Source organism: Haliotis asinina, chromosome 16, assembly GCF_037392515.1.
Source record: "Haliotis asinina isolate JCU_RB_2024 chromosome 16, JCU_Hal_asi_v2, whole genome shotgun sequence".
Classification (NCBI taxonomy): Eukaryota; Metazoa; Mollusca; class Gastropoda; order Lepetellida; family Haliotidae; genus Haliotis; species Haliotis asinina.
In genome coordinates, this window is record NC_090295.1 from 3,147,897 (window position 1) to 3,269,792 (window position 121,896).

General features: G+C 39.8%; 11 protein-coding genes across 13 annotated transcripts in view; 9 read left to right on the plus strand and 2 right to left on the minus strand.

Moving 5' to 3' along the window:
* Positions 1-17,968, minus strand: part of LOC137268416 (uncharacterized) — a 71,606-nt gene extending 53,638 nt beyond the window's left edge. Inside the window, exon 1 of the mRNA XM_067802983.1 lies at positions 17,896-17,968. The gene's annotated coding sequence lies outside the window, so the exon portion shown is untranslated. The remainder of the gene's footprint in view (positions 1-17,895) is intronic.
* Positions 17,969-29,880: 11,912 nt separating this feature from the next.
* On the minus strand, positions 29,881-55,637 carry LOC137268163 (uncharacterized). 3 transcript variants are annotated; one of them, XM_067802694.1, is made up of 15 exons: positions 55,388-55,637; positions 54,456-54,601; positions 52,782-52,884; positions 50,280-50,411; positions 49,552-49,692; positions 44,045-44,129; positions 43,487-43,587; positions 42,290-42,344; positions 41,140-41,264; positions 36,028-36,069; positions 35,674-35,733; positions 34,336-34,371; positions 32,208-32,384; positions 30,517-30,675; positions 29,881-30,065 (listed from the first exon to the last, which is right to left on the minus strand). In XM_067802694.1, exons 2-15 carry the CDS (start codon positions 54,525-54,527, stop codon positions 29,959-29,961), a joined length of 1,395 nt encoding a protein of 464 aa, XP_067658795.1. In that variant the 5' UTR covers positions 54,528-54,601; positions 55,388-55,637; the 3' UTR covers positions 29,881-29,958. The 3 variants fall into 3 exon arrangements, with proteins under 3 accessions (XP_067658795.1, XP_067658794.1, XP_067658793.1); XM_067802693.1 differs by having other exon boundaries at positions 30,517-30,678; XM_067802692.1 differs by having other exon boundaries at positions 30,517-30,678; positions 55,406-55,631.
* Positions 55,638-59,045: 3,408 nt separating this feature from the next.
* On the plus strand, positions 59,046-64,484 carry LOC137268759 (mucin-22-like). The gene is made up of 5 exons (XM_067803338.1): positions 59,046-59,100; positions 59,884-60,029; positions 61,631-62,012; positions 62,885-63,034; positions 63,288-64,484. Exons 1-5 carry the CDS (start codon positions 59,046-59,048, stop codon positions 64,400-64,402), a joined length of 1,848 nt encoding a protein of 615 aa, XP_067659439.1. The 3' UTR covers positions 64,403-64,484.
* Positions 64,485-65,959: 1,475 nt separating this feature from the next.
* On the plus strand, positions 65,960-69,964 carry LOC137268231 (ceramide-1-phosphate transfer protein-like). The gene is made up of 2 exons (XM_067802769.1): positions 65,960-66,163; positions 68,021-69,964. The coding sequence occupies exons 1-2, from the start codon at positions 66,033-66,035 to the stop codon at positions 68,532-68,534; spliced, it is 645 nt and encodes a 214-aa protein (XP_067658870.1). The 5' UTR covers positions 65,960-66,032; the 3' UTR covers positions 68,535-69,964.
* A 664-nt stretch (positions 69,965-70,628) lies between these two features.
* LOC137268304 (ceramide-1-phosphate transfer protein-like) lies at positions 70,629-74,601 on the plus strand. Its single transcript, XM_067802855.1, has 2 exons — positions 70,629-70,778; positions 72,694-74,601. Exons 1-2 carry the CDS (start codon positions 70,648-70,650, stop codon positions 73,205-73,207), a joined length of 645 nt encoding a protein of 214 aa, XP_067658956.1. The 5' UTR covers positions 70,629-70,647; the 3' UTR covers positions 73,208-74,601.
* A 6,822-nt stretch (positions 74,602-81,423) lies between these two features.
* Positions 81,424-82,382, plus strand: LOC137268817 (enhancer of split m7 protein-like). The gene is made up of 2 exons (XM_067803380.1): positions 81,424-81,570; positions 81,753-82,382. Exons 1-2 carry the CDS (start codon positions 81,424-81,426, stop codon positions 82,380-82,382), a joined length of 777 nt encoding a protein of 258 aa, XP_067659481.1.
* An 8,516-nt stretch (positions 82,383-90,898) lies between these two features.
* Positions 90,899-92,511, plus strand: LOC137268449 (enhancer of split mgamma protein-like). The gene is made up of 3 exons (XM_067803015.1): positions 90,899-90,949; positions 91,292-91,387; positions 91,818-92,511. Exons 1-3 carry the CDS (start codon positions 90,899-90,901, stop codon positions 92,430-92,432), a joined length of 762 nt encoding a protein of 253 aa, XP_067659116.1. The 3' UTR covers positions 92,433-92,511.
* A 7,119-nt stretch (positions 92,512-99,630) lies between these two features.
* Positions 99,631-100,834, plus strand: LOC137268448 (enhancer of split mbeta protein-like). The gene is made up of 3 exons (XM_067803014.1): positions 99,631-99,687; positions 99,917-100,012; positions 100,197-100,834. The coding sequence occupies exons 1-3, from the start codon at positions 99,631-99,633 to the stop codon at positions 100,824-100,826; spliced, it is 783 nt and encodes a 260-aa protein (XP_067659115.1). The 3' UTR covers positions 100,827-100,834.
* A 6,104-nt stretch (positions 100,835-106,938) lies between these two features.
* LOC137268619 (enhancer of split mgamma protein-like) lies at positions 106,939-108,258 on the plus strand. Its single transcript, XM_067803194.1, has 3 exons — positions 106,939-107,013; positions 107,246-107,341; positions 107,547-108,258. The coding sequence occupies exons 1-3, from the start codon at positions 106,957-106,959 to the stop codon at positions 108,162-108,164; spliced, it is 771 nt and encodes a 256-aa protein (XP_067659295.1). The 5' UTR covers positions 106,939-106,956; the 3' UTR covers positions 108,165-108,258.
* Positions 108,259-113,869: 5,611 nt separating this feature from the next.
* LOC137268472 (enhancer of split m7 protein-like) lies at positions 113,870-115,119 on the plus strand. The gene is made up of 3 exons (XM_067803038.1): positions 113,870-113,926; positions 114,159-114,254; positions 114,484-115,119. Exons 1-3 carry the CDS (start codon positions 113,870-113,872, stop codon positions 115,114-115,116), a joined length of 786 nt encoding a protein of 261 aa, XP_067659139.1. The 3' UTR covers positions 115,117-115,119.
* A 4,987-nt stretch (positions 115,120-120,106) lies between these two features.
* Positions 120,107-121,557, plus strand: LOC137268471 (enhancer of split m8 protein-like). Its single transcript, XM_067803037.1, has 3 exons — positions 120,107-120,203; positions 120,453-120,548; positions 120,928-121,557. The coding sequence occupies exons 1-3, from the start codon at positions 120,147-120,149 to the stop codon at positions 121,555-121,557; spliced, it is 783 nt and encodes a 260-aa protein (XP_067659138.1). The 5' UTR covers positions 120,107-120,146.
* Positions 121,558-121,896: the final 339 nt, after the last annotated feature.

The following is a 121,896-nucleotide window of genomic DNA, read 5'->3' on the forward strand; positions in this document are numbered from 1 at the left end:
TTCATCTCTGTCAGGTGAGCACAACGTACAACATTCAAGGAGGTCACCCTTCCACTATACTGAGAGCAGTGCCGGTGAAAACTGAGAAATACAACGACGGTAGAACCGAGTCGTTTTCACCACGGCAGTGTAAGAGATTAATCCAGGGCAACATACCTGAGCTGATAATATCGGTGTTAGATATAAATCATAATCCTGTAAATATACGATACCTCAGCTTAACGCTTCATGTAAAATGACCAGCGCACAAGGGCCCGGAGTGAAAAAATGCGTCAATATCGGGATCTCCGACCTCGGAGACACGCGCGGTTTCGACGCTCCCGGAGTAGATGGTAAATCGTACGCCTTTCAACTGAAAAACAACATTTACAAACGCGTTGAAGTCACCTCCGGTGGAGCCCTAAGTGATATAGTAGATACCACAAGAGCAAAAGTCAACACTAAGTACGCCCTTGTCAACACCGGTAATAACTGGATAATATACCCATCGTTCGGGGGTAAACTGTTCGACTTAGACGATGTTGAGAGCACTACCGTCGCCCGAAACAAGCCATATATGCTTGTCTTCACCGAAGATGACAAGTGGGTGTTGTTACCCGATAACGACTGGTTTCTCAATATTAGACTCGGCTCTCCCTACGTGTTCACGGATAACAAAGACAACCACCTAAACAAAGTCGTGAACAATGGAACCCTGCTCGTGGCTTACGTCCCAACTCAGAGACGTAGCGTAGTCGTCAGCCCACTCAACACTATGGCAGCCCACATGCTATCGAGTAAACCGGCCATACAAAACGTGAAATTGCAGTTGGTGTCTGAATTCGAAGGCGTGGTCACTATACTAGAGAGTCTACCGGCAAACTCAACACTGATCATCAAAGTCTACCTAGGGGAACCATCGGGGAATGATGTCGAGATCGTGAAGGGGATCAAACTCGGGTGGGTGAAACGACACCAGTATCAAGTTTGCAACGTTTACGTGCGGGTGGGTGTCGGCTCCAACACCAGTCTGCAGGGGGTCAACGTGATCGTGGAAAACAAGATATCACTAACCAATATCTTCCTGCCTGACAACATACACTTCATGGGTATGAAGTTCACCCCTGAACTATTATCAGAAAACCAGTTGGAAATTATATCGTAATAGTATAATAATGACCAGTCATCGTCCCAACACTACGCTTAACGACCTAGGAGATACGGAGGGATTCGATCAGCCTGGTGAGGAAGACGCCTTATATATCCTGCACTTCAAAGACAACGTGTACAGACGGGTGTCGTTATCAGATTTTAAAGAACCCAAATGGCTGATCAACTTAACACTCGCCTCACCTTATATCACAATAGACGCAGATACGGGGTATATCTCTAAGATTAGGAACAACGGTATCTGGGCCGGGGATTTCATTCCGGATAGTGTATTCATAGCAACTACTGATACCGAAAAAAATAGGTTTAAGACTGCAGTAAAAAATAAATTAGCATTTATCAATTATTCTTTTAACATAAGTCTTGATATATACTCCCCTTTCACACTCATCATAGAAGTCTTCTTTAGTAATTTAGGCAATGAAAACACCTCAAGAGTACACCAAATTTTACCCGGGGTGTCAATACACTGGTTTGACGAACACCAAGGCCAATATTGTCGTATTGTTATGCAACGGGATACCCACGGGGGTTCTATAAACCGCTTAATAAACCTCAGTGGGGTTTTTATTACAACAGGAAAGTCTATTAGATTATCACCTATTACCCTGAGTAGTAGTCTAGAACTTATAGACTTCAAATTAATTTATAGAATATTAACTGAAACCCAATTAAAATATCTTTCAAAATATATATTATAGGATGGGCCTGTACCCAGTCGTAGAGGAAGTAGCGAAGACGCTGGAAACCGTAGATGGGTTCCGCTTGAGGCAGTTATGTGATATGAAACGCCAACTAGAACAAGACCGTGACACGCGGAAAGCACTATGTAAAAAGTACCATAGAGCTTTCAATATCGTGGACGGGGCTGACACTACCCTTATGGCAACCAGCATGGGACTAGGGGCGGCAGGTGTTGGGTTGTTAGCTACCATCGTGGCTGCACCTATAGTGCTAGGTATTGAAATAACAGCTGGGGTGGCAGGGGTGTTAGGGTTGGCGCTTAAGTTAGTATCACGCAGACTTCATCGTAAGGTATTGAAACACGACGAGATCAGGATTCTGGCCGAAGCAAAGCTCAACACAGTAAGTGGGCGTATTTCCACGGCACTCTCTGATAGTAAGATCTCAGAAGAGGAGTTTCGTTCAATCCTCTCTGAACTCACAAAATATAATGGAATGAAACAAGATATTCGGTCCAAATCTCGTAAGTCTGCTATCAGTGAGGACGAGAAAAAAAAGTACATAGAACAGGGGATACAAAAAGCCCAACAAGCCTTTATTATGAACACCAAAGAGATCATAGGCGGTTCACGTTAAACTGTTTCATCGATATAAACGTGACATAGACACAGTAATTACCACCAACTTTTTTGTAGTAGGGGTAATAGTAGCAAGAGCTAAGGGCCCAACCAAAGCCTTATTTAGTAAATAAGGCTTTGTAGAGACTTTTTTTAAAAGTGGTCCAGAACCCCCATTCCCTATACTACTAAGGTATTATCATGATTATAGCTGTTTATTCTTCTTTTCAGAAAATTAGATTTCAGCCTAAAACAACATTCTCTCCCTGTTACAAAATTGATAAGGGGCTTCATTAGGATTACTTGCAGGTAGTCCAGACATTTGTAGGTTTGTGTATGGACCGTTCATAATTTATGGGATTGGGGGGTTGTCACCCTTTAGTTCTGGGGAGATATGGAGGACCATATAAGTTATCACATCGTGTCTAGGGAAATACAGGGTTTTTTCAGTCACGAGTAAGGTTGTATTCCCCGAGCCAGAGGGGTTGTATTCCCAGAGCCCCCTCGGACTCGGGGAATACAACCTTACGAGGGACTGATAAAACCCTGTATTTCCTGAGACACGATGTGATAACGCATTTATCTAGCTGAATGTTTTCACTAAATCAAAACAAAACAACACGCATCGAAGCGACTTGTGTTTATATACATGAGATGCCACTGTTTGACCTCAATGCACCGCACGTTACTAAAGGCTTGGTGATGCACGCTTTTCTCACTTCGCGTCGTCACTGAGGCGTAGCGGGGTAATATGACTTTCGTAGCGGGAGTATACGACATCATGATGGATGTACATGGTTTTTTATCAGTCACGTGGACCAATCAAAACTCGACATTCTTACATGAGGCTAGATAAATTTCTATATCCCCTGTAGCAGTTCATTCAAGCAGCCCAGCAGTTATGACTCACAAGTGCAGAAGCAGCAGCCGCAGTCTTTGGTCAAGTGGTCAAGTTTGTCAGTTCAGAATATGTCGCGTCATCAGTTAAGAGTGAGTGAATATTTATGTTTTTCAAATTCCACCAGTCTGGAGTAATTCTGCAGGGATGATGGATCTCGCCTTGTGATTTGGGCACCTGACAACTGACAACCAAGATCGTAATGAAACTGAGAAACAGGAAGGAGGCTGCCCTGAGCAGCGGCAGGAAGTCACTTAAATAAATAGTTCAAGAACATATCCTAACGTTGTCTATGAAAAACGTTATGACAAAGGAAATATACTGACATATGGCTACATAAATGTTGTAACAGGCAGAAATATTCGAACTTGCTGACAAATAAATAGTTATGATGTTGAGAATGTGTCATTAAATAGAAATTGACATTCATAAACCCTTGAGTCAGTAAACAGGAGATGAAAAGCAGTAACTGCTTATGTCTGAGTCAGTAAACAGATGATCTAAAATCTTAATTTCTTGACTCTGAGTCAGTAAACAGACGATCTAAAACCTTAATTTCTTGAATCTGAGCCAGTAAACAGAAGATTAAGATCAGTAAACACTTGATCACTGCTGAGTAAAAAGAAAATCGAGAAAAGTAAATACCTGAAACCCATTCAGGAAATAGAAGTTGGAAAACCATCAATACTCAAGTCAGAGTGAGATCCAAATACACTAGAGTCTTAGTGAGTAAACAGATGACGGAAATCTGTACATTCTTGAGACCCAGTTGGTTACAGAAGATCAGTACAAACATGAGTCGTCCCGTTCAGCCAACAGAAGATGGCTGAGGGCACATTTCTCTCTGCACCCTGATGTTCTTATACCACACTCAAGTAAAGTGGTGAGACACAAAATGGAACCATTTGCTATCACTAGTATCAGTTTACATCCAGGTAATCTACATCCAGGCAGTTCTACATCCAGGCAGTTCTACATCCAGACAGTTCTACATCCAGGTAGTTCTACATCCAGGCAGTTCTACATCCAGACAGTACTACATACAGACAGTTCTACATCCAGGCAGTTCTACATACAGGCAGTTCTACATCCAGGTAGTTCTACATCCAGGCAGATCTACATCCAGGTAGTTCTACATCCAGGCAGTTCTACATCCAGACAGTACTACATACAGACAGTTCTACATCCAGACAGTTCTACATCCAGACAGTTCTACATCCAGACAGTTCTACATCCAGGCAGTTCTACATCCAGGCAGTTCTACATCCAGGTAATCTACATCCAGACAGTTCTACATCCAGACAGTACTACATACAGGCAGTTCTACATCCAGACAGTTCTACATCCAGACAGTTCTACATACAGGCAGTTCTACATCCAGACAGTTCTACATCCAGGCAGTTCTACATACAGACAGTTCTACATCCAGACAGTTCTACATCCAGACAGTTCTACATCCAGGCAGTTCTACATCCAGACAGTTCTACATCCAGACAGTTCTACATCCAGGCAGTTCTACATCCAGGCAGTTCTACATCCAGGCAGTTCTACATCCAGGCAGTTCTACATCCAGACAGTACTACATCCAGACAGTTCTACATCCAGGCAGTTCTACATCCAGGCAGTTCTACATCCAGACAGTTCTACATACAGACAGTTCTACATCCAGGCAGTTCTACATCCAGGCAGTTCGACATCCAGACAGTTCTACATCCAGACAGTTCTACATCCAGACAGTTCTACATCCAGGCAGTTCTACATCCAGACAGTTCTACATCCAGGCAGTTCTACATCCAGACAGTTCTACATCCAGGTAATCTACATCCAGACAGTTCTACATCCAGGCAGTTCTACATCCAGACAGTTCTACATCCAGGTAGTTCTACATCCAGACAGTACTACATCCAGACAGTTCTACATCCAGACAGTTCTACATCCAGGCAGTTCTACATCCAGACAGTTCTACATCCAGACAGTTCTACATCCAGGCAGTTCTACATCCAGGCAGTTCTACATCCAGGCAGTTCTACATCCAGGCAGTTCTACATCCAGACAGTACTACATCCAGACAGTTCTACATCCAGACAGTTCTACATCCAGGCAGTTCTACATCCAGACAGTTCTACATACAGACAGTTCTACATCCAGACAGTTCTACATCCAGGCAGTTCTACATCCAGACAGTTCTACATCCAGACAGTTCTACATCCAGACAGTTCTACATCCAGACAGTTCTACATCCAGACAGTTCTACATACAGGCAGTTCTACATCCAGGCAGTTCTACATCCAGGCAGTTCTACATCCAGACAGTTCTACATCCAGACAGTTCTACATCCAGACAGTTCTACATACAGACAGTTCTACATCCAGGCAGTTCTACATCCAGACAGTTCTACATCCAGACAGTTCTACATCCAGACAGTTCTACATCCAGACAGTTCTACATCCAGACAGTTCTACATCCAGACAGTTCTACATCCAGACAGTTCTACATCCAGGCAGTTCTACATCCAGGCAGTTCTACATCCAGACAGTACTACATCCAGACAGTTCTACATCCAGACAGTTCTACATCCAGGCAGTTCTACATCCAGACAGTTCTACATACAGACAGTTCTACATCCAGACAGTTCTACATCCAGGCAGTTCTACATCCAGACAGTTCTACATACAGACAGTTCTACATCCAGACAGTTCTACATCCAGACAGTTCTACATCCAGACAGTTCTACATCCAGGCAGTTCTACATCCAGACAGTTCTACATCCAGACAGTTCTACATACAGACAGTTCTACATCCAGACAGTTCTACATCCAGGCAGTTCTACATCCAGACAGTACTACGTCCAGACAGTTCTACATCCAGACAGTTCTACATCCAGGCAGTTCTACATCCAGGCAGTTCTACATCCAGACAGTACTACATCCAGACAGTTCTACATCCAGACAGTTCTACATCCAGGCAGTTCTACATCCAGACAGTTCTACATACAGACAGTTCTACATCCAGACAGTTCTACATCCAGGCAGTTCTACATCCAGACAGTTCTACATCCAGGCAGTTCTACATCCAGGCAGTTCTACATCCAGGCAGTTCTACATCCAGACAGTTCTACATACAGACAGTTCTACATCCAGACAGTTCTACATCCAGGCAGTTCTACATACAGACAGTTCTACATCCAGACAGTTCTACATCCAGACAGTTCTACATACAGACAGTTCTACATCCAGACAGTTCTACATCCAGGCAGTTCTACATACAGGCAGTTCTACATCCCGGCAGTTCTACATCCAGGCAGTTCTACATCCAGGCAGTTCTACATCCAGGCAGTTCTACATCCAGACAGTTCTACATACAGACAGTTCTACATCCAGACAGTTCTACATCCAGGCAGTTCTACATCCAGACAGTTCTACATCCAGACAGTTCTACATCCAGACAGTTCTACATCCAGACAGTTCTACATCCAGGCAGTTCTACATCCAGACAGTTCTACATACAGACAGTTCTACATCCAGACAGTTCTACATCCAGGCAGTTCTACATACAGGCAGTTCTACATCCCGGCAGTTCTACATCCAGGCAGTTCTACATCCAGGCAGTTCTACATACAGGCAGTTCTACATACAGACAGTTCTACATCCAGACAGTTCTACATCCAGACAGTTCTACATACAGACAGTTCTACATCCAGACAGTTCTACATCCAGGCAGTTCTACATACAGGCAGTTCTACATCCCGGCAGTTCTACATCCAGGCAGTTCTACATCCAGGCAGTTCTACATACAGGCAGTTCTACATACAGACAGTTCTACATCCAGACAGTTCTACATCCAGACAGTTCTACATACAGACAGTTCTACATCCCGGCAGTTCTACATCCAGACAGTTCTACATCCAGGCAGTTCTACATCCAGACAGTTCTACATCCAGACAGTTCTACATCCAGGCAGTTCTACATCCAGACAGTTCTACATCCAGGCAGTTCTACATCCAGACAGTTCTACATCCAGGCAGTTCTACATCCAGGCAGTTCTACATCCAGACAGTTCTACATCCAGGCAGTTCTACATCCAGACAGTTCTACATCCAGGCAGTTCTACATCCAGGCAGTTCTACATCCAGACAGTTCTACATCCAGACAGTTCTACATCCCGGCAGTTCTACATCCAGGCAGTTCTACATCCAGGCAGTTCTACATCCAGGCAGTTCTACATACAGACAGTTCTACATCCCGGCAGTTCTACATCCAGGCAGTTCTACATCCAGGCAGTTCTACATCCAGGCAGTTCTACATACAGGCAGTTCTACATCCAGACAGTACTACATACAGGCAGTTCTACATCCAGACAGTTCTACATCCAGGCAGTTCTACATCCAGGCAGTTCTACATCCAGGCAGTTCTACATCCAGGCAGTTCTACATCCAGACAGTTCTACATCCAGGCAGTTCTACATCCAGGTAGTTCTACATCCAGGCAGTTCTACATCCAGGCAGTTCTACATCCAGGCTGTTCTACATCCAGGCTGTTCTACATCCAGGTAGTTCTACATTCAGGTAATCTACATGGGTATATTCACAATACGAAACACAGGAAGAGAATCATGGCAGTAAATATCAATGTTTTCTCACAACTAACTGTAGCAGTTATTGCCATTCAAAATGAAGGGCAGAGATGTGGGGTGTGTATGCACTGGCTGAATACAGGATTTCCCCAGTCACGTGGCCAGATGTCAGCTATATGAGCCAACCCAAGGTAGGGAATCATCAGTTGTCGGATACCTGCATTGGGTAAGTTATCTATGGCCTCGAATCTTGAACCATGACCAGCTTATAAGCTTCCACTTATTGTTTAATGTTTGGGGGATTTCTTACTGAATTAATGGCAGTTTTGGGGAGGGGGAGCAATGAGGAGGAAAAAGTAGGTTTGATCTTGTTATTACATTGTGAAATGTAATGGCTACATTATGAGCAATGATGAAATGAAATCCAAGTTTATTTGCAGTTTGAAACCATGAGTGGAAAATATCAAGTAGTCCACAGACAAGTCAGTCTATGTAAACTTATCCTCAGCACTTTTTGTTACACTCCACCACTGAGTCTAACAAAACCTTATGGGAGGTCGCGTCAGGTAATCATTGAGAGTGACCAATCAGAACACAGCTTACCAAATCGTGAAAGAGCACATTCGCACATCCCTTATGAACTTTTCAACTCGAAAAGGTTTGTACCCGAATGATTCCGAATGCTATTTAGCGTATGATCGCTTCCAGGTGATGCACACGGCGTACGTACAGCCATGACAACGGTGAGTAAACAGTCACTGAAAATAGTGTTTTTGACAATATTCAAGGATGTTATCTTGCAGTTAAATCTATTTAACCATCTCGCATTTGAGTGGACTGTCATTGGTTGCTCAAAGGTTACCTGACGTGACCTTCTACTAGGTTTTGTTAGACTCAGTGGTGGAGTGTAACGAAATTCACTGAGACGAAGTTTACTTAGACTGCAGACAAGTAAGATACAATTATTTGATTGCCCAAAATAAAAACTGACTTGTCCCAGGTGTCAGACAATGAGATTTTTGAACCCCTGTATTCATTATTAATTAGAGTACTGTTGCAAATGCCATAATCTTTCAAAGACCAACTATTTTCCTTCTGTAAAATGTATTTATTGTTAACTTGAAAACACTGGTAATGGTTAAATTTGGTAATGGATAAATGTTACAATTATTAGATTCATCATATTAAAATAGTCATACTCAGCTACAATAATTGAGTAAAGAGTTATTGTAAGAAATGTGAGTGAGTGAGTGAGAGAGTGAGTGAGTGAGTTTGGTTTTACGCCGCTTTTAGCAATATTCCAGTGATATCATGGCAGGGGACACCAGAAAATGGGCCTCACACATTGTACCCATGTGGGGAATCAAACCCAGGTCTTCGGCGTGACGAGCCAACGCTACAACCACTAGGCTACCCCACCGCCCCTGTAAGAAATGTTCTTAATGTTGTGTTGTTTACTAACTGTTACCCTAATGAACTGACTGTCTCTATTTGACATATTTTGTTCTTCTTCTATAGCTATTAACTGAACATTTTTCCAGCGAATTCTTCACAGATTGAAGAACAGATCACTGTATGTACGGACATACAATATACACTTGATAATTTCCATCCCCTCTTTGCAAGACACACTGTGATTGGTGGATTCCTTTAAACTGGTTACAGGCTCTTGTACTGCCAGAGCACTAGCGTTACAGTAGGTGTCATCCGGACCTCTTAAGGTTTATTTAAGGCATAATCTTCCCTTTATTTTCCCACAAGTTATGAATTGCTGTCACTGATAGTTGTTAGCGGAATGCTCATATTGTGCTAATGTTCTGTTAGAATAGTTTGCAAAATCAGTTCCATGAATACCAAGTTAACTTACCTTCAATATTTATTAGTTTTTTTCAATATTCTCGTTCTGTATGTATTGGGTATAGCAATGATAAACGGGTTAGAAGGACATGTCCATTCACTCAGTCTACAAAGGCCTGCTACCGTTAATTTATGGCATCGTTACTTTTATTTTCTTAAGCGCATAATGATCACAATCATTCTTGACAATGATTGTTTGTTGCGTTACTAAAATGACATAAATATATCTACTCTTGTGTTGTGTTTCCTTTACGTGTGCTGTGTGTTACTTCAAAAATTTGAATAATTTATTTTTATATGAATCAGTTTACAGTAAACCAATATAAATTATTGATGAATAGAGAATCTCAGCCAAGGGTCTACTGATACCAACTATATTGTAATGGAACAGCCAAGGACTAGTCAAAATACTAGTAGACAAACTACACAAATATAATGGATGCTGCCACCCGGCACAAAATGTGACAAAATAAATACCAGAGTTCGGAGACGAAGTTCAGTGAAAATATATCACAAGGACCTAACATACAAAGAATGAAGAAACTGGCGATATGCAGAAGATCACACAACAAGTAGATAAAGTTCCAATAACGATTTTATTTAATGAGCACTAAACTGAAAATACACGATCTCGAAACTGTCACCTGGACTGTCATCAGGACTGGATATCTTGCTTGTCAACCCATGTCTTCGTGGTTATAGAAGTCTTGCCTTGCTGTATGGCAGTCTTGACTGAGACTCCTGGCTGTTAAATGAATTAAACTGTATAATAAACTTTGAAACTGGAAAGTGAATGAACTTGCAACAACCAGAACTGGATCCAGATAATGTAAACAACGTATTCCGGAAATCACGTGATCCGGAATGAATAACAAGGAGGCCACACCTCCAACAGCTGTCAAAATGTGATACGAGTATGAATAAGGCTAAATCCCACTTATAACTTGCATTGAAAAAAACGTATGTCTCGGCTGTAGACGATTCCAACAATTCCCCTGTGTAAGAAACCCTCAGCAGAGACTGTAACTTGATAAGGTCAACACAGCATGTCGGAATGACCTTGGACCCCCCGCATCGTGAAGACAATCAACGACTGTCAAACATTAAACTAAACTGTAATGTTTCCTACAGGCAATAAACCATGCTTGACTTGCAATAGACAACTGTGACTGTGAGTCTATCTGTATCTGTAATCTGTACACTTGATTCCCATAAACCAAGGATAATCCGTCGGAATGAATCCGTCGGAATGGACCTGCCGGAATGAATCCGGATCTCAACAAGGTTGAAAATAAAACCACAATAATCACCTAACCACAATCAGACACTTAGAGAGCAGACCAAGTGTTAACAATATCCTTGTTAATTAAAAGTTATACAATAAAGATGTCCCATAATGCGAAAATGAGAATTAAGCTGTGACGTAACCCTGGAACCCTACTATGCTTGAGAAGTCAAATTTGCCGCCCCGACTTTAACCTTGACAGCTCCATTTATAGGTGACATAAGGTCACATGACACGCAAACGTGACGTCAGGGAATTCAAGATGGCAACTGTAAACATGACTGACGTTACTTGTGCCGTAATTTTCTGTTATACCTGATACTGTAGCTTCGAAGCTGACTGCACAAAAGGTAGGTCATCTTAATTAGGTACAGCATAAGGCTGATATCTTGGCTGGAATCACTGTGATGGCTGAGAAATTGATTATCTCGGTACCTGAAGCCAAGAATAGACATGAATTTTTGTTACAATATCAACACGAGTTGATAAAGTTACAAATATCTGATTCTCTTGAAGGGGATATTTTTACTTTTATCAACGAGTGTTGATAAAACAGATATCACTAGACACGAGGGTGAGATTCGATTTATCATGAAAAATAATTCTTCATTATTTCTCAATGAAAAATGTTCGTCTCTCAACACTGAACTACCATTAGACTTGCAGTGCAGCGATATTGTAGAAATGTCATGAATTTGATGACGTCATATCAATGTCCGGGCATTGTACAAAATCTACTCGCAAAACGATGTCTCATAGGAGATGTCGTTTGATCTCACACAAGATATCTCTTCTGGAACACAGTTTTTGATGATATAGAGGATATTATATATTCGTGCCCATGTAATACTATGTTTACAACATGAGTTTACGATATTTCCCGAGCGAGAACGAGGGATATACCGACATTTTGGTAGGAGTGCCGTAAACATGGTATGTCATGGGCACGAATATAATATTCTGTTTATTGCCGAAGTCGTTCAATTGAGGAAAATAAAACCAAAGCTACTTTCAAACACGGGTTGGCTACCCGCCGTCGTAGCACGTACAACGTCACAGAGGAACCGTGACGTCATGGCATTGTTCATTACATCACGTTACCATGACAAAGTGATATTTTGCCTTAAGGCATCGTATGAAAAAAATGAACCCCGATATGTTTGCCGTCGAAAGTAATAAAAAAATATATTTTGTAACAGTATTACCGACAGATTGACAGTACCTTGACACAACCTATTCTGGGCGTTTCTCTAGCAATGAATGTTTTTTCTTAAAATTCTGGGATATTATTTACACCATTATTAAATAGATGAATAACAGTAACAGAAAAATTGGTACAAAGATTCACTATTAAAGAAAACCATCTTCATATTCGACAATGTGTTACACTCTAATAAGCGAATAATGTGTTTCCAAGTATATGTACGGTAAAACTCCAAGGGACCACGGGTATTGACATTGTACCTCTCGCACATCCCCTATCATCAGGACCGAAGTACGGGGGTATACCATAGTTCGGGTAAGGACATGCCATCCCAGGTGAGGGATCTTGACAGGTAAACGTCATCTAACTGGCAGTTAACTGCGTTGATACCATACCTTGGAGATATGTGGGCAGTGATGTAGCCTTGTGGTTAAAGCGTTCGCTCGTCACATTGAAGACCTGGGTTCGATTCCACACTGGGGTACAATGTCTGAAGCCCATTTGTGGTGTCCCTTGCCATGGTATCCCAAGGATGATTTCCCGAAAAAAAGTGGTGTAAGGCCCTGCTTACTCAGTCAGTCAGTCAGTCAGTCAGTCAGTCAGTCACTCACTCACTCACTCACTCCGAGTATGTGTATACAAGATTTGAAACAAAAGAAACATTTACATGTACCTTTTTGCTGAATTCAACTTGCTGGTCCACAAATACCTCTCGAACCTGTCACCTTACCTTGTGCATTTTTATTTTCTTAAAGAAGATATTTGCAAATATATTTGGACATATCCAAATCTTTAGTCTTTAGTCTTCTAATTTTCCTTGTTTCTAACAAACATATGCTGATGCCAATGTACATTACAAATTAATATAGTGAGTGAGTGAGTTCAGTTTTATGCCACTTTTAGCATTATTCCAGCAATATCATGGTGGGGAACACCAGAAAATGGGCTTCACACATTGTACCCAAGTGAGGAATCAAACCCGGGCCTTTGACATGACAAGCGAAAGCTTCAACCACTTGGCCACCTAATTAATATATATATTTATGTAGCACAATATATATGCCACTGAATTAAACATGTTTTACAGTATGAGATTATCTGCTGCAGTGGGGAGCTGGAACAGTGCAAGGCATTCAGCATGTACTTAATATTTATACTATAAGGGTATCCCCTGCAGTAGATTTGAGTGAGTGAGTGAGTGAGTTTGGTTTTACGCCACTTTTAGCAATATTCCAGCTATATCACGGTGGGGGACACCAGAAAATGGGCCTTACACATTGTACCCATGTGGGGAATCGAACCTGGGTCTTCGGCGTGACAAGCGAACGCTTTAACCACTAGGCTACCCCACCGCCCCTGCAGTAGATTTGAAATACTGAGTGAGTGGGTTTAGTTATACTCTGCTCTCAGCAATATTCAAGCTATATGGCGGCTGTCTGCAAAGACATTGTCTAGACAAGACAGTCAAATGATCAACATCATGAACGCTAATCCATGCAATTGGGATACGATGACACGAGTCAACCAAGTCAGCAAATCGGACCATCTGATCCCGTTTGTCGATCGCCTCTTACGACAAGCATGGGCTACTGAAAATCAGTTCAGGTATCTAGTACAGTATATGTGTGTTCACTAATGTATGAATGTATCCAAAACGACAGTTTTCTGATACGGTACAATCCCTATTATAGTATCATCTACAGTGCAAAACTGTTACAGTACAATGCTAACCGCTACAGACGGAATCTGTTACTACACAAAACAAGAACAAGGGCATCCATTACAGTTGACATCTGGTACAGTATATGACATCCAACGGAGTAGATATCCATTACAGTATAAGGTTATTCACTACAATTTACTAGGTTTACATTACAGTGCCATGGTATATGGTATCATACCTTATACTGTACCGGATAGATGTTATTCGCTGCAGTATAAAGATATCTACTAAAGTAGATTTCTGGTACAATATAAGGGTGTCTACTCCAGTATGTATATGATACAACATAAGGGTATCTAACACAATGCAAGGGTTCTCTCTTTGAAAGGTATCCGGTACAGTACAAAGGTACGCTTAGGTACAATAACAATGTATGCCATGCAGAGGCATTTTGTACAGTACCAGGATGTCAACTATAGTAAACAACTGGCACTGAAACGATGTCCACTATATGTTGTGTATAGGTATTAAGGGTATCCACCATAGCATTGGGTCTCCATGGCATAATTAGAAATCAGGGCGTCTTGTAAAGTGTATGGTTACTATTGGTTTCATTTCATCCTGAATTTAGCACCGAATGACTATGTAACCAAAACATATTACTGATATTGATATTTAATGTACTTAATGTACTGTATCTCTGTTGATGCCATAAGCATGTCACCTGTAGGATATTCCATGTGTATGAGAGTCATTTCACCTGGATGACATTCCACCCGTATGAGCGTGATTGCACCTGTATCAATGTTGTCACACCTGTATGAGTGTCATTCTGCCTGTATGAGTGTCATTCCACCTGTATATGTGTTGTCCCACCTGTATGACCTGTCATTCCACCTGTATAGGATAGATAATCTTTATTTCCTCCAGTTGGATGAAGATTACAATGTGCAGTTATGATAAATTGTACGTTAAATGATTATGATGAATGGGTGTTTCAGTCAGGATTGTTCATATACATACAAGTGTTTTAACAAGTGTCGCCATTTCCTTATAAACGGCTTACAATAATTATTACATTTGCCCACACATCCCTCTCTAGTTCCATAATACATTCTATTGGGCATCCACCGAGTAGAAATGCAAGAATAACATCATCATCTTGATCCCAGATCTTAACAAAAGTATCTACATCCAAAATATCACATATAGAGTTAAAGAGTTCATTTCTGTCATTCATATTAATTGTACATGACATAAAAACGTGCTTTACAATATCATTGGCGACAGTTACAATAACATTCTCTTGAAACTATTTCAGCTGCTCCATAGAATACAAGTCTTGCAATGTCAGTGAACTGGTCATTCTTCTCTGTGGCTAGCATCCAGAGATAATGTTCCTTACTGGATCTTATATCAACATATCTTGACAGACTTAGTCTGGAGTTAAGATGTTGTCATACCTGAATGACTTGTCATTCCACCAGCATGAGTATCTTTCCACCTGTATGAGTGTCATTTCACCTGTATATGTGTTGTCCCACCCGTATGACTTGTCATTCCACCTGTTTGGGTGTTGTCACACCTGCACTTCATTAGTGTATTCTATTAAATTAGAATTATGTGATATTGCATCAGTGTATTGTGTAGCATATGAAGCCTTATTTGGAATAAACTATTTCAGATTGTTGTCATTCAATGTTGTAATCACTTCATTCAAATTCTTTTCAGGGTTGATTAGAATATTCATAAGCCGAATTATGCAATTCCACCTTATGTGAGTGTCAATGCATTTCGAGACACTATGATGTGAATAAAAAATAACAACAAGGCACCGTTTATAATGAAATATCTTTGTACTTCGGCATTTGCTGTCATTCACCTTTCATTTAAAGATCAACTATATGACGTACCGAGCAGTATAATTGTAACTCCTACCAGGGATAATCTACAACAATCTGTATATAGTGTCCCTGCTCCTACACACATGTACCCGCTGCGTTGAAGAATTTATATCTGTTAATACTAACAGAGGTACCCGTTGCACTGAAGAGCTTCTCCCTGAATACATGTGGCAGTGACAGATTTTGTATATTTTAACATGTTGTATATTGATTAGAATTCATGTAAATAAATTCTTCAAAATTCATTACATAGTTTTAGTTATATTATTTATCCTGTTACTCAGCCTGCCTTAACTATCGCTCACAGCCAGTTCACTGAGCATGCTTACCACATGTTAACCACACAACACAATAACAAAAGCCCTTTCCCACCTAGGTCCTTTGTCTTGTCTTCATAGCCAGCTTGGGCAATCAGCTAAGCTTCACACCTTTTACACATTACAAGGTTTGTGGTCACTCCACATTCAACCGTCAGTTGTTGATATGACATGTTGATTTGACAGGACATACATTTGGACAGTCTTTGGATCGCATTCTGAGGTAATTTGGCTATTTTATTTACTTATTGTTCATGCGATATCATATTTGGACATATCTAGTAGTTGTATAAGTGTTTGCTATTCTCAAACACATAGTACTGTGTATTTGATGTTCTTATTGGTGTAAATGGCCCAATAAATACTCAGAATCCATTATAATGTAATATTAATAACATGATTGATATAAGGCAAGGTGTGTTATAAACAGATGAACACAAGTATAGCTTTGTAACCATGAATGAATGAATGAATGAATGAATGAATGAATGAATGAATGAGATCTTATTCTTGTATTGTTTTATATCTTGCTCAGCTACAGCCAAATTTGTATGTTTGAATACTGTATCATTGCTGAGTATTCTTTGTATATATTAGCATGTCTGTACATATTAGTATTATTATTTCCTCTACAGACAATCGTTTGATAGAGACAACAGCGTCCCCAGGTGTGAAATAAACCTAGGCCCACACACCTGGTAGGTTCATGCATTGTTTATATACCAGTATGATATAACTCAAATGGAAGACATTTTGTACAAAGTAATTGGTTACTGAAGCAACTATTTTATAACGTTACAGCATATACATGAATAATATGAGTATATCTGTCTAAATAGCAAGTGCATATTGCTGCATCTATTTTATTGTACACCTGATTGTTTCAGGGTTATTGTTTTCACCTGTACTCATCACAAATAAACCGTTGGCCATTGAGGAACAACAAAAAGCAGTTTCTGTTGTCTGTGCGTGACTGATGCAGCCCTGCTACATACACACATAGGCACCCACTGTTTTGTACAGTTTATCTCCTAATACACTCACAGGTACCCACTGCCTTGTAGAGCTTTAACGCCTGATACATATGGAGGTATCCACTGCTTAGCGCAGTTTTATCTCCTAACACACGCATTTATCCAGTGTTTGGTAGAGTTTTATTATCTCCAAACACATAAAAAGGAAACTGCTGTCCTGTAGAATTCTAACACAGATAGGTGCCCGTTACCTCTTCAGAGTTATGTCTCCTAACGTGACCTGTTCCCTCGTATTATGTATAAATTGTAACGACTGCATTAGAAAGAAAATATATTACAAATATATCTACAAATAACATTTGAAGCATAACTTCATTTGTTAAAGATTCAAACTTTGAATCCACACTGGGTGTTGCGCAAAAAAAGTTCTCTAATGTAAATTAATATGTCATTATGGAATTATTTTACCAGCTATAATATCTCACGAATACATCTTAAGGTTAACATAAACTTAGTTTTCGTGTGAATGACAGCATTATATAAACGATAAAAGGACCGTCGTGCATACAACACACTTTTATACACGACATTGTATTGTCGTGTATATAAGAGCATTATATGCACGACTCGTGTATTTAGCTACGGCCGCAACTGTCTCGATTGTTATAATATAGATCTTTTGTAAGGCGGTGTGACACTGATCACAGAAAATAACGGCGCTCGACTGTGACATAATTGGAAGTATGACATTGTAGAGACATGCATCCTTACCCGCTGTCATTTGAGACATCGTTGGAGAAAGACGGAAGACGGAAGACGGAAAGACGGAAACAGCTACAGCGCTCGGCTCATGGTAGACTGGTACTCTGCCTATGCTACGCTCAGCAAGCTGGCTACGGAATAGGGCAGGGGAACCAGTCTAGGCTCAGGGCTGCCTCGGCTGGTTTTCGACCGGCATGACCGGGCCTGGCCGACCATATATATTATTGGCTAATAAATCCATTATTGAACATCATGACATTGTATACAATTAATACAACATACACTCGCGATAATAAAGATCAACTAGAAGCCACAAACGTGTACCATGATAACCTTAACACGAGTAAATCGCTAACATCTCTGAAAGACGAGCGCCGTGTGAGCTGAAATAAGGAATCGTTAAACGAAACGGGGCTTAAAACATAAATGCTTCAGTCAAAATTCAGAAGCTTCATGGATAACATCGTCTTTCTTACGAGTGTGCGACATTTCGATGCAGATTCATGTACCGTTGTGGTTCTTGTACCATGAAGTATGTCAATTTTGTCACTTCCCGGCTTCTAAAGTGCCACTCAAAGACGTTACCTCAGTCAATCCTGAAACACATTACTCCCGACTCGAAAAGCTTCTTACATCTACATGTATATCAAATCGAATTCGTACCGCATCAGAAGTTACTGCTCGTCGTATTTAAACCATGCCCACCTGCAAATGATACACAACACACTTTACGGGCATGTTTTCCAATATACTTTGGCCCTTTTGGCTTCCCTATGGTCCTTTTGACTTTTCTTTGGCCCTCTAGATTATTTTCAATGTTGGCCACTTTGTCCTTTGGTCCTTTTGACCTTTCCATCAGCATAAACATTTCTTTACAGTTCCAAGTACAATGTGCTGATTATCGGCGAAGGGGTCGTTGTGGACCCCAGAAAAGAAACTTACCCCAGCCAGGGATAATCTACAACAGGGATAGGTCACTCGCTTGTTGTGTGTCTCATCACGCTCCAACTCGCACAGTGACTTGGCTCGTTCCCAGCGCAACTTCAGCTGTGTTTAATAGAACTTCAGCCAGTGTATTGTATCTGTTGGAATTTTACAATAAATGAATGAATTATAGTAAGAAATAAGAGCAAGAATTATATGTGAATGAATGAAAGAAAAAAGATTAAAAGAAGGAAGTACATATATAAATGAATGAAAGAATTAATGATACACCGCGGTTTTCCCTCCCAAAACATGTTAAAGAATGCAGAAATATCGCGAGAACGCGTGCTGACATCAGCTGTCCTTTTAAGAAAATCTACTTTGAGACCTTTTCATTTACATTAATAATTAATTCAAATATCTTATTGCATGTGTTGAATGGCATGCGCGTTAACAAAATGTTAACTTACACTGTCACACATCCCTTAAAACAGAAAGTCACAAACTATGTTATGTAACAAACAGAAACTGTCACAAAGCTTTGTAAACACCTTTCCAGTTTTGTCAAATAATAAGATCAAGAAGAAAGAAAGAAGTTATGGAACTATAACCTTCAAGCATCAATGGCGGATCAGATCAGATCGGCGATATGTCGTATTCTTCACACACATCACATACACCCTAATATTTTATTTTAGCTTATGAAACTATCACTATCACTTGCAGACACATTTCATCTGATAGTATATTCCCCTCTTAAGAATTAAAGGTGTATGTGAAAGACGTTTTTGAAGTAATAACTAGAAACACTCAAACAACGACGTGTAGTATTTCAATGGTAAATCAGAACAGATCAGCGATATGTCATATTTTTCACACCCTCAAATACACCCTAACATTCTTTTTATAAGATGATGAAACTATTACTATTACTTGCAAACACACTTCACCTGATGGTATATTCCCCTCCTAAGAATTAAAGGTGAATGAGAAAGATGTTTTTGAAGAAACAACTAGAAACACTCAAACAACGGCGTGTAGTATTTCAATGGCGGATCAGAACAGGTCGGCGATATGTTTAATTTTTCACACAACTCAAATACACCGTAACGATTCTTAAGTCATAAAACTATCGCTATTACTTGCAAATACCTTTCAACTAAAGGTATGTTTCCCTCCTAAAAATCAAACGAATGTGTGAAATAAGTTTTGATCAACTTAATTTAGTCTATCTTCGCGGTGAATCGAGAATAGAAGTCAGTGAGCTATAACATACCGACTTGAAACTTTACTACAAATCTACTGTCTCACTACTGACCCTAATACCAACAATCATTTGACTTAAACTGAATTGACAAAATATACTCTTAAAAAAAGAAAGAAAAAAGAAAGAAACTATACATGCATAAATATGGTGAAAATACAATATTAAAGTATTTCTATGGCATAGGTAACTGTCAGTTTTGAAAGTTGGCATGCTGTTTTACCACATCATCGCCCAACCACCAAATGATGCCGAAGGGTAACGTCCTCACGTCACACTTTACAATTAGCCAAAACACAGCCATAGCAAATTGCACTTGCATCATGCATCTTCATAAACAATCTTGAAGATATCCCTGCCAATAAGGTTTAAAAGGGCAGAACAACGACAGCTGTCACACACTTCAGAAATCCACACTGCAACCATCAACATGCCACGTCTAACAGAACAACAACGGAACAACGCCATTGGACGTCTACAAGCAGACCATACTCAGTAGCAAGTGGCAAGGGTTATGAGTGTGACAAAGTTAACCATCACTAACCTGTGGAGACGGTACAACAACACCGGTAATGTCCGTGACAGACCCAGGTCAGGACGACCTAGAGTAACGACACCTGCTCAGGATCGGTACATCCGGGTACGACACCTACGGATCGCTTCACTACAGCAACGTCAACAGCCTCACAGATTCCGGGTATTAGAATCTCTGGTCAGACTGTCCGCAATCACCTGCGGGCAGCCGGTATTTTCTCCAGGAGGCCTGTTTGACGTAACGCCCTTACGCCACGTCACATCCAGCAACGTCTTCAGTGGTGTCGTCAAAGAGTCAAGTGGCCTCTGGCAAGATGGGGACGTGTCTTATTAACCGTCGAGTCGAGGTTCCTGCTGAGTCAAGCTAATCGACGTGCCCGAGTGTATCGATTTCGGAACGAACGTTACGTCAGAAACTGTATTCAACATGTTGATCCTTTCGGTGAAGTAAGTGTCATGGTGTGGGGGGCATTCAACATGGTGGTAGGACAGCACTCGTTCGCTTGGCAGGAACTTTGACTGGCGTACGTTACTGGGACGAGATCTTGCAGCCACATGTCGGACCCTCATTGCACCTATGGGCAGGCGATGTCATGCTGTCATCACCACTCATGGTGGTCATACCTGCTATTGACTTTTCACTGACCCCAGGCATCAATGTGACTGCGTAACGTGTGTTTCTTTGACGTTAACGTTGGTTTTGTTTGCTGTGTCTTATGCTGACATGACCTTGCTGTCATATTTTCTTCATTTTGTTGACCTTACATTTGCTCACTTTCATTAAATCCATCTGAACTTCCAATGAATAGTTTCTTTTTTTTGAAGAGTATAGCTAACTTATCTTCTGCGTATAGGTTTTCAGTTATCACGAGACTCATCGAATTTAATCAGCTGTTGAAAATAAACCAGGCTCAATCTTAAATACTAAGCTGCCGCCACATTGAATACACTGGTTACATAACGACGTCCCGTGGCATACTTTCAGGGGCTTTTCCTGGAGTTTCTTCTCCCTCTCTATATAGTCTCCAAAATTATGAAGCGAAACACTGCATGGGTCCCAGTCAAAATGACCACAGGTCAAAATGGTCACAAGCCCCTAGTCAAAATGGCCATACCATAAAGTCAGCATGGCCACACATTATCAAAAACATTGTTTTTTAGATATTTTGTTTTCGGTAATTACATAATAAATCAATTACAGACTGGTGAATTCGGTCAATACCTGATTTTATGGACCCGTGAAAAGTAATTAATACTGACCGACGACGAGGATATTGCAATGTACCCCGCTGCCAGAGTCAACTCATTCGGTGGTAGTATTTCTTTATCTCGAATAACACTGAATCACACATGATGTACGGAAATTACCTCTGTTGTGCGAATGCAAACAGATGGAACTCTAAATATGTTTTTCTTGCTTCGTCTGCAAAACCTTGTGATGGCTAGCATTCCAATAAATACACTTTGACAAAACGTTCCAATGTGCATATTAAGAAGGGGAATTACTCCGCAGCGATTTTACTAAGACAATACTTGCGGGAAAAACACCAAGATGCAAAATTCGAATCGTTTGATTCACACAGGTTGGCTGAAATGCCCGTTACACATGCTTGAAACAGTTCAAAATTAATATTGTTCCGTAAGGTAATACCTTCTTCACTGGTCCGTCGGGGCCCATGGGTTGATGTACGCTCGATGGGTCACGGAACGTAAACAAACATCGAGGGTACAGCAATCAATGTCCCCCTCGGGACTAGTGAACGACGTATAGTATTTTTCAACGATGCCCAGTGGCAAAATACCACTTTGTCATAGTTGTGTGACTAAATGAACAATGCTATGACGTCACGTTTCTTCTGCTACGTTGGGTACAGAAGGTAGCTGGGTGCAAAGTTTTAGATTTCGCTGTCAAATATTTCTGCACTGTACATTTTCAACTGGCAATCAACACCGGCTTGCCCATCGACTATATGGACAAACCTCTCGTTTTGAGATAGCGTAACTACAACTTGTTTCCCACTGAGTTTAGCAGGATAAAACTTGTATATGTAATAATGTGATGTGTTAGGGGTCAGTGACTTGTAATTAGTGATGCATTGTAAATGATGATCTATGTGGTCACCATTCGTTGGTTTCACATTAATTTCAGACTCGCTGTGCGCATGCGCAGAGCGTGTAAAAAAAAAAAATTAGTGGCTAATTTCCGCTTTGGTCGTACGTTTACCGATAGTGTAAACACAGTCAGTCTAAGTAAACTTATCCCCAGTACTGAGTCTCAGTGGTGGAGTGTAACGAAATACACTGAGACGGTTTATTTTTAAAAAAGCGCGCACGGGAAAGTGCACTACTCCCAATTGTTACATTTTGAGTGCACTTACACTATCGGTAAACGTACGACCAAAGCGTAAATTAGCTAGTAGATATTTTTACACGCTCTGCGCATGCGCACAGCGAGTCTGAAATTAATGTGAAACCAACGAATGGATTGTGAGTAAGAGAGTGAGTGAATCACCTTTCAGCAATACTCCAGCAAATATCACAGCCGGGAACAATAGACCTTTCACCCACGTGGGGCTTTAACCACTAGGCTACCCCCTGTAAAAACTTCATGAAAATAACAAGGAAAATGGATTCTGGTTAAATTTTATATAAACAAACTTTCTTTTAATACAAACAAATGACATCACCAACAAGATGACTATAATAAAACGCAAAATGATACCCATTATTTTATCAAATATTATTACATTTTATTACCCACCCTGGAAGATACTGCACTGTAATGCCGCTAGACGCATGACGTCATAACGCTTCACAGTTACGACGTCAGAATGGTAATGACGCTGTCGCAATGGTACTAGACACGCAAAAGCTGGGAATATTCACCCTATACGCTATTTCGCCGCAGTTTCTATCAATTCATGTAATAATACTAAACACGTTTCTGTGAAATATAGAGGCAGCTAAACGACCTTCCGTATAATACCATTTCTATGAAACGAGTAAATGATTTGGCATCTAACGAGTAAAAGCGAGTTTGATACTAAATCTCTCACGAGTTTAATGAAAATTTTATTTCAAGGAAGCGAGTTAAGTATTCTTGTTTATTACTTCCAACACAAATTGATATAAACTGCGACTACAGTGTGAGGACTTTCAGTATTCCTTGAGTCAAACAAGGTCCAAAACCACAGCGACAGCAGCATTGGCATTGTGACGTCACAACTCTGAACCCTTATGACGTCATACATGTAGCGGTATTACACTTTTCGCTCGATACCAAATCATTAACAGATTAAATAAAATGGTATTGCACCGAAGGTTGTTTAGTATTCCCTATATAAGCTACTATTATTTATCAACAGGGATCAGTTTTGCAAATAACTATTATTATAGAATTATTTCTTTTTTATGAAACCTTATCTTGCAAATAAAATTCAAGAGATTATTTCTAAATCTCGCCTAAAACACACATCTTCCCTATGGTCAGCAGAAGTGTCCATGACCTTGAACTGTGACCTGATGGATCTCCTTGTCAACTTGTTGCTGTGCACAAGCTGTAGATGAACCCCCAGGATAATCTAAATTGAATGAGTAAGGTTTAGGTGAAGAAATAGGCCTATATATTCTAGGGCTCAGGCTTTGTGGGGTCTACCCTGCTTGAAGACTGCAAGGGCCGATGATGCTACACAGGGTTTGAACAGAATCACATTTAAGGCCTTTTAAGGACCTTCTCAGGGACAAATCTGCAATCATAAGGCCCCAAGTAAAATCATGTAAACATAAGTAACTGATAAACACCAGGCTTTCTGAATGTAGGACCAATCATCTGTTATCAACTCTTATCTACATCACTGTACAGGGAAGCATTTTGTTTTGAGATTAATAAGCACACACTTACACTGCACAGTAAAATCATAACTTGTTAACAATGTGTTTAAAATTTAAGGGCTTTTCAAGGCAAACAAGAGTCATCAGAAGATGACATATGCCCCCAGCCCTCACATGTTTGAAAGGACAAATCATCTGACAGTTACTCATTGGTTTCTTAGACTAAGTTTGAATTGTTTCCATGGAATTCATGGAAATTATAAATGGCATATATCTGTAATCAGCAAAGTCACAATTACAAGATCTGTCTCATATATCTGCCAAGATCTGTTGAAAGATATGAAATGGTTTTCGCGTTGTGCTCTGGTAACGAAGCCCATCCCTCCATTTTGAGACTAAGTCCGAAATGTTTCCATGGAAACCAAGAAAATAATACATCACAAAAGCCTTTAAAAACCAAAAGGCACCACTTTGGGGTCTGCCACACATATCTACCAAGTTTTACTGACAAATGTTAAATTTTTGAGTTCTGCTCTGGAAACGAAACACACCTCTCACTTTTGAGAGTAAGTCCAAAACGTTTCCATGGAAACTGAGCAAATAATAAATCACTAAAATCTACAAATAGCAAAAGGCACCACTATAGGTTCTGATTGGTATATCCACCAAGTTTTGCAGAAAAATATTGAATGGTTTTTGAGTTCTACTCCGTAAACGAAGCCCATCTCTCCATTTTGAGACTAAGTCCAAAACGTTTTCGTGGAAACCAAGAAAATGATAAATCACAAAAACCTGTACATAGCAAAAGGCACCACTCTGGGGTCTGCCACACATATCTACCACGTTTTACTGACAGATGTTTGGAAGTTTTAGAGTTCTGCTCCAGAAACGAAACACAAAAGTCTGTAAATACCAAAAGGCACCACTATAGGTTCAGATTGATATATCTACCAAGTATTGCAGAAAAATATTGAATGTTTTTTGAGTTGTGCTCCAGAAACGAAGCCCATCCATCCATTTTGAGACTAAGTCCGAAGTGTTTCCATGGAAACCAAGAAAATAATACATCACAAAAACCTGTAAGTAGCAAAGGCCCCCCTCCTTTTGCAACTGATATATCTACCAAGCTTTGCAGAAAAATATTGAACGATTTTTGAGTTCTGCTCCGGAAACGAAGCCCACCCTACCATTAGACTAACACCAAATTGTTCCATGGAAAAACAAAAGAAATATAAATGCCAACAATCTGTAAATAGCAAAAGGCACAACTATAGGTTGAGAAACATTTAATTTTTTGTTCAGGCAGCCTTACACACCCTGAAGATACATAGTCCCAAGGCTTACACTTAGCTTCTTCAAAAACAAGGAAATGGCAAGGCTATGGTCTCACACAGTCCCTGAATTGTAATATTTACCTTTATACCCTGCCCTTTCTGTAATGCCAACGCCCCAAAGACCCAAACGAAGCAAGTCAAGATCTCCTCAGACTGAGGAATCACCATTTCACATAAGTTCCTTTTCAAATTAAATTAGTGAGTATGGCTTTTTGCTGCTTTTACCAATATTCCAGCAATATCACAACAGGGGACACCAGAAATGGGGTTCACACAAGGTACACATGAGGAGATTCGCTTGAATTAGGTCTTCAGCACGACGAGAGAACGCTTTAACCATTAGGCTACCCCTCTGCCCCTCAAATTACATTCTTTGTTTCTATCAAGGTTACATAGGTTCAGAAACTAAACAACTGTACATCAAGAGACAAACAGCGTCTACATATCTTATACAGATAAGTCAGATCTGATGGTGTTGATAAAAGACATTAGAGAAATAGTACACAAAATGAGAAGACAAAAAACAGAGGACCATCAGTGAGGTTTTTTTATCATACAGATTAGATTAAGGACATCAAAACAGAATTATTGTACTGACTGAAAAATATTTATATGAAAATTCATCAAACTGGGATTTTGGTGTGGATTGCTTGTTATAGTTAAACGATTGATAACTTGCTGCATCAATTTTTTAATCAATGTGATGAAAATCTTTTAAAAGAACTGAACTGCAATTGATAATTCAAGAATTTTATTGCTTAATGAGGTGAGTCAATATATTTAATGTGGTGTGAATTCATACCGTGTAAAGAAATAATTTGTATTGCAATCAAAACTTGGTGAAATGAATATTGATGATATATTTAACAAACAAACATAAAATATCATGGTACAGCAAGTGTGACATGTTGGATGTGAGAGTGAAAGTGTGGATGTGTTTGTGTGAGTCAGGTCTTAGTATGTGTAACAAAGAATGTGAATCACACTTTAAAAATATTCATTTGTGTATGTGATTTATTATTTTGTCGTAAATCATCACCAAGATAAATTCACACAGAAGTTGGACAGTTCATTCACAGGTAATTGAAAATCTGTTGATGCAGAGGTTGAACATTTTTTCAAACCTTCACTGGACACAGGTTGTGTGAACTTTCAAAACTGACTAGACCAAATAATAATTCACTTGACCACAATTAACAATGTGGTTTCTTTTGCAAATAATCTTTACCAATTGGTAGCAATTGCATTCTTATTTCATCATCAAAATACATATATCAAAACATTTAAGTAGTCTGGCACGACTGTACCAGTTTAATGTTGATATATACTTGACCAACCATAGAATTCCATCTGACCCAGGCATTGGGCAATGGTATTTTTCAACCCCTGTAATGTAGGGGACTGATGATACTTCAAAACTGCAACTCCATGACTGATAATATCATATTGAAGATGATGATGATAATAATGACGATGACGGCGACCACGTCAATGATCAGGATTGCACAGTATTACAAGTATACTGCAGTACGTTATTCAAACATTACAACATTGTAACATAATTGGGTAAAACATTGTAACAGGTTTTATCATAAGCTCTATGGCAGAAGTTCAAATCTACACAGACTTCCATTACCTCTGATATCCCACTGCCAATAATCAATAAGATGCTATACTTTACGCACAATAAAGGGAAAGCATCCCTAATTGTAAACCAAAAGTTACTGTGTTGTGTAATCTGATTGGTTGAAAAACATGATTAAATGGTATTAGATCCCCGGAAACTGAAAGACTATTCACCGCGTATTGACACGTAAACAATTGTTTTGTTGTGTCATCAACAGTGGTGACGTCATTCAAATCATATTGTGACGTAAAGTTAGAATGACGTCACAAATGAGCAACTCCAGATGCTACCATGAGAACCAGCTGAAACGGCCAGCTGATGACACTTCACTGCTGTGTCCGTATTCGATGTAAATGAGTGCAGACACTAAAACCCCTTTGGTTTACTTTTGTGTTTACAATGTTGATAAACATCATGTGTTGGCCAATTTCCGGGTGTTGTTGAGTATTTGAAGCACGGGAATATTTCATTTGAAACCTCCGACTGACGCCGTCGGTTCCAAATGCATTCCCGTGCTTCAAATACTCAATAACACCCGGAAATTGGCCAACACATGATGTTTATCTCCTAACTATCACACCTATATTTTAAATGGATTTAATCAGAGCTAGTGTTGGGATTCAGAAGCGTAATCCACTATCGGTTATCGGAGGACATATGCTGAATGATTATCAACTATTATTGAAATATATACATTTTCGATGTAATCACCAATTTTAAGAGTCTTTCAAAAGTGATTTGGAATGCATTTGGAACCGACGGCGTCAGCCGGAGGTTTCAAATGAAATATTCCCGTGCTTCAAATACTCAATATCACCCGGAAATTGGCCAACACATGATGTTTATCTCCTAACTATCACACCTATATTTTATATGGATTTAATCAGAGCTAGTGTTGGGATTCAGAAGCGTAATCCACTATCGGTTATCGGAGGACATATGCTGAATGATTATCAACTATTATTGAAATATATACATTTTCGATGTAATCACCAATTTTAAGAGTTTTTCAAAAGTGATTTGTCATAAATCTTTCTCATAACTAATACTGTAATACAATGAAATGCATGCAAGAAAGACACTAATTAAACAATAAAAGTGGTTGCAATTTTATAATGCAGATAGCGTTATGTTGTTGAGCGCATGTTTGTTCATGAATATTCATCAAATTTAATGGTGAGCTTACTTCATTCAAGTGTGTTATACTAAAACAACCAAATTCTGATTAAATGAAAATATACTGGACAAAATAAGTTAGGGATATTGGTATTTTTATGATTGATATTTCATCATAGTGTCAATGAGTAAACAGATCATTATTCATAATTTCAAAATTTACATATATCCCTAACAACTTTTGTCCACGTTATGTTTTTTCACAATTGATGTTCGTTTTTTTTAATGCTCCTTTGACAGATTTTTCATCATCAAAATACAACTAATCAGAACAGAATATTTCTCTTTTGGCCTTAGTGTGCAGCAAGAGAGATCTGCATGTACTGTTACGTGAGACAGGACAGTGTTACTACTGTCAAACTCATCAGCTCCAAATCTCTGCATATAAGACATTCCAGGTATTGATTTAGTGTTTTTTACTTTCACTTGTGCAACCCAACATTGCAAAGTGCAACCTAGCTGTTAGTCTAAGTTGCACCAGGTGCAAGTAAATTTTGTGTGGGTAAACCTCTGAACAAAACATGTAAATAATTCACCACCATATTTCATTCAATGCACATTGCAATAAAAGCAGTGAAACTGGAATTAGCACCTGGTGCAAGTAGGTGAACATCTCTTAAATCAAGCCCTTCATTACCTTGCATGACAGGATCTACACCTGAATTATCATGTCTAGAGATGTTTGATTACAAGTTTACTATTTTCATTAACAAAATTAGTTTGTTCACCTCCAACATGAAGTAGTTTAGACATGTGCTTTGTGTACATGAACCACATAAGACATGTAGTCTCACCCTAGGCAAGTCAGTTTGCCTCTGTTCACCCAGCAGTGAATGGGTACCCGGAGGGATAAGTCATATCACTGTTAACATTCTAGTGCCTCACTTGGTAATAATGTGAGCATCTACAGATGCAAGGAATAATGTGCATTATAGATAGCTATTATAATTATACTTAGTCTTTATACTGTGTTATCCATAACGAGGGGGGCATCCATGAATCCCAACCCCTGCCTTATGGCAAAGGATGATTGTACATCACAATATATTTGCAATTCCAGTTCCAGTATTTCAATATATTGCAACATAATTTATTTGTCGACACACAGCCCTACAATTGCACCTATGGGTCTTCCTCATGGATGTCAGGATTGGCTTGAAGGCCTTACCCCTTTTCCTCTGCTGCAAACACTTATTCAATGTCCACAGAACTGTTTAAACAGTCTATCTCCATACTTCACCCACAGATATGAATTTAAAAAAATATGTCTAACTACCCCCGCAAAAAAAATCTAGCTGTTTGATCACAATCACATTCTGAAGATATAGTATACAGAGATGGGCTCTCTACAAAACCAATGTCTTCTTTTCTTCTTGAGTATTTCACTTTTCAAGTTCGGACTTGAAGCTGTCAGTATTCAGTGGTGGGGTTGATTCTAGACAAAGAAGATACTTTGTCTCCATGTTTTCACCCAAGGCCTCCATATTTTCTGCAAACATTAGAAAATATATTTAAGAAGTTGTGACAGTCACTTTGGGCATAATGTACATTATATTCATTATTGAACTTCGTTAACAGTAAAAATATTTCAGTGAGGTAACAAAGGCATGGTGGGGTATAAATGATTTATTCTCCCACTTTCCAGATTTACATCCACTTCAGTGGTGTATGGCCGTGCATCGGCCATATAAGGTAATTTGTTCCAAGTTCATGTGGACCAATCAGAGATGGACATTCTTACATGAGGTAGGATAATATCTGTTATGTTGAAGTTCTTTAAGCATGCCTGTGCATTGTGGAGACAGATAAGCAGCCTTATTGTTTATCAAGTGCAACAGGCTTCATAATGGCAAGTACACATTACATCCTCTACTGCATAAGAAGATTTTAGACTTAAGAATCAAAATAACAAAACGATTGAAATGATAAGATAGTTTTACCTTTATTGCTTGAAGCTTTCTGCATCTTCTTGATTGACGTGTCATCAGGATCCCTGCAAGTCACAGAGTCAATTGAGCTGGGCTGCTCGGTGGATTCAAGTGTTGGGAAAGAACCTCTCAAAGCATCGAGATACCTGTTTGACTTTCGCAAAGTCTCAGCTGCTGATAGAAGAAATGATTTGTATGTTAGACTAAGTGTTATAGCAAGTAAATCGTTTTTTTGTTTGACCCTTAAACAAATGCTAGCTAAGCAAGCCTAACAAAATACAAAACTAAAACAGTAAAGATGGCAACAAAAACCATGAAAGTGCAACATTTTTGTATCAGGAAAGTTTGACCTCTAATGCACATGTACATTACAACTCACTCTTTGTTCAAATTTCTGACCAGCTTTGAATTGCCTCACAGAGAATAAGTATTGAATGCCAAAACAAATGCAATCAATCATTTCATACTTATAAAAAGTAAACTAAACAAGTGTGCACTCAAGTATGATGATCATAAATACCAAACAACACGACAGACATGCTTTAAAAAGGCAAAGTAACTTTTGTTCAAACAGGAAAATGTCAACATGTGGTCAAGACTTCCTCTTCCATGTGCGCATGTGTAAAATCGAAGTTGCAATCTTTTCATCTTTTTTATCCAGTTTCAGCAATTTAAAGTTGCTGATTTTATTGTTCCAGATGTGCAGTAGTGCTGATTTTATTGTTCCAGATGTGCAGTAGTGCTGATTTTATTGTTCCAGATGTGCAGTAGTGCTGATTTTATTGTTCCAGATGTGCAGTAGTGCTGATTTTATTGTTCCAGATGTGCAGTAGTGCTGATTTTATTGTTCCAGATGTGCAGTAATATGTTCGTGTTGCTACTTCCACAATTACTGTGGGTTTATCTGCGTGGGGGAATTTTTTCTTGGGTAGGTGTTCTATGTTTGAAGAGAGAGTACTCTGTAGGTCAAATGAAGTAAAACAAGAAAACAAAGCCATCAATATCGTCCTGCAAAGGCAAAATACTCGCCATGAATATGTCAATTGGTTATAACAATGTCAAATGTTTTGGTGTGTATATAGCTGTGAGTGAGTCAGTTTCGTTTTATGCCACCCAGCAATACTCCAGCTTGCTGTAAACATTGAGTCTGGACCAGCTAATCCAGTGATCAACAGCATGAGTATCAATCTATGCAACTGTGATACAATGGTAAGTGTCAACCAAGTCAGTGACTACACATCTCTAGGGCATATGTTCCACTGAATCTCCACTATACCCTGGATGTATTTACAACTCAGCCCGATGATTTTATTACCTCCCTTTGCTGGCTCTGCATTCTCACAGTAGCCGATCAGCTCAGATGCATTTACAACTGAGCTTGCCAGTATCAACAAAGATAGCGATCACAGCTGCGAACCTTTCTGTTATTTGAACATTTGTACCCAACAGGGTCTTGGTTGCTTAGAGATTGATGGGATTCGAACCACAGACCTTTGGAGCTGTCAAGATACACATGAGGATATCATCTGTGGGATGACTGCATGCTCTGCTTCAATGACAAGGCAGAGGCCATACATGGTTTCTGGATAATGTAAGGATGCCATCTGTGGGATGACTCCACATCATCATGCAACTGCACACTTGAATAATGCTTGAATAACGTCTGAAAAAAAAATTAATTGAAAATGAAAGCAAAGACTCACTGTTTGGATCACACTGATCCACTGATGGTGTTTGCCCTGATTTGTAGTACTCCTTTCGGCCAGTTTCATCAGTATCCTGTTCGTGGACAATGACCTCAACCCTTTCCTGGTCAAGTGGGACTCTGTCTGCCTGGCCACCCGTGGCCTGATCTCCGAAGTCCTTTGTCCAAGGTTGTGCTGGAACAAAGATATTAAATAATTACTGAACTAACTGCAGTGAACGGATGAGAGAGAAAGCAAAGAAGAAACTGAAAAAAATTGACGTCTTTTTTGTTTAGTGATGCATCAAAAATATAAATTGTTGTGCCTCCTATTTCATATGAACTAATTTGTTCTTTTCATGCTGAAATACCTCCAAGATCACATAAGTTAATTGTAACCATGGTTACATCAGTTGAGTCGGTTACTATAGCATTAAGTTGCCAAGGGTCCTGATCCACAGAGTTTGTAACATTGTGACCTGATGTATCTTTACAGATTATCATAAGCTTTAGAATGTCATAGCGCCATGACCATTTTGTTGATCAGGGCCGAGGAATATATACGTTTCTAAGATGCTTCGGTGAAAGATCAAAGGCACCGACAATACTTTATCAGACCATAATGTGCATTTTGCATTACGTCACAATGTGTTGATGTCACTGCGCCATTCCAGTCTGTCCCCTCGTAATTGAACTTTTTTGCATTACGTCACAATGTAACTGACGTCACGATGGATGTCAGTTGTCATCGCCCGTACAGCCTCCCACAGTAAACTGCATCGCATCCCATTTCTTGGTTTGCAGTTGCATCACACAGCAAACATCACTGGTGGAAACATTACGTTTACAATACTGATCTAAAATTTTCGTTGGTAGTAGATATGAGATGGTCATATTGCCTTGTATGGTTTAAGAGAATCACAGATGTAATTAAAATGATCTAGACAAGATATTTAACCCGAACATAAACCGTCAGCAAACTGTTCATCATTTGTTTTTTTAGTAGCGTTTGTCTTAACGTAGGGGGCTTACACGTCAAACGAACAGCGCATCAGTTAGCGAGGATTCTTAATTTAGGTCACAGACATCGTCGTTTGTTTTCTGCCCTAGATTAACTGAAATTAGGCTTCGAAATTATTAAATATGGCATCTTAGAAAAGAAATACAGTTCGTTCTACCACCATGTATAGTGTAATAAAGCACACAAGGATGTTTTCGCCCTGAACTATTATAGTTAAAGCATGAGGAAGCTTGATGTCTGAGTGTTTTAACGATATGATAGTTCAGGGTGAAAGTGTGCTTCATTACACTTCACATGGCAGTAGAACAAACTGTGTTTCTTAAACCTTTAATCTGCTGGTCCTGGTGTGCAAGGTGGAGCAATTTGCTTTGCACAGTTACTTGGACAAACCAGAAACCGATGATCATGGGTTTGAATCCAGGTAATAATGATGTGATGACGTTTGTTTTAGGGTGGCACCGTCAAAGGTTTCAGTGTTGTAAATGTCTGAAACCAGCATCACTTAAGATGTATTTCATCATTTAGATGAACCACAACAATATAACTGGCCAGGTATCTCTGGGAGCTGGCACTATAAAACCAGTTTAAGTCTGGGCTAGTATAATCAGCCACATATACACATGCATGAGTACTGTCATATGAGCAAAACATTCTCAAGTACAACGTTAAACCCACTTTCACCTCACCTTACACACAATAGAACATTTAACTCAATACTTAGTCTGTTTTGGAGGCATTTTAGAAGTTGCTGAGCTGAAGGTGACGGAACAAATTTTATGGATGATCAACTTCTTTATTTTCACAATAGCGACATCAGATGGATTCAGCATGCTTGAAAATGGTATCAGAATCCATACCGAAACAAAGCTATTGTGAAAATAAAGACGTTGATCATCCATAAAATTTGTTCGGTCACCTTCAATACATAGTGTTGAAATGGAATATTGCTGAGTGCACAATCTGTTGCAAGTGAATAATTTCTTTGAGAAAGAAAATAGCATAAGAAATGATTTTACCATAGAGAGAAATTCACTTGGATAATTGGCTGCAACTTCCGTGTCAAGACACGCTATTGCCAGTTAATGTGGACACAATTCATGATATCTCGACCTGATACTCATCTTACCCATGCCCTGTATCTCCTCGTCTTCCACGTGGACCTCTGAAACAAATAAAAAACTACTGCCAAAGAAAACTTCAGCAAAGTTCATAATACAATAATCACACATCAGCTGGTGTAGACCAGCGAAACTCGGGGTCAGAACGTATCTTCATGCTTGTCGTAAGAGGCGAGTAACGGGATTGGGTGGTCAGGCTCGCTGACATTTTTGGCTGACACATCAAGATTTCCCAGTCGTGCAGACCGATGCTCATGACGGTCATCACTGGACTGTCTGGTCCAGATGTGATCATTTATAAACCCCTGCCAGCTGGAAACAGTGCTGAGTGTGGCATAAAACTAAACTCACTCACTCACTCTGGGGCATAGGCATGTCCTTCCTCTTTAGGCAAATATGCTCTCTCAGTCCATAGAAGGGTTAATCTGTTACAAGACATAACCATGATGGCAAGGTTAAATCCTCTTTCATTGGCGTATGTACAACTAAATGTTCTTTTTAAAGGCGTGAAGGAGACGTCATTCATCTACCTACTGAAACTGATCAGGTTTTCGACACTAAAGTCATGTAATGACAGCCAAGTCGTTAAATCGTTGAAATTCAGCTGCAGTCTTTTTCACCTTAAACAGACAAAGTCTGCTATCATTATCATTACCATGGTAACTGAGAACCATGGTAACCAGACTCACTTGTACTTTGCAGGCTTTGCAAAATGCAAGTGACTTTATCAGAATGCATTTAAAAAACTAGACATTAAGCACATAAAATTTATTTGATTGCCACCACAAGTACAATTCCTGTAGTGGTAAAGTTGAGCAGACATTTATACTATAAGCATATTCACGAGAGGCTGTCAGTGTATTAAGAACGGAAGAAGAGATCTAAAGGATAATGTGAATGGTTTAGGCTGAAGACGTGAACCAAAGTTTTTTTATGTCAAAATGCATGGATACACCATGTTCACAGTATTGACTGCCCTGAAACCACTAGGGGACCCTTCGTCATTTATGATGATGATTTTTATGGAGTTGCACGTACAATGCGAATGACCCCCAATAAAATTCATGTGCAAAGTAAAAAACGCCCCTGCTTCTCATGTACAAATTCAGTGAACCCCCTCCAGAATGTGTACAAAATTGTTGGTCCTCCATCTCCCCAGAACTAAAGGGTGACAAACCCCCAATCCTATAAATTATGAACGGTCCATACACAAACCTACAAATGTCTGGACTACCTGCAACTAATCCTAATGAAGCCCCTTATCAATTTTGTAACAGGGAGAGGACATTGTTTTAGGCTGAAATCTAATTTTCTGAAAAGAAGAAAAAACAGATATAATACCTTACCATCTGAAGGATATGGAGGTGGATCCTCGATCACGGGAACTCTTGCATAACCTTCAACCTCTGAAATGTACATGCTTCAAATTCTTTTATACCAGCCACAACAAGACACTAAGCACATAACAAATCAGAATATATAATATTGGAACCACACACCAGTATGAACACAAATACTACCAACGCACATTTACAATAGATCAAGAGACAAAGGTTGTATGAGCCTTATATTCTTATTCAAACTGCCCATGGAGAGACAGGCACTGATTGTGACGGACTTCTAACCCACAATCTCCATGAGTCATGATCAAGGCAAAATGGTTTAACTATGTCTGGAGTAATTGTTTTGTTAATATTTACCTTGTGGTCGCACCAGCGATTCATTGCTGTCATTTGGTTCAGCTGTATGAAAACACAAACAAGGCTCTCATCAAATGGATGAAGATATTGTCAGTTTTTGTCAGAATCTTGAAAACTGGTCTGTCAGGTTGAGTTAAGATGATCAGCTGATGTCAGAAATGGCACATGGCTTATGATATATTATTGTGCAAAGCTAAAGGCTAACACACAAAATGTATATTGTAAAAACTCTAAATATCCAAAGGCACCAGTTGACAACCAGAGACAGAAAACTTATTGCCATGGAAATGGAAAATATATTCCACAAATCTACTTGTATCAAAAGGCACTAGCTGACAGCCTGCCCAATGTGTGTTCAAAGATTTGTGCATGATTACTTATTAGTTTCAGACATACAGGGTGGACAAGGCACCATCATGAACCAAGTGAAAGTCAAACTTGTTGCCATGGAAACAGAAATATATTCCACAAATCTACTTGTATCAAAAGGCACTAGCTGACAGCCTGCCCAATGAGTGTTCAAAGATTTGTGCATGATTACTTATTAGTTTCAGACATACAGGGTGGACAAGGCACCATCATGAACCAAGTGAAAGTCAAACTTGTTGCCATGGAAACAGGAATATATTCCACAAATCTACTTGTATCAAAAGGCACCAACTGACAGCCTGCCCAATGTGTGTTCAAAGATTTGTGCATGATTACTTATTAGTTTCAGACATACAGGGTGGACAAGGCACCATCATGAACCAAGTGAAAGTCAAACTTGTTGCCATGGAAACAGGAATATATTCCACAAATCTACAAGTATCAAAAGGCACCAACTGACAGCCTGCCCAATGTGTGTTCAAAGATTTGTGCATGATTACTTATTAGTTTCAGACATACAGGGTGGACAAGGCACCATCATGAACCAAGTGAAAGTCAAACTTGTTGCCATGGAAACAGGAATATATTCCACAAATCTACTTGTATCAAAAGGCACTAGCTGACAGCCTGCCCAATGTGTGTTCAAAGATTTGTGCATGATTACTTATTAGTTTCAGACATACAGGGTGGACAAGGCACCATCATGAACCAAGTGAAAGTCAAACTTGTTGCCATGGAAACAGAAATATATTCCACAAATCTACAAGTATCAAAAGGCACTAGCTGACAGCCTGCCCAATGTGTGTTCAAAGATTTGTGCATGATTACTTATTAGTTTCAGACATACAGGGTGGACAAGGCACCATCATGAACCAAGTGAAAGTCAAACTTGTTGCCATGGAAACAGAAATATATTCCACAAATCTACTTGTATCAAAAGGCACTAGCTGACAGCCTGCCCAATGTGTGTTCAAAGATTTGTGCATGATTACTTATTAGTTTCAGACATACAGGGTGGACAAGACACCATCATGAACCAAGTGAAAGTCAAACTTGTTGCCATGGAAACAGAAATATATTCCACAAATCTACTTGTATCAAAAGGCACTAGCTGACAGCCTGCCCAATGTGTGTTCAAAGATTTGTGCATGATTACTTATTAGTTTCAGACATACAGGGTGGACAAGGCACCATCATGAACCAAGTGAAAGTCAAACTTGTTGCCATGGAAACAGAAATATATTCCACAAATCTACTTGTATCAAAAGGCACTAGCTGACAGCCTGCCCAATGTGTGTTCAAAGATTTGTGCATGATTACTTATTAGTTTCAGACATACAGGGTGGACAAGGCACCATCATGAACCAAGTGAAAGTCAAACTTGTTGCCATGGAAACAGGAAAATATTCCACAAATCTACTTGTATCAAAAGGCACTAGCTGACAGCCTGCCCAATGTGTGTTCAAAGATTTGTGCATGATTACTTATTAGTTTCAGACGTACAGGGTGGACAAGGCACCATCATGAACCAAGTGAAAGTCAAACTTGTTGCCATGGAAACAGGAAAATATTCCACAAATCTACTTGTATCAAAAGGCACTAGCTGACAGCCTGCCCAATGAGTGTTCAAAGATTTGTGCATGATTACTTATTAGTTTCAGACATACAGTGTGGACAAGGCACCATCATGAACCAAGTGAAAGTCAAACTTGTTGCCATGGAAACAGAAATATATTCCACAAATCTACAAGTATCAAAAGGCACTAGCTGACAGCCTGCCCAATGTGTGTTCAAAGATTTGTGCATGATTACTTATTAGTTTCAGACATACAGGGTGGACAAGGCACCATCATGAACCAAGTGAAAGTCAAACTTATTGCCATGGAAACAGAAATATATTCCACAAATCTACAAGTATCAAAAGGCACTAGCTGACAGCCTGCCCAATGAGTGTTCAAAGATTTGTGCATGATTACTTATTAGTTTCAGACATACAGGGTGGACAAGGCACCATCATGAACCAAGTGAAAGTCAAACTTGTTGCCATGGAAACAGAAATATATTCCACAAATCTACTTGTATCAAAAGGCACTAGCTGACAGCCTGCCCAATGAGTGTTCAAAGATTTGTGCATGATTACTTATTAGTTTCAGACATACAGGGTGGACAAGGCACCATCATGAACCAAGTGAAAGTCAAACTTGTTGCCATGGAAACAGAAATATATTCCACAAATCTACAAGTATCAAAAGGCACTAGCTGACAGCCTGCCCAATGTGTGTTCAAAGATTTGTGCATGATTACTTATTAGTTTCAGACATACAGGGTGGACAAGGCACCATCATGAACCAAGTGAAAGTCAAACTTGTTGCCATGGAAACAGAAATATATTCCACAAATCTACTTGTATCAAAAGGCACTAGCTGACAGCCTGCCCAATGTGTGTTCAAAGATTTGTGCATGATTACTTATTAGTTTCAGACATACAGGGTGGACAAGGCACCATCATGAACCAAGTGAAAGTCAAACTTGTTGCCATGGAAACAGAAATATATTCCACAAATCTACTTGTATCAAAAGGCACCAACTGACAGCCTGCCCAATGTGTGTTCAAAGATTTGTGCATGATTACTTATTAGTTTCAGACATACAGGGTGGACAAGGCACCATCATGAACCAAGTGAAAGTCAAACTTGTTGCCATGGAAACAGAAATATATTCCACAAATCTACTTGTATCAAAAGGCACTAGCTGACAGCCTGCCCAATGTGTGTTCAAAGATTTGTGCATGATTACTTATTAGTTTCAGACATACAGGGTGGACAAGGCACCATCATGAACCAAGTGAAAGTCAAACTTGTTGCCATGGAAACAGAAATATATTCCACAAATCTACTTGTATCAAAAGGCACCAACTGACAGCCTGCCCAATGTGTGTTCAAAGATTTGTGCATGATTACTTATTAGTTTCAGACATACAGGGTGGACAAGGCACCATCATGAACCAAGTGAAAGTCAAACTTGTTGCCATGGAAACAGGAAAATATTCCACAAATCTACAAGTATCAAAAAGCACCAACTGACAGCCTGCCCAATGTGTGTTCAAAGATTTGTGCATGATTACTTATTAGTTTCAGACATACAGGGTGGACAAGGCACCATCATGAACCAAGTGAAAGTCAAACTTGTTGCCATGGAAACAGAAATATATTCCACAAATCTACTTGTATCAAAAGGCACCAACTGACAGCCTGCCCAATGTGTGTTCAAAGATTTGTGCATGATTACTTATTAGTTTCAGACATACAGGGTGGACAAGGCACCATCATGAACCAAGTGAAAGTCAAACTTGTTGCCATGGAAACAGAAATATATTCCACAAATCTACTTGTATCAAAAGGCACCAACTGACAGCCTGCCCAATGTGTGTTCAAAGATTTGTGCATGATTACTTATTAGTTTCAGACATACAGGGTGGACAAGGCACCATCATGAACCAAGTGAAAGTCAAACTTGTTGCCATGGAAACAGAAATATATTCCACAAATCTACTTGTATCAAAAGGCACTAGCTGACAGCCTGCCCAATGTGTGTTCAAAGATTTGTGCATGATTACTTATTAGTTTCAGACATACAGGGTGGACAAGGCACCATCATGAACCAAGTGAAAGTCAAACTTGTTGCCATGGAAACAGGAAAATAAAAATGCTACAAATCCATAAAAATCAAAAGGCACTAAATGACAACCTTCTCAATGTGTGCACAAAATTTTGTGAATGAATACTTACCAGTTTTAGAGATATCCGAACAAAGACAGTACAATGAACAGTCAATATCAAACTTGTTACCATGGAAATGAACAAAAAGAGAAAAAAGAAATTCAAGATATCCCGAAATACTAAAAGGTGCTATTTGACAACATTTTCTCTGCAAGTGCAACGTTTCGTGAATGAATACTCATTAGTCTTAGAGATATGTTCCAGACATATGGACTGATGGGTGTATGGACAGACAAGCTGATTACTAATCCCAAATGTATTATTATACAGTGATAATATCATACAGAATAAATATTCTGACTAATGAAACATATTTTAGTCTGAAGACAACCAACCATACATAATCATCTTCAACCCTGAGAGTAACAGCTCTGTAGCTGAGTGTCAACTAGTTAACCACGTTGAAGACATGGCTGTATTTACCTCATGGGGTCATGGTGTTTCTTTGATACTGCCATGATAGCACAGTAATATTGCTAAATATGGAATAAGACCATATTCTTTCACTCGCTCATTCACTCTACTGCACAGCAATAATGGTCATTATACGGTGACTTTATTTACCCACTTGCCTACGCTCAAAGCGCTAAAACATTATAACCCTGGTTAACCAAAGCTGTCTGTGAGACACCAGGTGTAGTCATATGGCACATCCCACCGGGTACCCATTCTCTGCAGGGTGAACAGGGGCAATTTTACACAGAGACACCTGCCTAAGGAGACACCATGTGTGACATGTGCTTCACTGTGGGGCAAGACAGAAGTCCAGGGAACTCTCAGGAGTCGAGCTGCCAAACATGGTCACCCATCTAAGGACTCTCTGCATGACAATGGTTGTCTTTCTTCAACTGATTTATGACCTGGACACTATGTACAACACCACAACAAGATGGTAGCTGAAGATGATAGTGGCATTTTGAAATTATACTAAATCATGCAAGATGCGAAGGAAAAGTTTACTTACGTGAACTGTGCCTAGGAGATTTTCTTTTCCAAATCTTGTATATAATGGCAGTAGATGATCCTACAAGTAGAACTAGTGTAGCTATGGTGATAGCCAGTATAGATGTGATCTGAGTGTTTGTTGATCTGGAAAGAAAACAACAGTCTTCTCTAATTAACCTGGTATGTGATGTCAAAGTGATACTTCCCTGTCAGCAGGTATTATAAATAGAGGATACTAAACTCGCTTCTGTGTAATACCATTTTCATTAAACAACTTAATGATTTGGTATCAGACGAGTGAAAGTGAGTTTGATACTAAATCTTTAATGAGTTTAATTGAAAATGGTATTTCACAGAAGCGAGTTTAGTATTCTGTTTATTACTCGCCAGCATAAATTGGACTTTCAGCTTTCAAGTCAAGCAAGGTCTAGTTAATATTGCGACATCAACATTAGCATTGTAACATCACAACTTTGAACCATTTTGACGTCATACGTCAAGCAGTATTACACTAGTGTAATATTGAAGTGAAAATATTACACTGCAGTATCTTCAACGGGCGAGTAATAATAAATCATAATTTAAATATTGCTTATTTTGATAATATTACACAAATGGTAACATATAAGATGTATAGTCTCACCCTAGGCAAGTGAGTTTGTTCAAAATTGCCTCTCTTCACCCACCAGCAGAAAATGGGTACCAGGTGGGATAAGGCATGTAACCACTAAAGTGTGACCTCTGACCACTTTCTAGGAGGCAATGTTTATGATTCTGTATCCAAATATTGTTCTCAATTTACTGTTGAAATATTTTTGAATGTTTGTTGAAAATAACAGATAGTGTTTTGATGGAGATTGATTGAGTCTGTGGCTTAGAGGCACGTGTTAACATGAAATCAAACTTGACAAATGAAGATAGGTTTATGATCAAGCACATAGCATCTCTGGTGATATCCTTTGGCAACAATAGTTTTTGTGGTCATGGAGAATGAACTGGTTTATGCCGTTTTATCATTTTTCTCCTGAGATATCACGGCAATCAGTACATACTCACATCTGTACCAGGTATCCAATGATTGATAATATGAGCATTGATTTACGTATCACAATTACAATTTTTCGTGAGGGACAACTACATCATCTAGACATGGTAAAATGGACACCAACCTGTGGTTCGGGGGTTTCTCTTCTGCATCAATGTCATCATTAGTCATATTTTTTCCTGTAATAAAGCAGTGAAACTATAAATCCATATAGAGATTATTTAAGGAAATTCTAAACAGAAGTTCCCATGAGGTACCCATCTCACGACTGCACAGAATTAACTAATAGATAGATTAGATAGATTGGATATTTATATAGCGCACATATCCACGCACTAGTGCATGCTCAAGGCGCTGGTATTTTTCCCTCGATCACTGGATGTCAATCTCAACAGCACATCATATTTCAATCTCAACTCCCTGGGGAGTATACAACTCTTGCTGCCACTAGGCGCACCGAGTTTATTGTGGCTCTCTCATCCTAACGAGGTACCAAATTGACAGCTGGGTGGACTGGGACACATAGTCACAGCACTTTGTCCAAGTTTACTGCACGTTGCTGTACCTGAAACTAGGTGTATGCACGTGTTCATGTGGCCACCATCTGGTCTTATACCAACGGATTCGTGGGTTCTTTTAAGTGCACAGGGTTGTGTACTGTACACTAGGGGTTGTGACAACACTGAAAGAGTCTGCACACAAAGTTGACTCCAAGGTTTTTACACCCGGTCACAGGTGGGCTCGATCCCGAAACCTCAAACTCGCTGGATCACTAGCCTGGTGCCTTAGCCAGCTCGCCCACCATACCCCAATAAGATTTTGTTTTAGCAGCTGAACTCTTTGTTATTGAGGTGAAATGTCAGGCACCTGCAAAATAATCACAGACAATTCACTGTACAAATTCTAGTACTTTTTGGGGTTGAGTCCTATCCGGGATTCAAACCCGCACCCTCAGAGTCAGGCACCTAATTGCCAGCACACAAAGTTAGCTGTGCCCGCTCAGCCATGTTGCATCTGACCACTTCTAAATGGCATTGAGTAATCATAACAATTGCTGCTGATGAAGGTGTGACTACGTCAATCAGTCAGTGACTGATATATTAAGTCATATTTTTGAACAAGCAAACAGAGCTGATGTCCTATGCTAACATAGAATCACCAAAGGGAGATAAGCACAGGTAGCTTTGGACCATTTGTAACTTGTAATTACCAAAGGAAAACAAGGACAGTTTGCTGGACGCAAATTTTAGTCCAGAATCTCACACGGATTAATGATATGTTAGCTCTATAATATTCATTAGATAAATCCAAGATGGCTAACCTGTGATGTTCTGAGTGACATTCCTTTGTAAAGCTGATGTTGTGTTCGTTTCAGATGTTGACGAAGCAGGCGATACAGCTGCGGTGACCGTCCCCGACGGACTGAATGTAACAAGAAGTATCATTCACACTGAACATTCTTTTGAGTTGTAAGTGATAAGCAAAACATGAAAACAAAATCATTTACAAGTTTCAGGAACCATTACGCTATAGCTTAACAGATACAATTTACATTCCAGTTCTTTTCAAGGACTGATAATACATCTTTTGCATGTGGATGGTAAAATATTAATATGAACCACTTTTCACTAGGCAAAGTGAAATCTGAGCACCTATCGAATCAGAGTGTAATCCTCAGAGTTATTCCCTTCAAAAAACACACTGACTGATTTGTAAATACATTTGTAGTACATTTCATGGCAAAATGGTATGCGCAAAGCACTAGAAGCTTATCCCATCGGGTACTCATTCACTACTGTCTTCCCCTGTTGCTGTGGTGGACAACAATATTCAGTAAACTACATGGCACACTTCAGCAGAATTTGTAACACCATCTCACTGTGATACTGGCGATATCTTGGAAACACAGGGGCCAGTGCTGTTCTCAGGTTTGTGGGTTCCTATCGGACATGGCAAGCAGACTCCTGGGGATAAAGTGTCAAAATAATGTAGGCATGTTCAACACTTGATTCACTAAAAATTGTAATTCGGGATTAACAAGAAGAACAAGTCATCTATATTCCCGCAATGGCAAGATACTCATCATGAATATATCAAATACTTTGCTGGAAATGATCATGATCACGATCATGATCACTGAAAATTGTGAAATGAAGCCAAACATGCTTGGAAATGCAAAAGAATATTTTATTCAGAAATCAAAACCTACCAAAAGACACCAGTGTACCAACTCTGTGCCAAGTTTGGTGAAGAAATAGTGAACATATTCAAAGCTCCGTCAAAGCTAAATTTGTTGCCATGGAAACGCTAAAAATATTTTATTCAGAAATCCAAAACTACCAAAAGGCACCAGTACACAATCAACCCTATCCATGTGCAAAATTTTGTAAAGAAACATCGAACAGTTCATGAGTTCTGTTCTGGAAAAGAGCACAACCACCAATTTCAATCTTAGTCAAACTTGTTGCAATGTAAACGCCAAAAATATTTCATTCAGAAATCCAAAACAACCAAAAGACATGAGTATGCCATCAGAACTATTGTTCGGAAAGGTCTGTAAAGAATGTATGTTCTCTGACACCCTTGGTTGCATAGCAAAAATACAACCGCTTTGCATTAACTTTTCATGCTGCCCTAGATTCAGTGCGACATTTGATTTTCATTTTTGTGGTAGTGACAAGATAAATGGATAGCCCTCTCTAACTGATATGTTTTCAACTAGAATAGCATACAAATACAAAAGAAATAGAAACAGATATATTTGAGAGATTTACACATTAACATTTAACATTTGTTGAATAGACAGTGTTTTTATGTAAGTTTTAAACGCCATTGCTTACAGGTATACTTTACATTTCTCATTATATTGAAAAGGGGATTCTATGTCTAGTGGGCTAAAGGGAACTTCTAGTTTAACTTTTGCTGTGTACCATCTATCTATGTGCCAAGTATGGTAAAGAAACATTGAGCAGTTCTAGAGTTATGCTGCGGAAAAGAGCACTTCCACCAATTTTTAGTAAAAGTCAAACATGTTACCATGGAAATGTAGAGAGTATTTTCTTCAGAAATCTAAAACTACCAAAACCGCCAGTCCATCACTAGACCTATCTATGTGAAAAAATATTGTACTGTTTGAAAGTTCTATTCCAAAAATGAGCACTACCACCAATGTCAGTTGAAATCAAACTTGTTGAAATGGAGATGCAAAAAAATTTTATTTTTTAGAAATCGAAAAACCAGCAAAAGTCACCAGTTCACCACCAGCCTATGTACATGTATGTGCCAAGTTTGGTGAGGAAACATTGAACGGTATTAGAATTCTGCTCTGGAAAACATGAATGCCCATGGATGGACAGATGGAAATGTTGCGGGGGATAAACAAAATACAAATATATATACATATAGTTTTATGTTTGACTGTTTTGTTAAGGTTCAGAAAATAACCTTTTCTGTATGCTGCAGATGAGGTCATGACTGAATAGTTCAACAATCTAAGGAAATTCTTACAACATTTAGATGATTGTAGTTACTTTGACAGTTTGCTGAAGTTTAAATAGGCAGAAAGTACTTTATAGGGTAATAAGATATACTTTTTGCATTACATCACACTGTCAGAACGCCATCTTCTCGTAATCAAACATGTCTTAGTGCTTCACTATAATAGCTCAAGGCAAAACGGTACTTCATAACACTACACATTGCGGTAGAGTGAACTTATTTTGTAAATATTAGTACATTTTCCTTTTTTGTTTCTACAACAATGGTTTAACAGATACTGGCCTCAAGACATGGCACTCTGAATAATAAACTGAAATCAAGTTTGCTGTTGATGCAAAACTGAAAATTTGTAACCATGACCACTGGCATAGTGAAACCAGTTTTAAAAGTGAGAATTAGAATATCCAGGCATGACTAAGGGAGGCAACTCACTGAACATTAAAGAATGAATAAACTCAATTTCTTGGTACTCTTTTTACCACTGCATATGAAAGACTTCTGGTTAGCCATAAAGGGAACACCATTTTTTTAAAAAAAATCCTTGTGGATAATTAATACCAAGCGCTTAAAAGTTGCTAAAAAGCTGTCTGCTTCTCTCTCACCCGCAAACAAAATCACAGACAGGTTATGTAACTCTGTCGCCAGAGCCCTGCAGTGACATCATAGAAGAAACGATTTTCAGTCAGTTGTATAGACAATGTATAGGAAGCTCATCATTTTGCTGATTTCTCGACGTCACCAAAGACATGCCCAATTGTTGTGTTGCCGTCAATTGCTCCTTGGGGTCGGGTCATGGTGTCACTATGCACAGATTTCCACAGGACCCCATACAGGCCCCCCTAAGTAATTGAAGGAATTACAGCAGATTTGAAGGAATTGCATCTCAAATGTAAACAAACGCAGCCCACTTGCGAAACAATTGCAGCGATATCGGTAATTTAGCGGTAATAACAGAAATACATCGGCCCTATCGGAAGCAATGTCGGTAATACTGGAAACACGATCGGCCATCTTCGGAGATTTTTCGGTCGCGAGCGGAAACTCACGCAGCAAAACATGGCGTCGTTGGAAGAAGCACCCGTCTCGGTGAGATTTGTTTTTAGTTTCTACTATTACTTTTTTATACTTATCCATCTTTGACCACCCGTGTTGAATGCGTTTAGGTATGAGGTGTTGTCGGGGCAATAGCTTATGTTTTTAGGAAAAGATAGTCACTCTAGGAGAGCGTCACAAGTCATGCCCCTGTAGTTTGTTTACATCTGAACATCGAAGTCGTGCCGATGATTACGAACGTGCGCCAGATATAACATCATTTTTTTTGTAAAATGTGTTTAAATTTGTCAATTGCACTTCGTAGCAAGAAAAATTATGGCTCAGAAACTTCTTCATGGCGCACATTCATGATGTTTGTAATCATCGGCACGACTTCGATGTTCAGATGTAAACAAACTACAGGGGCATGACTTGTGACGCTCTCCTAGAGTGACTATCTTTTCCTAAAAACATAAGCCATTGCCCCGACAACAACACGGGTGGTCAAAGATGGATAAGTATAAAAATGTAATAGTAGAAACTAAAAACAAATCTCACCGAGACGGGTGCTTCTTCCAACGACGCCATGTTTTGCTGCGTGAGTTTCCGCTCGCGACCGAAAAATCTCCGAAGATGGCCGATCGTGTTTCCAGTATTACCGACATTGCTTCCGATAGGGCCGATGTATTTCTGTTATTACCGCTAAACTACCAATATCGCTGCAATTGTTTCGCGAGTGGGCTGCGTTTGTTTACATTTGAGATGCAATTCCTTCAAATTTGCTGTAATTCCTTCAATTACTTAGGGGGGCCTGCCATAGTTTGTGCTTAAATTGGTTGTTTGTGTCTGCGAAGCGAGCGTTGTTGAAGCCTGTGGTATATACTAAATCGGATGGTTCGCCCCTACCACGCTTCCAGGAAAGAAAATGGAGTTCAAGTTTCATCAAGTTTATAAAATGAAGACTGCTTACTACACATTGCTCACCAAAACAATTTTGCATTAATAGAATGCTTTCTTCCTCGGAAGCAAGGTAGTGGTCAAAGTGACAATATTATCATAAGTAATATTATAATATATTGACTCCCACCTCGCTTCCAAGAGTGAAATTGTTATGTTATAATCAATGCCATGTAAAATCCTAATGTCCATCAATAAAATACATATGTTACTACCAGTAGAAAGTAATTGTCCATTTGTAAGTCGGTGAAAACAACTTAAATAGCATTCATCCTCAGACAGCGCGTTGCCATTTTCAAAAATTGTGAAGTCACTGACTAAAGTCCATTTGAATTAATGAGATTATGATTTGTTTTCATCAAGTTAGAAAATCAAAACTACTTTCTACTAGTAGTTAAATATGTATTTGAATCATAACCAAAAGGAGTTTGCATGATGCAACCGGTATCATAACATAAGCGAGGTCGGGGTCGAAGTGAAAATGCTGCGTGATAAATTTCTTCACTTGCTAAATTCACTTGGTTTGTAACGTTCATTCACCAGTATGTAGACACTTGTCAATATACGTCTTTATACTTGGTCTCATAATCCTAATTACTTTCTAATCACACTTGTATGCATGTTGAAACTTAATAAAAAAAAGTGATCTGCAAATGTATAACAGGAATGTAAAATCTAGACATTTTATAGTTTGCCTATATGAATCACAATTTGCATGCATGCCCTAGTGTATGTCGTCTGCATAATTACACTTCACCATGAAAACAATGATTCTGTTGAAAGCTACGACAACTTAATAAAAACAAAATGCAAATATTAAAATTAAAGTTATAGGAGCAATGTCAGGCTATTACCTTGTTCGAGGAATGCATCCATCAATGTCTACAAAAACGAGTGATATATTCACCTGCAGATTTCCCAAGCGATGTGTCTGTTAACAGTCTAATATATGAAAAAGTGATGTATCATTTCAGGTTTTTCACATCGCTGTATAGTCTCATTGGTCACCCAAGATAGCACACCTGGTAACTAATTGCATAATGTGCGTCATTCTTTTAAAAAAAGTAATTTAGTTAGCCAATAATGAGCAATCAATCAATGTATTTGTGGTTAATCCTTTGAAAGAAATGTGTTGTTTTTACATAGCCACAGACATGACAGAGTGTATTCAGTATAGATTAGTAAATGTACATACATAAACACTACCTTTTGACAAATTACCCATTTAAATCCGAATAAAAGTAATTAATCAATCGGCGTGTTATCAGTTAATCCTTTGATCGATCCAGACACAAGAAATACCAAATGGGGACCTTTGTCGGGTAATCTAAGTGGCGTTACCACTAATTATACCTGTTACAAATTCATTAACTGAGCATCAAATGAATGATAACAAATAATGTGTAGGTTTATACCACTTAACACGGATTACACCCTAGCAGCACCAAGTAATTTTGACAGAAGCATCTATGAAAACAAGGGTTGTAACTCGGAAACTAGGCAAAGCAGGAGACAAAACTAAATGATAGTAGCTTGTGAGAACATATAGCTTTCGTTTTTCACAACAGCTGTCACAATTTCAGGTTTGTACAAACCTGTAAACGAAATAGTTTACCACCTCAAATGTAGATGAATTCTGCATAGACCCTCATATCTATACCTACTATTTTGTGACGGAGACGCGCCACTCTGATTTGTTGAAATTTTGTTGAGAATTGTGCACTGTTGTCCAAAAGGTCGATTTAAGGTAATTAAAGATCTAAATGAGCAGTTTTACTTATGGGGTTTCATTTATAATGATGTCAATGAGTAATTTATGCATTTGCACCCCCTAGTGTATATGTGATCTTTAAAGCACTGGGTCTCTCTGGTCACCTGCAGCAGCTGCAACAGACTCACCATTTTTGAGGTAGGTATTGCCTCCACACTTGACCTCGACACGCTGGCAGCTGCAGTGTTTATTCATAACCATCCTCTCACTCTTACATCTACATGGCCAGTTGCAGCCGGAAGATGGGTCCCGCTCACCACGGACAGTACCTGAAATAGATAGTGGGTGGGTGGGTGGGTGAGTGAGTGAAGGAGTGAAGGAGGATGTGAGTGAGACACTTTGATGGAGGGAGGGATTGACGGATGGAGTGACTGATATCTTATCCAGTTCTCGCAAATTTCCACCAACATCACCCCAAAGCAGCACCAGAAATGGGCTTTATACATTGCACCTAAGTGGGAGATCAAATTGTCCTAGCATGAGAAATAAAAACTTCAATCTGTTGGCTATATCACAGATGTATCAATGAGCTGAACCTTCACATGCTGAAAAGTATAATTCCTTGTGTTTACTGAATCTGGACAATTTTTTATTTTCAATTTTAAATAATACATTTCTGTTTCAGAAAGATTGGAGGGTTTTGTCACACTCGACATATTGATGATGCCCTATATTCTTCAAGGCTAAGAGGCCATTTCTGCACTTGTTTGAAACATGCCAATTAAGATCTTTTATGTATGTAACACATACTTTCATTCAGAGAATCTGAATTTGATGAAATTGTAGTTTCTTCAAAGTTGTCTCAGTGGAACAGTCCACAATAAACTTCATGTTCATAGTCCATGTCAGTTCTTACCCTCTGGGCAGGAGATGATGTAACATGGTGATGGGAAGTCGGAGTATGTTTTGTCTAACTGGTCCAGCCCATCACTGCATGGCACACACCGGTCTCTCTCACCGTCATGGAAACAGGGCTGTATCTGGTGACCTGAGTTGGTAAGGTATGGAAGATATATATATATATACCTTTCAAAAAATGTAGGGGAAACTGAACTTTCCATTTGGATAGGAAGTATAAGCGTTATCAAAGACAGACACTTTATGAACACACCACCATCTCTCTTTATCACCACTCCTGAACACAACACATGCACAATGCTGTAGCCCCATACACATGCATGGACTGTCGTTCTTGATTTTGCCGGCTTTCAAGGTCAATAAATCACTTTGGACCATATATTTTCACAATTATCTCGTATCGCATAGTTAGTTTCTAGCTGTTGTTATTGTTTGTAAATGAAAATCTTACACATGCAAATTTCACATTTACTGTATAGACAACTATGGTCATAAGTAAGTGCATGTGGTAACACACTCTCGAAACACTCATTATTATCATATCAGTATTGATTGACTGTGCTATCCCTCTCAGTTTCCGTACTCATAAAAAAAAAAAAGAACTTCCCCTATTTTCAAATGAGTGAGTGAGCAAGTTGCGTTTTAAGTCACACTCAGCAATATTCCGGCTACATGGCAGCAGTCTGTACATAAACGAGTCTGGACCAAACCACATATGCATCGATCTGCACAATTGGGAACCAATGACTTGTGTCAACCAAGTCAGCGAGCCTGACCACCCGATCCCATTAGTCGCCATAATGAAATGTGCAATAACATAAAGCAATGTCTATTTTTCAAACAGCCTAACTATTTGCACTTGAGTTTTCACTATGGGATAGGCAATTTGTACAAAAACAAAATTTGTACAAAACACTGTACAAAAGAATCTAATGATGCATTAGTCAATGAATGTTTAATGGTACGTTAATGCTTTATTAAAGTTTGATACAACAGGGTAAAGAGCATTGAAAAATTTAATTTTGAAACATATGATTCTGCCATAGTCCAGATAAATCCTTCCTCATATGTTATTAGCAGTGTTTATTGACCTGTCTACCTTCAGCCCCAATGAAACCTGGGAAAGACATGCAGTTTTTTTACGTGTGCCCTTGTGAAAAAGTGTGCCCATACCTTACGATGATCAAATTAATTAAAACTTAAAACATTACAATAATTAAGTCATTTTTTAATAAATCAGTAAACATCATGTAAACTTATAAACTTGAAAGCTCAGTGTTCGATTTAACAGATGATGACCTACTTGCACAGGGTGCAACCTATTATAAAAGCCTAGATGCACCTGTCAAATTCCAGTTGCACTCCTTTATTGGAATATGTAATGAAAGAAATATGCGATTGAATTATTATGATGCTTTATTCAGAAGTTTATTCACTCAAAAATTGACTTGCACCTGGTTCAATTTATAGTTATAATTAGGTTGCATGTTGTAGTATTGGGTTGCACTAGTGCAACTAACAAGCACTAAATGAAGCCTAGGAGCTTGATTTCTTAAACACAATCAAGACTGCAAGAATAGCTCAGCTTCACTTGTCCTGGACTCATAAACTAACCCTCATGCTATCTTATCATCCAAAACAGGATATCCTGTTGTGTGGACTGGCACTGACTATGGCCGAGTCTACTTTAAGCTGTGAGAGTACCACTGATATTTTAAAACAGTTTGGTCATACAATCAAGGCCCCTTGAAAATACTTCAACAATGCTTTTCAATTAATACCATGCCATGGCATGCAAACTGTATGCAATTTTGACCTATAAAACTATGTAAAACTTATATAAAACAAAGAGCAATCTTCATTTGACACGTAAGAACGAAACACATCACAAGTTAAGGCCATATTTTGAGCGGTACTTAAAAAATTGCATTCGATAAATTAATGAAGCACAATTAATTATAGTACTGCTGCCAATCATTTTTCTTATTTATTGTGGTGGAAAGGAATCATTACTGTATAAATAGCTGTTTTCTCATAACTAACTGTCACAGTTATCACCGTTCAGAATTTCTCATGCCATTCATGAAATAATACATCTATTTATAATACAGTCACCTCAAATAATTGATTGTGTGACTAGTTGAGTTTCTTTTACAGTAGATTGATAGGAAATGAAACAATTATGACTTGAGAACTGAACTTACTCTTATATAGATTGTGCAACATCAACCACCCCCACCCCAACCCCCAACAAAGTTAAACTATTTTAAAGCGTTCATAACGTTTCCTCAATTTTTCTCTTAGTTAACTTACAATGAAGAATTTTCTATTGATGTCCTTTAATGTTATCAAATACGGTGAGAAAAAAAAACAGAATTGCCATTGACTGGAACTGGGTATATGTGATACTTACGTATTGGCAATAACTGTTCGCTTGCCAGTAGTGTTGGAGGACACAAAGAAAATATCAGTTCCTTTGTGATTATAGAATTGTACAAACCTTCATCACAGTACTCAGGTGCTAAGATGGGTACACAATTCCGCAGAGTTCCGTTGACAAATGTGTACTTGCTCATCCCATCATGGACCTCTTGGTGTTCAATCTATATCAAGGTGAAAAAAAAGTTTACATTAAAAAAGAAAAATGATCATATGACAACATATGGCACAAGGAGATACATCTCCTGAATAGGTCCTTACTGTAACTGTCATTTAGAATTTGAAATTTACACAATTCTGATAGAATAATCAGAAATATCTCTTGTGACTGAAAGAGACATTTTACACAGAAAAAGAAATTTATAGTGTGTCATACAGATACTGAAAAAAGTACTACTGTCTAGTGTATGCGGAATTCATCTCGTAAAAGTCTAGAATCATACAGTCTATTTCTGGAGTTGGAATAACACAGAGAATGAAATATTTGTGGAGTGGGTTAGGCAGCTGATTTTGTGTGCTGGTGATAAGGTGCCTGACTGAAAAGATATGAGCTCGAATCCAAGGTAGGACTCAACCTAACAAAAGTACAAAAGTACTAAAGTACTTCATTCTGATAGTGCTGTATTCAATGTTAGAACACTGAGAGGAGCATACGCAGTCCTTGGCAACAAAGTGTCGCAATTACGTCATAAGGTATTGTGATGTTATTTGTCAAGTTTCTGGGGCTGTATTCTACAGGTAGGCCATATATTTTATGTTACCTTACCTCACACATAAATGTCACTATCTGATTGGCTGAGTGCTGTTCTGCACCGTAATACACCTCACTGTCAATAGCACCTCATTCGATATCGTGGTAGTTACATTCTTTATGTCGAATAACATTAAATGATGCATGCTGTTGTCTTGTCACATCTCGCTTCTTATGAGAGTTATCTCCCATATCCTGTCCATATGCGAGGCCCACCCAGGGTGCAGCGAGGACAAATACTAAATGCTCATTTGTTATCATACTATTAAAATATGGTATCCATTTATAATAAATGTGTTACGTTTGGCAAAAATTGTTATGCATAAACATGCATGTGCATATATTGAATTATAACTAGCCAAGACAAGGATGCCTACTGTAGATTTTACCTTGCACGACACCATTATCAGATGTACTGGCACTACTGGTAGTACAGGCAGGTAATCAGACAATGACTGACAATCATTTTGTTGCCTGACATTGTCAGAGAAGTTAGAATACCGGAAGTGACGCAATTTCAGCCAGCCAAATTCTGTGTGGAGCGATGTTCATTCAGAATACACACTGCTACCCCCATTACATAACGAATTGTTTGAAGTTGAAAAAGTACATAGTCAGAAATTGAACTTATTAAAACGCTGTCTGACAGATGAAGTGGGGAATGAAGATAAATTCATTTTTCTTGTCCGAGTTTACCCTTCACCCCTATGCATGGAAAATGCCACGCGGATTTTCAAGAAACGGCGATATTGAGTCATTGAGTCCAAGCAAAGTTAATGTCCAATGGGTTGTGATTAAAGATGTTAACGACGATTCGTGTCGTTATTTTGTAGAAACAAGTATTTCGTGAAAATGATTAAATTGTGCAACCCCCTCTCTCAAAAAGCTGTAGCCGCCCCTGCTTTTGCAAATCTAACGCAAAAGTAAACTTTGAAAAAAGGATTTTAAATGTTTGAAATTATTTCTAATGAAGCATAAACTTACTTCTGTTCCAGCTGTAACCGAGGCTGCTGTTAGTACAACGAAGAGCAGATGTGGAGTACAAACATCACTCATCTTGGTATATTCTCACAGGGCTGGAGTAATCACGTGGTAGGCTTGTGTGTAATAGTGCACCCGTTTCAGTTTATCTACAGAAAAAATAGAACACAAACAAACAAAATAAGTATTCTTTTTACACAGAAAAAAAGGAATTAGTTTCGACAGTAGATATGTGGTACCTTCGTATTCGGCAGATGCTGCTGTCTTAAAAATCTGTTATATTTACATATACTAGTTTATCCAGATCGGATCGGAACGAGGACTGATGAGTTGTAGACAACCTAAGCTGCATGATGAGTGAGTGAATGGGTTTACTTTTACGCCGCACTCAGCAATATTCCGTCTATATGGAAGCGATCTGTACATAATCGAGTCTGGACTAGACAATCTAGTGATCAACAACATGAGCATCGATCTGCGCAATTGGGAACCGATGACATGTGTAACTCAGCGAGCCTGACCACCCGATCCCGTTAGTCACCTCTTACGATAAGCATAGTCACCTTTTATGGAACCTGTATAATGATGATACGCAACTATTTACTGTGTACTTTAATGTTTGTCTGTGAATACATACTTCAAAATAAACATAGATTCAATTTACATTACATTAGATTAAGCAATTTCTTTCCTTCTTCAACGATCCGTGAAGATCCGTGTAAGGACTGATCTCTTCGGCGACCATGTTTGTGGTAAGGGGCGACAAACGGGATCGAGTAGTCAGGCTTGCTGACACATATCATATTATCCCAGCAGATCGCGCTGTTAATCACTGGATCTTCTGGTCCAGACTCGACTATTTACAGACCGCCACCATAAAGCTTGAATACTGCTGAGTGTGGCGTTAAACTAACTAACCAACCGAACAATCATACTTTGGAACAATCGAGAACCTCTACTGTCTGGATTCCGGGTGCCTTCTCTATCTTTCACACAGTTCGTTTCCACTCAGGGGTAGCCATAACTCATTCACTGAGGTGCACCTTCGTCCTTTTAATACTTCACGTTGCCTATCTAATCCAGAAAAACTTCAGTTTTTCCCCTGAAATTTCTGTGTGGTGATGAACAAAACAGCACCCGTCAAAATACAACGCAGTTTGATTTTCCCCCGATACTTATAGACCTGACGTCAGAGTAAGTCTTCGCATACACGAGACTTCAAGAAAATTAAATAATCAGTTTCACATATAATTAAAAATAACGCTATAATTTGAAAACACAAAGGTTTACGTTTGACAACAGCAATTTCAAAAACAACAACAAACCAACTTGTATCTAACAAAGACATGTGTGTAGGTATATATAGGTATTACCTGTGTCCCTTGTCAAATGGCGCTGCACACCTATGCATTTGCACAATGAAAGTGTGTCGAGTTACCTGTAAACAGATTACATTTAGATCCCCTCTGGGTCGTGGGCGTTCTCGTTATTTGTAGTAACGATTTTAAGTGGTATGTAAAATTTATCCCTCAAATAGTCATAATCCTTAAAATACTTTATTTTTAAACCTGTTTGAGGGGACTATATATGATCCAATTCATATGCTAATCTGTGGCCATGGAAGGTGACTCACAGTCAGTCACTCCTGGTATTGCTCGTTCGCTGTCAGACAGAATATCTCCTGCACAGTGTCCCTGCAAGGCTCGGTTTGATAACAATGTTGATAGTATCTGTATGACAATAATTTATCATATACCCCGCATGGGTCCTGTGCAACTGGGGTGAGTGAGTATCAGTTGGGGTGAGTGAGTGGGTGGGTCGAGGTATGAGTGGGTGACTGGGCGACGAGTGAGTGAGTGATTTGGTCGACGAGATAGTGAGTGAGTGGGTGCTTGGGTTGACGTGATATTGAGTTAGTAGGTGGGTGCTTTGGCCGACGAGACAGTGAGTGAGTGAGGGAATGGGTGATTTGACCGACGAGATAGTGAGTTAGTGATTGGGTGCTTTTGTCGACGAGATAGTGAATAAGTGAGTGAGTGGGTACTTGGGTTGACGTGATATTGAGTTAGTAGGTGGGTGCTTTGACCGACGAGACAGTGAGTGAGTGAGGGAATGGGTGATTTGACCGACGAGATAGTGAGTGAATGGGTGCATAGGTCGACGAGATGGTGAGTGAGTGGATGATTTGGCCGACAGTGCGTGAGTGAGTGGGTGGGTGGATGCTTAAGCCAACGAAATAGTGAGTGAGTGGGTGCTTGAGTCGACGAGATAGTGAGTGGGTAGTCCGGGCAGTGTTAGAAACAGACTAACGTTGTCACTAGCCAGTGCTTCTTATGACCTCCAATGATACCTGCCTTCAGGCACGTAACCGGCCCGAATAATTCATGATAATTTACAGACAATAAAACAGCGCTTATAGGAATAGTTATAGAGTGTTCATTTCCCAAATTAAATGTTTCAAACGGTATGTTCATATTAAATTATCTTAAGGACTTCAGTCATCATCACTGGAACAATTGTCTGTATCTGAGATGCTGTCATCACTACCAGTGCAGCTGTCTTGAACTGTTTGGGCCTCACTATCCTCTAAATCTGTCTACTCATCAGTCTCAGGACTTCCTGAGATTTCTGGGGTTGGAGAACGCTGCTTAAATTAGTCGCCTACGTTTTGCTCTCAACCAGTGGTGAATCACTGGACTCTTACTCTGGTGAGTGACTAAGTGAGTTTAGGTTTTCACCGTATTCAGCAATATTCTAGCTATATGGCGGCGGTCTGTAGATAATCGAGTCCGGACCAAAAACATTCCTGTGATCAACAACATGAATATCGATCATGTGAACCAATGGGAACCAATGACATGTGTCAACCAAGTCATTGAGCCTGACCACCCGATCCAGTTAGTCGCCTCTTACGACAAGCAAAGTCACCTTTTATGCCAAGCATGAAGGCCTAGCTATTCTACCTCGGATCTTCACTTGTCGTCACACTCATCAGACTTGCACAACATGCATTTAGCTTATGATCGTCTTTTTGAGGATGATGTTTCGCTAACATAAGTCAGGATTCAGGCAACATGATCACCTCCTATATTATCACTAGCCAGGCGGGCCAGCTTCAGTAACTGGGCAAAGGTCAACAAGCATTTTACTGGCGGGCATTTCGAACACTGCGGTCCGAGGTGTGAACTGGTGCTTGGGTGCTTGGGTGCTTGGGTGCTTGGGTGAGTGAGTGGGTGACTGGCCGACGACTGAGTGAGATCTTTAACTGGAAGGACACCAGATTAAACTCATGTGGGAAATCAAACCCGAGTCTTCGACAAAACGAACGTGTCAGCTTATTCGAGGAACCCCTAATGTTTGTGTTCATCCTCTAATGTTTGTGCTGACAGAGGGCAGTTGCAAATGTCACGGTGGACCCCATCCTTACTGCTGCGGCATCGCTAAATATCGTTAAAGCAAACATACCACTGCATACATCTTGTACAGGACTGATATCATGACTATCAACCTACGCAGTCGGGATGACATGACCTTATGTGAAACCGTCAGCGAGCCTGACGACCCGATCGGGGCGGTGGGGCACCCTAGTGGTTAAAGCGTTCGCTCGTCACTGTGAAGGCCCTTGTTCGATCGCCCACATGAATACATTGTGTGAAGCCCATTTTCGGGTGTACGCCGCCGTGATATTGATGGAATATTGCTAAAAGCTGCGTAAAACTAAACCCACTCACTCACCCTATCCCGTTAGTCGCCTCTTACAACTATGGTTGATTGCTGGAGATCACTGAAGCAAGTTATCACCTCTTCAGACTACGGTTGATTGCTGGAGATCACTCGATCCCGTTAGTCCCCTCTTAAGACTATCGTTGATTGCTGGAGATCACTGAAGCCCGTCCGTTGCCTCTTAAGACTATCGTTGATTGCTGGAGATCACTGAAGCCCGTTTGTTGTCCCTTAAGACTATCGTTGATTGCTGGACACCAAAGTTAACACGGCCCTTAATGGGAAAGGGGCGCTGTTAGCCCAGAAAGGGTAAGGGGCGCTGTTTGCCCTTTGAATCATAATTTTAAAAGACACATGTTTGATGTACACAATTATGTAGAGATGTATGACTTTCACTGTATTTTATAACTTGTGGATATGTGAGGCAGGAAGGAGTGTGATACATACAATGGCGACTACTTTTGTATATTCGCTTCCCCTTGACCCTGTATATACGTCGTCTTGTTAGTAAACAGGGTCTAAATAAATCTGTACATTTTTTAACAAGTATGTGGTATATACATAACGCACAGGTGGTCGTATTTGCTCGGGAAAACAACGCTGTTCCCATTGTGATCATGGAGATGTGAGTAAATCAATCTAATGTGTATATATGTACTGTGTGAATTATGACGTATGCTAAAAATTGTTCCCGATACATTGTAGTATGCCTATTAGCACGTCGAGGAGTATTGAGTATCTCACTATCACTGTTTGTTGTGTGTAATATATTTGAATGTTTACGTCGTGGAATGTGAATAGTCTGGACAATAACAACAGCCAACTGGACACAGCTCAAACAGCGACCAACGAATGTTTTAGTTTAGCGACATGAGACTGCTGACACTGTCCAGTTTGTTGGTGGTCAGCGTCCTAACGTTAGACGGTGAGTAAGTTTAAACTTGATAAACTTGGTAAGACGTTTAGGTTTTCTAAAATGAATCAATGAAATAAAATTTATCCTGGGTGTGTGTGATAAAATTAAATTTGAAACATTTCTCTATATTAAAAGTTACCTTGAATATTACCTGGATTGTGAACTCTATTAAGCGACCAGTTATCGCCGCATACAGTTATCGCCAACACATTGCTGTAGCGCTTGCGTAGACAGCTTTACTTAAACTCTCGTTGTCTGTCGCTTTTGTGGTGTGTCAGTGTGTAAAAAACTGATCATACAGAAGTACACGTAAAACTGCCCGTGCAAGCGCTACAGCCAGATGTTCGCGATACCTGGTATGCGATAACTAGTCGCTAGTCAGTACTGTTTTTGCCTGATAGGGTACGTGGACGGTATGACAGCCCTGTGGTTAAAGCGTTCACTCGTCACACCAAAGACTAGGGTTCGATTCCCCACATGGGTACAATGAGTGATGCCCAGTTCCGGTGTCCTTCGTCGTCATAATCCTGGAATATTGCTAAAAGCGATTTAACACCCAACACACTCACTCACTCAATGGGTGGGGTTTGTGTTGGGTGGATGTGTGGGGCTGTGGGAAAGAAACACGTAGACTTCATCAGGATAACTGTAATAGGAAACATCTGGCTTGTGGACAATCAACAAGTGGATCCTTGCAGCTAAAGTACGCAACTTTATACACGCACAAATTGTTTACCTCTGTGATATGGAAACATGATAAACGTAACTGAATGTTTTTATACGTTTTTCTAGGCGGTTATGTGGGGAGCTCGGGCACGCGATTTTTGTTCCCCAACATAGATGTGTTCGACGCCGCCGTGACCACAACGTTGACAGTCACTACGACATCACCAACAGTGGTCAACGTCAACATCAGCGTCTGTGGAGAAATATTCCAGGTCAGATTGTATCCTGATGCATCAGACGCCAGGCTAGTAGCCTAGTGGTTCAAGTGTTGCCGAGGATACAAGTTCAATTCTTCACGTGTTTAATCCGTGAAGCGTCGCCGTGATATTGCTAAACGTGTCATAGAACCTCATTCTCTCAAAATCACCCATCTACTCATGAACAAAGCCATCAGGACAATTACTAATTCTGATATTACGATTTAGGCTTGTTTTCAACCCTTGTAGATTAGAACTGGTCTTCAGGTAGCCGTGCTTGTAGCAAGACGCTACTAACGGGTGGTCAGACTCACTGACTTGGCTGACATGTCATCATTTCGAAATTGTGTAGATCGATGCTCATTCTGTTCATCACTGGATTGTCTGATAAAGATTCGATTATTTAATACCGCCCGTATACAGCTGGAATCGGGTTGTTTGGGGTATGCAGCTCTAAACTCCATAAATACTGGTATGAGTTCGACAGCGAACAAGTACCTTGGGGGAAAGTTGAAAAGAACGAGGGGCGTAAAACCAAACTCACTCACACACTTTAAACGTCAAGTGGAACAAAACGTGAAGCAAAATATATGTTAGGTGAGGGAGTGAGTTGAGTTTTACGCCGCACTCTGCAATACTCCAGCTATATGGCAGCGGTCTGTAAATAATCGTGTCTGGACCAGAAAGTCAAGTGATCAACAACATGAACATCGATCTGCGCAAATGGGAACCACTGACATGACAGCTTGACCACCCTATCCTGTTAGTCGCCTCTTACGACAAGCAGTCGCCTTTTGTGGCTAGTGTGGGTTGCTGAAGGCCTATTCTACCCCGGACCTTCACGTGTCAAATAAATGTTAGGACGAAAAGTAATGAAAATCACAGCTGTGAGGTTTAAGTATGACGTCATAATTTTTCAGGCGGCGCCTCCAGTAACAGTTAGAACATCAATGCAAGCATTAATCTCTTGTTGTAGGAACATGCCGTGTACAGAACGCCATCGACAGTTGTCTTGCCTGAAAGAAATTGTAGTACGGATACAAACGATACTTCGGTTGAAGTAACAAGTACAGGGGAGGTAACTCTAACCGCCCTGTTTGAAGGAACGACTGTCCCCGCAGAGCGTGTCATCCTTTTCCCGGTTGCAGCATTGAGCACAGTCTACTACATGACGGACAGACACAACGTCACTATAGGTACCGTTATCTACGTTTTCACATGTGAAATTTAATCATATAAAACATTTTATAAGCCCTGTTTTCTCCGCGTTTAATTGCCTGTTTGCCTCGGTATTTATTTTGTGTTTATGTAATTATTTCCTTGCTTATTACCTGTGTTAAAAAAACCCAAATCTCTGTTTGTAACTTCTTTAGAATCTAGGGTATTTCAGTTCACATTTAAAGCTTTCATTGAGAAAGGTCGTTCACATTTTTCTTTATTCAATGGCATGGCATAAATTTTCTCTCGCTCACGATAGTGATTTGATTGGCTATTTGCAGGGTCGTGTCATACTTGAGATAAAAAGTCGGAATCAGGTGCAGAACCAATTTCTTTTCAAATTTTAAAACAAATGACGGCGCGGGAATGATTAGAACTAATAAATACATTTTATCAAGATAATTTATCTGCATCCAAATGTTGCAGGGGTCACTTCCTCGACAAACGAGACGACGACATTCGCTGTGGCGCTTCCTTCCTCCAGTGGGACGGTCGACTACGATGGAAAAAGCTACGGCCCGGATAGAATAATATCAGCCTCAGTCGAACCTTACCAGACTGTCCTGTTAAACAGCACAGGCGCCATAGCGGGGATAATCGTGATAGCGTCTCAGCCAGTCGTTGTGTTCCTGCGTGGCCAACATGATGTCATTTCCTCCCAGAATTCCATGTTCGGAGCGACGGAAATGCTTCTACCGTTCGACGGATGGGATACAACTTTTGTTGGGGTTCCTCTTGGAAGTAAAACACCGTGTGTCGATGATTACTACGAAATACTGGGTAAGAACAGGAGCATTGATTTCTTTGATGTCCTTTTTATTACCCCCACCCCCCAAAAAAAACAAAACAAAACAAAACAAAAACAAAACAAAAAAAAAAAAAAAAGAAACAAAACAATACAAACAAACAAAAACCCCGCTTGAATGGCTTTAATCAGTATCGTACCTAAGGTGCGTGTGCCACGTGCCCTGGGCGCCACTGAGCACCTTGTATTGACATAAGATAAAATATCTCTAGATAGTGAAAACAGAATTGTCTTCAGAGGTATAAGAACTGACTTGGATTACAATGGACAACAAGCATGTATATAAATCATAAAAAATAACGGACGTGACATTTTTCGTAGACGCGTCCCTATCTTTTCATTTAGATTGTTCTCAGCTAGTTTCACATGATATCTTGAAATCTTTTTAAAATGAGGCTGCATCACGTGCGGCAATTCTGTGAAGTACAGACCCGTAAAGGTCCGGGGTAGAATAGGCCTTCAGCAACCCATGCTTGCCATGAAAGGCGACTATACTTCCCGTCAGAGGCGACTAAAGGGGATCGGGTGGTCAGGCTCTCTGACATCGTTGACACTTATCATCGGTTCCCATTGCGCAGATCGATGCGTATGTTGTTGATCACTGGACTGTATGGTCCAGACTTGATTAAATACAGACCGCCGCCACATAGCTGGAATACTGCTGAATGAGGCGTAAAACTAAACTCACTTACTAACTCACTGTGACGTGCATGTACATGAAGACATTCAGCTGACCCTGGAAGGACACTGATTCCCAAGGGTTAACGTCCTGAAGACGAGTGCAGTTACGCGGGGTCGATGTATCCACGAACTGTAAATATTTAAAAATCCGTAAATTCCGTTTCAGCCAGTTTATTGGGTGCTACTGTGATCATCAACGGGTCTCCTCACAACACGTACCTGTTGTCAGAGCAAGAAGTCATCACTGTAAATAACTCCAACGGGGAGCCCGTCTACATCCAGTCCTCCGATCCAGTGTACGTCACCCATCACTGTGGTAAGTTCAAGAGACTATTGGAATATATACAGGCCTGAACAAGGGGTTTCACGGAAGGGTGGACATATGCCGTGGACTGGTGTTCATGATATCAATCACTGGCTTGTATGTCATGACTTCCATTAGTCTGATACATTCGTCATATCGCAGCATATTAGCGGTATGTGGTACTAAATAAGAAACAAAACAACTGCGATATATTTGTCATTTTTCATTTCACAGTCATCGTTGAAAATCAAGCTCTCGTTTTCAGGAACAGAACAAACCTCTCACTTTGTCCTGGGTACCTCTCACTGGACAACAACGTACACCATTACGCCGCCCCCAGGGACGTCCACCAACTACATAACAATCATAGCAGCAACAGCATCTACAGCAGGCGTCGTTGTCAACCCGACACCTCTATCATACGTTTCTTGGACAGCTGTTCCAGGTACCGATTTCTCCTATACGACGATCCCATACTCCTGTGCCTTCATCTCCGTGAGCCACAACAACTGCACTGAGCGTTTTGGGGTCTACGTGTACGGCAGCGGTGCCGATGGAGACGCGGTTTGGTCCTATGCACATCCTGCAGGTCTAAGGGTGGCTACTAAAATTGAAGAGGATGCCAATTCGACGTCATGTGATCTCCCCGTTTGGGTTGTTTATGAAGAGACTGACAGTAGTTCATTACTCTCAGTATCACCGTTAGATTCATCCTTACGTCTGAAAACGTCAACAACTGATTCGTTATCAGATTATTTTCTGCCGATTCCCTCCACGATAGCGTCAAACAGCGACATTTCATTTATGATAGAGTCAGTTGAAACCAATATACCATTGGAGTCATCGGGGACCATGTCAATATCTTCAAGCGTAACAGCGTCACCAGATTCAACGATTCAGACAAAGTCCGTACGACAGACAGAGACTGGGCCCTCGACAGAACTGATTCAGATTATGCCCTCGACGTTCCTGGCAGCTGACTTGTGGACTGAATCGTCACTAATGTCTGCATCCCTCGTCATTGTCACAACTTCGTCGACCGCTTCTGATACTGCTTCGCTGGCCGTCGGTGTTGAACGTACGACCGTCCCGGTAACTGACGTTTTCCAGTCTGACACCGTGATCAAAGTTCTCATTGGCACAGCTGTAGCTGTTCCAGCGTGTGTGACGTTGGTGTCACTGGCGTTGTGGAAAGGTATAACCAAGGCTCGAACCTCTTCCAACTTCACCCTCGACGAATCAGGACAAAGGACAACAGTCAGATCCAACGTCAAACAAATCACTGTGCGGTCGACCAATGAACGTTTGCCACGTGTTCAGCTCGTGCAGAAACATACGACAATGACATCATTGCGATCCCATCCGGGTCTTGATTTTTAAGGACAACCCCGTGTATTGTCCAGAATATCGGTTTATGACTGGTCAACAGATGTACATTGAGGGATAAATCTAGAGTCCAAAACAAGCCTGTCTGTTGTTCCATAAATAGTATTATTCCATTCGGAACAATCATAATTCGAATCTCGCTCAGCATTGTAATATGATTGGATGGCATTGGTGAATACAGACTAGTTATATACCACTGGATAATCATTGGTTGGTAATCAGCAATATTCCAACCAGACAATCCAGTGATCAACACTATGAGAATCGATCTTCATTTGGGATACAATGACGTGTCAACCAAGTCTGCGAAAGCCTGACCAGCTAATTCTGCTGGGTTGCTGAAGATCAATTCTAACCTAGATCTTTACGGACTCTGGATAAGTGATGATGGTCTGAGAGTATCACTTCCTCTGGTGATGTAAATATTTATCACAGAAGATGTGTGTGGTTGTGTGTGCGTGTGTTGTGTCCTACTGTCAGTCACTGCATTGTCTGGTTCAAACTCGACTTGTCATAGACCGCCTTCATATGGCTGGAACATTGCCGACTGCGGCGTTAAACTGCACACCTCAAGTTGACAGGCGATATCATACTGGATAACCATTCACACATACAGTTGTACATCTGTGCATGTGACGTTTCGTCCTTCGCGTTACACAATTAGCATATTTTACATTTTACGCTGACCCAGCTCAGGATACCAGTTCTGTGGGTGTCCATGGCAACCGTTGACCTTTCCCTGTGAAATACCATGTCATATAAAGACGCGGTACAGCTTTTGATAATAATTTAATAAATATTCGACACATGATTTCAACTCGCTGTTTATAGCTACTTACTCCACTGGTCATGCTCGACTTTGACCTTTAACCCTGATACAGCACTCTGACCATACTTGGACAGTCCTTGTTTCACCTCCCGCTAGTCCTGAAATTTGATTTAAAATGTTGGAATGCTTGCCCTGTTGTGAAAAAAACCCCTCCTTACCCTCCCAGACTGTACTTAAACAAGACCAGCGTGTTCTTCCCTCGTCGTAACTTTTTATGAAGAATAGATTAGAATTGATCCTAAGCAACCAATGCTTGTCGTAAGAGGCGACTAACGGGATCGGGTGGTCAGGCTGGTTGCCTTGGTAGACACATACCACTGTATCCCAGCTACGTAGAGCGATGTTCATGCTGTTGATCACTGGATTGTATGGTCCAGACACGATTATTTACGGACCAACAACACAGTGCTCAGTTAAACACACAAGACAAAGTATTAAGGTATCGAGGTTGAAGACAGAAAAATGGCCGTGGTTGTAAGTTCAACAAGTTATATCTATCGTCCTCTGTGTACTCGAACAGCTCACTCGAACCACTCCACAAGTAGAATGTGATCGAACACGTGATACGGTGCTTCGCCGACATGGATATATTGCAGTTACCTCCCCTCCTACCTTAGTTTGCACTGGAATCTATCTTAATGAATCTCTAACGTGGCTCGCTTGTGCTTTGCGACATGTATTTCATGATTGCAGTTACCTCCCCTAGATTATACAACAACTGTCGTCAACGGACTCTATTCAAGTTCGACACAAGCACAACTTGTTTATCGCTCCATTGATGAGTTGTATGTGAGCATGGCAACGTTTGACAAGAAGAAGAAGGATTTCGATCTTGTGGTTGTTTTAGAAGCTTTTCAACGATGTCGACAGAGCGACGACACGTTGGTGTTGAGGGAGTACCTGACGGCGTTCACCGAACTGTGCAGGTAAATAAGGCACAATTTGCCGAGTCATGGGTCCATCGTCGACCAAAGACCTTTGTGACCTCGCGTGACAATACGGAATCCGTCATTTTACACATATTATACAACCCTGTGTCATACCAATCCTGCTATTTCAGCTGATCTGATTTCCTCGTGGTCAGGACTTTCTGTGACCCAGTTTGACAGTTTCGCTATCTGATTCTATTCCCGACACACTGTTCAGCGAGGGGGGTCGGCAGTCTGTGGGGTTTTGTATTGTAGACAATAGCGGTGATAGCGAACACTCGATTAGGGTGAGTTGACGGCAAAGAGCTGCCGTAATTATGGATACACTAAGGTCGTATTCTGTTCACCTAGTAGTATATTCATGGGTTGTTATGTATTCTTTGCATTATAATATCTACCGGTCAAATTATTTATTTATTTGTAAAGTCACTATTTCTACAAGTTGACAGTGCTGACCCTCTTTCCATTGGAGCTCATAATAGCATAAATCAGTGCACACGTATATTACTCCTCGCTCATATCCCGCTGTTTATTTCATTTCCAAATTATGTTCTTATTTACACTTAACTTTCACCTCTGTGGCGATCAACTCGTATTTAGGGCGCCACTGAATTATATTTCAGGCCTTGCACATGTGTATTCCAGCTGCAAGTAACATTAGTAGCGCGTATATTTCAGTGGGAAATGTGACTTATATGTAGACTAACGTTTTGGCTTTGAATAAAATAGTTTTGACAGTATTTTACAGTATTTTATCTGAATTTTAAGGGAACGGCAAGATTTCCCCCTCGACCCCTGTTTTCTAAAATCATTCTGTGTTTAATAATAGATGGTTTTATGGAAAGCCTACCCCAAACCTAGCCCCTTGGGCATCAGGTAAAATAAAAAATAATGTGGTTTCGGAATCTTGTAATGATTTAACTACGGCAGAATCCGACTGTCAACACCATGTGGCTGAGTGATCGAACTGGCTTAACACTGGTTAATCCACTGCGAGTCAACTTGATATGGAAGGAGGTGGTGCACGTTTGAGAGCCACCACGTTGCTGAAATCCCGTACTGAGCCAGTAGTGATCTTGATATGAAACATTTATCTCTCCAGTGCAACTCACAGGCGCAGTGGGGTGGCCTCGTGTTTAAAAGCCTTCGCTTGTATGGATGAAAGTCTGGGCGGTATTTCACGCATAGGTACTAAGTGTGAATCCAGTTTCTGGTGTCCCCCGCCGCAGTATTGCCGGTATATTGTGTAGAACATTCACACAACGTGGAGCAATAGTGTTGAGAGCATGATCTACGTTCCATTCTCCGCTTATAGTGTTTGACGATGAATTCAGATGTCCCCGCCGTTACAAAAGCAGCATAAGACCTCTTCACAAAGTAAAACCTACTTACGTAGTGATAACACAGGTCACAATAACACAACGCATTCACGCGACCATTGAACGAGGTCTGTAGGGTAGCCTAATGGTTAAAGCGTCCGCGCGTCACGCTGGAGACACGGGTTCGATTCCGAATATAGTGGGTGTATAGTGTGTGAAGCCCATTGCTGGTGTTCCCCCGACGTGATATTGCTGGAATATTGCTGAAAGTGGCGTAAAGCTGAACTCACTCATTCTTACACATAGGGTAAAGGTCAGCAATCAAATAGCTAGTGGGTGCATTCCGTTACGCCTAAGGTCCGGGTTCGATTCCCAAAATTTGGTATTCAGTGTGTAAGCCCCATATCAGGTGTCTCCCAGTGATTAAGTGGATTATTGCCCATAGGTGCGTGAAAGAAAGTATTCTTTTAGAATACGAGATGATTATATTTAATTATTTTATTATATTTTTCTTTTTAAATATCCTTTTTTACAGATTTTTCAAGCTCACCGGTACCTTGTTTGGTTTTGTTGCGATGGACTTAGAAGACAAAATTAGAATTCTAAACGAACATCTGACAGCTGATGAAATACACTACACTTCAGTGCAGTCAATGATCCAACACGAGGTGGACCATGACCTTACAAAGGTCAAAAAGGGCAATCTGAAGTCAGGGTCAAGGACGTTGCTAAGGTTACATCGAGCTTTGGAATTTATCCTGGCGTTCATGTCACGTCTTAGGATCGGAGATGAAAACGAGAAGTCTTCTGTGATAGCTTCTGAAGTCTACAACGAGACCTTGTCACGATTCCACCCGTGGGTCGTCCAGAAAATGGCCGGATTGGCGATGTATATGCTTCCTTCGAAAAAGGACTTGATTGATGTGATGTGTAAACAAGACTATGAATCCGTTATGTGCACGCTGGGAGAAGTGGTGACTTCCGGTCAGCCTCTTTATGACATCACACAGAAACTGTATGAAGGCAAGGATCTCCTGGATCTGCCATAGTCTACAGATGGATGAGTTTTGGCCAGTGCCATGTTATATGTCTGTTTTTGTTGGCCTTTAATGGTATTACGAGACGTGGTAGCTCAAAAACATTCACTCAAAGCACGTCCCAGGTTTCTTTTAATGAAACCGTGCCATAATACGTCACGGATTTTGTCGCAACTGGGCTTGATGGTAATTCCTTGTGTTGAGAGCCGAGATACAAATTTTCCCTTTTCAATTTGGTATATACTATTAGAAATAGTACTATGCCACTGAATTTGTTTACAATATCGCCTGTGCGACCCACTCGCTCACCCAAATGGGAAAACGCGAAGTTTGCCGATCTGGGTAATCGTAACCATTCATCCTATTCGTCACCACTCGCCCCTTTCCGTAAACTCCCTGAATAACACGAGTGGGTCACAAATACTACTTGGCCTTCCGCCAGCAGTCGGCTCAATGACGGACAAAGGAGATGGTTTTGTTTACCTCTTGGGCGGCTTGTCATTGACTCAGGTATTATTTTGGATGAAATGTATATGCATTACAAACATTTAAAAGAAAATGTTCTTTTACTGAACCTAACCACGGAGAAGCAACGCTTAAAGTGATATTTGCACCAACCCCGTGGAGTGATCTACCTCTTTTCTGTCGTCACAGGGCGATGGGTAGAAAATGGTTAAAGCGTCTGCGCGTCACGCTAGAGACTTGGGTTCGATTCCCAACATAGGTACAATGTGTGAAGCCCATTTCTGGTGTCACCTGCCGTGATATTGCTGTAATATTGCTATAAACGGCGTCAAACTGTACTCACTCCTCTCATCGCTTCATATTGCACGATAGAAGAATGTGTGTGTGTGTGTGTGCACATATATGCAAGATTATATAGTGATTTGATGGTAGTCTCACATATATGTCTATGCTATTTCTACCGTAGACTGGACTTTTATCAAGCTCATAATGACCATTAATTGTAGTTCGTTATATCCATATTTCGTTAAGCACATGAATGTAGCCAAAACCATTTGTAAATTCTGTCAGTTCATTATAAGTGAGTTCGTTCTAAACGTGGTTTACTGTATTGAAAACGAACAACCGTGACCCTATTGTATGCATGGTTGGTTGGTTTTACAGTTTAAGGCGACATGGGCCTTGTGACAGAGTTGTGTCCCTTTGTCGACAGGATCTGCTAATCGTTGGTTGTAATACGAGTGCCGTCCTATGGGGTATTTTTACTTAAAATTATGGTATACATGTGTCATCCCGGAGCCCTTGCCAATATTAGCCGACACACTGCTCTGTTTCATTCGTTATTCTTCACGACTTTGTAAGTCCTGTTAACCTGAAGACTACTCATCACAATCTATTTTGTCTTTTTGCTTGCGAGAATCCGTTTGTTACATAATTACACATGATTATTTTATGAATAAATATTTTTAAAATTGTTATTGAATCTTTGTGATTTTTTTATCCCGTTTTCTTTGTTGAGTGTGTAGTATCAACACAGCTACAAGGTCACACGTGCATCTATTGTTATGCTGGCGTCCAGGCCGTGGAAATATCTACAAAGAGGCCTGTGTATCATATAAGGCAAGTTTTGATTGACGGGGATAGGGGATCGTGGTGGAGTCTTTGGCGTAACAAGAGTATTGGTAAAACAAATGCGGTTTTATAGATACAGTGCTACTCCGTAGGGGCATAATGTCACAGTTAAACATGTATAACCCACCAGGACTAGTTCGGGGGAGACCGGTTCTTGTCCTCCGTGACGACCAAGCACAACCTTTTAATTGAGTGTGGAAGAACGCAACGAGGGATCGAACGACAGACTATCTGCTTTTCGTTTAGACGCACTTCCCTTTAAATCCGCATCATAACCTGAATGTGTCCTGACGCAACGCGATGACAAACAGATGTCTGAAAACAACGTGTGCGTTACTTCAAGTGTGGTGCGTCACGGCGGTTCGGAAGCGCCCATGAAGGAAGTGCCCAAACTCAGTTTGTTCCGGTATGTACACTCCACGGCTGCAGTTACCTCCCCTTTGCTCACCGCGTGACGTAAGGAAGCCTTCAGAATCTATTTAGGTCTTATTGTCACATCCACTCATTCATTTGTCTGTTACTTACAAGCATGGCAACGTTTGACACGAAGAAGAAGGATTTCGATCTAGTGGTTGTTTTAGAAGCTTTTCAACGATGTCGACAGAGCGACGACACGTTGGTGTTGAGGGAGTACCTGACGGCGTTCACTGAAATGTGCAGGTAAACACACACACTTCTCGAGTCATGGCCCAATATCTTATATTGAGTCTACTTACTATCAGTTGGACGTAAAATACATCAGACAATCTCAGGAAACGGTAGAGTCCGGGTTCGATTCCCCACATGGATACTATCTGCGAAGCCCATTTATCGGGTTTCTCGCTTCAATACAGCGTTTGGTTTTAACCCTGAAAAGTTGCAGGTCCTAAGGACACCAGAACCGTGAAAGGTTGTGAGTTCTGATCAGAATGTGTCAATTATAAATTTATATGGAAAAAAAGTTATTGGGGTTGTAAAAGCTGTCGGCCATGAGGAGCCCAGAAAACAAAAGCTGTGGGTCCCATTCGTTTTTAGTCGGCTTCGGGCTTAAAGACCGTCGTTAATTTCGAACGTTCCTTCAATATTACTGAGACTTAGTTGAAATCGGTGAGAAGCTCATCACTTTAAGATTTGCTGCGATGATAATACCGATGATCTCTCTATGACAAATCCTGCCCTTCTGAGTACGAACATACGGCATGACGCTGTTTGTGACAACTGAAATACAGATGAAACCGGTGATAAAACCAGGCCCCGAGGTTTTTAAACCCCAACTTTGATGTCCCGACATAGTATTGTATATATTACAGTCAGATTGTGAAATCAGTCATTTCGTGAAATTTCACTTAACAACCTACAAAACAGGATTACAATGTCAACATCACTTATTGTCACTAACCGTTAAAACGTTTGTGGCAGCGACTGTTGCAATTCAGCTTGACTTTGAAGTATTTACACCTTGGTTTTTCACACTTGCTGTGTCCAGAGCAGCCACACCTCACAAACCCCTGTCCACTACATAAAGTTGAAATGAAATTTCATGAAATGACTGGAGCATATTGATTGTTGTTACACAAAATGACGCAAAATGGCCGATCCTCTCAATCATACCACGAAATGACTGAACGTTTTAGTCATTTGACGAATTGACTGATCTGTAACAGAGGAGAATGAATGCTTGATAAGGTATTATAATAAGTAAGCATGGGGGCATGACTCATTAATGATTCATGGTTGGTCAACAAGGAAGGAATTGATCTCAGACAAGGAGACTAGATAGTGAGAGCTGGGACACCGATCCTGCTCTAATGTGACTGGCTACACACGGGAGCGAACCTCTCTCGGTGACACGGGTTCAGTTTAATATTCGGGAGATGTAGATTTCCATGAGTGATGCCATTGATGTATACGCCTTAAGCGCCATTTTCAGATCCAGTGGTGTACTTGAGGGAATTCAGGTTTACGCCGCACTCAGCAATATTCCAGCTACATGGCGGGGGTCTGTGAATAATCGAATCTGGACCAGACAATCCAGTGATCAACAGCATGAGCATCGACCTACGCAGCTGGACATGTGTCATCACTAGCCTGACCACTCGGTCCTGTAAGTCGTCTCTTACGACAAGCATGGGTTACTGATGGCCAATGTTAACTCGGATTTTCGCGGGTCGTCAAGCATTAAAAGAAAAGACAGCGAGAGAGTTCAGGTTAACGCGTTTTGAATAGTCATATTTCATACCACGTTCCAATTGAATGTCGGGGGAGGCGTCGCATGTCTAAGACGTTTAACCCTTGGCTGAAGCCGAAGGTGTATAACTGTTAAGTGCTCGTGAAGAACTGGCAATCGAACCAACGATCAACTGTTCCTGACACACCTAAGGGGCGCAACTCTAGCTCCACCGGTGTCTTCAGGTTGTGTTATACCTGAAAGCGTAAGACGTACATTAAAATTTTAATCATGTAGTTCCTATTAGTTATTCTGTAAAACCTGACTTAGACCAAGACCATATGACAAATTAATGATTGCAGTAATAATTATCAGTTATTGCTATGTTGAATAGAGTATATATTTTTCTACCGTGTATCTTTTTCTCAGATTTTTCAAGCTCACCGGCACATTGTTTGGTTTCGTTGCGAGGGACTTGGAAGACAAAATCAGAATTCTAAACGAACATCTGGCGGCTGACGAAATACACTACACCACAGTGCAATCAATGATACAATACGAGGTCGACCACAACCGTACGAAGGTCATTAAGGGCAATTTGAAATCGGGGTCAAGGACGTTGCTAAGGTTACATCGAGCTTTGGAATTTATCCTGGTTTTCGTGTCACGGTTAAGGACCGGGGACGAGAACGAAACATCTTCTGTGATAGCTTCTGAGGTATATAACCAGACTTTGTCTCGTTTCAATACATGGATCCTCCGGAAAATGGCTGGAGTGGCAATGTACATGCTACCCTCGAAAAAGAACCTGATTGATGTCATGTGTAAACAAGACTATGAATCCGTTATGCGCACGCTCGGAGAAGTGGTGACTTCCGGTCAGCCTCTTTATGACATCACTCAGAGACTATATGAAGACAGAAACCTACTGGAGCTTCCGTAGGTAGAGCCTCTATACTGAAGAGTTTTAAGCAGTGTCATTATATATGTTTGGCTTTGTCGGCATAAAACCTTTGCCGGCGTCTTTTTGTGTTTAGAAGTTGACGATGTGACAGGATTCGGTTGTTCAAACACATCTTCTCCAAAGTCGAGGTCAAAGCAAGACCAGGCCATTAAACGTGTGTAGATATTCGTAGACTCGTAACCATGTTATGAAACATTTTATACAGCTTTTTTTCTTGAAATGAAAGGCTTTGTGCTGCATTTTTATTAACTGCATGTGTTTGACAACGTCTGTGTTCGCCAGTCGACGTTCACGATCAACGTCACAGCTCTACTTATTACTTACATACCTTGTGATGTTTCCGAACTACTATTGGATAGTGAGTTGAATAGGTGAGTACTGCAAAACGCCAGATATCTGAAATCAGCCGAGGTGTGACAAATGACCAAATGAGAACAATTAGTGTTTTGGTTGTCAGCTGTCTCCACTCAAGAAAAAAATATTTTTCCTGAGTACATGAGTTTATTTTCTTGTATTTACTTTTAATAATTACGTTTTCAGTCTATCTATTATCAGCTTTGTCGCATTCTTCAGAAAATATTGAACTAGACGCTATAGTGCAGTCAGTTGGATGGAAACCACCTTCGAAGTTCGAAATACGAATTTCTTGAAGCGTTCTTAAAATATCCGACTCATGCTCAGAAATCCGTGCAATCGTTTCGAACCATCTACGTGCATTAGCGGCGTCTTTGACGGCGATTCACCCAGCACTTTGTCGATTTAGTAATTTGAATCCTTAAATAAAAGAGAAAGACCCCTTCTCTAGGCACAAAACATGAAAAAAACAAGAATTAGTTTCTGCAGAAACGTTCGGTACATCGCTTTCTTGGACAATCGGATATTTTCAGACTGATTTGTTTGAGTGGTATTCTAGATGTTGGTGCTATAGAGGTGACAAAGCTCGATGGATGAACAATTTCGTTACATCCGCAATACCGCTGTTTCCGTGTAGATTCTTATCCGTTCACATGCTTGATGTGCATTTTAAATTTGAAAACAGTGCCATCGCAATTTCCCTTTGTCATCTATATTATCCAGTCAAATTAGTAATACATGTAGTGCATAATAACTTATTGGTCGTTAATGATGATAACTGTCCATGCGATGTAACTCGTTATGAATCGTCGTGATCTGGTCATTTGATGAATATATCAAATAACTTGACGTTGAAAAGTTGGGACGTTATATAAAACAAAGTCCGACGTCGAAGAACGTCCTTTCTGGGATAGAACCAGACAGTTCAGATGTCATTGATGTCCCAGACAGTCAGGTATACTTTCTTTTAACAGGACGTTTCGTTATATAACTGTTCGATGTAAAAGCCATCTAAACAATGCTGAAGTTGCTTGTTCATGTCAGGCCGTCACCTGGCAGAAAAGCTCATCAAGGAACCTTGTTATACTTATGGTTGAGTTCCTTCCAAGAAAAGTACCAGGGTTTGTACTTTACTGAGAAAGTGTAATCCCAAATATAGCCTATGTTACACTAGACCACTTTGTAAATGGCACTGTGTATTCATAAAAGACCCCACCTGGATACTATGTGTGAAGCCCATTTCTGATGTCCCATGCTATGGTGTTACAAGAATATTTATGAGCGCGGAGTAAAACCATACTCACTCATTCTCTCAATACCGATGATGTCTAGAACCAACCTCGATCATGACAAGTTCCGAGTCAATGGACCCCGAGACAAACATTAAACAGTCCAGCGCGAATTACAATGAGGGTAATCCATATCTGTCCATCTCTTCAGCCCGGGGGTCCGGGTAGCTACATCAACCATGACACTAACTCTGTGCAGGTGCCCGTTGAGTGCGGGACTCAAGTGTCACGTGATACCGGGAGGCCATTTTCAGACAGAGGCGCTTTGAGCTAATGGACGTTACAAACCTGCCTGAGTGAATATATCGAATAACGGTAGGCGTCGATGGCGCATGTCGACTTGACACCTCCTGCCCGCCATCCGTCTCTGTCATTGTTCCTTCGTGTCACAACATCATCAACGGGGTTTTATAGCGGGATGATGACAGTGAGAGTGGAGGAATGTTTGCTGGGGTATTGTGGCTGACAAAATGTGACCTTAGCCGTTGCTCTGAAGCTCACCCCTTGTTACATTCAGCTGCTATAAAATGGCCATATAGTTTCATCAGGGATGATAAAATGTAGAAGCTCTTTCTTCTATTCTGTTGTGATATATTTGTCAATTACTCAATCTCGTTTCATCGAATTTGTTAACTCTCAGCTGTTTTGTCCAGCCTGGCTGGGTTCTTCACCCGACTGACCATTACAAACCATCTCCGTCACTAGAGGAATGGCCGTGAACAATGACGTTATGTCACAGATCTCAGCATGACGTCATAATGATGTGTAGTGTACCCATGTAGTGCTATAACGAGGTTGTGTTGAAAGTGTTGACACTGATGGACTTACTCCGCTCTGTCGGGCGGGGCAACCAACCACGTGCTATCCATTCATACAAGAAGCACTGGATTAAGTTAGTTTAAGTCAAGTGTTTACTTGTAACAGTAACAGTGACGCCGGGATACTTATCGCAGGCGGGCGCCTGATTGTCGATGCTTATTTAAGTATTTACACAGATTTGTTTTAAGTTGGAGCATTTGGAAAATACCATATCGCACATTCCTAAATCCCTGTGACACGGCTTGAATAACATGATGACATGAAGACATTATTTTATACCCCTTCGCAAAGCATGCATACATATCCTGAAACAAATATTAACAATGCATCCAATGCAAATCTAGAATGTCTGAGTTTCTAGAAGACCCGTGAAGATCCGGGTTAGAATAGGTCTTCAGAAACCCATGCTTGCCACAAAAGGCGACTATGCTTGTCATAAGAGGTGACTAACGGGATCGGGTGGTCAGGCTCCCTGACTTGGTTGACACATGTCATTTGTTCCCATTTGCACAGATCGATGCTCATGGTGTTGATCACTGGAATGTATGGTCCAGATCCGATTGTTTACAGACCGCTGCCATGTAGTTGGAATATTGCTGAGTGCGGTGTAACACTAAATTCACTCACTGACCCTGTGTCGGAAAATGAATGAAGCCTATGGGCTCTCCTTTACTGTATTTTATTTGATTTAAACACTTTTTTCGTCTGTAAAGTGTGTTCATTTCAGACATCAGATGTTGGTATAAACATACTACTGTCATGGATGCATGTATTATTTCAGATGAAATTGTTTTTACTGTATTCCTGAACTCTATGTAACGTATTAACGATGCTGTCAGGAGGGGCATTCAAATGTGTCCACAAAGCTTCTTTGCCCATCGTGGATTTATGGATGAATACTTCTGTTATTTAAAAAGATCACATATATGACCAGATTGCCTGGGCGCTTAGAGCATGCACTGTACATTGAGTAATGCGCATGACGAATGGACTATTATAATTTTATGCTAATATTTCATGGAGTCAGTATACATACACCAGATGATTTAACTTTTTTAAAGTTCGATATCAGGCTGGCTGACTAACTCACTTTCTGATAAATGACCCGATGGAACTGAAAAGACCCAGGCACAATTCAAATATCAACACACATTAATTATATACTAAACTCTATTTAATTAATGTAAATGAGCGTAACTGAAAAATGCATAAACCCACTGCCCAAGATATTTTCTGGAAATCTGACTTTTCTAGTTCATGTGAATGAACATGTTTTGTGCCGCTTATAACAATACTCAAGCCATGTCAGGACGCGGGGCACCAGAAATTACCACTAGGTCAAATGTAGAGACAGCATCAAAATCAGGTACAAAATGTAATATGATACACCCAGCCTTATCACGCATACTGCATATCTTGACCATGTCGAACACCAGTGCTTGTCACCACCCATTAGACAATGTGATCAATACCCAAACAGTTTGTCTATGAACATGTGGACACTGTTTCAACAGTGGACTGAACCCAGTTAGTTTTTAGTAACCTGATACCTCCTGTAGCTAGTTCCACATCAACAAGAATTTTTGGCGGGTGGGAGGTGTCATACTAATTACTGAATAACACGTTTACTGCTGCTGAGAGATCCTAAAAGATAGGGACTTTTCTAACATTTGGCCTAGGACTAAAATGGGCTTCACGTGAGTTGGAACCCACGCTTCTTGTGTGACCAGCAACAACTTGAACCTTACCGCTTCAACCTTGGAAACTACGACACTCTATCACAAACTATACATATTTATGAACCCAGTTATTAAATTTAACTGATAAAAGAAATATTCGTTAACAATTAAGAAGACATTCACTAAGTACTACCTAAATATTCACTAAGTATACACGAAATATTAACGAAGTATTGATTAACTATCCTTGAACTATTACATAACTGTTGAATAATTATTGATTAAAACAAACCTAAATGTTATCCAGTTTGACGAAAAATAAACGAAATCACAGATAATTTCAGAGTAATGAATACGAAATAAACCAATTTTTTTAATTGTTTTCCGTTTCGGCGGGAAAGAACAATACATGGAATGTGTATTTGAGTGTATATAGTGTAATGCAGGCGGAAGATGTTTTCAGAAAATTCTTCACGTTTTAAGGATATACCAAGCAGTCCAGTAGATAGAATGTTATACCGTTCAAAAAAGTAGGAGATACTGGATTTACAAGATTGATGAAATGCCAAGGATGAAGCCATGGGTGAAGACGAGAAATGAAGGCAAAATGTGCCAATTTATTCCATTCCTTTGGAAATGTTTCACCTGAATGCATCTGTTTTACTCATTCTTATGTGTATTGGCATTGGATAGTGGTATGATCGCAAAAGATTAGATTCCCTACTTTTTTAATATCTATATATATTTAATGACTTTTATAAATTCAGCAGGTGACGAAAATGTATTCAGCAGGTGATGACGATATGTTCAGTAGGTGACGACGATGTATTCAGCAGGTGACGACGATGTATTCAGCAGGTGACGATATATTCAGCAGGTGATGGCGATGTATTCAGCAGGTGATGGCGATGTATTCAGCAGGTGATGGCGATGTATTCAGCAGGTGACGATGTTACATGAACCAGGTGCTGACATTACTCTCAACAGGAACCTTTAGGCTTGTCAGTTTTTGCTGCAAACATTCCATCACATTGCAAACAGTCGATGACACTAATTAATTGACCAACCTCCAGTCACGTGCTGACCATTACCCGTACACATGCACGTGCTTGCTGTAGCGCCCGCTTCACGAATCTTGGCCCAGATGGCACTGGGTCACGTGACATGATTATACACCCAGTCGCCGCCAAGCAGGATTAATTAACGGGAATATTATCCGGCGGAATTGACACTAACGACTTTCCGTATTCGGGCTATTTATCATACATTTGATAGCAATTATCATACAATTGAACTGTTGATCTGACACCGAAATGTTTACAGTTTACGGTCTGGAGGGTACTGGATCTGCCACGTTTCACTTCGCCTATATTGCCATGCATTTTACGGAGACCACTCCGGCGGGCTGAACTTCAAACATATTGACACAAACATTTATTTTGGGGGGAATAACTCCCGCTAAAGTCATGTTGAATTCAGTTTAGGTCTAGTCAGGATTTGGAGTTATACGCAGCCAAACAAATGTACATGAATCATTTGGAGAATTGAAGTTAAATGTTTAAATGTTTTATATAAACGATTCTACAAGATCTCTTCTTTTCAAGAATTTTGAAGCCGTTCAATCAATCTAAACAATCAGTTCGATACGACAACAGAATAATTCAGTCACGAGGAACACAAAGAGTTCAATATGACGTAAAACAGTTCGATCACAAGGTAAACGAACAGTCCAATATGAAGTAAAATATCAATTCAATCACTGAGTAAACAATCAGTTAAATGCACTAGAAACATACCAGTCATTTCAGTTTTATCTTATTAAGTTCTACGGTACAAAGGACAAATTATCTGCTATTACCAGGTTTGTTAAATATATTGTACGATTTAGAAGTGCACATGCTACTATAATAAATGTAATGAAATCTCCTATATATGTTTCTCAATGCACGTGAGATGAATAATCGAAAATCTATCAAAGACACATACATATATTTCACACTAAATATTTGAACCATGTTGTTACCGGTTATCGAACTGATAAACTGAAATATCGAAAATAACTATGTTGCTGCTAAGAGATTGGATATTTAACAAGTGCTTCCGGTGGAAGTGAGCCAGCTATCCCGAAGCTTTACAGATTTTAGTTGTTTTGGTTCCTATGACAAATCATTGCTGTTTTAGGCGACGTGTGAATCTACACGGTGTTTACTGTGACACTAGTCTGTTTAGTCTAACAAGGTGTTGTTACTTAATTAACTTGGCGACTGATTAACAGGATTAATTAGGATTAATCACCCACATGTTGCCATCGCGTGGTGCTACATGGTTTTAACAAGAGAAGATTTATAGGCGGTAGCATGTTCGTGTTCTATTTTCATACATATGTATTTATTTCACATGAAAATAAAATAAATAAAAGTAAACGATTAAGCGATATATTAGAACTGACCGACACGATATAATGAAAATAATAACAATAGGTACTGAGGGAGACGAACGCTTGCTAAAAAACAACTTTATAGATTACAACTTATTGTTTATTGCGTTAAGTGACGTTTCGATGTAGATTGTTAGATCCTTATTAAGCTAGTTAGCTTGATGTCGCTTAACGCAATAAAGGAGATGTTGTTGTCCATAAAGTTGTACGCTTCATTTTTTACTCAACAACCTCCAGAATGTAGATGAAATAATTAACGCTTAGTCTGTGAAATTATATACTTTTGTTGAAACAATATTTTAAATACACTTGAGAGGAGACTCGGTGAGACAAGAGATTCAGAACCTGAGAAAAGTCTCGAGTCCTTCATACAGGTCTTTTGAATTTTCAGAACAAGCCTCGATGAAAGGGAAAATAATATGGACCAAAGACATTCAAACAGACCAATGGTGTGAATATGGGTTTAGTTTTACTTGTTGTCACCGTTAACGTTTCTTCCTGGAATGGAAATATGCCCGTACCCATGGTCTCAAATTGGTAACATACCGGTAATGAAATGTCTACAGACAAGATTTCCCAAGTATTTCTTCCGCCGTAAAAGTATCTCCAAAGTCATAAACTTGTCATTCTTCATTAGAAGCCTTGGTGTGTGATCGTCGTCCTGACCACCCTACTTACGAAATTAGCAGTTTCTTTTTTCGCTTACATTTATTATATTTTCCAAAGGATAATGTTGTGTGGCAATACGTCTCCCAACAAATAACATTATTATATATCATTGTAAACAAGTTACAATTTATGAACTTATCCGACGAAGTTTGTGAGCAATATTCTCGTAAAAGTAATTCGTCATCAGGTGGGTATCAAGCCATTGTTTTCGTGTAAGCCCGATCGTTTGCAAGCTATATATTTAGATGGTACTAATCCCAACCAGTTTAGCAACACATAAGTGCAAGCCCGTCTTTTTGTAATAAAGGAATTTACGCCCCTGGTGGTGGTAATAATAATGTATGTTTCATACACACAAATGGGTTTCACTGCGCGGTCAAGTAACTAACGGAAACAGAACCTCTCTGAGTATTTTCTTTAGTTTTCTTAGTCTGAGTTAGAATTTAGTTAAAATTTACTAGTACATCTTAGTTGAAATTGATGTAGAAGCTTAAATTTTGATGTAGAAGCTTAAACAGGTAGTTTTTGGAATATGACAAAGTGTTTCGCGCACTTTCCGTTTCGTCTAAACCCAAAGGTGCACAACGGGACACGTTCTCGATAGAAATTTGCAAATTAAACTTGTTGACAGGCCGGGTGCTCTTTGACGTAACTCCTCGTGTCACGCTAAGCAAGATGGCCTCTGCTCCAGAAGAATATCATCCCTGTCGATTCGTGAGAAGAACATCTGTCTCCGGGTGAAGTTTAACGTGAGCCGGCGCGTGCCACTACTTAACAAGGCGTGCGCTGATTGGCTGCGTGTATCGGATCGCGCCGGGCCATTCAGATGTCAAAACATAACTGTGCACAGATTAGCGTGGGTAGGGGAATGTAGGGGTATAAAGGCGGGTCGGGGAGACAGCGTTCCATCACACTAACTTGTCTCTCAGAGCTGAACACATCGCAGTCATGGAATCATTTGACAGTCACACGGAATCGGACAGCATGGGAGGAAGAAAGGACCGAAAGTTGATGGCGGAAAAGCGACGACGAGCTAGAATCAATCAGAGTTTATTGGACATAAAAAGAATTGTGTGTGGGGCGCACCAACAAAATGTAAGCGGAACGTTTCAAGTCAAATACTTTCTTCTGATATTTTGAAAATTTGACTTAAGTATTTCGGTTTTTATATTAAACTATTTATTTTATTATAATTTCAACATAAAAAGCTAAGTTGTCATTATATCTTTATAGCCTCCACATCGCATGTACTTACTTATCTACTCTTCGTTTTCCAGGACCCCAACTATGACAAGATGGAGAAGGCTGAGATCCTGGAGACCACTGTAGATTATCTGAGGAATGTCAGGAAGATCAACACAACACATCAACACGTGAAAGAAGCAGTTGAGGCCAGATTCCAAAATGGCTTCTCCAAATGTGCTGAAGAAATCCTCTCCTATATTCAGTCTCTACCGGGAGTGTCTGACAATGTACATCGTCAGCTGCGAAAACACATTTCTCGACGTATGACACAGGTTCAACAGGTACCCGTGACGTCATTAACAGAAGATGTGACGTCATACACAGGCCAGTGCTGTGAACGATTGAATCCAGTACCTACCGGCAGTTCCCAATACCCACATCCGGCTGCGCATGCGTACATGAATGGGACAGTATGCTCTTCCCCAGCGAAGGGAGACAACAGTTTCTCAGACAGCGGATATGCTGGTTCTCCCGATATTACTAAACAGTCCACTCACAGAACCGGACACCCATCCAATCTCTCAGATTCAGAACTTCGTAAAACGGAGTCGAACAGAATCCATAAAAACTTTGACGACTCGAGAGTTAGGGCATGGCTCCAGAGCACGTGGCCGTACTCCCAACAAATCAAGACAGAACAAGTTCCATGGAGACCTTGGTGAAGATTGTTGCTGACTGTAAAAAGTGCCATAATCTGTGATACATAAATAAAATCTGACGCTATATTGACTTATTGTTCTATATTTATTTTGAGAGCAGTGGCACAGCCTATTGGTTAAAGAGTTTGGTCATCACGCTGAAAGCCCGGTTTTGATTCCCCACATGGGTACAGAGAGTAAGGCAATTCCTGTCTGTGTTTTCCAGTCCTGTTATGTCAAGAATATTCTTAAAACCTTAAGTGGTTTGTCTCTATGCCTCTCGCAGACGGAGTCCCGTGGTTTTCAAGCGTTCTCGTCAAACACTCCAATTCGAACCGTGTGTGTGTGTGTGTGTGTGTGTGTGTGTGTGTTTGTTTGTTTTAGCGCGCACATAAATCTCACAACCCGCAGAACATAGTCACACACGACCACAATTGGCATATAGTATCGATCATGTCAAATCTGTCTGACTTCAAATGAATGCCTGAATGCAAATACTTCAAACTTAACTATTATATATTAGTGCGTCTCTGGGGTGGGATGTATTTGTTGTGGGATACAGAACAACATGGTTAGGTCGGTGGGGCGACGTATACCAATTTTTGTGATTTTTTATGTAGCTGAAAACCGTAAATATGTACCTCCGTTCATTCATGCGGTGGGGTAGTCGAGTGGTTAAAGCGTTCGTTCGTCACACCGAAGACCTACGTTCGATTCCCCTCACGGGTACAATGGGTGAACGACTTCTGTTCCCTCCCGTCGTGATGTTACTTGAATATTGCTAAGAGCGGCGTGAAACTAAATTCACTCTCTATAACAGTCTGTGGAAAGATTTTTGTGACAGAATAAATTGGTCAATGAGGTTATAACTTCATACCTGAGAGATCATGTCGATAATTTGAGATTTTCAGCCACCATGAAGAATTCAAACTGAAAGATGTAGTTTTTGTCTCTTGAGTTAATAACACTGTGTTACAAAGGAACCCTACAGCGATCTGCAAGGAGCTCGGGATGGACTTAAAATTTTTCTCAACCCCACGTCGTAGACAAACATTGATAAAGCTATGTTTAAAGTTGTATACAAACATGAACAACTGTCCCAAAATATGTATCCATGATTGATGGTGTCTGAAGATTAAACGAACATGAAATATTATTGAATGGTGATATAAACTGACGTTCAAAAGAAACTACACACTTAGATATATAATTATTTTCGTAATTAGAACATTTAGTGTACATAATGTACACATTCACATTGTTAGTGATCGTTGTGATTGAAAATAATCCCATAAACCTGATGTATACTATCTTTTGTATGTTAGCATATTTCACACGTACACCGTACCATAGTCGGGTTTAGACAATAAGTCTTTTGAGCCTAGTAATGTTACATAACGGCATGTTTGGTCAAATCCGGTTTGAAGTGAAGGGACTTCATGAGCATCATTATATACTCAGCCAAAAAAAGTTAAGGATCATCCCAATATTCAATATTTAAGTATAATGTGGATTATAATATGTTTTTTTGAAAACTGGGTTGGGTCATAATTACTGTTTGTTGAGTATATGTTTTAACCTTTGATCTGAGGAAGGGTGGAGAATGGGATGTGGAGAATTGCAGAATGTGGGTGATATATTTTATTAAATATATGCCCTGTGAGAAACAAAAGGTAATGTTTATTACATGAACGTCCAGTTTCGCATCTTCCGACAATCAATAGCACATTTAAAGTTCCTTTAGTCGACTGACACTTGAGTGATAAACATTATCTGAAGCTGTCAGTGTCGGGGATTCCCCACGGGACTTCCCACTAATGGGTTCACGTGACACTAAATCAGTGCAGTTGCCCGCTTATCACGTGACATCAGTAGAACGTGACGATTGTACGTACACACGCGAGATAACGGGAGACATTTCACCGAGAGGGGCCCTCCGAGCTAATGGTGGTTGTTTAGCCCATGGTTGAGTGGATGTATCCAATAACGGTAGGCGTCGATGGCGCATGTCGACTTGACACCTCGTGCCCGCCATCCGTCTCTGTCATTGTTCCTGCGTGTCACAACATCATCAACGGGGTTTTATAGCGGGATGATGACAGTGAGTGTGGAGGAATGTTTGCTGGGGTATTGTGTTTTGAAATGCAATACATCGGCAAAATGTTTTATCTGAAGGTGACACTGATGTATTCCTCCCCTCGACGGTAATGACTCGCCGCCTTTATTCCTGTGAGTAAACACTTTTGGGGGGACATGAGCGTCCTAGGTGCTTTTATAATGAGAAAATGTTTACAACGCGCCTTTCCAGACAGATATCCTTCTCAAAGCGCACAATCTGATCATTATTATCCCGGATGACACAGACTGCATGTTAGGCGCTAGAATGATAGTCTACCACCGGGTATCCACTTTCTGCCGGGTGAACAGAGGTAATTTTGAACAAACTCACTTTCCTGAGGTTAATACCACGTATCACACATGCGCTTTGTTGTGGGAGAGGGACTGAAGTCTCATGGGTCAAGCTTATATACATTATTCTGTGATTGAATGTCCGTCTAAGGTGGGACAGCAACAGAATCTGTATTTGCAAAATAAGGCTTGTCATCGTATCCCAGTAGTGTATATTGATGCTCATGCTGTTTATCACTTGATTGCCTGGTCCAGATACGATCAACTGCAGACTGGCGCCACATAGATGGAAAATTGTTGAGTGCGGCATTAACCACCAACCAACCAATCGTACATTATCACTCGTTTCTTATGACCCACTGGTATATACATGTATTAAAGAAAGGTCAGTGTGTGTTTGTGTATTTTATGCCATGTTATAAAACTGAAATTTAGGTCTATGAATGACATGGTACCCACAAGTATAACGAAGAGAACTTTATGGATGTCAAATTTTTTATCACGTGGGCCAAAGCGTTTCGGAGTACATATGTACCTTCTTCGCCATTCACTTGATGAAATAGTATCTCTATACTCGGAAACTTTATTTGTCAGTTTTAAATCTACATTTGTGATATTCTAGTAATTTTACCGTTACTTGTTGACTTGCAGTCATATCATTCAGAACTATTTGCAATCATTTATACAGTTTTCATAGTCACGATATGGCTGAAATACTGCCTGTGTAACTTAATGTTATAAGTCACTCAACACTTAGATGTTCATTTGTGAAAGGTTAATTTGCGTCGGAGCCGCCATTTGGAAATGGTGTTAAGATGTCAACATTTGCATTTGTGTTTAAACACAATAATGTGTTTCAGTGTGTCCGAGATGAGTATTGTCAACTGTAGTGACAGTAAGATGTCTATTTTCAGCAATATGATTAAAATTGTCGAGCACTTGTCCGTGTGATTTGGTAGACTGTCAGTTGTACCTGATGTCAAGACCATGAACTGACCTGTTGTACACCACACTCAGCAATATTCCAGCTATATGACGGCGGTCAGTATATAATCGAGTCTGGACCAGACAATCCAGTGATCGACAACATCGATCTGCTCAGTTGGGAACCGATGACATGTATCAACCAACCCAGCGAGCCTGACCACCCGATCAACAAACATGACTTGCTGAAGCCTAAACCAGATATTTACGGGTAGTCAAGACGGTGCATACAGTAGATATGAACAGATTATACTGTTACTGGTGAAATCATCTTTTTAATTTCCATTCAGTTTGGACACCATTGGTCATTTATTGCATCGACCCCAAAAGCAAATTGTGTTCCCCCTAACCTGATAGAAGTCCTCACCCCCAAGTAATGGACACCTCGGTGATAAACCACCACCTGCAGTGTCTCCCGAAGACATGCTTATGATGGCAATTGGTGTCAGATCGCTATCAAGTTCATTCGGTTCATCAGATGAATACTATTATCGTTGCTTGATAGCATGGTCAAACCGTATCTCTTCAAGACAGAATCAACTGACGAACGCAATCTGTATCGGAACTAGAGTTGTAGAAACACATTGGAAACATTCCTTTTATGTCGAAATATCGCCAGCATAAATGTATGGCAAATCTTTTATAATATGCGTGTTTTCAGTTATTTCTAAATAATTGTGGTAACTTCACCTTATATCAGTGTAATACAGGATATGTTGGTAAATTCAGACACAAATATTCTTTATCTGTGAGTATTTAAATATATTTTGTACCTTGCATACGTATTTAAAACAGGTATTTTGAATATCATACTAGTATCCGATGTTTATGTCAGTTAATATCATATTTTAAATTCCAAAGACGTGACCATATTCATTTACTAATAATTTTGTAAACCATGATGATAAATATTTGTCTTCAAGATTATGAATATTCTATGGGTACGTCCGGTCTACAGGCACCACATGTCTTTTGTAGTTTGGGGATTAATTTATCTAAATTCAAAATCTACATATTTTAATGCTTGCAACGACTTCAGAACATATTCCATCTGCCAAATTCAACGTACTGCATTTAAAATGTAAAACAAAAGAGTTAAAAATGCACTAAAATACCATTTCACGTGCAATGTAATATTATTGTGTAAACACATTAAAATAAACATTATTCATATGTCCTTGAAACGACAATATGAATTGAAGACTGCATTTTGAAACAATGTTAAGACAACGAGTTTTATGTACGTTTAAAAAAAATCGTTTTCTTGTTTGTTAAACACAGAAGCTGAGTTTACGTGAAGGCTTTATGTCAGTCTAATGTGGTGTCGTACTTGAAACCACGACAATGCCAGTCCAACAAATATTTCAGTGTCAAATTACAACTGGGTCAACAGACAACTGTAGATTACGCGTCTGTGACGCCAGGTATATAAAATAAGCATTGAACACTTGTTGGCCCTGATACCTCGTTTATTTACAAGTCATCCCCAATTGTCCCTATCAACAAATGTCCTCGTCTCCGTAACTGTCTAATGAAGTGTTGAGGACCTCTTTAGCTGATTTCCCCGTCCGACAGAGCGGAGTAAGCCCATTAGTGTCAACACCCCACGATACTTACCGCCATTATAACACTACAAGGATATCTCACACTCTGCTGTGACGTCACACTGAGACAATGACGTAACACCATTGTTCACGACCACCCATCCATTGATGAAGATTGTCTGTAAATGGCCTCCACGGCGTTGTGTCCCACTAGCCTGGACAATCTAACTGATAGTTAACAAATTTGGTTAAAATGAGATAAGATCCCCTTATTTGATAAGGACATTAAAAGTAGATTAGGGCTCGGGTGATTTAACAAGTTGAGTCAGGCTGGTCCGATAGTTGAGTTTCATCGTGTGGAATATAGAAATGCAACTTTGAATTATTAGTCTTTGTGGTCGATTGATCTCTAGCAATTCATTCATTCATTCATTCATTCATTCATTCATTCATTCATTCATTCATTCATTCATTCATTCATTCATTCATTCATTCATTCATCAGTCAATTAAAGGGATTGATAAACACACAAATCCTTAATCAATATTTCTCCCCATCACAATTATATATGAATCATATAGAAGCAGCAATTAAATGCATGGCATAAACGGTAACAACCAATGTTATGTCGCACGGGATACAACAACTGCAAGCAGTTCTCAGTTAATTCCATTTTTTTTTAAAAAAAACACCCTGTTTTGTACAGCGGTATCTTCTGAACCGAATCACGTGTAGTCCAAATCTGGTTGAAGACGATGTCATCCAGTGCTTCTGACTTAGTCCCCTTTCAGTATCTTCACTTAACCCCGAGGTCAATCCGATAGTGTAGGGCGCTACATATTTTATATATACACAGTACATACGCATTACCAGCTGTCTGCGTTTTGTCGAAAGGAAGCAGTATATCTGTGAAAACTTAACCGCTGGATCGTGTCCATGATCTGTAGGTCAAAGTTGAAACCGATAACATGTTATCATGGCACTCCTTGTAAAGTGTAACTTGGGTTTGGACGAGATTTCGGTATATATCTTGTTTCCCATGACTTGATGTGGAACAATGCATGTGTTTTTCGTTTTGACAAGAAGAGAATATCGAGAACGAATAATATACTGAAGAAGGAAAGAAAGCACACGCCTGTAATTTTGCCCTCCAAAAGCAAAACAAGGTAAATAATTTGAAAAAAAAACGCGTTTCATAATTACAAATTACAAACATTGTGACCGTATTGCCTCCTTAGACCACATTATTATTATGTTGTTATTGGTTTTCGTTTAAATAATGCAAAATGCCAATTGTTTTTTAATTCCACGTACTAAATTATTGCGAATTACATTAGTGAAGCAGCGGTGGCTGAGTTAGGTGCTTGACTCTGACGGTGCGTGTTCGAATCCCGGATGAGACTCAGCCCAACGATGGTAGTAGAATATGCACTTTACTACGACATGCCAGATATAACATTTGAGACAACATTAAATGTCATTCACTATTTCGAAAACACGGGCACTTGGATTCAAATACAATAATATAGTAGGAGTAAGATTAAGGAACAAACATTACAGTTGCAAAAGTCCTTCTACTGTATGGTATAACACACGCACACCTTTTTTCTTCTTTTTATTTAAAAAAAAAACTGCCAGAGACGGTCGGGTCATAAAAAACACGAGCGTTAATGTTCGAAGCCGGATTTTGAGAAATCCCGAATTTCTAAAAAAAAGGGGTCGAGAAAACGCCCCATGCTGCTCCCACTAAAATTCATGTCGAGATACACATCTGCACATAAGTAGATCACTTCCACACGTGTCTGTGCACGCTGCTTGCTCGAGGGGTGGCGCCCCCTATCGGAATAATTAACGTTTGTGACCAGCAACTGACACTAACGACTTGGCCTTTCAGCGACTTGTACAGGGAAACTGATTGTAATTATGAGACAATGCGGGTGATTATTTGACACCAAACTGTTATCATAATAACGTTGGGGTCAGATCACGTTGTTCACTCGGTTTAGAGGAATAGGGTCGTGTTTATTATTTGAACTGTCATGACTGACAATAATGAAAGTTAATTATGACATTACACTTCTGAATTTTTACAAACGTGACTTCTCTCAGTTTACTTCACCCACATTTTCTAGTATACACTTTCATTTGAAAATATTACAATTAAATATCGCCGATGATTAGTTTTCTTCAAAACAGAGCATGTTATGTCACAGTCCAAAATTTGCATTCAAAATCAGCTGTCCGTGTGTAAACGCGGGGTTTCTTTTTGAAATACATTTGTAATAACATTTTAGGTTGTCTTGAATCGGTGACATGGTCTGATAAGAATGACGTGTAAACCATTATTTGCATGGATTTGATATATTTGATTATGTTAACATTAGAAACTTCCGATGTATCTGAAGAATGCCACTCACACTCAGTGCCCATAATGAACATAGGTGTGCAGACTCTCTAGTTATAACAGACAAAAACATATAATGCATCTATGTATAAATGTATAGAAACTTTTAAAAGTGAATTATGGATGACTATTAAATCACAGCAATGTTCTTAAAAGTTTTGTTGAAAAAAGGAATGTACACATAGGACGACTGAGCTGCCGGATAAAAGATATCAGAACCTTGGTAAAATTTGGGCTGAATCAGTTCGGGATTTAGTAGTTAAGTGTCCTGATAAAACACGGCCAAACATCCCACAGATGACAAATAATTATAATTGACGATGAACATCTATCTTCATAACCGAGGTCAGACCATAAATAGTGAACATTGTAATCTACTCAAGTTTCAATCAATCAATCAAAGAATCATTCAATCAGCTTTAAGTATCCCATCTTTACAGATCTGTTTTTATTCTAGACTTCATGGTATAAAGTAAAACTGTGTTGAAATACTTGCATGGATGAACGTGTGTATGTTAGATAAGCAAAGCAACGTTGTCACAACTGATTCAGCGGATTGAAGCTAGTGAGCTTGTTCACAGTCTGGAACATTACAAGATAATCTGTCTGGCGACAGATTAAGAAGATTAATACGGATTAATCACACCCGCTTTCAAAAGCGATCCTTTTTATATTATATTGTTTGTTTATATATTCCTGCAATACTGTGTCGTGAGTGTTTTGGGTCAAACGGAGTGGGTTTAGTTTTAGCAATGTTCCAGCAGTGTCACGGCTCAAGAATGTAATGCAAAATTTATGAATCCTAGACATTAAGTTCAGATATTCGTAAAAGAGTTTCTTTAAAGCTAACATATGTTATTTATGTTTCTGTAAAGCTTCAGATATTGAACGTGTCATAAACTAACACTCATTAAAGGCATGTTGACAGGCTGGCTGCAATTGAATATTACATCAAGTGTCAGACATTCCCGAGGTCTTGGAAACCACATCTGCTTCCGGGTGAAATTAAGCACGAGGCGGCGCGTGCCACCACTTAACAAGCCGTGCGCTGATTGGCTGCGCGTATCGGATCGCGCCGGGCGATTCAGATGTCAAAACATAACCGTGCATAGATTACGGTGTCGGGGTTATAAAGGCGGGTCGGGGAGGCAGCGTTCCATCACACTAACTTGCCTCTCACAGCTGAACACATCTCAGTCATGGATTCATTCGACAGTCACACGGAATCGGAGTATATGGGCCAAAGAAAGGTAACTTACTTATTCTTAAACAGGACTGTTAGGTGTCTGGCGTTTTAAATTGGAAGATACCGTTTAGTTACATTATCACATGGCTAATTAAATATTCATGACATTTATCAACATCCAGATATTTAACGAAACTAACCCTTCATGATGTTTCCTTACACAGAAACACAAAGCTGTTTTCACATAATCCAGTGTCGAAAACTAAAGCCTGTCATTAGAACATAATATCTCATTTTTCAAACACACAACATTGACCTCCACGCAGTTACACCAAACAGATGATAATTTGTAATTCATTTTACTTACCATCCATTTGCTGTTACATTCTGATGTGTTTTTCTTCAGGGTCGAAAATTAATGGCTGAAAAACGTCGCCGAGCCAGAATCAACCAGTGCCTGATTGAAATCAAAGACATCGTGTGTGCGGGACACCAACAAAATGTAAGTAGCACCCTGTGATGTTTACATACAGTATCTCTCGCCTGATCTGTATACTGCCACGTGTGCAATGTAGTGATACGAAAACATGTATTCTGTCCCACAGTCCCTCAACCGCATCATTTCCCCTACTGCCTATAGCTAGCCCTCCCCGCAATGCGGAAGCCCTAAATGAAGCAAGTCTTTGATTTGCTCAGATTCCGAATTTCCCATCTGACTTGTGCTCTTTTTCAATTCAAATAGATGTATTTGGGTTTATCAAAACTATATATGCCCAGAGACTACGTATTAGTTTAGAGGACAGTCGCCCAATACAGTCAGGCGCTGCTTACGCATGTATGTACGATGTTATTTTATTTTATTGAAACATAGTAATTTCTCATTTACACAGTATATAACATGAACTTATATTTTGCATCTGTCGTTTTCCCAGGACCCCAACTATGACAAGATGGAGAAGGCTGAGATTCTGGAGACCACTGTAGGTTATCTGAGGAATGTCAGGAAGATCAACACAACACATCAACACGTGAAAGAAGCAGTTCAAGCCAGATTCCAACATGGTTTTTCCAAATGTGCTGAAGAAATCCTCTCCTACATCCAGTCTCTACCGGGAGTGTCTGACAATGTACATCGTCAGCTGAGAAAACACATTTCTCGACGTATGGCTCACATTCAGCAGGTACCCGTGACATCAACAGAGGATGTGACGTCATACACAAGAAATAGCTACGAGCGGCTGAGTTCTGTACCTACTCATAATGCCCCTTATCAGTGTCCAACTGCACATGCGTACACGGGTACTTCCCCAGAGAAGGAGGACAACAGTTTCTCAGATAGTGGATATGCCGGTTCTCCTGATTTTACCAAACACACCACCCAAGGAACTGTTCACTATCCGTCATCCAGTCTCTCAGATTCAGAACTCTGTAAAGTACCAACAGATATGGTTAACAAAGACTCTAGAGTTAGGGCGTGGCTTCAGAGCACATGGCCCTACTCCCAACACATCAAAATGGAACAACAATCTCCCTGGAGACCGTGGTGATAACTGACTCTTTCCCCCAGACTGTGATATTTTTGTACGGAACTTGCATATATATAATAAAACATGGACAACGAAAGATGCGTTGGTTGTACATATTACTTAAGGTTAGTCGGGCATCTAGATTGATGTTACAGAATGCATGAAAACAGCATCGTAACTCACGGCGTCCTTGGTTGGAACACAAATTGTATGGTTGGTCGAAGGCTATTTATTACCATTTATTATTTTCCTCGGTCTTTATATTTTTTTCTGTATTAAACAGAAGTGCAGAAACACCCTTAAGAAACACCGCAGTTGATGCTCAATGGATTTATTTTCAAACAAAGTGGTCAGTTCTGGACCTGCAGTATCAGATCGGATCCCTTTCTGGTTGACTAGACGAACAGCTAATCTCTGAAATGAACATATTTTACAGAAAAAAGCTCAAAGTGAAAAAAAGAAAAGAAAAGATATATGACGGAAAGGAGCTTCGAGACTTTCTTCAAGGCATTTTGTCACAGACCTGCGAGGGTTTTTTCAGATATGCTTGTTTCAGGGTTTGTACGACGGTCTTTTGGACGAAACGTGACCGTTTCACATAATTTTGTAAATGCGAAGTTATTGCAGACTTTCACCTTTTGTGAACATAGCGAATTCTCTACTAGATTTTCATGTATTGAAATAATACAAATACACATCCAACCATACCCGCCTCTCGAGCTCAGGTCAGTTTCTCCCAAACGAGTTCGAACCGAGTATACGACACGTTTTTTAAAACTAAATTTGAAAACTTTCACGTCGTTAAATTCGTATCCATCCAACCACATGGAGTTTCGATGCAAACCCGATCTGCAGCGGTTTTCTACGAGGGTACATGTCTAATTAAGGAAGGACATACCTGATATACTGTTCTTTGAAACAATGCTTTTGTAGGCTACACTTCCTAATACCAGATGTGTTAGATTGTGAATTAATAAGAGTATAATATTAAACGCCCTCGTCGGAATGCACTGTTATACAAAATAGCAATATTGGACACAAGGTGTTTTAAGCAGTGCGTGGTTAAAGTGTCCGCTCGTCACACCGAAGACCCAGGTTCCATTCTCCCCATGGGTACAATGAGTCAAACCACGTTTCTGGTTGTGCCCCCGGCGAGATATTGCTCGAATAGTGTTAAAAACGGCGTAAAACTAAATTCACTCACTAACCCAAACAGTACGCGGTGGCGATCACATGCATGTTCGTGTGTTTGGCCGTTTGATTGTCTCGCTCAGTAATATGGCAGCTACATGCATGACTCTATAATCCATAGTAATCCATAAAAGTGGTTGATATTATGAGCATCTGTCTTCGTAACTCGGATACTAGACTAATATCTAGTATCTGAAATGAACATATTTTACAGAAAAAAGGTTCATAAAGCAAAATCATAAAATATATTTTGAATAGGAGGAATTGGACTTAATTCATTTGTGAAACAATGGAAATCTAGATTTGCCTCGTATTCTAGACTTGCATTGAGGTATATTTGTTTCAAGGTCTATATCACAAACTAAAGTACTGTCAGAAATAGAAAAACCGTTTTTCACCTTCATCTCCACAATTGATGTAGTTGATGTGTGAGAGTATGAAATACCTGTTAAAGTAAGTTCGGCCTAACGACAGTTCCAGTGGTAGGGAGGTAGGAAAAGTGAAAAAAAGGACTTTACTGAGGAGAGATTAGTGCAGAAATGAGCAGTCCAAAACGACTTATTTGGAACAGACCATGGCTTTATGCTCAATAGTGTGCGGTGATATTTCATGACAAAGGAGACGTTTTAAATGCCTATTTTGAAATTAGACTTAGCTTCATTATAAACTATTGCAGCCGTAAAAAAATAAAAAGACGTTCTGAAACTACTAAGGACGCAGCTGCCATGTAGTTTCACTATCACTATAAAGTGAAACAGGTAGGAGGGGTCGTCTCAAAAGCAAAACCAGGACGGGTGGAGCAGACAATAGTTCGCGCTGGGCTGGGGGACAGAGATATTACCATAGATATGATAATTCCATTGGGGAATTAACGTTGAGAAGTACACGGCATGTCCTAACATACATAACAATATCCAGTCCTGCAGAGCTTCGGGTGGTCATGCCTCTTTCATTTTGACACATGTAACACGTTGCTTTTCTATGGTTATTGTGTAACATACTGTTTTAAATACCTTAACATACACTTCATGAAAGAAAGACTCGTCAGGTGTTAATCAATAGATTAGACGTACTCACACATATGAAAAAGCATAAGATATCTTTTGAGATGACCACCTGTGCCAGTAGACAGCGCATGCATTTCATGCCAGGTGAATTGACTTTCCGTTGTCATTCCTGACTGAGCGACCTCATTGCCATCTATACTATGGTCTGATTTATTGTTGTCAGCAACTGTTCGTATTTCACGATTTTACGAGTAAACATGCTTTTCGCATCTTACGCATCCCTCAGACCGTCCAGTTAGGCCGAAGTGAGTTATTTCGACATATCCCATTTGCAGTTGTGTACATTTGAGGGATACAGAGTAACAGCCTAAAACAGTTCTTTTCTGTTTCCGACAGTACTTAGTATGATACCAACACCTAGACAAGTGACTGGAACTACCCGCTGATGCCGTTATTTTCTACCTTACAACAGGGAGACTATAACATATGTTGTAGATTGTCCCCGCTTACGACAAATCATATCTCCAGAACTAACTGCAAACAAACAATATCTTATTAAAACTTAACTTTGAGTATCGCAAAATATATTATATCTGTTAAACAAAAATGAGTCTTACAGATTGCAGTTACTCTATTTCTAACACTGTGAAAAGAGAACACCCCATGAGGACTCCACAATGAACACTGCTATCACAGATAACATCGTGCATCTTAATCCCCCAGGTGTTACCCAAATCCATGTCTCTAGGACGAAATAGTCGCACATTCCTACAAACCAATCATAGTTAATTTTACGACCGTAATTTCCCGCAAAACGACCGTAAAAGACACAAAGCGCACCACACCCGAACCCAGCCGGGAGAAGTTTGACACTAATCACAGCAGGTGCCCGTATGTTCACGTGACCTCGTAGCGCGTGCTGACGCGAAGTGTCACGCGGGGTCTATGGAAAGCTATATATCTGGAACATTCCCACGGTCAGGGAAGTGAGAGGGATGAGTGTGGGTATCATGTTACCCGCTGTTTGGAAGACATCACTGGCGCGTGGCATTTTGACATGTCGCGTCCTCCATTACTCATCCTTGTCTATGAATCGTGTCAGACACTATCAACAAGACGTTTTATGACTCGATGATGGCCTTGGGTTTGAAGGAATGTTTACACAGGTATTGGAAATTGCAGATGGACTGGTGTTGCGAGAAATACCGTTACACTCTGGACATTCAACGTAGCTTCACACAATACCGTGACGGAATTTATATCCAGAAATATTTGCGAAGTATCCCAGTCAGTACTGTATCAACAAAGCATAATCAGAATAATAAACCAAGATTGATTTAATTTAAATATCTTGGCACTTTTACAACCAATTGTATAATTGCATTGTTACTTCTTTTCCACGACCTTTCTTTATCTGTGACGTTTTATCTGTGACTACCTGTGACTATCATTCCGACGTTCACACACACAGTTATATCGCACTTTGATGTGTCGAACGGCTGTATCGAATGGATTTGGTTCCATTTCACACTTTATCATCATTTGGCGTTTGTGTCGAATCCCAGAAAACCTCGACATTTGACTTTATCAATAGTCCATTATACAATATTTGTATGATTAATTATTTATTATCAGTAAACACAGCGGGACGTTTATATCTGCATCAGTAAACACGAGCTTTGAAATCGGAGAGAGGAACTATGTATTTTTATTCCTCTACGGTGATGGACATTCAGAAGCGATTGTAAAACGTTAAAAGAGAAAAGTCCCACTTTCATAGAATGTTTGGATGATTTGATTCTACATATATATTTGATATGATACAGTAAGATGAATGTGGTTATCACATTTTCTGGTATCACAGACGACATCAGTCATTTTAGGAATTTGTGAAACATGTTCAAATATTTGTCCATACTTGTGATCAAAGGGGAAACCACCTTCTTCCTCTTAAAAAAAAAGAGAGAGATGTTGAAAATACAGTTTGATTGAAGTTTTCTTAAATGGAATCCTCATTTCACAGATAAAGGTTTTCAATCTTACATTGTCACGTTTTAGGTCAATAAGTCAATACAGATCAGAAATACCAATTTGTCAATACTGAATTACCTTTATGGATAACAGCTTCTTTATGCTTTACATGAGGTGTATTCAATCCTCCCCGTCCCAATTTCTAAAACGGCACCCATACAAGTTACACCAAACTGACGGTATTATTGACATATTGAACACTACATATTATTCGAAATAGCTCGATCACATTTCGTGTTTCACACGATGTCCAGGCAGTTTGAAAATGTATTTTCTGACACTGACACGGTGTTGAAAACAATCGGTTCTGGTTTTGCAATAACTGATTGTCCAGTCAACATGACAGGAACCATCTGCTGGACAGTACACTTCGTGTATCAGAATGCGACCACGTACAGCTCCCCGCTGCTTGAAGAAAAGGTGGCGCCCCCTATCGGAATAATTAACGGTTTTCCTATGACCCGCAACTGACACTAACGACTTGCCCTTTCAGCAACTACTTGAGGCCACTGATTGTAATTATCAGACAATGCGGGTGATTATTTGACACCAAACTGTTATCATAATAATGTCTAGCGTGAAAGTGGCAACATAAAATTGTCAACAGCAGTGGATAATACAGTTTCCTCTGTCTAAAACGACATACTTTGGACTGGGATGGTTCACACAGAGGATGTAGAAGAGTGAGGGAGCTGGGCTTAGATAAATGACGTCATTTGCTCGAAAACAGTGTTAGGTTCTTCACCGAAACGTCACATCTATTGCATCAAAGAAGTCTGTTCATGAAACTGTCCCTCTTCATCACATCAACTTCTAAATGCCACTAAAAGCAGTAAGACAAGGATATATTCTTCTAAAACGTATGGAATATGCCACTCTCTAACATTCATCCCAGGCTGAAATATCTCCTTTATAGATATGTATCTTCAAACTGAAAAGTCATAGTCACATTTAAAACCAGAACAATTATTTATCCGAGTTGAGTCAATCTCCTCTACATTGGCTACATTTGTCTGGGGGCGGATTTCAGGACACAGGAAGTTGTTGATACTTTTAACGTGCGAAAGGTACAATACTTCATGGATAAAACTTTCTTTATAGCATTGTGATGCGAAGTTTGATTGTCACTGTTGCTTGACAACGGTAACGAATCTTTACCAGATCGTCGCATTATAACATAATGCAGACGTTCTCATCAATAGAATGTCGTACCGTTCTTATTATTCGTCAATTTCTAAAATGCTAAACAGATCCCACTGGAACGTACATGAGATTGCGTGGAAGAGTGAGCGAGTGAGTTTAGTTTTACGCCGCACTCGGCAATATTCCAGCTATATGACGGTCATGGAAATGCATAGAGTGCATAAGAAATTTAGTTACTGTACTATAAGGAACAAACGCCTCCATGAAAAATGATTGGGATAAGTCATTCCACTAGATGTCACGTCTTTGATTGCTTCAATGTTGCCGTTAACTGCTGAACAAGATATCCTGTTCTACCATCTTTCTTGGTCACCTACTTGTTGTACCTAAACGCTCAAGTGACAGGATTATAATCCCGTACTTCCAGTGGCGCCACACTTGTTCTCCCTATTTATCCAATGACACGGATTTACTGAGTCACTAAGGAGTAAGCAGTTTATGTCGTTGAGATAAATATGCTACTGACAAAAACGTAGCGTGAGCAATAAAGCTGGTGAAACAACAATATGGAATTACGCGACGTATTTAAATGGAACACTGAATATGAAAAACAATATATTTGAAATATTTATAGAATAAAGTATTGTTGTCGTCACATGTGTTATGTGATTGTATTTGTTATTTGATGTATTTAAAACCATACGTTGAACAATACGTTTTTACAAGCAAATGATCAATTCGTTGAGATAAAGAAATTACCGACGTAGTGTTCAGAATAAATAAAGTTGAAAAACACAGATAATCATATACGAAATCAGACAAACAGCGCAAGGGTATATAAGACAAAAATTGAACAAATGACAAAAATAATACAAAATATGTATAAAAAATGAATTGAATAAAATATTGCTATCTCCAGATACTTTGCGCAATTGTATTCGTTGTTTCTTTATTAAATTATATAAAACCTGCAGCTGCCACTCTTGAACAATAGGTTTATACGTATACGTACGTGCAAGTAGTACAAAATCGTTCTATTTTTCAATCAGCTGAATGTTAACATATATTAAGGACTATCGGTTTGCACCGTGGTAAATCCGTTCATATTGCGTACAGTGTGTAAATCACCCGAGGTAACCCTCCTGGAATATCTATTGTTAAAGCCTTGTTAAAACCTATATTTATTTGTTTTCATATCAGCTGTGGATTGAGAATGACAGGAGCGTACAATATATTTTCACACAGTTCTCACAAGATAGAATATGTTCAAAGAAATTATTGACATGACATGTATTATACATATTTTAATCATATCTGAATCCAGCTGAATACAAACACAATGTCAGGGCCGAACGAAACGCTAGTTTATTTGCTTTATTTATCGTCGCACGTGCAACGGCACTAGAAGACGGCAAATGATATCATCGACATCAAGTAGTGACAGCACTCCCAGGTAACTGTAGGCGACGTATCCCGCCCAGTTTTTGACTGAAACTATTATTGACTGAAACATTAAACAGATTGTTGACAGGTCGGTGTTCGTCCACGTAACTCCTCGTGTCACGCTAAGCAAGTTGACCTCTGTTTCTGAAGAATATCATCCTTGTCGATTCGTGAGAAGAACATCTGTCTCCGGGTGAAGTTTAACGCGAGCCGGCGCGTGCCACCACTTAACGAGGCGTGCACTGATTGGCTGCGTGTATCGGATCGCGCCGGGCCATTCAGATGTCAAAACATAACTGTGCATTGATTAGCGTGGGTAGGGGAATGTAGGGGTATAAAGGCGGGTCGGGGAGGCAGCGTTCCATCACACCAACTTGTCTCTCAGAGCTGAACACACCTCAGTCATGGGATCGTACTTTCACAACATGGAATTGGACAGTGACTATATGGGCAGAAGAAAGGTTAGCACTTATTTACTATTATGAAAAATAACGTACGTTGAAAAGGACGCGAAGCTCAACTGTGCTGAAAAACTTGTCTAATTGCATATTCAAGAAATATGGGAGCTATATTTACCGCTTTTGTCAAATCTTTCAGTAAGAGCTGTTTCACAACAAGCTTTTACATACTCTGAAGTATTGTATGTCATCTTGAAGGCATGCCATTGATTTTCTGTTTTTGTTTGTCCAGGGTCGAAAGCTAATGGCTGAAAAGAGACGACGGGCGAGAATCAACCAGAGTTTGTCAGAAATCAAAGACATCGTGTGTGCGGCACACCAACGAAATGTAAGTAGATCACATGTGTTTCATTAACAGGAATTCTAGACTTAAGGCTGTATAAATCGTAAGGAAATAATACTTATATTTAATCACGATTCAATGTTCTACGAGTTTTAAAAACATTTCTTCCAAATTGCCTGTCAAAGAAGTTGTGTTTTCTGTGTAATTTATTGCTTTTGTATTTTCCCAGGACCCCAACTATGACAAGATGGAGAAGGCTGAGATCCTGGAGACCACTGTAGATTATCTGAGGAATGTCAGGAAGATCAACACAACACATCAACACGTGAAAGAAGCAGTTGAGGCCAGATTCCAACATGGCTTCTCCAAATGTGCTGAAGAAATCCTCTCCTACATCCAGTCTCTACCGGGAGTGTCTGACAATGTACATCGTCAGCTGAGAAAACACATTTCTCGACGTATGGAACACATTCAACAGGTACCTGTGACGTCATCAACAGAGGCTGTGACGTCAAACAGAAGTCGGTGCCATGATAGAATATATTCTGTACCGTCCTATAATTCCCAGTATCCACATCCGGCTGCACATGCAGGCATGAGCCAGACAGTGTGCTCTCCCTCAGTGAAGGAAGACAACAGTTTCTCAGACAGTGGATATGCCGGTTCTCCTGATATTGTCAAACACTCTACCCACAGAACTGAACACTATCCCCCATCCAGCTTTTCAGATTCCGTGCTCTGTAGCGTACCAACAGAAATGGTTGACAAAGATTCGAGAGTTAGGGCGTGGCTCCAGAGCACGTGGTCCTACTCCCAGCAGATTCAGACAGAGCAACAGGTTCCCTGGAGACCCTGGTAAAATGCTACTGAACTTATTGAACTGACATCGCTGTGATTTGTATATGCCATAATAGTGCTTTCTTTGCTGGACATTTCATATATAGTGTTGGCTGTGATAACGTACATTTGTTGAGGAAATAAATATTATTTAGTTCTTATTTTGGTCTTTGAAATAGCTGTAAGTTTTGCGGGGATGTCTGTACAACATATTTGCATATCTAACAGACTGTTTGAAAATACTTTATGTCTTTACTTGAGATGTATATTCTTCCATCATCAATGTTGCTCAAAATGAGTCGACAAATTGATCGTTATGGGAACATAACTATTCATCTTACAGGCTACAAGGAACATATGTAGTCCCATTCGGGATTAATCGACAGGACGTAAAGTCCGCCGCCTAGGCCGCTCAGCCACCGCGATTTCCATTAGGAAGGCGGACATTGTGTGCTAGCGATTAGGTGCCTGACTCTGATGGTGCGGGTTCGAATCCCGGATGGGACTCAACCAAAAACTCCCTAAAATTTGTACTTTGTACTTGAGATCCCAAATATGACATTTTGCGTTTGACCGCTTTCTAAAAATGGCATTGAGTAACCACAGCCTACAAGGAGATACAAGGACACTGTTTGTAAACATTTCAGCTTATATCAGATATCAGGTGTAATCAACGTCCGGACATGAAGGTATCCATTCAGGTACACAATTGTGGCAAAAGAACCATGGCATTAACCGATATTTTAAATATCGTTGACGTATATATAATATATGCCATTTTGAAGCGGACACGAAAAAGTTGACGGAACACCTTAAGATATTTGTAAATATTAAAGAATTAAATCTGGTTTCGTGAAATCCAGTCACAATACTTTCATAATGTGTGCAACCACACCTATATCCACGTTTGACACATTTTTTGTAAGTTTACATCACCTTCCGCGTCTGGATGAGAAGGTGTATTCCAATAAAGTATTGTCCATGAAGACACAACTCAGCTCAAACTCACTCTAAATAGCCAAAAGCAATGAAAAACACACGTGAAAGTCTATATAATCCACACAGGCCAATTGCGAACGACCTCCGAGAGCTCCACGCTTCGAACTGGGACAGTCACAGTTGTGACACTAATCACCCCAGGTGCCCGTATGTCACGTGACCTCACCAGAGCGTGACGACGCAAAGTGTCCCGTGACATTGATAATGGGAGCGTAGGAATGTTGTCAATCATCGTTGGGATGTTTTGCCAGTACCCACGGTCGGTTCCTTGGGCAATTCACACAAATGTCCCCTGAATATAAGTACTTTACATTAACAGTTTTGGATAACAAACAGTCTCCAAGCTGTGGATGATTCGCAGTTATAACAGGTCTATCGCAATTGATCTCTCGTCTGCGTCTCTAGAGTAACGCCTAGTCTCTGAAACGAACACACTTTACTAAAAAGTATATACTTTCGTATATAATAATCATGAAATATAATGAAAAGGAGTTTTTTTCTTTATTTATTGAAGCCGTGCAAATATAGCCTTGACATACATTCTGCACTTGCATGGGTTTTCTGGATATATTTGTTTCAGGGTCTGTATCCACTACCATCTCCCGGCAGGCCCCGGTGAATATATAGAATCCAACAACCCTTGTATCAAGATTGATTATGTTGATGATGTTTGGTGTCTTGATGTTTTTCAATGGAACAATAAGCAATGAACAAAATCAACAAAATGTAATTGATATCAATGAAAAGAGCTAGATTTTGTTACAGTGATAGTCATGCTGATAACAACTGGGGCTACATAGATGAGTAAATATAAATGATTGAAAAGATATTGTTTGGATAAAAGATATCCATATATGAGATGTCCTATGAAGGGGTAAACAAAATAAATAGGAAAATGCAATCTGGGTAGGAGATTAGTTGAGGTAAATAGGTAAATGTATGACACATGACTCAGAAACAGTTTACAAATGGGTTACCCCTAAATCAAATGGTAAAAGAGACCGTCGTTCATATACTCATAGAAGCGAATAAGGGAACACATGAAATTACAAGAGCTCTTTTATTCATTTCCAGACGTTCACTCACATTGCAGTATATACAATTGTGATGAAACCTGTAAATAAGTAAAGGAACGTTTGTACTTTCACGTGGTGCCTTATTCGTTTCTATGAGTATCCATTTTTGTAATAAGTTTGTCTTTCTCAACCATAATTTCCATTGTTTAATCTTCGTCGAAAGCTACGACTTAATGTGACATTATTATGATAACAGTTTGGTGTCAAATAATCACCCGCGTTGTCTGATAATTACAATCAGTGACCTCAAGTAGTTGCTGAAAGGGCAAGTCGTTAGTGTCAGTTGCGGGTCATAGGAAAACCGTTAATTATTCCGATTGGTCGTGCCACCTTTTCTTCAAGCAGGGGGGAGCTGCACGTGGTCGCATTCCGACGCACGCCTTCGTAATTTCCAGCAGATGGTTCATGCAATGTCCGGAGAGCTGACCAGGCAACTGGTTATTACACCTGACAAAAAATGATTTTCGCACGGTGTCAGTGTCACGAATTTATTCATCCAACTGCCTGGACATCGTGTGAAACATTGTATTCGACAGGTGACAATATGTGATCGAGCTATTTCGAACAATATCTAGTGTTCACGCTGTCAATAATACCGTCAATTTGGCATTTATTTACTACGTCAGTTTTCCCACATTTAATTATTTACCTTCTTAGGTAGGTTAATATATCAAGATAAAAACAGACATTTTATCTGAAAAATTAGTACAACATGCAGTTAGGCTTAGGGTACTAAGCATATGATGTTAATCAAGTTGAACATTATTGAACGATATTAGTGACTGGATCTATATTGATCCATAATTATCATACTGTACTTATTAAATCATATTTAATGTGATGAACCGTACTGATTCATAGCATTTTTTCTATTCATTTTGATCATGCTGATAAATGTTATCAATTCTGTACACGACTCACTGGGATGTGTGGACACTATATACATTCCTTCTTATATTTACCAGTCGACAGATCCCAAAGGTGATACGACGTAAGTAATGAGTTGGGCCATGCTTGTGTTCCTGTGAGTGTAGAGACGGGATACACATAATAAGTCATTCTATACTCAAAATGTTTTAGATACATTTATTCCGCAAACTGTGCTTGTACAATTGAACGTACAATTTTTTTTTACTTCTGGTTTTAGATACAGATTATAGTTCTGTTTCACTTCATTTTAATTGTCTGCAAAACGTGTTGTCTTTACAATCTTCAGCATCAACTAAGAGCTAATTTTCACACGGTACATTCCAGCCTACGTATGTGGTGACAAGCCACAATTAAATATTATAGCAACTGTTCTGTACGCGAGGGAGTGTCCCCATCTTGTAAATGTGTCCAAACAGGCTTAGCTTGGAATGAAAACAGCATGTGTAATTCTTGATATCTTGTCAACCAATTATTCTCCATTAGCTGTTTTGTCCAGCCCAGAGGGGCTCTTCACCAGACTGACCATTACAAACGATCTCAATCACTGGATGAGTGACGGTGAACAATGACGTTACGTCACAGATCTCTGCATGACGTCATAATGATCTGTGATATACCCTCGTATTTATGACACACAAAGTGTTGACACTGAAACCCATACTACAGCCATCCCCGTGAGAAACCATTTTACGAAACTGGTGAAGAAATATTTGAGCTTCGCAAAAATCATATTGAACGAGTGCAATGTAATATCATATCCAGGGGAAATTGCATTAAAGAGGAAATTGTTTATCAATTTCAAGAGGAAATTGTTTATCAATTTCCGTTTCATTTACAGAGTAATTTTAAAATCGCTTTCAAATCTATCAGTTCCCTTTCAATGACATATGTCCAATGTTTTAAAATATTTATTGGGGTCTTGAATGGTGTTGCCTTGAAGAAGCCAGTCTTGATTGCCTTTCGGAAATGTGAAGCATGACTTTCACAAAGCTGCGATCGTGAAATGGGAAAAAGGGATACACTTTTGAATATGATTGAAACCGTAATAATCTTAAATATACAATAGGTATTTTTAGTTGGACATTTTGATTCTTAACTTCAAAGATTTGTTTATGCTGGAACAATTCTGTCGTCTCCAGAAGCAAACGAATTTTTCTTACACATACAGTTATTATGGTTTTCGTGTTCAGGTTAAATGCTGGAATAGTACCCCAACCCTACTTAAAACTCGGTTTTAAGTTTTAAGTTTTATCTCTGTTTTATGTAGGACACTTATCAACAATGATGATGATAATGATTTGGAGATTTTACTTGCGCTTTCCCAAATTATTTCGCTCGCGCTCTCGCCAGGCGATGAAGGTAACGAGCCTGAACCGTATTATTTTCCATTCCGCTCAACCCATTCTGCCATGTTCAAGCCCGAAATGAAGCAAGTACGTGTATAGATTTCATCAGATTCTGATTCTCCCAAGTCACCTGAGATCATTTTCAATTCGGGGTTATTTGTTAATCAAACTTACATACAGTCAGAGACTGAAAGCTAGTCTAGACCCTGGCCTAGTGCTTGATCGTATGAGAGGTGATCATGACCGAAAGATGTTGCAACCTGAAGTGGGTATTAGGATTTCATATTTTATTTTTGTATGGATTTTGAATTTGAAAATAATTGGTGGGTGGAGCGGAACCCAGCACCTTATCGTCCGTATATAAAATACATATTTGTCACAATAAAGGGACGTAAAACGTTGTACATTATTCAAGTATTCTGACACTCACAGCCCTGTAGAGTAGACGGTTAATTTCCAGGCTGTATTATTATTGACGCAATTGCATAATCGCTATCCAAACAATGTCTGGCTCGACGTCTTAGTTTACATTGGCGCAAGGGAATTATTAAATGTTAAGTAGCGGTTTGTGTAAATGATATGCTCAGAGTGGGTAAATGACATTCTTACATAAATTGACATGGAGGTGAGTAACAACCCTGACTCACCACTATTCACTTGGTAAAGTTTAGCTCATCGACACAAGAACGAACCGGTAGCAATCATCACCGACGTATCCCAACACCGTGTTGTAGTGTTCATGGGATAATACTAATGATGTTGTTTCCCTATTGAACCAGCATTTACTGTGTAAACAAAAGAGGACTTTCACCCAAAGCCAATTTCAAATTTCAATATTAACCAGATTTCCACATTTTGAACATGTGTCTGACGAGCTCAGCTTCATAGCAACAGCTACATGGTATAAATATGGATTAACAAATATACACTTGGACTTGGATAATCTGACTGTAGGTGAAGCTCAAAAAGGTAACGTTAAATTAATGGCCCATGGTATTAGATAAAGTCAGGGCAAATACTTTATTTTGATTTTTGTCTGAAAAAATGTTACAAAATTATTTTTTGAAAGAACTAATATACAGTCTTAATAAACGGACTTAGATCGATAAATACACAGTTTCATTTAGTGTTTCAAATGATTTCTATGCGTGCGTGTGTGTGTATGGAGAGACAGACGGACAGATGCATGCATGTATGTGTTACAGTGCAATGCACAGCAAGGTCAATGCAAAAATTCTGTTTTTCTGGCACTAATGATTCTACAGAATAACAGAAGTTTATTGTATTTCGAGGCCAGGTGTACAGTTTAAGATTAAAACTTAAAAGAAAATAATATTTTCAGAACGCTGTAATCTTTGAATGCACAATGCCATTGAGAAAGCGGTTTTGTGATTCCCTGGCAGTTGGTTACAGTTCAGAGTAACGGTAGGCGATGGAATGCGACACAGCCCGTGTCACGCTTCAAACTGATAAAATTAACTTTAGCTCAATGAAATACAAGATCGTTGACAGGCAGATTGTTGACAGGCCGGGTGCTCGTCCACGTAACTCCTCGTGTCACGCGGAGTAAAAATGAACATCTGTCTCCGGGTGAAGTTTAACGCGAGCCGGCGCGTGCCACCACTTAACAAGGCGTGCGCTGATTGGCTGCGTGTATCGGATCGCGCCGGGCCATTCAGATGTCACAACATAACTGTGCATTGATTAGCGTGGGTAGGGGAATGTAGGGGTATAAAGGCGGATCGGGGAGGCAGCGTTCCATCACACTAACTTGTCTCTCAGAGCTGAACACACCTCAGTCATGGAATCACATCATAATAGCCTGGAATCAGATAGTGAATATATGGGCCGAAGAAAGGTAAGCATCAGCCTTCTGTGATAAGTTTCATATACGCTACCTGAACATGTTTACATCCGAGACACGTGGCTAATTTGAATATTCATGATAAAACGGGAATAGACTGTATCCCAGTCGTTTTTACAACATAAAATCTCTTCTTTGTCAATTTAATAACAGTAATCTTCACATCTGTAGTTTTCATTGTGTGTACGTTAGATTTGTTGTTACATTCTCATCTGTTTTTCTTCAGGGTCGAAAACTAATGGCTGAAAAACGGCGCCGAGCCAGAATCAACCAGTGTTTGACAGAAATCAAAGGCATTGTATGTGGAGCTCACCAACGAAATGTAAGTACGAAAAATAAACGTGAAAATATTTGATATGGTCACATGCCACATTATTTTTTTATTTTAGACATTGCTATACAATGTTTTCATTTCTTGATTTCTTTTTATATGTTCACAACATGGACTCGCGTTTGTATTTATATAGTAACTTCTCATTGACACAATACACAACACAAGCTCATATTTTTCTTTTTTCATTTCCCAGGACCCCAACTATGACAAGATGGAGAAGGCTGAGATCCTGGAGACCACTGTAGATTATCTGAGGAATGTCAGGAAGATCAACACAACACATCGACACGTGAAAGAAGCAGTTCAAGCCAGATTCCAAAATGGCTTCTCCAAATGTGCTGAAGAAATCCTCTCCTACATCCAGTCTCTACAGGGAGTGTCTGACAATGTACATCGTCAGCTGAGAAAACACATTTCTCGACGTATGGAACACATTCAGCAGGTACCCGTGACGTCATCAACAGATGCTGTGACGTCATACACAAGAAATTGCCATGAGAAACTGAGTGCAGAACCTTCACACAACATCCAGTATTCACATCCGGCTGCACATGCGTACATGGGCACTTCTCCTGTGAGGAAGGACAACAGTTTCTCAGACAGTGGATATGCCGGTTCTCCTGATATTGTCAAACACTCCTCAAACAGAACCGAATACTATCCATCATCCAGCTTTTCAGATTCGGTGCTCTGCAAAGTACCAACAGAAATGGTTGACAAAGATTCGAGAGTTAGGGCGTGGCTCCAGAGCACGTGGTCCTACTCCCAGCAGATTCAGACAGAGCAACAGGTTCCCTGGAGACCCTGGTGAAATGCTACTGTGAACTTTATATTAGGAACAATGGTTGTGATTTTGCCTAAGTCGTCGTTAGTGCTTTTGTATCCAGGACACTTCATATATATTGGCTGTGATATATTGTTTGTTGATGAAAGATATATAATAAATAAACATCTACGTTCATTTGTTGTAATTGTTTACACATACAATGTACCTATTCTAATCTAGGACTACAGGTGTGTAAGGTCTTGTCCACACCTTGATATCACACGTTTCCAGAAACTGATATTTGCTACGGCTTGTGGATTGAATCATATGTTTTCATCTTCCCGTCCCCCACTGTCTCCCCCACCCCCTCCACCACCCCCATCCCAAACGCTGCACTCAGTAGAATTCCAACAAAGTGTAAATAATCGAGTCTCGAGTCAGACAATCCAGTGATCAACATCATGAGCATCGCTATACACAGTTGGACATGTGTTGGCCAAGTTAGCAAGCTTGGCCATCCGGTTTCGTTAGTTGCCTTTCACGACTAGCACGACTTGATTTATACCAGGTTTCCGAATTATTTCATTAGGCATATGTTAATGACGGGCACCACACGTTTAACAGGATGCGCTCTCTCCTTTTCGCGAGCACCCGGTATCATGACTGTCCAGTGATTCATAAACACATGCTCCGTCATCGTATCGCATGGTGACAATCACTGGATTGTCTGGTTCAGACTAGATTTGTTTACAAACGGCATCGTACAGCTGTAATACTGCTGAGACAAATATATACTTATGTTATAGTCACAAATGTAGAATCGACTCTGCTTTTTGCAGAGATTTCTTAGTAATCAGGAAAGGATTTTGTTGCCAATTCTTACTTGAACCTTCACGGGTTTCAGTAATTTAGTTGTGTGTGACAGTCAACTTTTGATGGGTACCAATGGCCGCAACAGGTGCCAATACAAATATGTGGGCAGTGTTAAGAAAAATAAATGTAACTTGTTATACTGAATCCTCTGGAAAGACGTTTTGAACAGGCCGATTGTGCTCCAGTTGCAGGCGAAAACTCCATGTTTGAGACTCTATAGATACCTTGGTGTCGGCTTGATGTCCATGAAAGTATCCGCACAACACTGCACAAACAAACTTCCGAACAAACACAAATAATAACACACAACAAGTATATAAAGTCCACGTGAACGACCTCCGCCACCGCCTCCACGCCTCGAACTGGGACAGTAAATGTTGTGACACTAATCACGGCAGGTGCCCGTATGTCACGTGACCTTACTGGAGCGTGACCACGCGGCGTGTCACATCGCGATACATTGAAGAGTAACGAAGGAATGTGACCTATAGTCCGAAATTACTGCTGTGGTATTATTAGAGGGATCATTACTAAAGGCACGTGCCTCGGGCAAACTCCACTTGTCATATTGAACACTGAGCCCAAGATTATCTTCCATTAATGCAAGTTCACTCCTATGCAGTCCAACCAGTTCAGTATTTTGACGGTATGATACGGTTTCAGCGTTTCACAATAACCATTGTAAGTTCACCGGTTACTCTATGAGACGCTGAATATATTATCTAAATCATTTGGTATTAACCACATTATCTCACAGTTTTACAACCCATCACACTTTGGGATCCGTTATTATCCATTTGCTGGAGATTCTGCGAGGGTGAGATATAAGCCGTTTTTCGTAACAGGTATTGTGATAACACTTTCGTGTCAAATAATCAACTGTAAAGTTAGCAGTTAGTGTCATATGACCGTGAATTGTTCCGAAAGGAGGCGCCACCTTCTCTACAAAGAGTCTGAAGATGCACTTGGTCGGACTCTGATACACGAGGTCCAGCACATGGGTCCTGCAATGTCCGGAGTGTTGACTGAACAATCAGTTGACAGTTATGTCCACCAATTGTGCCAGTGTCTGAAATAATTGTCCAAGCTGATTGGACGTTGTGTGAATCACTAGCATTTGATGGCATTGTTAATTCATTTCACTGATTTGAAGAAAACATATTTCAGATTATTACATCTTAATGTTGGAAGAAAACAAAATGTGTCGAAAGTCGTAATCAGTTAACTTCCCTTTCATGCCCACGAGTTGGGTACAATTTTGACACAACAGAGATCCTGGCATACCTAGGCAATTTGGGGGGTGGGTTGGGGGTGTATAGATTAGTTAGATAGGAAATGCGCGTTTGAGGGAGTGAGAGTAAAGTGTATCCTGATTTGAATAGTGTTTAAGATATAGCACGGTAGAAATGTTGTGTTAATCCAGAAGTTGCATGTTTTCTCACCACAGATAACATCAAGACTTGTAATCATTGCAAATGTGGGTGGAAAATCCACAATAGAAAACTTCTGGATGTTGAATGCTCGATTTTTATACTAATCTGGTTCTTTAACTGGACTCTTTAAAAAGGACCAGTCGCACCTGAAACTGACTAGAGATCAAAGGCATAAACGAGTAATTTGTAATTACATTTGTACCATGTTTGTACCTGAAAAACTCAGAATCCACTATACCCTGTTATATTTCTCTCTGGGAAATTTCACAAGAAGTCTTGTCGAATCTCACAACGGTCTCGTTCACGTGTGAAAGTCTCCATACATTGTAAATGTGTCCAAACAGGCTTAACTTGGAATAAAAGCAGCATGTGTAATTCTTGATACCTTGTCAGCCAATTATTCTCTATCAGCTGTTTTGTCCAGCCCAGGAGGGCTCTTGACCATTGCAAACAATTTTCATCACTGGATGGGTGGTGGTGAACAATGACGTTACGTCACAGATCTCTGTGTGACGTCATAATGACCTGTGATATATCCTGGTGTTTATAACATACAGTGTTCTGGGGTGTTGACACTAATGGACCTAATGCACTGAATGAGACGGGGATATTCAGTACAGTCACTATGGTGTCCATCAACCAAGTGAGAGGGCTTTGCCTCCGACTCTTCAGAGAGGGACATGTTCCTTGAAGGCAATTTGTACCCCGGATCTTCACACGTATTTCAAGTGTGTTAATGTATATATGATTTCAAAATAATATAAGTAAGAATAGTTGACAACTTACTGTTTGTTCCTGTAAATAGTAGTTAAAGATTAAGAACGTATGCCACTCACATACGATGACAGTAGTCAGAGCATTAAATAGAGCTATTAAATAGCAGCAGCTTACATTGCCTTATAAATATTGGTTTGAAAACACAGAGTAAAGTATAGCCTAGTTTTTACTAACAATTTGAAAAGTTATCAAGAAATATCAAGAATCACATACGACGACAATATAGAGATAGCAGCGACTATCTATGGTCTCTGGTGGCAGCAAACACTCCATTTAGAGGACAGAGTAAATAATAACATATTTTAGCATTCAAATCTGAGAAGGTTACAACAGAATACAGGGTATATCTGTGATTGCAATGTATCTGGCAACGCTTTTGTTTATGATCAGTTTGGAGTAATTTTAGTACGTGGAAACTGTTTTCCTTTATCACGGACGAAATATTTCTTTAACTCACCACGTGTCGACAAAAAGACACTAATGTTACCATAAGTATACAACGGCATGAAACGTGTATATCTGTACCCGTGTATACACAAGGTATACTTGTCACTTAAATTGCATATAAAATGTTTACATTTATTAAGTACATCACATATCATATTCGACTGCTTGGCGCCGTACACATAATATTTACTCGCTGAACAACAAATAACTGTTTACCGGAATAGTATGCTTACGATGAGGACACGTGACGGGTCTAATGATGGACACATTCGTTCTGGCACGAATAACCTTTCTGAGTACATGTTTAATTACCAGAATGTGATTAGAAGAATTATTATTTGACACATGATCGGTGTCTAAACCGCGTCTGGCCGGACGTCTGAGTGGACTGTGGCACACGGATTGGGGAAATGCTGTTCTGTGTTAAAGATGAGATGACTCATTTACGTTAAATGACACGGACATGAGTAACAGCCCTGACGCACCACTGTTTGTCATTTTTCATTTTCATATGTTTCAATTGGAAAACGTTTAGCTCACCGACATAAGAGAGAGCCATTAATCCTATACATATATCAAATAAGTCGGTCGATTTCCAAACATTGAGACTGACTAGCTCCTTATCTCATGTACAGTGAGGGCTCCACACTGAGTGACTGGGACTTTTCTCTGAAAACTATGCCAATGATGTGTCTGCTCACTGAAACGATAGTTTAACAACATTACCTACAATACCACAGATAAAATGTTTAGTAAAAGTCAGTTAAGAAGATTTGAGATATTAGTTATATTTCCAGATAATATCAACGTGTCTGACGACCTTATCCTCATGGCGACGCCATCAGTGGATTAATACGGATTAACAGGTCTGCACGTGGATAATCTGAAGATGTAACACGTGCTATATTTGGTACAACACTTTCTCGGTAAAGCGCAGACACTAGTACTTTAATTAGAAGCCCTTAAGATGATTAAGAGAAAACAAACTTGAAACAGAGATAGAGAGTTTATTTTCAATCCAAACATCACCAAGTGCTCACAGACTTCCTGGGAGAGACGTAATAACGTTGTTTGTGTCCTAAAGGAAATAATATTTATTCGCCACTAAGTCACAATGCATGTATTCATAATAATCATGATTACTGAGGAACTTCATATTTTACAACTGAGGGTGATTCCCGTACACATGTATCGTATTTGAAAAAGATTATATGATAGTTTTTCCGATAACAAAAACGTCTGACAGAGATTCAATTCGAGTTTCTCCAATAAAATCATAAGCCATACACCAACATAATATACACTTCAACCTATCCTACCGGAATTGTGAGAGAATATTCGTCACAGAAAAACACAGACAATGCGTAAAACATAACAAAATGAAAATATTACTTGTTTCTGATACAACAGTGTACATATTTGCATCGTCATCGTTATTTCCAGAGAGACGACCTGTACCATTGTTGATAAAATAGACCGCACTTTGTCTTTGTTTTAGAAAAATGCTATGCCAGTTTTAAGTTCATTCCATTGTTAAATTTGGAACAACTGTCTAGTTAAATCGACAGCCTGATACTTTTGACATTAGATTAATCAGGATTATCAGCCCAAGAGATAATCCTGGCGATGTCGAAACCGAAGAAGCAAAGTGAAAGGTGAAAACGGATCACAAAAACCATGTGTTCAGTGTATTCTTATGAGTCTCAAAACCTAAAAAGTTGAAAGACATGCTAATGTTATAGTTGATTGAATTAAATATATAAACTGAAAATAGGTTTAGCCAGTATTGTGTTTGTATTTACATGTTACTGCTGTGAAATTCATGACGACGGAGCGCAGCAGGATGTGCACCTTCCGAATAGCATTGAAAAGTTGAGTGAACGAAATACAAGATTGTTGACAGGCCGGGTGCTCTTTGACGTAACTCCTCGTGTCACGCTAAGCAAGATGGCCTCTGCTCCAGAAGAAAATCATCCCTGTCGATTCGTGAGAAGAACATCTGTCTCCGGGTGAAGTTTAACGCGAGCCGGCGCGTGCCACCACTTAACAAGGCGTGCGCTGATTGGCTGCGTGTATCGGATCGCGCCGGGCTATTCAGATGTCAAAACATAACTGTGCATAGATTAGCGTGGGTAGGGGAATGCAGGGGTATAAAGGTGGATCGGGGAGGCAGCGTTCCATCACACTAACTTGTCTCTCAGAGCTGAACACACCTCAGTCATGGAATCACATCATAATAGCCTGGAATCAGATAGTGAATATATGGGCCGAAGAAAGGTAAGCATCAGCCTTCTGTGATAAGTTTCATATACGCTACCTGAACATGTTTACATCCGAGACACGTGGCTAATTTGAATATTCATGATAAAACGGGAATAGACTGTATCCCAGTCGTTTTTACAACATAAAATCTCTTCTTTGTCAATTGCATAGCAGTAATCTTCACACCTGAAACTTCGGTTGTGTGTACGTTAGATTTGTTGTTACATTCTCATCTGTTTTTCTTCAGGATCGAAAACTAATGGCTGAAAAACGGCGCCGAGCCAGAATCAACCAGTGTTTGACAGAAATCAAAGGCATCGTATGTGGAGCTCACCAACGAAATGTAAGTACTCCAGTTCACGATATGAAAAACTTGAAAATATATTTTACATAATTATTTGTTTAGTTTATTTTTTCACATGGCAATACAGTGTTTTGATTTCATGATATTTTAAACATTAGATTTAATCATTATTCAATGTTCACAACAGGCATTTTCTGCGAGTTTTTAACGCTACTTCCTTTTTATGGTGTAAAGCATGGTTGTTTATTGTTTCTATCACTGTTTCCAGGACCCCAACTATGACAAGATGGAGAAGACTGAGATCCTGGAGACCACTGTAGATTATCTGAGGAATGTCAGGAAGATCAACACAACACATCAACACGTGAAAGAAGCAGTTCAAGCCAGATTCCAACATGGTTTCTCCAAATGTGCTGAAGAAATCCTCTCCTATATTCAGTCTCTACCGGGAGTGTCTGACAATGTACATCGTCAGCTGAGAAAACACATTTCTCGACGTATGGAACACATTCAGCAGGTACCTGTGACGTCATCAGTCGGGAATACAACGTCATTCACAAGTCGATGCAATGAGCGAATAAGCTCTGTACCTTCTCACGGTTCCCAATATCCAGTTGCACACGCGTACATGAATGGGACAGTATGCTCTTCCCCAGTGAAGGGAGACAACAGTTTCTCAGACAGCGGATATGCTGGTTCCCCTGATATTACTAAACAGTCCTCTTACAGAACCGGACACTATCACCCATCCAATCTCTCCGATTCCGAACTTTGTAAAATGGAGTCGACCAGAATCCATAAAACCTTTGACGACTCTAGAGTTAGGGCGTGGCTCCAGAGCACGTGGTCCTACTCCCAACAAATCAAGACAGAACAACAAGTTCCATGGAGACCCTGGTGAACGGCTACACACATGTATAATATAAACTTGCTTGTCGTGACTGTACAGTTTAATACGTGTAAAACTATTCAAAACACGCATCATACAGTGCTTATTACATACATTTACATATATATTGTACGGTGGTACATAATTACCGGTGTTGATAAATATAAAAAGATTTATTTACAAACGTCTCTCATGTTTTTTTTTTCATTGTCGACTTGATCCAGTCGAAGGATAACAGGAATATATAAGTGTCGTCGATATTCAGGACACTTGGTGTCATGACTTTGGTTTCGCTAAAGCTGTAATTGTACAAAACACTCCGAGCATGTCCGGACAATCTGGTCGGGGACTTGCTCCGAGGGTTGGTATACCAAGTGAAATACTACACATACACAGGGAAACAGGACGATATTTGTAGCACCTCAGCGGAGCAAGACATAAGCATTTTGAAAAAACACCCTGTCGAGCGAAAGATAGTACATAAATTCATTCCCATGTTTTGCGAAAGTAACACTAAAGTCCCTTTCTCTGCACTCCTCCCTCCTAGCAAATAGTGAACTGTGTCAATATTTTAGTGATAGATTGTTAATAGAACTCGTTTAGGACAAAAATTCTGCAAAAAAACTCACAGAATTTGTGAAATGTTTTGAATATGACCAACGTTTCATTGAGTATGGTATGTTTATCATTTTTCGAGTTAGACTGCAATTCATCGGTCCCTTTTTTGAGCCAAACGGACAATAAAAAGAAATTGTTATTAGATGTATTTCATACGGGAATATTATCATGTGTTGGACTTGGTATTGGCTTTTGTCTTCCAACGTTTGTGTGTGTGAGTTGGCTCAGGTTTATCTTCGGGTTATACAGAACCCGTCGAATGGAATAGAACGAATGGGTATACGTTACATCGGTGTCTTTCGTTAGTCTACAGGAAGCAGAGGTGTTTTGTGGTCAGATTAAAGTCAGGGGCTCATTATCTTCATGTGCACAATAAGTGTTTTCTCCGCTACTGTTCTTGAACCATTACCATCCTTCATATTTAGATAACAGGTTGGTACATTCATATTCATATTAGCTTGTTATATAACATATTTGAAATAGTTTCATAAAGTCCGGGGGACGGACGTTTCTGTTTTTGTATTGTCGTACAAAACATACATGTAATCATAGCTTTCGGTCGTGGGAGCCGTGCCAATTCACACTTATCAGAGGGGTACACAAAGTACGCAGTCTAGACTACCAGTTGTCCGACTTTCATTTTTTGGGAAGTCGCGGTGGCTGAGCGGGTTAGGCAGCTGACTTTGTGTGCTGGCGATTAGCTGCCTGACTCTGAGGGTGCGGGTTCGAATCCCGAATGGGACTCAACTAAAAAGTACTAGAATTTGTACTTTACTGAGGAAGTGAAATCCCAAATATGACATATGTTGCAAAATATACCTAAATAAAATGTAAAATGGCGCTATACTACGTTCTAAATGTCTCTTTGGATATGTTGGATAACATATACATTTATAAACATATGAAAGATAAATTCTTGGACGATACTACATATGGATACAAACAAACCATTTGTCATAAGTATGAATATATATACTATTAAAAAATAGGGAATATTGGATTTACGAGATGAAGCCAAGGAGGAAACAGATGATGAGGAGAAGCAAAAGGAAAATGTGACAATTCATTCCTTTGGAAATGTTTCATCAGTATGGATAGATCACATTTCTCATGTGCATTGGCACTGACTGTTGGTATGCTCGTAAAATGGAATATCCCATAGATTTTTAATGATATTATATGAACTAGAGCGTAAGTAGTCTCTCATTTCGCACAAACAGTTGTGTGCAGTGGGAAGCTTAGCTGAAAAAAGTCACTATAATATCCATAAGAAAAGGCCCATAAAAGCAATATGATTCCTTCATAATTCACGCACAAATAGACCCTTAAATATTGTAAATATTGACATAGTGGTCTCATTGAACTAGATCTCTATCCAGCGCCTGCACGCCTCAAACTGGGGTAGCCGGAAGTTGTGACACTAATCACGGCAGGTGCCCGTATGTCACGTGACGCTACTAGCGCGTGACGACGCGAAGTGTCACATCGCGATACACCCGGAATCAATATGACGGTATGCCGTGGGATGCGGGCCGATACAATACTGTAATCGTAGATAATTGGAAATTCCATTGAGGTGTCACCCTGGCGGAATAAGGCCCGTGGGAGATACAACCAGCTGATAGCCGTGTTTATTAGATTTACTGATGTACAATATTTTTTCCTGTCATAAGGAACGTGAAGTGAAGTGGTTATTTCCTCAATTTCATGCGTCGCCTGTGAAACCGATGTTTACAAATATCCCGTATTGTCTACTTTCCCGTTTGCAGAATCACTTGGAAAATCTATACCTTTACTCAGCCAGTAATGACTCCGAGCGCTTTTCCATTATGGCCGTTCTTGCAAAAGGTTCCGTTTTCATGGATGATGATATGTATATACACTGTACATGTATTTGCATGTTAATATTGTTCATAGGATTCGTTTCATTCAGAAGTTGAAGAAACATTAAATGTTGAGGATTTGCAGATTCGTATTCGAGATATATATTCTTTATTTTTCTTCAGAAACAATGTCTTTGGAATGCTTAATTAATTATTCTGAGCGAATAACTTACACATAAACTGTTGTGTTTATAATATCACCACCCATCCCTTACCGTTTCTTTCTGTTTATAATACAATCACCCATCCCTTACCGTTTCTTTCTGTTATAATGTCATCACCCATCCCTTACCGTTTCTTTCTGTTTAAACGACAAGACAAGATATATAACTCTTCTTCAATTTTCCTTCCACTGAACAAATATTCAGGTGAAATAAAATTAAACCGACATTACTATGTAGAAATATATTAGAATTAATCACGTTAATTTGAAAATAGCACACACAAAATATAACACACTATTTAATATTCTCTTTGATAAAGTATTGTCTAAATTTGAAATGTATTTGGTAATCTCAGTTGTTTTGGTTTAGCTGAATAAACATTTGCGAAACATACTTAAAAGAAACAAATATATATTTGACCTTAAAACAAGTATGGAATTCATTAAATCTTAACATATATATTATATTTCGCTGTACATGCAAATGAAAGCAACAAAACATTTCAATAATCAAACACAATGACAAAAAAAATGAATCATTTCAACACTTAAATGATACCAGGTGTTCACATGATCGCAAGTGTACTGATTAATCGCGCCTGGGACATTAACAATTTAAAACTATTGAAAAATAAAGACATTTGAAGCGAAACAGTTTTGTATTGTATCTTGTGTTGTTGGTGGTGGTGTCGTTGTTGGTGTTGTAACTGTTTATTGGTCACATGCATGCACGCAACGTGCGCACTGCATCCTTATACAGCGAGATTGAATGTATCCGACCTGATAAAAAGTAAACAAATTAAGTTTAGTTCAAATTCCAGGACAAGAGAAATTGTTCCATCAGATGTGATAGAATTCGACATGAAACAGACAAGAAAAAGTTACAGGGCGGCAATAATAATTGTATCATATAGTCGAATCATAAGTTAGTCTGCTAAATCAAAATCTTATAGTTTTTAAGTCTGTTTACGTTTTGATAAAGTTTGTAATTTTCACCCAAATCCAATTTTCAAATGTAAACTTTCATTTGCTCAGATATTAGGAGCAAATGTGTTTGTAATGGGCGTGGTGTGTATACTATTTGGGTGCAAGTGTTTTTACATGTTATTAGTCGTGATGTTTAGAAACAGCTTATGCTTGATGGGAAGATAATGAGCATGGCGCCGTCTGGAGTCTAGTGGGTGTCTTGACACGGTCCTGTGGGTAAGAACGCAAGCATGCTATGCAGCTACTGTATGTTATTAACGAGATCCATTAAGACTCGTATAGTGCTCTTGTTGTGACACTAACGACTCTCTGTTGTCATCTGATAATTGGATGCCGTTCATTAAGTCATCAGACAGCTCAATGATTGTGTTGGCAAGAAAATACTTCAGGTAAGTGTCTTGTAGTTTCAGACTTTTGTATCACACGTAAAACAGCTCCAGAAAACAGCTGTAAAATATAATTAATACAATAAACTGCACTAATGGTGATCGAACATGTTGACGAGTAAAAAGCATGTTTCATGCCAAAAAATGGTCGGCTAGTCTTTTCTGCTAAGTAAATAAAAATAAATGAAACAATACATATCTGAATTTAGATTATCAATGTCAGACACATAACGTTAAACTGATTTATTCTTCGGGACATGAAAATAAAATGGAAAACAAATTACCAAAGCTCCACGCCAAAATAGAAGACTCCCAACAACACCAGTCTTCAAAAACATTAGATGTAAGTGTCACGTTAGCTAGAAAGCAGGAAACCATTCCACGGTGTATATGCGTGGATGGGCTTTTTTTACATAATGATTAAAAGTAAAAATGGCCATTTTCATTTGTTGTTCATTAAATAATATGTTGAATTATAAAACATTCATACTGAAAACTGGTTAAGATGATTACTACGAATGGTGGCATCGTGTTAACACAATGGTTTGTATGTATCATTGCCGTGAATGTTTCACGTATTTTCAGTACAGATAACGGTAGGCGACGGAATGCGACACAGCTCGTGTCACGCTTCAAATAGGTGGAAATAACCTTCATTGAATGAAATACAAGATGATAATGAGGCAGATTGTTGACAGGCCGGGTGCTCTTTGTCGTAACTCCTCGTGTCACGCTAAGCAAGATGGCCTCTGCTCCTGAAGAATATCATCCCTGTCGATTCGTGAGAAGAACATCTGTCTCCGGGTGAAGTTTAACGCGAGCCGGCGCGTGCCATCACTTAGGAAGGCGTGCGCTGATTGGCTGCGTGTATCGGATCGCGCCGGGCCATTCAGATGTCAAAACCTAACTGTGCATAGATTAGCGTGGGTAGGGGTATAAAGGCGGATCGGGGAGGCAGCGTTCCATCACACTAACTTGTCTCTCAGAGCTGAACACATCGCAGACATGGAATCCTATTATCATACTATGGAAACGGATAGCGAATATATGGGCCGAAGAAAGGTAAGATTGACTTAAATATTCACAACTGTCTTAACAAACGGTTGGACGGTTTACATATTGTAAATTATAAGTGCACGTGGCTAATTAAATATTCATGTGAAAATGGAGTTGTTTCCACTCTCATAAGTCTTCCTTTGCAAACTTTTTTTCTACTTTTTTTCAACGTTAAAAAATTAACAGTCATACACATTGTACATTTGTAAAGCTAATTTCATTTTGTTATCATTAACCAATCTCTTTATCATCCAGGGTCGAAAGCTAATGGCTGAAAAACGGCGACGAGCTAGAATCAACCAGAGTCTGTTAGAAATCAAAGACATCGTGTGCGGAGCTCAACAACGAAATGTAAGCAGACTGACATCTGTATTGACTGTGTGTGCGCGCGCGCTTAGAAGTGCGTTTGTGTTATAGGTTACAATATTTTAACAATATCTTTCAATAAATTTCTGATGTTTATACCTTTCTTTAATGCCCTGCTTACGAATGAAATACTTGGAAGCATTCACCAGAAGAAGGAGCAACACTTAGCTCTGAAACGCTGTCTAAACAATACAGTTGTTATCCATGAAAAGCGTATAATGTATTCTTGATTATAATACGTATCTACTGTACTGCGCGCTTGTGAGTGTGCGTGTGTTATTGGCTATAATATTCTAAGGTTTTCAAATTCCTGATGCTTTTACATAGAGATTGTCTTGATTGTAACTGTTTATACGTTTTCCAGGACCCCAACTATGACAAGATGGAGAAGGCTGAGATCCTGGAGACCACTGTAGATTATCTGAGGAATGTCAGGAAGATCAATACAACACATCAACACGTGAAAGAAGCAGTTCAAGCCAGATTCCAACATGGCTTCTCCAAATGTGCTGAAGAAATCCTCTCCTATATTCAGTCTCTACCGGGAGTGTCGGACAATGTACATCGTCAGCTGAGAAAACACATTTCTCGACGTATGGAACACATTCAGCAGGTACCTGTGACGTCATCAACAGATGCTGTGTCATCACACACAAGGAACTGCTATGAGAGACTGAACGCAGTACCTTCCCATAATCCCCAGTATCTACATCCGGCTGCGCATGCGTACATGAGCGGTACAGTGTGCACTTCCCCTGTGAAGGAAGAAAACAGTTTCTCAGACAGTGGATATGCTGGTTCTCCTGATATAATCAAACAGTCCATTCACAGAACCGAACACTATCCCTCATCCAGTTTCTCAGATTCAGAACTCTGTAGAGTACCAACAGAAATGGTTGACAAAGATTCAAGAGTACGATCTTGGCTGCAGAGCACGTGGTCCTACTCCCAACAAATTCAGACAGAGCAACAGGTTCCCTGGAGGCCCTGGTGAACTGTTCCATAAATGGACTTGTTTTGAGATGTACAGTATGTACTGAAAATATAGCATATACTCAGTTTAATATACATATTATTTCATTGATCCACCACACATTTACCCCAGAGTGCTGTCAAAATCAACTGTGATAAATCCCTCAACGGGATTGCAATAAAATGTTTAAAAATATATCTTTGTTTAATTTGTTTCTACGGAAACCTTTTTGAACGTGTTATATGCAATTATGATAAAATCAGTTGTCATGTGCTATTTACACAAACATACGTATATAAATGCTAACGTATTTCACTATTCGCAAACCAATGTACAGTCATACAAGTCTCTTCTGTACGT

What these genes read in the sequence shown, in the direction of transcription:
- LOC137268471 (XM_067803037.1), top strand. Translation starts at nt 120,147, where the DNA reads ATGGAATCCTATTATCATACTATGGAAACGGATAGCGAATATATGGGC. An exon ending in AATATATGGGCCGAAGAAAG is followed by an intron (nt 120,204 to 120,452) that starts GTAAGATTGACT and finishes TTTATCATCCAG; the next exon opens with GGTCGAAAGCTAATGGCTGA. An exon ending in GCGGAGCTCAACAACGAAAT is followed by an intron (nt 120,549 to 120,927) that starts GTAAGCAGACTG and finishes TACGTTTTCCAG; the next exon opens with GACCCCAACTATGACAAGAT.
- LOC137268163 (XM_067802693.1), bottom strand. Translation starts at nt 54,527, where the DNA reads ATGAGTGATGTTTGTACTCCACATCTGCTCTTCGTTGTACTAACAGCA. An exon ending in CAATACCTACCTCAAAAATG is followed by an intron (nt 44,130 to 49,551) that starts GTGAGTCTGTTG and finishes CTTTATCCCCAG; the next exon opens with GAGTCTGCTTGCCATGTCCG. An exon ending in AAGATATCGCCAGTATCACA is followed by an intron (nt 43,588 to 44,044) that starts GTGAGATGGTGT and finishes TGTTACATTCAG; the next exon opens with TCCGTCGGGGACGGTCACCG.
- LOC137268448 (XM_067803014.1), top strand. Translation starts at nt 99,631, where the DNA reads ATGGGATCGTACTTTCACAACATGGAATTGGACAGTGACTATATGGGC. An exon ending in ACTATATGGGCAGAAGAAAG is followed by an intron (nt 99,688 to 99,916) that starts GTTAGCACTTAT and finishes TTGTTTGTCCAG; the next exon opens with GGTCGAAAGCTAATGGCTGA. An exon ending in GTGCGGCACACCAACGAAAT is followed by an intron (nt 100,013 to 100,196) that starts GTAAGTAGATCA and finishes GTATTTTCCCAG; the next exon opens with GACCCCAACTATGACAAGAT.
- LOC137268449 (XM_067803015.1), top strand. Translation starts at nt 90,899, where the DNA reads ATGGATTCATTCGACAGTCACACGGAATCGGAGTATATGGGCCAAAGA. An exon ending in AGTATATGGGCCAAAGAAAG is followed by an intron (nt 90,950 to 91,291) that starts GTAACTTACTTA and finishes GTTTTTCTTCAG; the next exon opens with GGTCGAAAATTAATGGCTGA. An exon ending in GTGCGGGACACCAACAAAAT is followed by an intron (nt 91,388 to 91,817) that starts GTAAGTAGCACC and finishes TCGTTTTCCCAG; the next exon opens with GACCCCAACTATGACAAGAT.
- LOC137268759 (XM_067803338.1), top strand. Translation starts at nt 59,046, where the DNA reads ATGAGACTGCTGACACTGTCCAGTTTGTTGGTGGTCAGCGTCCTAACG. An exon ending in CAGCGTCCTAACGTTAGACG is followed by an intron (nt 59,101 to 59,883) that starts GTGAGTAAGTTT and finishes ACGTTTTTCTAG; the next exon opens with GCGGTTATGTGGGGAGCTCG. An exon ending in TCTGTGGAGAAATATTCCAG is followed by an intron (nt 60,030 to 61,630) that starts GTCAGATTGTAT and finishes CATTTTATCAAG; the next exon opens with ATAATTTATCTGCATCCAAA.
- LOC137268304 (XM_067802855.1), top strand. Translation starts at nt 70,648, where the DNA reads ATGGCAACGTTTGACACGAAGAAGAAGGATTTCGATCTAGTGGTTGTT. An exon ending in GCGTTCACTGAAATGTGCAG is followed by an intron (nt 70,779 to 72,693) that starts GTAAACACACAC and finishes TCTTTTTCTCAG; the next exon opens with ATTTTTCAAGCTCACCGGCA.
- LOC137268472 (XM_067803038.1), top strand. Translation starts at nt 113,870, where the DNA reads ATGGAATCACATCATAATAGCCTGGAATCAGATAGTGAATATATGGGC. An exon ending in AATATATGGGCCGAAGAAAG is followed by an intron (nt 113,927 to 114,158) that starts GTAAGCATCAGC and finishes GTTTTTCTTCAG; the next exon opens with GATCGAAAACTAATGGCTGA. An exon ending in GTGGAGCTCACCAACGAAAT is followed by an intron (nt 114,255 to 114,483) that starts GTAAGTACTCCA and finishes CACTGTTTCCAG; the next exon opens with GACCCCAACTATGACAAGAT.
- LOC137268817 (XM_067803380.1), top strand. Translation starts at nt 81,424, where the DNA reads ATGGAATCATTTGACAGTCACACGGAATCGGACAGCATGGGAGGAAGA. An exon ending in GTGGGGCGCACCAACAAAAT is followed by an intron (nt 81,571 to 81,752) that starts GTAAGCGGAACG and finishes TTCGTTTTCCAG; the next exon opens with GACCCCAACTATGACAAGAT.
- LOC137268231 (XM_067802769.1), top strand. Translation starts at nt 66,033, where the DNA reads ATGGCAACGTTTGACAAGAAGAAGAAGGATTTCGATCTTGTGGTTGTT. An exon ending in GCGTTCACCGAACTGTGCAG is followed by an intron (nt 66,164 to 68,020) that starts GTAAATAAGGCA and finishes CCTTTTTTACAG; the next exon opens with ATTTTTCAAGCTCACCGGTA.
- LOC137268619 (XM_067803194.1), top strand. Translation starts at nt 106,957, where the DNA reads ATGGAATCACATCATAATAGCCTGGAATCAGATAGTGAATATATGGGC. An exon ending in AATATATGGGCCGAAGAAAG is followed by an intron (nt 107,014 to 107,245) that starts GTAAGCATCAGC and finishes GTTTTTCTTCAG; the next exon opens with GGTCGAAAACTAATGGCTGA. An exon ending in GTGGAGCTCACCAACGAAAT is followed by an intron (nt 107,342 to 107,546) that starts GTAAGTACGAAA and finishes TTCATTTCCCAG; the next exon opens with GACCCCAACTATGACAAGAT.